A 144179-nucleotide genomic window follows, 5' to 3' on the forward strand; every position below is an offset into this window, starting at 1 on the left:
TACATTTTCTTAACACATTTTTCAAAACTGGGTGGCACCGAATAAAGAAGTGGAGGAGAAGTCTGGTTTTTCCAGGCCACCAAACCAATTAGAGCAAATAATACCCCCCACTGCCACTGCCACTTCCCCAGCGTCCACCTGTTTACAGCCTAAGGTCAGAGGGCAAAGGTTGGTGGGGAACGTGAGGGGTTGTGGGAGCGCGTGTGTGTGTGTGTGTGTGTGTTCTTGTTTAACTATATTCATAGGGTCCAAAAACCAGGAGTCCAGTATACTTGTGGGGTACCGACAGCTTTGTTGGGCCAAAATGCTGGACCCCACAACTTTAAAGGGCTGTTTGAGGGTTAAGACTTGGTTTTAGGATTAGCGATATAATTAGGTTATGGTTAGGGTGAGGGTAAGGGTAATGGTTAGGCATTTAGTTGTGATGGTTAAGGTTAGGGTAAGGGGCTAGGGAATGCATTATGTCAATGACGGGTCCCAGATAGAGCCACAAACCTGTGTGTGTGTGTGTGTGTGTGTGTGTAAGAAAAACGTGACTTGTTCTGTGTATCACCAGATGCATCTCTCAGAGAAATTCATCATTTTTAGCTTTGTTTATAAAAACAGCCTTGTTTTACACTACAGAGTGAAGGACTCATTTATCATTTCTGAACACCAATTGTAGTCCATGAAAGTGGATTCAAATCACTTATTTTCTGCACAGCCACACAGGTGTTTCCAGCTATTTTGGGTGATATGACCACATTTGTTTAGGGTTAAGTTGGGCAAAGGGACAGTATGTAAGACTTTACCCAACTCAAAGTACTATACCAATAGGAATAATGAAGGTGCAAGTTGTCCCGGTGCAACAGGAGTGACAGAAGAAAGAGAGAGATGTCCTGAGAAGACGTCTAATCCAGCGAAATAAGTGAAAACACGTGTGGGGCTGCACCATCGGTGTGACTTTGTACCTTCTGCCCCTCGGTTTTTATCCTTTTGTATGGAACTTTGTATCCTTTTATTTTTGCGGTTTTAATATTACACACATACAGACATACATGTCATCTTAATATTAAATGTACACATACAATACATCATTTAACCATTGATATTTTGCAAGGAGTTTGTGTTCAACTGCTAGTCCTTGTATTATTCTGTGAACGATTTTTCTGTCCCTCTTTAAAATTTGAAATCATCAATTGGTTAATTTTATTAATACTAGGGTTGGTCAGAGGCAATTATGTGGAAGGAAACACTGATATTCATCTGTGGTCCCTGCTCCTGCCAAATATTGATATTATTTGCTCCTACTTATTGAATGACAGCAACCAAAGGTGCAAGCTAATATATCAGATTATGCTAGTGTATTTATTACTGTCCCTGTTTCCTTACCTCTCTCTCTCTCTCTCTCTCTCTCTCTCTCTCTCTCTCTCTCTCTCTCTCTCTCTCTCCTCTCTCTCTTATTTGGGCCAAAACATGAGATCACCTGGCAGTGAGACATGAGGGTTCAAGTTCCACAATAGTCCTGCATTTCCTATCGTGTGTGTGTGTGTGTGTGTGTGTGTGTGTGTGTGTGTGTGTGTGTGTGTGTGTGTGTGTGTGTGTGTGTGTGTGTGTGTTATCACACTTCATCTCTTGTTTGGGTTTCAGTAGGTTACACACGGCTGCTGAGAGGGGGCTGTATGATTACCATTCACAGTGCTACAATGAGCTCATCTGATTTCATACACACGCACACACACACACACACTCAGATATGCACAATATACACATACACACATTTCCATGCACTTAATTGAACGTAGACACAGGCAATGCATGTATACACACTTACATGAACACAGATGCACAGACCACAAAGCTGCTGTAATAACACAAACAACGTGAGCTCAATCATACTTTTGTTGTTGTTTATGAACAAGGTTTTTTCCATGACTTCAGTTCAAGTTGAACTAACTACTGTTTTGGTGTAGAGAAGAATATTGAATGCAGGCTCCGTCCTGAAGTCTACATCTTCCTACTTTTTTCTGATTATCATTTATTATTTATTTTTGCAAATTTCATTCAACCGGAATGTCGCATACCTTTATGTCTTATATTTGTCGAGCTACAACGTGCTACAATGTGCTATGTCTTTATTATTCATGCAACAAAACCGCATCTTAATATAATCATGAACCTACGACATTAATCAGACCACTGATACCTGTAACCTTTAACATACAGTCCTAATAATGTCCAAAACAACAAAAATTATGATGATAATAATAATACGGTAATAATAATAATATCTCATTTAAACACCCACTCTACTGTAACTACTCTGCTTTATTGCTGTTACTTGTAATGACAGTGTGGTTTAACTGCTGCACTGAATCACTCAGGATTAGAGCATTAGCTTATTGCCTAAATGTGAAAATGTAAATTCACTGACCAAAATCAGGCCAAATAATAGCTGCTATAATTAACTTGCAAATGAATTTCATTTTAATTAATCTTAATATAACATTTTCCAAATTTAATAACATTCATTTGCAGGTAGATTTAACTGTATCTTCAGACTCATTTGAATATTAAAGGGGCAACTCCACAGACTAAGGAGTCGTACTCAGCCTGTTGTATAATGTGGCTCTGGAGGAGTTTTGTCAAGTTGGAGCAAATAACACTGGATGATGTCATCAGGGTTATCTTGGTTTGGTTGTGAAAACTATAGGAAAGGGGGGGGGGGAGATGGGGGCGGGGGAGATGGGGGGTCTAGCAAAAAGAAACTCTCTCACCTGACTCCCCCAACTTTATAAATGTGCAATGACAAATCACTAGTGTCACATATGTGACCTTTACTGTATCAGATCATCCATCAGTTGTCATTTTTAAATGCTTCCTTTGATTGGCTTAAGCTTTCCTCACATGCGCTGCCTGTGTGGTAAATGAAGGCGGTGGTACGAAGCCATAAAAGTCATTCATAAAAGTCATTTCAACCTGGTCGGCCAGAAATCCTCACGCAAACTTTGTCAAAGTATGAAACCAGGTGAGGTCAACAGGAGGCACGGCTTAAAACATGCTCTACATATTATGTTACCACGGCAACTACAGTACACCTATGTTTCTAGCAGCCAACCACTAAACCCTGTGTGACCTGATAATTACCAGTTATCACACACACACACACACACGCACACACACACACACACACACACACACACTCACACACACTCACACACCGACGATAACTAGAAACAGAAGGCAGGAAGGTGGTCAGGAAGACAGGCTGGCAGACAGACAGTTAGGATGATAGCTAAGAGTCACACAGAGACAGACAGGTGATCGGAAAGATAAGTGATGTTGCTATCTGCTGTTTGGAAAGAGAGACAGAGACCTGTTGGTGTCTCTTAGTTCTCCTTGTTGATTTATTTTTAGGATACAAATACGGGCTGATGGAGAATTAGTCAGACAGAGAGCTACAGAGACAGACAGGTATAGACATACAGACGTACAGACTGGATGAAGGCAGACAGGTCAGAGAGACACACAGGCAGACATGTACTGTATATGGACAGACATTTTCCGTTACAGACAGGTATATAATGACAGGTACGTAGAGTATATAGACAGACTGGTACAGAGTCAAACAGGTACAAAGACAGACAGGTAATTCAGAATGGTAGAGGTGGAAGGGTAAGTCAGACAGGTACAGAGTCAAACAGGTACAAAGACAGACAGGTAATTCAGAATGGTAGAGGTGGAAGGGTAAGTCAGACAGGTACAGAGTCAAACATGTACAAAGACAGACAGGTAATTCAGAATGGTAGAGGTGGAAGGGTAAGTCAGACAGGTACAGAGTCAAACAGGTACAAAAAGATGAACAGGTAAACCAGCCAGACATGTACAGAGAGACAGGAGCAGAGATAGACAGTAGTTAAGTCAGACAGGTCAGACAGACAGACAAGTTGTTCGTCAGGTTCGTCAGACAGGTACAGGGACGGAGACAGACAGACAGGTTGTCAGGTCTTCTTGGTCAAAACAGCTGTAATTAATGAATTAGTCTGAAAAGTTCAATCCCAGGCCTCCTCACAATTCACATCGGAGCTAAGCTACACCGCAGCTGTAATCCCTTGCCTGCCAGCCCATGGACCTTGTGTGTGTGTGTGTGTGTGTGTGTGTGTAAGAGAGAGAGAGAAAGAGAAAGAGAGAGAGAGAGAGAGAATATGAGATATGAGAGCAAACTTGCGTGTGTTTGTTTTCGTATATTAGAACAACTGCTTGTGTGTTCGCTTTCCCCTCCCCTACACACCCCTTCTCCTCCCCTTCCCCACACACGCACACACACACACACACACACACACACACACACACACACACACACACACACACAGCTGCGTGAGTGTTTTCAGGTGTATTTGGTTTGGTTGGGAGGAAGGGAGTGGAGTTTGCTGTATTATCGCCCTGAGAAACCTCTGATCTCTAAATGCACTCGCTTAAACCCTGTTGCTCGGAGGAGGGTTTACACAGTCACAAACACACACATATGCCAACAGGTGTGTTGTACCCTGTGTGAACACTGATTTGCTCGTACTGAGTGTAAAACTGTGAAGGAAGGTTGTGTGTGTGTGTGTGTGTGTGTGTGTGTGTGTGTGTGTGTGTGTGTGTGTGTGTGTGTGTGTGTGTGTGTGTCTGTTGATGTTCTTTGATGAGAAGTACTGAAAAGGTTCTTCTTGTCGAAACTGCACTGGGTCTAATCCAGCCTGCTGACAGAGCCTCATCCCCACCACTTCCTCATGTACACACACACACACACACACACACACACACACACACACACACACACAACACACACACACACACACACACACACAAGCTGGCCCATCCTTCACACAAAAGGGTTCAAACCTTAATTGGCAGATTACACTTTTCTAAAATTGGAACATTCCTGTGACATCGGCATGTTTTGCACTTTGTAGGTTAACTCTTCACTCTGGGAAAACTTGCTCACGCTGGCTCATATACATATTGTTTACATATTATCTAGTGTATTTAATAAATGTAGACATACAAATTAGATAGTGTGGTGTTAGAAGCAGTTCCAGAGTACAAGGTATAACAGCTTGGGAGTTGTTGGAAGGCCTTTTTCTCATTTTTTATTGAGGCAAATGCTCAGAACAGACTTTAAGATTATTCAAACCTTTTAACAATTTCTCCCAATATACACAGATTATTTATTGCTAACAGCAAGAAAGAACTACATATTGAACTATTGAGTAAATACAACGGTAAACCCACTATCATGATAATAAAAAACTGTTTGTATATAGCACCTTTTAAAACACAGTTACACACTGCTTTACAAATGGAAAAATATTAAACATTTCAACATTACAATTAAACAAAATCAGGCAAATAAACAAATATAGCAGGTAAGAAATATTAGATATGAAAACCTAGAATCTTTATTATTAGAGACGTGCAAGGATGCAAATAATCAGTGTTTCTGGCAAATTTATTCTGCAATTTGCACACAAAAATCATTAAAAGGGTCGTAACTAGGATTACAAGGGCAAGAGAGAGTCTTGTCAAAATGACCGAACAGTTTTAAAACAACACAATAGAAAATACAGTACAAAACTAAAGACACAATAAAATGAAGGACACCATGGACTAAAAGTGAGTAAAAACTTATAAGGTAATAATGAGTGACTTATGAATTGAAATAAATATTGAATTTCTCATCTGCCAATTTTCCTAAAATGCCAGGATGCTTCTTTAAAGAAACACTTCAAAAGGCAAGGCAAGGCAAGGCAGCTTTATTTGTATAGCACATTTCAGCAACAGGGCAATTCAAAGTGCTTTACATAAAACATTAAAGAGCAGTTACAAGACAATTAAAAACAATTTAAAAACATTAATAAACAAATTAAAAACATTAAAAGACAAGAATAAAATCGATTATTTAAAGAAAAGCAACATCAAAAGGTCTTTAGCTTAGATTTAAAAGAACTGAGAGTTGCAGCGGACCTACAGGTTTCTGGGAGTTTGTTCCAGATATGTGGAGCATAAAAACTGAACGCTGCTTCCCCCTGTTTAGTTATAAACCAGTAAAAGTATTTTGAAATCAATTCTTTGAGGCACTGGAAGCCAGTGTAGAGACTTCAGAACTGGAGTGATGTGATCCACTTTCTTAGTGAGGACTCGAGCAGCAGCTTTCTGAATCAGCTGCAGCTGTCTGATTGATTTTTTAGGGCGACCTGTAAAGACACCGTTACAGTAGTCAAGTCTACTGAAGATAAAAGCATGGACAAGTTTTTCCAGATCCTGCTGAGACATAAGTCAGATGACTTACACAAATGTACACATCTGCCCTTTTCTTGGATTAAACCGTGTTTTCTTTAACAACCAGACCTGCATGGAGGAATTTGGTGACCGGGTTGGTATGATATCGTGCGAAAAGTTATGCACAATCAAACATATGATATATCATACGAAAACTAGGAGACTGCCGGCCGGTCACGTGACATCCCACCACATTGTCTGGCCCATTCAGTCTGATCATTTTAGTTCTATATTAGTCTCAGCCCTCAGTGTCTGCAGTCATCTGGAAAATTCTACAACTCTTACCTTCCTCCTCTGTCAACACCTCAACCTAACAGTACTGTGGGCGCACACACACACACACACACACACACACACACACACACACACACACACACACACACACACACACACACACACACACACGTAAACAGACAGGATGGCCATAATCGGGGGACATGCATGCTTGCACACACACATAGGACGGAGCATCAGAAGAAGGGAGGACACATCCGCCTTCACACAGTACATGAACACACATACACACACACACTCACTCACTATGAAACACTTTGACTGTTATTATTGTCTTTTTTCAACTTCAATGTAGACCCACATGGATCCAACCTTAAACTGATTCTTTAAATATGTGTGAACAAGTGTGAAGTGTGAACAAGGTAAAAACAGAAGATCCTATTTCAGTCAAATAACTCTTTTCAAAGAAACGGAAGTAAACTAGAACATTTAAGAAGCAGTTTTCTGTCTGCAGCTGTTGCCATTTTATCACCACTGCTGTGAAATCACAGCAGTACCTGTTGATAAATACCTAAATACCTGTTGATATCTTTGACATCTGAAATCTAAATGTAATTCAGAGCAATATTACCAAATTAAGGCTTCAAAATATTGCACAATGCAACAATGTATACTGTATGTGAGAATACATGTGTAAATCACATAGATTCACTAAATTTTCCTAAATTAAATTAAATGTCGGTCTGCAGATGTATCTACAGGAAATGTCACATTAGCAAGTCAAATTAGCAAGCTGTGGACATCTCTGGACATCCACAGATATCCAGAGATGTTTTTCTTCAATTATCCTTTTGGTACCTTTGAGAAACAAGTGACATTAGTGAAATAATCAGCTTTGTGTGATGGCTTCACTTCACATGATTTCTGGCTTGTGGAGTTCATCTTTCAAACAGTTACCTCTTGCTGCTAGGGTAAGGGTTAGAGTTAAGGCTGGGACACATCAGGCCGATTATCGGCCGTGGGACAGTCTGGCGAGGTCAGTGACTCAAGTCTGTTCGGTGTGTCCCGTGCCGTTGTCCGTCTGGGGGGCTGTCGGCGTTCATTTTGGCCGACCTGACATGTTCGGTCGGCGGCAGGGAAGTCGGGACTCACCCGAAAATGACGAGCGGAATGAGGTGACTAGAGTCTCTTAAAATCTGATGAAAATCTTTTAAACTGACCTTTGTTGAGCTGAAATGAAGACAGATTCAGCAACTGCACGGCCTATTTCTTGTTTCAAATGTTCTCAGAAACATGTTTCAGTGAACTATTTTAGTACAATATGAGATCGTATTCTGAACGGCCGCCATGACAGTCTGGCTCTGAATTTTCTGAGAAAACAAACCCATGTGACACGTTCGTCCAATCAGCTGCCGGTTTTCTTTTCTTGGGCAACAATATAGATTAGCGCCGCCTGCTGTTATAGAGATGTATTACGTCTCGTCTCGTCTCCTCTCGTCTTTTTGGTCTGTTCTGTGGCAGTTTTTTGGACCTCGGGGACGCGACAGATCATATCGACGGGGTTTTCTGTCAACGGTCGCCCGTCGGCTATATGTGTCTACACCATTAGGTTTGAGGCTGATCCCGCAGACATGGAGCAACAATATCATTGACCATATGACAAGTGTAAGCCCAATATTCCCTCTCATGTTTTGGTGTCCATCAACTCCAGAGTGAAATGTCTGGCTCTTTCCCTCCTAAATGCTCTTCTGTTCTCACAAGCAAGTTGCTAATTTTGTCTTTGATTTGATGCTGAGCAGGTAGCATACAGTGGGTTTATCAGAACGAAAACAATGCTGATAAGAGTGGTGAGAGTGATCTGAAATAGGAAAGGTGCCCTAAAAGGCCCTAAAACTAAAATGATGAGCTCAAAGATGCTAAAATGATCTATAGACCTAAGGTAATACACAGCACATACTCATTTCCCCTTTGTTAAACTTGACAAGTACATTTCCAACACAAAGACATTTCCTCTTGGTTCAATTTTCCTCAAGACGATTTTTCATGAAGAGGGAAAATTCCAAACATGTTTGAGGTTAAAGTGAAGGCTTAGCTGGCTCATCAGGGCACAGCAAGACATGCACACACACACACACACACACACACACACACACGTGCGCACACACACACACACACGCGACACACACACACGGCGCACACACACACACACACGCACACACACACACACACACACACACACACACACACACACACACACACACACACACACAGACACACACACACACACCGAGGCATGCATGCAGATAGCTCAAGTGTTGACTAAGTCATTAGGAAATAGTGGAGTGAGTAAGTGAACAACTGCAAACTAAAGTTTCCACTCTGGGTGGATAAAAAGTGTGAAGTCAGGCCAAAAGGTGTGCTCCTGATCATATGAACATTGGCATAAAACTGTACCAATGAAAGACATAACATAACAACACATACAAAATCCACAGAGTCCACTTTCCCTGAAACATGTACATATCAGCAATACATAATTTGCAATGTTGAGTTTTTGCTTCAACAAGTTACTGGAAGTCAAATCTTTTGTGGAAAATTGATGTGTTGTGTGAAGGGTCAACTGCCTTACTGATGTTGGACATGGATAATAGGTTGATTACAGTCATTGAAAGCTCCTCAGTTGTGCTCAGTCTTAAAGGGGACATATTATGCTTCTCCATGTTTTCTGTCATATCTACAATGTTATAATGTTGGATTTTCATGTTAAACGTGGCCAAAACTTATAATGAGGTAAACGTATTTTAGACAAATGTGACCCTGTGAGCTAAAACGTTCAGATTTCCAACTGTTCTACTCTTGGCTAAGTGTTACGCAACTCTAAGCCGACCTTCTATGATTGGTCGTCTGCTCCAGGTAGGCAGGACTGGAGTGTTGTTGTTTTTTAAGCCACTGCGGTGTTAACATTGTCGCATGTAGCTAACTACATGCTAACGGCAGTAAAATATGTCATCTTGGCTGCCAGTGTCGTTAATTTCTCCTCAATTCCAGGTAACATTACTCCTGAAACATTTTCTGTTTATGTAGTATTTGGTTTAGAAGCCTTTATTTGCAATTTTGACGGAAGAAATTGCTGCTATATTCTATTAGTGTCCACTGCTAACTATAGTCTCATACAGAGGGTGAATACAGGTGATCCACCTGTATTCAGGTTCCTTTTGGGTATTCATATTCCTTTTGCCATGGGCAGTTTGAGAAAAATAGTTATTTACATTAAAGCATGTAAACATGTTCTAGTACAAACACAAAATGTAAGTATAATCCTGAAAATGCTATATAATAGTTGTCCTTTAACAAAGAAGACTCATGCTGCTGATGAGATCATGTATTTTTACTTTTATGTTTATTAGTGGTAAAAAAAACTTAATATCAGGAAAACCATTTAAAGAAATAGGTAAAACCATATATATATACGTGTGTACACAACATCAGTTACTTTATTATATTCAGTTTTCAAAGACAATTTGTTTTTTGTCTGGAATAGCATCGGGACATAAAGTGTGCTTAAGATTTAGATTTTTTTAAAGATTTTGATACATCACTTTTAGCCTGACAATCAGACTTAATTGTGTTTCACCTCATTCACTTAGCGTGACATTGTGTTTATGTTACTGCTTTCTTGCTAAGAGGGAGGTTCTTTTGTAGTAGAGGTACGTAAAGACATAATTTTCAGTTGACACGGAAGCTGCAGTAGCGGTTGCTAGGAGAAGTTAACATTTTTGATTGATGATTTAAGAGTTGCTATATCAACTTGCAGCAACTTATTTCATCTACGCTTGTCACTAGGGCTGCCACCTGAAAGTCAAAGATTGGAATCATCAGTCGGAGACCCCTCAGTCAGCAGAGATTATTGTACGTTGAGCAGTCGTGTTTTTGTCGGTCAGTGTGCAGTGTACTCCTGGGGACATGTTGGTCATGCTGCTCTCCGCCAGCTGTGGACCTGGACCCAGGGTGAGTCTGAGTGAGACGGAAGAAGAGAGGCTTTGTCTGGTCACGCTCTGTGTCTTCTGTTTAGAAGTGGTCAATTTACAGCTCACAGCAACTTCATACGATAGAGTCGTTGGCTTTTGTTGGTATATAGTGTCTGCAAAAAATATTGTTCCAGAGTTCAGATCCGTCTTTAGCGTAGTTAGCACGCGTTAGCTCAGAGGGCCCTGAACATCAAAAATCTCATCAAAAGTTCAATAAAGCGTTGTTTGATAGTCTATAAGAAGAGAAAAAGGAACAAATAGTCAAATATTCTTATTAAATAACCGAATCGACTGACAAAATTGTTGGGTACATCCCTACTCACCTTTTTTCTGTGGTTGTTTTTCATAAATAAAGCTAGGTGGCTGGCTTTGTCGGAAGATAAAATCCCCATTCCTAATCCTGCCCACTAAGCTTCGAATGGTCCGTTGTTTATCCAACTTGGAAATAAGCTGCCTATGAGCACAACTCTAGACTTTTTTGAAGGGCTGAACAAATAAGAGATGCGATCGGCGTTTTAGAGGACTGAAATATTCAGGTTTACGTTCTAATTCAGGACTATACAAGCAGTGAGGAGTGGATTGTTAGTGATCACAATCAAATTGAAAGCATTTTCAGGGTTGGTTGATTGATGTCATGACATTCAATGCAGTTCTTTCAAATGGGCCCTAAATCATGTAAAATTCCTGGCGTTCAAGTCCAAAATCATACACTTTAAGCTTTAATTTGTCCAATTTAACAGAAAGAGAGGCACCAACATAAGGCGAAATGTCTATTGAGCACCATGGTGTCAGAATAGGGACAAGCAGCTATTGTGGCTTGACTTCCAAGGATAAACCTCTCTCCTGCTCCATATTTAATTACTCCACTTTTTGTACTCCCTCCTCTGCATTCAACATCTGCCCATTTTCTTATGACTCCTCATAAAAGCCTGTTTTCACAATGAAAGTCGAAGAGGTTGGACAGAAAAGACATTTAATTATCGAGAGTCAGAGTCTGGGGAAGCAGCTCACGATCTTTAAGCATTTAGAAGCATCTACTGTAGTTCCCAAGCGAACACAGAAAGAGAAAATAATAGAAAAAGAAATCAAAGACCTTTTATTTGGTGTAACATGCTGGAGCAAAAGAGCACTCTTTAACTGGAAAGAACATATACAATTATGAATTAAGTAGTACAAAGATAATTTGGGAGGCACGGTTAATGAGAGAGTTTATTCAGGTCATTTAGTGTTAAAACGTGCGTTAGTACACTACTATGCTTCTCACTTTGTAATTGATCCTAACCTTCTACAAATTAATGGTCATTGATGGGAATGAAAGGTTAAATTGAATTATTTGTGCGCTCTGCATAATTCAAAGAATAAAATGTGTTTTCACAAGCCTTCTGAGTGTCTCTCTACAGTCCGCTGTACTTTGTGACTTAAAGGCTTTTAGCTTCACATAAGTTGCTTCTTGATAGTACACAGAAAAGGGCATGGAGGTCAAAGACTGTACAGCTTGATGAGCATCTTCACACACACACACACACACACACACACACACACACACACACACACACACACACACACACACAGACACACACTATTTACAGAACAGAAGGGTTTCTGTAAATATCCCTTTAATCGGCCTAATGAAAACACAAGCAGAACACAACCACAGGCTGTACCATAATAAGCCATTAAATATGGATTATGGAGGAACTACCCTGAGGTTCTCTCTCTCTTTCTCTCTCTCTCTCTCTCTCTCTCTCTCTCTCTCTCTCTCTCTCTCTCTGGTTTTAATATAGGGTTGTTCAGTCAGTGAGAGTAAGAGTTCACACACACAGCTGTAATTAGCAGCTTAGGCAGCCAGCCAGTTCTGTAAATGCACTGTGATATATGTGTGTGTGTGTGTGTGTGTGTGTGTGTGTGTGTGTGTGTGTGTGTGTGTGTGTGTGTGTGTGTGTGTGCTATCACAATGATGTACACATTTAGTCTCTGAGCGTGTTTCTGCGCAGGTGTGCATATTCTTCGTGCACACCTGTGTGAGTGTGTTTGTGCGCGGTGAGTCACAGTTGTGCGTGGGTGTTGTGTTTGTCTGATCTGTGTGCTGATGGAGAGCTGAGGTGCTTGGAGACGAGCTGTGACGTGTATGTGTTTGTATGTGTGTGTGTGTGAGTGTGTGTGTGTATGGGTAGGGTGATTGCTCCCTAACACCTGGTATTAGCACCAGTAATCCTCACACCACATTATACTCACGCACCAGTCCCATGCAGATCACATTCAGCTTCTCCCCTGTCCTGCTTCGAAGTGTTTCACAACTCATTCTTGGGGGTGTTTGAGGTCGGGAAAATATTCCAGCAGAGAGCTTTAAGGGTAAATAACCCATCCCTCGGCAGCTATGTTGGACAGTGCTGAAGTACTAGGATGCTTTACTTACTGTATGTAAAAGTAGAAATACCACAATGTAAAAATACTACACTAAGAGTATAAAGTCTCTTCAATTCATCTGAAATCTTTCAGAGTGGAACTGTATGCATCAAATGTCAGTACTTAAAACTGTTCTGACTCTCCACCACTGATATTAGACCATATCTCACAAGTTTTTGTATGTGCCAGGGTTTCTGTTTCTGCTTTTGCTTTCAGTATTTTGCATGTAGTGTGTTTTCTGGTACAGCAGCTCTGGGTGGTTCTAGTTCAGTAGGTCATGGTTTCAGTGAAACTAAAACTTATGTCAATGTCAGGCAGAAAATAGGAACACTGGCTGGAGGAACATGCGTATGTTTCCTGCTGAATAACATTCAGTGTTAATCCTCTGCAGCCGAATGGGCTCTTCAATTCAACCTGAAGCAAGAGAAGCACAAGCTCAAGAGTTTCAGTTTGCGTATAAAAGAAACCTGAGTGGAAATGCCAAAGTTAGAAAGACGCTCAAAATAGGTAGAGGAGGTACATAAGTTAGTATTGATAAAAACAAAATGTGACAAAGTGAAATGGATTCAGTAAATAAATCATGATGTATAAGAAATGACTTAAATTTCCACTGAAGAAACGACAACTAGCGGCAGACAAAACATTGGATATGTGTGGAGTGATGACGAGGCTGTATACTTCCTCAAATGAATACATGAAGCTAACATAAATGCCATATTTCCATCATGTTTTCTACATCGTTTGAGGTTGGCACCTGGCTGGAGAATTAGCACAACTCCATGAACCAACTCCTGATATTTACATAACAGTAGTGGACAGATACACATATTGATTTGCACTACATTTGGATTTAAACCTGACTACAGTCGGTGTTACCTTCACCTGCCTGTCTGCCTGTTTGTGTATCAGCTTATTTTCACATCAGTCCATCTTTCATTCTGTCCCTCTGTCGGCCCGTCAGTGCAGACTGCCCTCCATATTGGATTTGTTCTCTCAATAATTGATGGAGGAGTTATTTTGTAAAGCTAAAGGCCGGCAATCCTTGGTGTCAAATTCGAAATTAGTTCCTCCTGTATTATTAACGTCCCTGAGGGCAACAGGTTAATAAGAGGAACTCTGTAACAATAGATGGAAAGAAAGATAAAATGATAGAAAGATGTTCTTTCTTTCCTCTCTTACCTCAGTGTTGCCTCATATGTACACACTGTTAAACATTAACACTTCCCACAATGCACTTCATCTAACCTGTGAAGAATGCCATCAGATGTCATTCAGTAGAGGGTTGACAAAACACACAGAAATACACAGAAACACACACACACACACACACACACACACACACACACTTATCTGTGGCTTTAAATAATATTAGTTTTAAACATCCTGTTTATGCATACATATGGCTTGTCATTCAACATCAGCATTTGGAAATTGATTAGATGTAATCGGATTTTATTACAATAATCTGATGGAGGCTTTGATAAATTATTAAAGTCATCAGGCTGATAAGCAGTGTGCATCAGGCAGTATGTGATATCGCTGTGCAAGAGGATGCAAACAGACGTGGATATACTTCTAGGTGGTGTGAAGCGAGGTAAAAACATTCTTGTGGGCTGTATTTTTTATTGGAATTAAATGTAAATTAGTCCTATACTATCCTATTTTAAAAAAGAATGTTAAGAGTAATCTTTGTCCAGTTGAAATATTTATTTGTATGAGGTTACTAAATTAGAAAGTAAAATAAAAATAAATCCTATTATAATCCTAACTGATTAACAGAATATCCTATTGACAGATATATCAGGGTGCATGCATGTAAACACAGCTGTGTTATTATTCCATCATCTGTCATGCCAAGCCAAGATTGAGACGATTGGTCGATTCTACAGCCAATTAAAAGTAATGTTAAGATAGAGAACTTTAGGTTGCTGGGACCCACTATTTTGTTTATCCTACATATGTGTTATTTTATCCTGTTATATTTTTGCTTTGCTTGGTTTTGTAATATTTGAGTAGCTCTAGGCACCTCAGGTTCATATGATTAGGCAGGTATAGGACCAGCATGCACCTGGGCATTCCTATTGTGCTTTTGCGTCTATTTGATTTCAAGCTTGTTTGACTTTGACGATGGAGAAATAGCCACGGCACTCACTGTGGAGGGTATCTTGACATCTTCCAGCTCCATAGTCCAGTGTTTTCATGTTTGCCTTTGTTTCATTTGGTGCCTTAGGTCAGGATATGAGTTGGAAAGACGTTTTCTCACCTGCAACTTTCATTCACATTTGCTGACAGCATGCAACATAAACCTCAGGTGACTCTGTCTCTCTTCCTGAGGCAGGACAAGTTTTCTGGACCCCAATAAATTACAAATGAGCTTTTGTCTGTCCTGAGCACACAAATGTCTCAAAGCCTTGGGTGACATGACGATGACTTGTTGAAAATAATTATACGTCTGAGTCACACAGTGCGAGATAGTTAGGCTGTGGAGACAGATTTATATCAGTTGAATTAAATATATATATATATATATATATATATACCTTAAATCCATGTCGATGTGATTTTGTCCAGCGCCGCTATTGACACTGAAGGCTTTTCAAATACCATTCAACCATCTTTTGTCATATCTTAGTGCACAGGTGAGCGTTCAAGGATTGTATGGATTTTCAACACTGGCACTGGCCTTGTGCTGGAGAAATTCTTGGTTTCATACAATCAAGAACGCCAGTGCATTTTTAATTAAAGGCAGAGCTGCTTCAAGGGTTTATAGATGTGAGAGTGAAAAAAGAAAATCATTGTCCTTTCAAAAACTATTGCACTTTGTCTGAAACGCTTAAAGTAACATAGACCTATTGCATAATGTACTTCATATGCTTCATGTCAAAGTTTTCTTTTTTATTCATAATATTGTTGGTTGTTTTTCCTAAATGTAATTCTAGGGCTGCGGTTTCTGTCTAGTAGGATATCTTACGTTTTGATGAGCATACGTTTCCGTACTATATCATACGGCCCTGTTCATGAGAACGCAGTGCTGCTGGGCATATGAGACATTGCAAAAAAGTTTTTGCTTTTTTATTTTTTAAAGAAAAAGCGGCACATTAATTTGGGCTACATTATAAATACAATACATGTAATTAGAAAAAGGTAAGTTTGGTTTGTATACACATATATGTAGGACCAAATATGGAATAAAGTATTTAAACATGACAGTATATTTTGACAAATTCACTTTATCAACTAACCCTAACCCAACTTTATCAATAGATATAGAAACATTGATAAACAACCTTTACTTCTAAAAAAAAAACATCATTAAATATGCTACATGTAATTTGTAAAAACCAAAACTTTTAGGAGAAAAAGTAATGACTTAGAGACAGGGTTCTGATTAGCCATGGCAGATGGATTTATTGTTATATGCATTTTTCATTTACACAGACTGAGGCCTCAGACAAGTCCTCCATTAGGCCATCACTTGCCACACAGATATTACACAACAACAATAAATAACACAGTCAAAAGAATTGTAGGAAGCTGAAGTGGACCTGAGGAATAAACCCATGGTGCTTTGTTTGGTCCTGTAATGGAAACGAGACTGAAGGTGAAGCCCCGGTTGGCCCTGTGCTTGGCCCCGTGTTAGAGAGCGGACCATTGTAGTTCAAGAGGTGCAGACAAGACGGTCTGAGTGACCGTTAGACAAGACTGGGACACCAGAGACCATGGAGACTCCCCCAGGGATAAAGCAGAGAAGAGGGAGAACTAGACTAGAACAAGGTAATGGTGGGAGGCAGAGTGGTGCAGGGAACAAAGGAGTTCATAGCTGTCATTCGTTTTTTTTTTTTTTAGTTCTATCCATTCTTTTGTCTGAGGGGGAACTGTAAGAGCCAGGACGCCCTGAGCAGCAGCTGGCAGGTAGGAACAGAGGGGAGGGAGTGAGGAAGGAAATAAGTGGAGGGAGGGAGGAATGGATAGATAGGTGAAGTGAGTAGAGGGGTGGAGGGGGCAGAGGGCAGGAAGTTTGGCCATACACTCAAATCATATGTTTAGCTACATATATATTACAACAGTAGATTTGTTTGGATTTTTTTTCTCAACAAAGCAACAAAATATTAACAAGATATGACCCCCACACCCCCCCCCCCACACACACACACACACACACACACACACACACACACACACACACACACACACACACACACACACACACACACACACACACACAGAGGGTTTCAGTTAACAACAGTCAATAGGCTGCAGACAGACAAGTGTGATTACAGCAGATACTGTTGCTCTCACTGTGTGCAGTGGTTTCTCTCTCTCTGTGTCCTGCATCTCAAGCAAGAATAGAGGGAAGGAGAGAGAGAACGAGACAGAGAGAGAGGAAAGAGAGAGAAAGAGAGAGAAATGAAAAGACAGAACAATCTTGTTGTTTGTGCTCTTCTGTCTCAATGTCTCTGCTAAGTGAGCTGTCAACTTACTGTCAAACATCAGACTTGCTGTTAAGTGTCTCTCTTTAGACACATAATCGCTATTATGCTAAATGCTGTAGGCCTATACAAGGTCTTCAAAAGAAAATGTTTTGCAACATGTTGGTGTAGGCTAATATTAAAATTGCACTATTAAACAATTTACACAGATAAATCACCGTATTTGTGATGTTGTTTGTCTTTCTGGGCTCATTTTGTCACTTGGTGGAGAATTTGTCTTTCTCTTGTTGAATCACAATTTCACCTTGAGATTTCCCAAGGCAATATTTGATGTCGCTCAGAAACAACGAGCAACGGTTTTCTTTCTTGAGCAACCATTTTAATGGTGATCCATTGAAGAAGAGCAAAAGAGTGTTAAAAATAGAATGTAATCAGCAACAACAAAATGTCTGTAATGTGAGGTTCATGAGATAAAGAGTAATTGTGCTCCTTGGAGGTGTGTGTATTACTTTTCCTCATAAAAGGTAGCCTATAATAAGTGATTCTGTTATAGGCCTACTCTATTATGTGAAAACGATCTACAGTTACCTATCAAAAACAACCATAACTTTAACTATATGTATCAAATTGAAAATGAATTATCCATTGATTTCATCTGATATAAATCAGTTGCTCTGACATTGGCTGAAAGTATTGTCACTTCTGAGCAAGGTGAATTACTTTCTTTTAGTCACAGGGAGTGATCATTCACAGAAGCAACTGCGGGCAGATTGTTGAAGGTTATAATTTGCAATAGAAATATAGGCATACAAATAAATACAACATCTTGGGGGATAAACAGATCATGTTTAATTAAATATGGAGTTCAAATAGAAAGAGTAGGGCGCGCTCACAGCTAACACTCAATCACAAGATGCTACTAGCCAATCACAGCACAGTAGGGCGGGACTAGCCGCAAAACAGCGGTCGCGTGCCAGGGGCAGCGGGGGTGTGGGAAATGCAGCCGCAACGCAAAATTACGAATCCCACCATGGCCACGCCAAGACCCGCCCTACGAAGCAGCTCGATTGGTTGGGGTTAGGCATTTGCATTTCACCTTGAGTGGTTAAGGTTAGGATAGCCGATTGGTCAGGGGATAGGACCTGAACAAATGGGGTTACGTTACCTTGCATTCTCATGGACGCCTGGCCAATAAATGCTATAGAAGGGCGGGTCTTGGCGTGGCCATATAGTGGGATTCGTAATATAGCCTATTAGAGGCCGGGACTTTAGCCGTGGCCCATGTGAAAATTATAACGAAGCAATATGACAATTAATTGCTTCATTATGGGTAAAGAATTGCATCACTGTACCTTGGCATAGGCTAGGTAAGAAAAACCCGCCTTTATTAATCATTGCACCACCATGGTAGCACGTTTAGGGACGCAATTCAAACACACCTGTTGCTGGCTAACGTTCGGCCTGGCTAACAGGCTAAATGCTCATGGTGGGTCCTCCAACGGTGACTTCTTCGTTCACTGAGGAAGCTTTACCTTTAATGAGGTGTATGTGAGGGCCATCTACTGCCTGTGATAATAATCCCTGGGACAGAGAGACTAAGTGGACTGGTTATATTGGGAATAAACAAGCAGAGAAATGGAACCTGGAGCAGATTGAGGACTTCGCAGGGCTTCGTGCACAGTGACAGGACTCGCAGAAGGCCGCTCCGAAAGGTGAGTAGGCTAGGCCTACTAACAACCATAGACAGTGACCTACTGTTGTAATTCTGACAGTCGTCAACGTTGCTAAGCAACAAAGGGTCGTGTGCGTGTGTGTACTGCACGTTGTGTAAAAACGGCAGCTTTCTTTCTGCTTAATAAGTGTGTTTGTGGCTGCAGTCGTGGAGTTTTTATTGTTTATAGGCCTACATGTCTGTGTGATGTTTTATTCTGATTCTATAAGAAGTGGCAGGCCATTTAATGCAGGCCTCTGTGGTTTTATAATGCGTATAAGTGTCACACGTTTGTAATTTTTGTTTAATTGTCTGAGCTTGTCCCTTTTGCTGGTTGTAGGCCTATAATTATTAATCAGTTGTATGCTAAGTCTGAAAAGTGCAATTCATAGAAAAGGAATACATTTTAGTTTGAACAGAAGGGCTTTGTGATGTGATGTTGACATGTTAATGCACTTTATTTTGTGGCCAAATTGTGTCCTTTACTTTAATAGCCTATATTATAACATCATCATATCCTTTTTTCTTTATCCTCCCTTCACCCCCCTTTTAAAAATGTAACGTAGTATCTTTCACAGAGTACATTCTAACTGATCTATTTTTTATATTTCTTTTTTCTTTTTTTATGAGTTAATTTTTTACACAAATACTTATACCTGAGTAAAATATTGTAGTAGGCTACTTGTTCCATCCCTACATACACACACACACACACACACACACACACACACACACACACACACACACACACACACACACACACATGCCAGTGCAAGAGATGAACACTTGTAGAAACACATGCACAGATACATTATTCAACCTTAGGGTTGCAAAGGGCGAAAATGTTCTGGTAAATTTCCGGAAACTTTCCATGAAAAGTTAAGCTGGGGAATTTTGGAAACTTTCCAATTTGGAAACTTTCATGGAAATAATGGAAATTATGGGAATTATTGGGAATTTACGAGAATTAACTGGAAATATTTGGTAATTCATACAAACTCCATCTTATACAAACATAAATATAAACATTTCAGCTTCAATCTGCTGTAGAATGTTGGATTCTAGAAATGATCTGTGCAGTGGGTGTGGCCTCAATAGCCCTGCAGTAGGCTAAGTAGTAGCCCAAACCATTGACCTTTGTCCACGTTATTCTTAATCTATTGATACGCGCCTTAAACGCCGGAGAAAGGGCGCCTTAAACGCCGGAGAAAGGGCGCCTTAAACGCCGGGGAAAGGGCGCCTTAAACGCCGGGGAAAGGGCGACAAAAACGTCTCCGTGAACACGTATCAATAGATTCAAATAACGTCACATTTACACAAACTTCCGTGAGACCGGGTTGTAACATATGAAGGTAGCTAGCATGCTGCCTTTGATTAACTATGGTTATGGTTATGGTTATATGCGTGCTAAGATAACCATCAGCGCTGTCTATTGTTTCCAGCCTATCAAGTACAAGTGGGCTATACAATTAACACACATAGGTTAATAGCAATGGGTTATGTATCCCCCCCCCCCACCAAAAGAAATGAAAAAAAACTCCCGTATTTTAAAAACTAAATGTTGGCAAGTATGTGGTAGCCTATGCTGATTACTGCGTGAGTGCATGTCATTAACGAATATAGGGAGGACATTCAACTGAAGTTGCATTAAATCAGGTTGTTTTAACCAAGATTATGTTGCAAGATGGGGTTTTTTCAACTACACTTTATTGTTATTAACAGTATTATAACAAGCAATATTAAAAATATCCAGTTTATTCCTGTTTATTCCCGTTAATTCCCATATATTCCCGTTAATTCCCATGGAAAGTTTCCACCTTGGAAAAATCCCTATTCCTAACCTTACATGTTTAGTTACGCAATGTTCACATAAACTGGGATACATGTACAGTAGCAAGAACAATATCACACATGTGTGTGTGTGTGTGTGTGTGTGTGTGTGTGTGTGTGTGTGTGTGTGTGTGTGTGTGTGTGTGTGTGTGTGTGTGTGTGTGTGTGTGTGTGTGTGTGTGTGTTTTGCTTGCAGTGTCAGTGGTCCATTCAGTTACACCAGGCAGCCTCAAGCACTCAATCACCCATTTATCTTTGGCCTGTCTTCCCACACACACACACACACACACACACACACACACACACACACACACACACACACACACACACACACACACACACACACACACACACACACACACACACACACACCTCCCTGACCAGGCAGATGGTTGTGCCAGCCCTGCCAAAGCAGTGTGACAACACACACACATAGACACACAAATAAAGGGGAGGGGACCGTCTGTTTCAGCTGCCTCTCCTTGTCACAGAGAGGTTGGCATCGGCCGTGCCCACCATCAATCCATCATACTACTCTCTCTCTCCCTGTGGGGGGACCCCCTTTCATGCCCACCTGTTACAGTTGAATAAGAGTGAATATAACAGGATGTAAATAACAGAAAACTCACCCCAAAAGCAAAACAGTTTGGGTTTACATTCTATGGGGTTTTTAAAGGCAGGGTTGCTAACTGTTCCCAATATACACTTTTTTTATATATTGTTTGAAATGGTCTTTAGGGATTAGACAGAGCCCTGAGGAGATGCTACTTTCAAATCTTGCTAGCTTTTCAACATTACCAACCCTGCCTTTAAGGAACTCTGCAGAGGTGTTAACCACTGGTGCTGTATAAAAATGTTTAGATGTGTATGCTCCCGTGTTTTTTGTAAGTGTTTTACCAGCTCATGCTGCTTTTTCTGTCTGTCAAACTCAGGTTTTAGTGTCTTTTTTTTGACATCTTATCACTGTAGAATAAAGACATTGGGGCTTTTTATGCTGTCAAACATGTGAGTTCTATTCCTAATTTTATGATAGATTTCCAGTACACTATAGATCACTTTTCCTGGCTCCAGTTGCTTCTGACAGTGTTAGCCAGTGCCAGGACTTGGTAGTGGAATAGTTGTAATTGTTTGGTCTGAAGTTGTTTGTCTACTCTCATTCGTCATTTAACCTAAAGGGGACATTAGAAGAAAGTTATGAGAGCTGGAACACAAACTCTGTGTGAACTACTTCTCACCTTGCTTCACAAAGGACACCTCACATCCTGCACTGGCACTGAACATTGGCACTGGATGTAAATTGTATGCCGCAGAAGCATCCAATATGAATGTAATTTCTAGGGATTTGAGGCTGAATGGTTTTGTTTTGAGGCTGTTAATTTGATGGTAGATTTGGATGCAGCAAGTGAAACATAAAACATGACAGCAGGGGAGGAGACAGTGGAGAGGGTTGTGGAGGAAAGACAGTCAGTCAGAGGAAAAGATGGATGGACATGCAAAGGAAAGGAAGGAGTGCGAAAGGTTAGAGCAGGATGGATCCTGAGAGGGAGGACATTTCCTTCAAAATAAAGTAACAAAATCCACCTCTATCAGCACCTCTAAAGCTCACCAATTAACACATGACGTCTTGTTTGTGTAATTTGTGTAATAACATCACGCTGTGGGTTTACGGGGGGTTATGTGCTTCACTGTTTCTTTGTCAGATGCATTTACTTCCTTAATGTCCTAAACTTTTCATGCTAAGCTAAGCTAACAGGCTGCTGACGGTAGCTTCATATTTACCAAACAGGCATGTGACAGGTATCCATCTTCTCAACTAATTCTTGGCAAGAAAGTTAATAAGCTATTTAAAAGTATTCTTTTAAGGTATGCTTACGTTTTTAGCACAAAAATAAGTTGGTTAAGGTTAGGGAAAGACTGTGGTCACAATTCACATAGCCACAACATAGGTTGTTTCTCTCTCTCGAGCTTAAACAAACAGGATAGAGTGAGGTTAACAGGCAAATGTCGGTGTTTATCTCAGACGGCTTCAGTATCAGCACCCTGGACAGCGATTGTGACAATAACTTTTTTTAAGAAAGGGTTTTTTTATTTTAGAAATAGAGTGGGTTGGAGGTCTCCTTGTTCAGCTGTATAAAACTTAGAGAAGTGATGTAACTGAAACCAACCGGTTTTAAACCAAGCAGCAAATTTCACAGGCCTCCGTCATCACTCTAACATGTTGGACTGGGAGGATGAGAGAGGACGGATAGAGTGAAAAGAAGGAAGGATGGATCGTTTTGAGGCCTCTTGCAGCTGTCATGCTGCTTTACCCTGAGGCTACACACACACACACACACACACACACACACACACACACACAACACACACACACACAGCAATTAGACCTTACGACTAACACATAAATCACCATCTTAACAAAGACAGTGACAACTAATCTTAACGGACGAGGCAGATCGCTGTGAATGAATGGCAGTGTACTAGTGAGCATCTGTGTGTCTATTAATATGCATGTATGTGTACGTACAGTGTGTGTTTGTATCTGTCGGAAACACAGCTTGACTCAGAAGCAATAGATCACTTACCGAAGTCAAACTCTTACTTATGTAACTCTCAAATCCACACACACACACACACACACACACACACACACACACACACACACACACACACACACACACACACACACACACACACACACACTCTCACTCACTCTCTCTCTCTCTCTCTCATACACACAAAAACACACACACACACACACACACACACACACACACACACACACACAACGTATGCTTATCCCAGTTTCCACCTTACAAATCAATACATCCTTATAGATTACCACACACACCTTAATCTCTTCCTTAATTCCTCAATGTCTCAAGCAAAGGTACAAGCCAGCACAACCCAGATTAGATTTAGGTTGCACTCTGACACTCCGAGTGCTTAAAAAATACCAACGTACAGCAAAAAATCAAATTACAATCAAAATACCGAGTCAACCGTTTGCATCAGATTTGCGAGTAAATCCAACGTGATTACACAGCGTCAGGAATGTAATGCAATATTTTCTGCGTGCAACGAAAAATACCAGACTGCACAAATGTACTCTTAAGTTGTTGGATTTAACTACAAATCTAGTTCACCGGTCTGGTTTTCACCAGTGAAATTTCTCTACAGTCTGAATGCACACGGTATGTTAATGTTTCAAATACAGCACATCCAGTACATTTACTGGTTGTTCACATTTCAGCCGATTAACCACTTATACTTCATATTAATACTTTATAGCTCTCAGCTGTGTTACCACAAACTTAAATAAAACAATATAGGCAGCACAATAAGGTTTATTGTATGCCTACCATTTCTCTAGGTAGTTTCAACTGTCTCAATTCCTTTTTTTATAGTAAAGGGAAATGAATGGAATGCAATAATTGCTTGGAAATCAATCTAAAACAAATCCTTAATAATTTGTTGGAATATGGTCAGCAAGGATGTAAAATATACAGGACCTGTAGAAGGGCTGGACGATTAATCAAAAATGTATCGACATCGAAATTCAGAAGCTGTTATCGATGTATTTTTAGGTAAACACAGTCTATTTAATGCTAACTACATAACCCATGTTATGCTCTTGGAGAAAATACAAAACATCAGTTTTTTTTTTTTTAAAGAATATTTTAATGGATAGAGAAAGGGGAGAGAGAGGGGGAAGACATGCAGGAAAACGTCACAGGTCAGATTTAAACCCTGGACCTCTGCGTCGAGGCATAAACCTCTATGTTTGTGTGCGCCTGCTCTACCCACTGATCCAACCCGGCCACTGATCACTAGGTTTTTGATCTTCCATCACTTTTCTGCAACCTCTCATCATTGTGTACACCTAATAATGTACAGCAGCATAATAACCTACTTTGATAATTTGATGACTAATTATTTATTGTTGGACTATATGAACTACATGGAAACATTTTATACAGTAATGCTTCGATTTGTTAAAGTTTATATAGTTTATGTATACACCTAATGTAGTCTTACAGTATATGTTCATTAATCTGGTCACGGACAGTTTAGGCTGTTTAAAAAAAAAGAACATTGAAAGTATTTAAAAATTCATTATGAATCCATATGGTTGGTAACATTACTTGTCCCTCTAAATGGTTTACTATAATATAGTTGTATGTATGCAGATATAATTGTTTACTAATGTATACTATATGTCAACAATTATACAGTAACTTCTCCTATAAAGACATACTGAATATTTTTACAACAGTATGTAGTTTAACTATATTGTCATCCATTATCTCTTTATACCCCAGCCTCTGAGGCCACAGGAGGAGTTATAGTTATTGACAAACACATTAATAAGCCCTTGTATCTGCTTACGTCTATATTATAGTGTGTTAAACCATACGTAAATGTTACTATACTGCTTATAAATGCTAAATAGGGGAACTTAAAGTAAAGTTTCCGTGTGGGTCATGTTGGTTTCATTAAAATGATAGAACTATTTTTATTGCCCTATTTTTTGAATATTTTAGCAATAACTAACAAAAGCTACAAAGAATCTGTGTGTGTGTGTGTGTGTGTGTGTGTGTGTGTGTGTGTGTGTGTGTGTGTGTGTGTGTGTGTGTGTGTGTGTGTGTGTGTGTGTGTGTGTGTGTGTGTGTGTGTGTGTGTGTGTGTCAGGACCACTAAGCCAGTCAACAAAGGGGTCCAGTGGTGGTGGTGTGGTCTCCTCTCTGTCTATCTCAGGTAGAGTACGTTACTGCTAATGCCCTCTAAGATCCCTGCGACGCAATCCCAGAAGCCCCCTCTCTCTCCCACAATCCTCTTTGCTCCCGGGGTCCCTAAGCACCTTGGCGTAGGGAAGGTGGCTCGCTGCGGATTGTCTTAATCTCTCCTTTTCCTTCAGAAAAGGGCTAAGCCAACCCGAATGTCACTCTCCCTATCACACCAAAAAACCAATTGGTTACAAGGATATATATTTTTTCCTCTTCTCTTGGCCTTCGTATCTGTTTCTCCCACCTCTCACGTCTCTCACAATGTCTGCCCCCCTTTTTCCACAAATCTACAATATCTACAATAATTTGCCACAATAACAAGAGACATTGACAAGAAACTGAATGTCAGTTATTTCTCATCATAGATGAGATCTCATTTCAACACGTAAAAATGTAAATAGACGTTAAAATATTTATTTACCCTTTAAAATAATGCTGCAGCTGAGTTGAAGAGAAACTCCTGTGGTTGAGCCAAGGTTGTGCCAAGGTTGCACAAGTCGATGGGAAACTAACAGAATAAACTCTAAAAACAACAACAACAACAACAAACTCATGTTTTTCTTCTCTTGGACCAGTAAATCCTGTGCCTGTGTTTTTGTCTCCTGTGTTTTGGGTTTTTTGGGATGTTTTTAGCACAGCTGCTATTAGCCTTCATGTTAATCCCCTTGGAGAATAAACTCATTAGAACATTAATCACTGGATTCTAATTACCTCTCTCTCTTTCTCTCTTTCCCTCTCTCTGTCGGTCTCTTTCTGTCTCTTCTCTGCGTCTCTCTCGAAGTCAGGAACTTAGACAACCACTCGTCACTGAATTGGCAGGGGAAAAGTTACAGTAAAATAAAGAAATAACTCCGTTGACCTGAGGGGTGTACCACGAAGCAAGTTCGACAGTGCCAGGCTTTACTTTTCCGACAAACCTAACGCCCCGATCAGAGATAACGGGTACGTTTATCAACTTGTTTTTTTAGCCAAGGTTTTCTTCCTCAGGCTCTGCGCGTGTTTCCATAAAAGGGGGCATTTGGTAAAATTGTAAATGTGTAAGTTAATATAGTCATTTTACCACTCAATGCATTTTCAAAGCCTATTGTTTATTTCTAACGTGATAGCTGCTCATTGTACAGCGCTTTAAACTTGATGCAGCAGATTTATACACAAGAATTGCATTTAGGTCTGACACTGTCCAATAATGAAGAATACATGGACATCACTTGGGTTTTTGGCCAAATCAAAGTGAAATGAATTTCATTGATTACATATTATCTGTGATACATATACCAATAGGCTAATCAATTTTGTAATTGGTGTTCTATTTGCTGCAGTACCAGCAGTGTAAAACTGACTTAAGCTAATCAGGACCAAGCATAAGGATTACGGCCAAACTCACTTTAGTGGATCAACAAAGCAGTAATACGAGCAGCAAAATTAGCAAAAACTTTGCTGCGAACATTAGCATGGATGCTAACAGACAGAAATACAAAAAACAAGAAACTGGGAGGAAGAGTTGGATATGTAGAGGGTGAAAGTAGGATAGCTCAGGAGTTTGGAACAGGGCAATATTGTTTGAAAAATAAAAACATTTTTAATCGGACACTTGTGGTGTATAGTAACAATTGACATTAATGAAAGCTCTGTTCCATTTTGGTGTACCACTACTACCCTGTCTCTTAGAAATGCTGTTTGTATAAAACTAACTCGCAAAAGCAAATATGTTTAGGAGGAAATGTAATGCTAGCCAGATTATGTTTTCTAGTAAGATAACAAGGAAATGTTAAAATTTGGCTAGACTCTAAAATGTGCATTAATATAAATATCAGATCTTGCAGTACAATATAACCTTGTAATGGTTATTCTGCTTAGACTCTTACAGCACTTGGTTAAGGTTAGGGAAAGATGGTTTTCTGATTTAACACAGAAAAAGTCTGTAGATGTTGGACCTTCTTTACCAACTTGTCTTTGACTCTTTTTTGACATTTAGTGCAGCATACACCGGAATATTGTCCCGCTGTGTTGATAATCGAGCAGTAAAACCCAAAGTAAGGAGCTAAAAGATGCTGAAAGGTTCATAGAGATGCAGAGTTAGGTGTTGATTCGTAGTGGGCTCAACACTATTTATGACTCCTTTCACTTTACAGAGTAATTTAATTCATGTTTTCAAAAAACAAATATATAACTTCATGCAGGTTAAAAGCAAAAAATCTTCAACCCTTTGAAAAATGTCAGAATACACATAAAACTCATGACTGGAACCCCACTTCGATGCTTGGGAGTGTTCAGATAATGATTCTCAACATGATTCAACGTCCCTTAAACCCTTCAAACTGGGAACCTTGAACAAGGTTTTGTTGCTACAAAATATTTCTGCAACTGCAAGGCCTTCTTCTGGCCTCGTAGCTATTCAGAAACTGACTTTGGTCGGTAGTTTAAAGCAAATGTGACAACATTTTCAGAACATGTTTTTTTTTTTACTATTGGACATCTGTCGCAAAAAATATCTACTGAGCTTTGCCAGACAGTTACTGATTTGAAAATTGTAAGCTGACAGTGTCAGGCTACCATTGCTAAACAGAAAAAAGAGCACCACCTTCTGAAAGTCACTTTACCCACCTCGTTAACGCTCAGTTACATTTTGTGTATTACTCATTCAGGCCCTCTTCCAAGAATCAATTCAGACACATCATTAATTCTGAAGTTTGAGTGAAATGTTTGTATTTTGTGTTCTCATGGGGGGCTTTTTGCCAACAATTTAAAGCTGTGTGTTGTGTGTGTGTGTGTTTCTGTCTGTCTGTCTGTCTGTCTGTCTGTCTGTCTGTTTTTTGTGTGTGTGTGTGTGTGTGTGTGTGTGTGTGTGTGTGTGTGTGTGTGTGTGTGTGTGTGTGTGTGTGTGTGTGTGTGTGTGTTTGTGGTGTTTGTCTGTCTGTCTGTGTGTGTGTGTGTGTGTTTGTGTGTGTGTGTGTGTGTCAGCTGGGAGGACACTTCCTGCTAACAGGCCAGAGCAGGCTCTGAGAGCTGGGGGGAGAGGAGACAGGAGGAGGGAGGATGGCAGTGAGGCGTGGAGGTGTAGCTCCCTCACAGTTACACGGGACCACACAACAAGACAACAAACCCTCTCTCTGTTTTTCTTTTTTCTCCCTCCATCTGTGTCTCTCTACCTTTTCCTTTTAGCTGCTGAAAGTGGAAACAGAAACTTAAAAGCAGCGTCAGGTTTTCATATTCTGAGTGCATTGCCCCTAATGGTACTTATACCTTAAATTGTGTGTGTGTGTGTGTGTGTGTGTGTGTGTGTGTGTGTGTGTGTGTGTGTGTGTGTGTGTGTGTGTGTGTGTGTTCTGGGTGGGACTGTTTAGCTGTCACCTACATAGAACCCATGATGCAGGGTCTTAGCGCTAGCTTCTCATGGCTGAATGCACAGGAAACACACACACACACACACACACACACACACACACACACAAGGCCTCGCAGCGTTGACAGGTGGAGGTAAACGGAGCAGAACTCTGCTAATCCAACTCTGCCTGAGAAAAAAAAAAAAAAAAAAAAAGAGAGAGAGAGAGAGAGAGAGAGAGAGAGATGTGAATTAAGAAGCGAGTGATGTGAGGTGTAGCAGTGTTTTCTTAAACACTAAAATGTCACTAAATGACACATCATTGCAAATGAATTTGTGCAGTCAAGCATTGTTTGCACCTGCATACATTTACTATGAGAGACCCAAATACATCAGGGTGATTTTTGAGAGAATGCTTAACAAATTGACGCACAAGATGTTCAGGACCCCATATACATTTTACTACTTTATAGATACTAGTAGGTAGGGTTGGGTACCGAACCCTGTACTTTTACCGGTACCGACCACATCACGTCGGTATTATTGAGTATTGGTTCATGTAAAATCAAACTCTGCCAAAAGAGGCATGTAGGAAAAACTCTTATGTTAACGCACAAAGACGGGGCTCACGTAGCAGCAGCTGAAAAATAAATAAAAATATTTGTGCCGTAACGTGTAGTGTTCAAATTGTTTAATAAAATTTGGTATCAAAAAAAGTGTCTTCCAGAAACTGGTATCAAAGTCACGGTATTGGTATCCGTACTGGTATTGGAAATTTTGGAATGATACCCAGCCCCAGATACTAGATATCTAACTGAGACACATTCTAGTTAGTTGTTAAAAGGTGTAAATGCATCCACCGCTTAGATGTGTACGTAATCCTTGGTCCTCCCAATAGTGTAACTTCGTAAGGAAGCGGCATGTGAAAATAGCCTCTACAGGGTCTGTCCAGTGTGATTATGGCAGCTGAAGTTACACTGATATTAGCCATCACACTCTCTGTGTCTTAGAGTGCTCATATTATGCTTTTTGGCTTTTTCCCTTTCCTTTTATTGTGTTATATATATTTTTTGTGCATGTTATAGGTTTACAAAGTGAAAAAGCCCAAAGTCCACCCCAAAGGGACTTACCATCTCCAACAGAAAACACTGTTCACAAACTGCTCCAAACAGTTCTATTGTAGTCCAACCTTTACTTCAGAGACAAACATGGGTCACTTTGTAACACACGTTATAATGCTCACCTAGCTGCTAGCATGGCACGCCCTCATACTCTGCTTCTGACTGGCTAGTAGTCCTTACCTAGCTACTGCGCATGAGCGACTCCCAACAAAGATGGAATAAAAATGTGATGCCTCACTCTGTAGCTAAAACGGAGAGCTCAACACACAGGGTGAAAAGAGGAGCTGCAGCAATGTGAGGTACAACAAATATATGGTGTTTTTTGAAAATTAAACCATGTAAACCTATTCAGGTACAACCTCTAAATACAATTATGAACCTGAAAATGAGCATGATATGAGCACTTTAAAGCATCAGGAAGAAGATGTAGGGGTTCCAACACATATGAAGTCGAGCTAAGCTGTTGTAGCATTTTATCTGATCCCTGATCAGTGCAACCACTGAAGGATCTGTGTGGGTGAGAGAGCGGTGAGAGATGAGACACGTATTTGTGCCTAAGGCCCCATTTACCACCTCTGTAGGTGTACTTCAATCTGTCTTGAATGTTTCTTGGGTGGAAGGCAACTCGTTCAATCAAAGACATCAGAAACAGATAATGATGGAATTAATTATGCAATTTGTATCAAAACCAGATACTGAAAAGAAGGATACCAATGGGCATTTGCAGTCAATGTAAACTCCATGAAGTGTTGAAACAAGCAAATACTGAATAAACTGTTGATACACTATAGATGTGGCACCAGAATTAATTACAACTAGGAAAAGACATCTGGGTTTAAAGGGTTTTACATAGTGCAGGATATGACAAAACCACATACATCTGACTGTCAGACTTCTGAACACACACACACACACACACACACACACACACACACACACACACACACACACACACACACACACACACACACACACACAGCTGGGAAGGGCAGTCAGGGTAGATCTTATCGTGCCAGTCTTGTGTTGTTTCTTCAGGTGCTTTTACAGCAAGTTAGACCATGCAGCCTGCCTGCCCTGTCTGCCCCCTACACGCACGCACACACGCACACACGCACAGTCTTTCTCTCTGTCTTTGATGTTTGTACATTTAGCTTCTGTATCTTGGGGGCATTAGATGAATGTCAAACTACTTTCCAGCTTTGCTCCATCTTTCTTTTCTGTTTCTTCTATATTTTGCTGTTTTTCTTCTCCCCCCATCTTCATCGTTTTCTTTGCACCCTTATTTCCCCCTTCATCTTCCCCTTTCCTACTACCCGTCCTCCCTCTTTTCTTTCTTCAATCATAACTCCCTCCCACCTTTCCTCTCGTTGTCTTAAGTGAGTGTCATCAAGCTCACAGATGTTTAGCACCATATTACCACTAAACCCTGTTCCCTACATGTGTTTTTTTTCTCTTTCTCCTTCACACACACACACACACACACACACACACACACACACACACACACACACACACACACACACACACACACACACACACACACACACACACACACACACACACACACACACAAAGAAGGGGCTGCTGGAGTAATCATGTCATGTAAATTACCGAGCATACCAAGAGGCCTCTTCACCTGCAATCAGCCTCACGGTGCTTTAGTCCAACCTGCTTTCAACAAGAAACTTCTCTCTACAAATGGGGGAACATTTTCTGACACATCCAGGAATGTAGTTTCAGACAAGACATGCTACGTATCTGTATGTAAGTACTGTGTCTGCACATAGGTTTATTTATTGTGGTGTATTTTTAAAGGACCACAGTTTTTGGGAGACTACCCTGTTGATTAACTTACCCGTTTAGTTAAAAGTAACCTGAATATCGTCCATGTGTGTCCTAGGAAGATGCTGTATGTTGACCCTGCTTTAATAATTCTGGATTGAAACAACTTGCAACTTATTCTTGTTGGTTTGGCCATTGCTTGTTTGTTCTGTTGATTATGACAACGGTTTACTCAGCAAATTACAACAGGGCAAGAAATAATAACTCATAAAAGATTACAAAAATAAGACAGAAGTTGTGGAAGCTGGAATTAATTGTAATTGATTTGTGTGTGTGTGTGTATATATATATATATATATATATATATATATATATATATATATATATATATATATATATATATTTTTTTTTTTTAACATACACACACACATATATACATACATACATATACACACACACACACTTTCATGTGGATTTGCACCAAATATAAATAGCATTTAAATACTAAAATAAATGTGTAAATACAGTGATGACTTTTCCTTGTAGGAAGCAAAGTTGGTGGGTGATAGGTCAATGTGTTTAGCTGTGCAATAGATTACTATATTTTTCCTTTTTAAAGGCAACCAAATGTGGTTTTGTTTGTATTCTCTGAAAAACACTAAACCTATTAAAAGCGTTTTTCATTCCTCATGAAATACCTTTAATTTTACATTTAGATTATTATAAAATGGTATTGTATGTATGTATTGTTCACATTAACTTCCAGTCTTCAGCTCCCCTTTTTAGTGGTGTATTACTACCAACAGATTTGTGTTATCACCCTCCAAAGATAGCAAAAATGTGTATCATGTCACCCTTTTGCTCGTGGTGTGCCTGTGTGTTTTTCTTAGTGCTAACAGAAGCTAACAGTCTCTCTTCATAAACAACATCATCGGCGTCTGTGTCAGCATGACAAGTACATTTTCTAGCTAAATGTAGCAAAAATGACAAGTATTGATTTAAGGAAGTCCTCTTTTAACCTTACATTGACTTTTATGGGCAGGGAATGTTTTTATGCTATTTGCACTCAGGGTGTCGAAAAACATCAGAAAACTGTAGCAACTGTTAATTTGTTATAGGAAATGTAAGACTTAACGTGATTTTCTTTTATTATGCTCTTATCGAAACTGTATTTTCCTTTTGTCTGGTAAAGAACTGTTAACATGGATTGACAGTCTTGTTTATGTGGCAAGCAGATAGCTGGCCTGAGAGAGGCTTTGTTCAGGAATATTTACAGTAAGCAGGTCCTTAGGAAGACCTAGGCTGCCCCAGACTGCTCTGACCCTCCAACACAAAGAGGTTAAGCCTTCAGGCTACTGCTGAAGTGTGTCTAGTGAATCCAAACACTGATGTTTGTCTTTGTGTCTTTGGTTATCAATATGCTGAACATGGAACAGTTTATATACTTGCCCTCTTTGCCTTGTTTTACCACATGTACTAACACTTTATCTGAGTTACTTCATATATGATTTCTTTAAATCCCTAGTTGTTCCAGTGGTTTTTTAAACCTTGGCTTCCCACCGGATTTCCCTCCATAGAGCAAGATGTATCAACCTGACATGACTTAACTGGATCCCATTTTGCAACACAGTATCACATCATCAGCAGCATCATCATCATCGCTGATATAAGCAAAGGTCTCAAGATAACTAATGACTTCCTGCCACTCTATAATGTTTTTTTACTTTCATACCAACAATCATTTTAACGGGAGGTGCCAGTTTCAAACGGGGGCAAATATTTCATTTTGGAAGGAAACTCTTTACCGTCTGTGTCTCAGACTGCTGCCAAATCCAGTCAGGCTTACTGTATTTTACCTGCCACTGGCCATAATGCAATGGCAGCTTAATATGTGACGGGCTTGGCAAGGCATAAATAAGGATTAGCTGTTTGTCATATGTGGTATATAGAATAGTTGCAGCATGTCTCAGTTGAATACAAAATGCAATGCAGCTTTTAATGTCAGCTGGGAATGGCAACAACATGGATTAGTTTTTTTCTTTTTAAATCTTTAAAGTTACACTTCATAGTGTCGGTGGAATATATACATATATTTTTTGGGAGTTGTGTTGAGGCACCAGATAACCACATGACACAATAATTAGACATGTATTTTCTAAGCATGTCAGACATACAGAACATTTTACAGTTTCACAACAAGACTTTAGGCAGCTGGAGCAGGTAGAGGCTCAGTGTCTAAATGTTACAGGGCATCAAACCTGCAACACACTGGTCAGTGGTGCTCAACCTTCTCTTCCTCTTAAGGCCCTGAAACACCAAGGAGATTGTCCGTCCGTCGCCCTAGATTTTGCGGTGTCTCACGCACCGTCACCACCCGTTGGCCTGAGTAATCAGCGTCGCCGTCCGTGTCAGTGTGAGGAATCCATCTGATTGACTATTCAGTTTATGCAAATGAATACACAAAAAGAAATAATCTCATCTGATATATCCAATACACTGGCCAAAAATGACCAGTTCCTTATAAATAAACATATGAGTTTGATTGGAATATCTATTTTTGCACATGTATTTGTATCTATTTATGGTCATAAGATGGAAAACGTATAACGGGATACATAACTACTTGTGTAAGTATATTTATTTTACAAAATAAGATAATAAAATAATGTCCTTAATGTCCTTAATATAAAGACCTTACATTCTCTTTGCACTGTGGTTTGTGCTAGACTGACAACTGACCCCCTACGTAATGTTTAATTTACACACTCTTGTCACATTGCAAAGCACTCTGCTATCGCCAGATGAGTGACAACTTGGTTTGGCTCATTTTCTGTAACCATAAAGGCATGTTGGGTGGAATTAGTAAGCTAACTAGCGAGGGGCCGCAGCAGGCCCTCGCTCCCTCCGCTTCCAACTGCATGGAGATACTTTTGCCAAAAGACAGATAACCGCACGGGAGATGGACAATCTTGTTTAGCCATCTCCTGGTGTCCGCTTTTTTTCCCCAGCAGGAAGTGAAGCTGAGGGACCAGAAGCTGGGAGCTGCCGTTAGCTGATTTGGGCAAATACTGTTTAGTTGTAGGTATCATAGCAACATTTCAATCAGGAGAGACTTGTTTGCAGATATAAGGTTTATTGTACAGCATAATAAAATGTACAGAGTCTTTGGAGAGTAGACTCCATAGTTTATACTAATAGTTTTTTATAGGGGTAGAGAACCATACCAGGCTCTGGAGCGGTCAGCTGGAGAAGACGATGACTGGAGGTGGAGGGTTGTACGCTTAGCCTGAAACGACAGCTGATAGCACAGGGAGAGAAACAGATTTAAAGCAGGATTGTGACGCTGTGACTGGCCCTTGGAATCCGTGGCCGATTCTGATTGGTTTAACAGGAAGGTGAATGCCTCCAACAGCTGATTTGATTTAGGAAGAGAGCATTGATTAAGAGTTAGGTCTTCCTGAAAGAATTTACGCTGAGCTACATTTGTATCAGGTTTCTCTTTTTGAATGACGAATAGATTACCGCCAAAGGCAGCGTGGGGGGACACAGGGCGTCGTGAGGCGACGCAACAGTTGTCAACCCTAATTTTGGCCATCTGCTTGGTGTGTCAAAGGCCTTAAACCAGTTTTTTACTAATTTTATTTAGTGAAATACACCAGCATTTTGTGCTTAAAGTAAATGGGCAATTTGCTGCTCACTGTCACCAACTGACAGCCTATAACAAGTGCATGAATGCTTTTACAGCTTGCTATCTAACTATTGAGTGTCTGAAAGGTCTTTTCTTGGGAAATATTATCTAATCATGAAGTGACATTGACACTGACAGTGAGCATGTGGGTCATGTGCCTGCATTCAATTAGAAGTTGGAACTCCTGCTCCAGATTTCATTCCTTTTTGAATCCAAAATTACTTTAACTCAGGTATGCTTTTCAAACCCTGGTTCCCCACATGGTCTGAAATAAACATACCTTCAGTGAAAGGTTACCAAATACTTGTATGTACAGTATGCTTTCAAAATCTTTCTAAAATCTTGATCATACTCCCAATTGGACATGTACACGGACAGCTATGGACACGACAGATGCATAGTAGTTCTGTTTTATACTATCAGTTTGAAGGACGTGTTCCACAAATACGCAGTAGATCGCCTCACTACCGCTTGCAGCATAGTACGCGTTCACTGTTTTTTTTTTTTTTTTTGCTTCCACGGAAGATCCGCCCAGACCCTCGTGGACGTGGCGATGACAACATTTACTTCACGTGGACCAAACTGGACCCTCGCGGATACCAAATTAAATCTGGCGTGTTTTAAATCCAACAGCATACCAATACAGATACAAAATGCTGGTGTTCTTGAGCAGCCACACAAATAAAAGTGTTTGTTTATCTTTTTCATTAGTCCTGAGATTTGTTGACGAAGTGACATTGCTGGAATTGCTGGCGACCAGTACCGCAACTAACGTTTATACCCTGGACTCCTGTCTCATAACTGTCTGCAAATCATTGCTCTTTTGTGGAGCAGTTTAGACTTCGACAAAAGGAGGTTAAATGATTGGTGCACAACACAACCAATAATCTACAATAGCTTCCCCCACTTTGGACTTATCTCAAAGGTTAGCTCTGTCAAGATGATTGCTATTGGTCAAAGTTGCAAAATGCCTCTCATAGTTCCCCCCCCTTGACCCTGTTACACTAATTGCGTCAATTCCATTAGGTCTCTGCTTTGAATGTAGTTGTTTACTCTTTTAATGAATTAGTGGACAGGCCTGACTGTATGTACCCTTGTCACACACATCCCCATCTTTAAGTGTCATCTAAGTCACATGACCGAAAAACATCCACCAGCTGTGGGTCTCTCTCTCACACACACACACACACACACACACACACACACACACACACACACACACACACACACACACACACACACACACACACACACACTTAAGTTCAGGCTCATTCACCTGGGTGGGCCTGTCTGTCTGGCAGCAGTGTGAGGATTAGACCAGAGATTAGACTGACAAAACACACACAGAACAACAACAGGAGGAAGTCAGGGTTGTGTGTGTGTGTGTGTGTGTGTGTGTGTGTTTGTATGTGTAATGTGTGTAATGTGTGTGTGTGTGTGTGTGTGTTGTGTGTGTGTGTGTGTGTGTGTGTGTGTGTGTGTGTGTGTGTGTGTGTGTGTGTAAGAGAGAGAGACAGAAAGAGAGCGAGAAAGAGAGAGATGGGGAACTTGGGTGTGTGCACTGACGTGAGTGTGTACATGTCGTGTGTGTGGTGTGAGTGCTACTTAGCCTCCGAGGAATCTCCCAGACGAGTCACTCTCTTCCTCTCTTCTAAGTCATCCGACCATTCAAGTCAAATCTTTCATTAATCCGTTCAGTTAACAGTGCATTCCATTCAAATCTGGCTTTAAAATTTTATGCTAACTGTGCATTCCATTCAGGTCAACTCATCCAAAATTATATTACACTGAACCCAGACAGGAAACGATAATTGTTTTTCAAACGTTTCAGACTTACCTGATACTTTCCCCTGCCCTCAGCCTAATTTTAGACTTTAATCCTGGTTCAGTACGCCCAATCCTGACCCACCCTGAGTCTGACGGTTCCCTCAGGTTTAACAATGACATCAAATATGAGGTGAGTTCCTCGAAGTTGATAAACCACTTCAGGTTATCGCTCTGAGGCAAACAGGAAGCTACATTTGGCACCCAGACAGCCACTCTTAAAATCCAAAGCTTAAAGTACGTATGAAGCTGGTAGTTAATCTAAACAGACAGCATGTTATAATGTAAGAGGTGAAATGAGATAATGTTGGAAGCTATTTTCAAAAGGCATTTTAAGCAGCTGTTTTTCACAATTTGTGGAAAATTAAACTTTGTATGTTTTGGTATAACAAAAAAACTGAGAAATATTCCCACGGGCTTTGTCACTTTTCAGGTTAGTAGCTTACATGATGGCAGTTTAAAATAACAAAGCAAACATGTCCATCAGCTAGACCGTTCGTAACACCTGAACTGCTAGTTCAATAGGACACGAACAAAAAATAAATTGTGTAAGATTGTATGACAATACACTTACGTGGAGTGTGACACTGTTGGCTCGAGTGTCCCCTTCGTAGTTACAGTGATACCCTAATCTTGTCATGCAAATTACCCAACATGCCAAAATGCCTGTTCACTTGTAATCACCCCCACTGTGCTTCAGTTCACCTGCTTTAAACTGGAAACTTGAATCTGTAAGTGGAGGTGGCATTTTAGTACTAATGTAGAAATTAAAGATTACATGTTTCTTATCATTCATATAATCTTCTTATCATATATTGTATTAGTATGTGATATTAGCAACCCTGTGGATTTAATCTTTAAAGGAATGGAAGTGGAAGTGGAAGATTGGTGTGTTGCTTATTGTACCTGATAAAGCATGTGGATAAGTGACACTTAAACTCTCTCTGCACTAAGTCATACATAGAAGATGACTACAAATTTAGAAGATGAGATCTTGTGGCATTCTTATGTTAAATAATTGTTTTGCGGGCGTCTGTTTAGCTCACCTGGTTGACAGTGCGCCCCACGTACAGAGGCTCAGTCCTTGTCGTAGCAGCCGCAGGTTCAGTTCTGACCTGTGGCCCTTTGCTGCATGTCATTCCCCCCCTCTCTCCCACTGTCTTAATATGTCCTATAAATAAAGCCAAAACTATCTTTAAAAAAATAATAATCATTTTGTATTGTTTAGTCACTAGCTACTCTTTCCATAGATAAACAATAAGGAAAAAAAATAGTATGGTTGCTTACTAGGAATGGTTCTAAAGTGCAAGTGCACTACATAACGTTGCATCAAAGCAAAGCACAAGCACTACAATAAATGGTGAGTGGTTAGAAGATCTAACACATGTCAACACTGAAAAATGTCCTCTGGTTGTTTACTTCTGTGGTCATTGTAATGCTCTGATTAGCTTTATGTTGCCCCCTTCAGGACGGCTGTTTGTTACCTCCACTGGTGCGTAAGAGTGTGCGTTCAGTATGTTCACCGGTGAGCGTTTGTGCCATCTGGGCCAGACATTGTCATTTGCATTCACCTACTTGCGTGGACCACTTGGTGTTTCTGCCCTAACAGGTTTGATACATCAGGTCAGAGATCAGGACGGAGCTGTCAGTCGATGTCGACGTAAAGCCTTGTCTGTCACTGGACTCATTGTCAACACACTGCAGTGGACCAGGCTCATTCCAAACTGTCTGGTCTGTAGTGTGTGTGTGTGTGTGTGTGTGTGTGTGTGTGTGTGTGTGTCTTGACTTTGGGTGTGGGAGGGATCCATCACATTTACCTTGGACATAAGTTGAGTTGTAAAGGCAGGTAAACACATTCCAGGCTTTTTCTTTTGTCCTGTTTGTGTGTGTGTGTGTGTGTCAGGGAGTACAAGTAATCAAATACATTTACTCAAGTAAAATTTGAAGGTACTTAACTAAGATTTTCTTTATTTAAACATTTCAGAGGGGAATATTTTACTTTATTGCATTTATCTGACAGCTGTGGGTATGTATGTATGTGCAGATTCATTCAATGTGAGGTAATCTAGCCTATGTAAAAATCCACTAAATGCTTATTTCTTCCTTCAGTGCTAATGTAATTGTTATATAGCTTGATCTATTTTATTGTTTATATTCTATATTTTTAATATCTGTTCATACATTTTCTGTGTGTGGAGGTGGCTGCAACTACATTTAATTTTATTATTTCATGAATTCATTATTAATAATTTAGCATTCTAAAAGGGATTATTTACAGTGAGCACATTTACTCAGGATACTTATAAAAATGAATACAGTATTTGAACATTGTGGTAATATTATACCAAATGAATAACTTTCAAAACAAATTATATATATTATATTATATAGTGCTTTGCAATTCTATAAAATAGAAGACCGTAAAACAAATAATATGAACAAAAAAAGTTTTTTGAGGAAAAAAAGATACAATCTTTGCCATCCTGTGTTCCCCTGACGGTCTATCTGTAGTGTTGAAGCCTTCATGCCAAAGGCTGCCAACAGGGTAGCATCTAAAAAAATCTGAGCTTGAGCAGTTAAAGAAAAAGAGTCCTGCCAAATAATCAGCTGTGATGCCTTTCTTCTGATTCTTATTCTGAAACATAAAGCCATCTCATGAAGAAAAGCCAAAATGGGAGGGGGTCATCAATGCCTCATATCACTGCTTTTACTTTAAAAATTGTGTATAATTTCAGTGGCGTTGGCACATTTTACCTGCAAACGTTCACTGCAAGCTATACGCACATGCACTTCTGTGTCCATGCATACATGTGTGAGTGCCCGTGCTCACTTGTAGCCTGGCCTTTTCAAGCCCTTTGTGAGTGTGTATTGTCTGGGCCAGTGATAGAAGTGGTTTTTGGGAGGGGCGGAGGTTTTCCGGAAGGTATTTGTCCAGAGTGAGGGCGTCTCTGCCCTGAGACTAAACAGGAGTGAGCACCGGTATACAGAGCGACGCATAGCACAGCTCAGAGGAAACACGACACAAACCGGACGTGCATCAAATCGCATATACTGTTCACCTGTTAGAGTACAAGTTTATGAAAGTAAACTTCTCTAACTGCTCTGAAAAAAAAAAAGTTTAATGTTTTTTTTATTGATATGAATTTTATGTTTTAATCAGCTTAACAAAGCTATGCCCATTTTCTATTTTCTAAGGCAGTTTTCTGGATCGTAGATTAAGCTTTTAAGGTAACGGCTGCTGTTCACGGCTGAAGTTAAAGCCCAGGAACAATGCTTAAAAAGTTCCAAACCGTTTGAATCATCTTTTTGCTGTAGGGTAAAAAGGTCAAGGAACATTCTTCCTTTCACTGCTGCTTCTCTGTACTTCTCTACACCCCATTCTATCCACTAATACCCAATATTTTAATAACACAGGTGCATTTGTCACCGAGTGGATCACCTTGGCGTTCTTGACATTTTCCAGCGGTTACTTTTTTGCATTGTCTCATAAGCGTTTGGTTCCTCAACATCTATTTAAAAAAGGAAAATAAACTTCCCATTTTTCAATACCTTTGTAGATTGTGTAGCGTTTTGCATTGAAATGCAACAATAAAACTTACTCTTCCTACAAATTTTAAATCCTTTCCTTCTGGGGTGGTCTGCACTGATCTCTAACTCTGGCATACTGGTCAAAACGTGTGGGTGTGGGTGGGTGGGTGGGTGTGTGGGTGACTATTTAGGGTTTCAGCCAGCAGTGGGGAGGACGTTATCGGGATAGAATCACCTTTGTCCTCTGTATGTTTGAAGTGACCGAAGAGTTGAAGCTAAAACCACCTAAACAGCACTTCGTTCTCTGGTTTCATTCCCAAGTGTGATAATTTGCATTTTCTTTTTGTTTTATGTCATTGTAAATGTATTATCTTTAAGTTGTTGACTGTTGCTTAAAGAAAACAAGACATTTTAATTTACTTTGGATTTGGGAACTTCTGAAGCTAAGCACTGTAATTCCTAAGCTTTTCCGCGTTTTTTTTTTGCTGTATAAGAACGCGACTGGCCGCGTTAACAAACAGGACTTTCAAGCCAGAGAGCGGAGTTTGCTTCCCTGGGAAAACTAAAGCCTTTCACCCAGGAAATGCTTTTTCCTTAGAAGTGTTTTAATCCGAACCACGATCTTCTTCCTAATCTTAACTAGTTTTGGTGCCTAATCTTAACTTTCGTCGTGGCAAAACGCTCCTATTTTGTGGACTAAATTAAACCGTAATGTCCGCCGAAATGACCGGCAGCTCGCGGTGCTTTGTACCCGGCTCAAAGCCACCTATTTTTGGGTAACGAAGCTCTGAAGCGGCTTAAACAGCAACTGCCGCTCGGCGTCATGGAGCTCGTAGCCAGCCGGCGTCACATGACCAGCTGGCGGTCTCCTGATTTGACGTCGACAGAGTGGTGTCTCTCTTTACCTTGGAAATAAACCGATGGAAAGTGAAAGAGAACAAAAATGAGAGAGGGGGAGGGCCCAAACTGCCATGCAGAGAGGCATATTTACCAGCGGTCTCCTAATTTCGTAGGATATCATACGTTTTGGCGTGCATACATTTTCGTACAATATCATAGAATATCATGAGAATGCGTTGTACTTTTTATGTACCACAGCATCACTGAATGTAACACTTGTTTTGAAAGCTTTTCATGAACCCTAGGGCTAAAAAATGTACTTGATGACTATGCAAACTTAACTTTCAATTCAGGTGGAAAGAAATTTGGAAAGAAATACTTCAAAGCAAACTCTTATAACAGCAATATGTATAATAGGAAATGGGATTTGAGGTTTTAATCTCTGCCTTGGCTCGCATCCAGCACACCTGGCTGGGCTCAAACAAACACACAAACAGGATCCTCAAAGACTTGCAGATACAAATTGGCAAAAGAGATCACTAAACAGCAGTGTAAAGGTGGGCTCAGTCACTTCCTTTTAAATACAACCTCTCTGTGGTTACAGCTTTCACTGTCTCCTCAAAGGAAGAAAGAGGAGGGAGGATCGCAGTCGGCACGAAGACAGACAGAAAGATAGTTGAGGGAGGAACTGGAAGATTTGAATGCAGACAAAAGAATGTTGAAAATGAAAGACGTTCATGAAAGACAAAAACACAGTGAGAGTGATAGTATACAGGGATGGAGAAGAAAGAAAAGAAAGGAGGAGAAGAAGAAATGTATTTTCTCCCAGTTGTTGACATGGTGTCAGCTGCAGCTATCAGGGTTAGAAAAACACATCAGAGATTTGTTTGCTCTGTGAGAGTAAACTAGCCAGAGCAACGCCCTAACCCTGCATCGCTTTCCCACTGGCAGAAACACACACACACACACACACACACACACACACACAAACACACACACACACACACACACACACACACACACACACACACACACACACACACACACACACACACACATTGAGAAAAACAAAGTGCGAGGGGCAGGTTGGCTCTTGCAGCAGGGTTTGCAGAGCAGACAGAGAGAGTGAGAGGCATTAGGAGGTTGATCTAAGGCGTGGTCCACATTCACTTACCTGGTCAGGTGGGGCGGGGCGGGTGGGGGGCAGAGAGACACACCGTTTAAAAGTAATATTACCCAAACAGTGACTCTACTTAACTTTAATATTTCTTCTAAATAGCCGACGTCCTGCAGGTGTTTTTTCCTCCACAATAATCCTCCTCTAGTACAAGGGGACACAATGTCAGGAGAGCTGCCGTCCATATCATGTGGAAGGTAAGGATGAAGGATTCCCACGGTAACGACATGCAAGCATTGATGCAGAAATAAAAACGAGTGTAAGAGCAGTACACAATTTCACATTAAAGCAGCCCATGAGCCGTGACAAATCTAGAACAATCTGAATGTTCCCAGATCAGTCATGTTACACACATTACTGACAGAAGAGAAAGTCAGACACACTGCAGGAAGGAGTTGCACACACACATTTAAAGTGACCAATGACAGGACATGTAGTTCTTATTCATTCATGGCAACATTATACATTCTAATCATTATCTTTTTTGAGACCCCCACAAACTCTAAATTGTGTTGCTTCTGGGGGAGTTTACGTCTCTTTCGTGGGAGCTGAACCTCATCTGGCTCCCCCATAATTGTAACACTGAATTATGTATTATTTCGCACCAAGTCCCCGTGTATTAGTGTTCAAAATAATACGAGAATCACAGTCGTAACTTTCACTTGGTTATCAACGCAAATGCGGGTAGACAGCTAATGTACTTACAGTACAAGAAGGTGACACTGAGTTGTGTTTCCTTTCTGTAATTAGATTAGCTACATCAACACATACACATTCATACGACATATTTCTGTGTTTGAGTGACTGGCTAACATCCTCTAACCCCCTAATAAGCTTTAGTCATGTCATTAATACTGTTAGAGAGGCATTAAAACACTCTGATCTGTTTGTCTCTCTTTGTGTGTGTGTGTGTGTGTGTGTGTGTGTGTGTGTGTGTGTGTGTGTGTGTGTGTGTGTGTGTGTGTGTGTGTGTGTGTGTGTGTGTGTGTGTGTGTGTGTGTGTGTGTGTGTGTGTGTGTGTGTGTGAGACCTGTCATTGGTTGAATGTAGTACATGTCTGCTTCCCTGTGTCAGCCTGTGAACATAAACATTAAACCCTCATTAAAATACTGTTAATCCCTTCCCATGACATACAACCTGCCTTCAAACGCACACACATACAGTAGGCTACATGGAAACATATGTCTGTTTTTAGGGAGGTGATTTGTCATTTAGGTGTCATTAGCTGTTGAAAGCTGTACTGTAAAACATTAGGGCCTTTGGTTTGAAGGCTGTCAATCAAGTTTAAGAATGCTTTTAAAATAATTGCAAACACATTTTCAATTTTTGGTCATTAAAGTCAGAGAGAAGGGGAACTATTTGACATATGTACCCACTTGTACCCTCTTTATCTTGTTAGCTTGAGATTTGTGAGTCTGTGAGCATTTCTTGAACTGGAATAGTTGTTTGTGGAACCTCTGTCACCAAGTCTACCTGGATTCATTGTAGAAATTCATGAGTTAAAAAACCTTTTGAAAACTTTTTGAGGAAAGCTCCTGTCCTTGAACATGGGCCCCACCTGAAAGTGGCCCTCTATGTACTTGTTTCACATAACCCATGAATTGAAGTGGAGGCATCGGTTAGTGAAACAATCAAACACTTTTTTTTGGAAAACCATTTAACTGACTGCTCTTACAGATGTTGCTATACACTGTGATTTATTTAACTGTTTGAAGCACTGGTCTGCCCCAATTGCCCTGATTTTCTTCTTCTTTTTTTTTAAATGAATCCTGCTACTTTGACATTTTTTGTATGCTCTACATATAAAACTATATTTCAAAAAATATCCACGGACCTCAACAATGATCTCCCCTAACTACTCAATTTGAGACCCCTTCAAACGCTTCTGAATAATGTACAAAAAGAAAGAAAGCTGCCTCACCAAAGTTAGGTTCACCTTTATGCAGACAACAGCATGTTGTACTGTTGGGACAACACAGTCTAGTCAACTACATCTAGCTTTTTATAAACTGCGACTTCCATTCAGTACTTTTGCAAAAAATTGTTAAAGACCTTAAACTTTTGATAAACGCAAGAACTGGTGTCCTTAATTTATTATTGTTCAGCATATTGTTCTGCAATATTGTATACAATCAGATATTATTTTGTCCCTGCCCCTCATAAAATATAAAATTTGTATCTTTTACATTTTTGATAGTGAAAGTGGCAAGACTATACAACAATTAAAATCATTTTTTCCCCAAGTCACCAAGGTTGTACAAGAACCTAATCCTGAATAATAATAATTTGTGAAGCCCATGATAATGGCGCCAGCAATTTAAATGTCTGAACTCTTGAAGTCTCTCAGTGTGTTATATGTCCTCAGAAACATCTTGTTTCAACAAATGTATTAAATTGTAGAATAAAGACCTGTTTAAAATGACGTTAATGTCCTTAAGCAACATTTGAATTATTTTAAACAAAATGAAGATATGTGGAAATAAATAGCAAAACTGCCATGTGTCAGTTATCGTGAATATCTGCAGGAATGCCAAACTAAAAAACGAAAAGCAGACAGGAACAGAGATGAGGAGAAAGTGAGAAAGCGTGTGTGAGAAGCACAATTTGACGTCCACAGAGTGCTGTCTCTCTTTACCTTTGAAATAAACAGATGGAAAGTGAAAGAGAACAAATGAGAGAGGGGGAGGGCCCAAACTGCCATGCAGAGAGGCATATTTACCAGTGGTGTTTTTCAAAAAGGCATTTCTCTCTGGGCAGCTATTTGGCTCCCGCCAGGCAGTTGTGACAGGGAAATACATTAGGCCTGATTTGGTTTGTTTTGGTTGTTTGGAGATGCTGCAATTATGAGATACAGGGGCCTGTGATCAAGCAGGGTCAGTTTGATTCTCTCGCTTATTCAGCCAGCTGTCCTGTGCTTTTTTTCTCATACTCTTTTTCCACCTGTTTCACTGTCTTGCCTCCTGCTTTACTCTCCTCTTTCATCTCTCTTGCTAAAGTAAAATTGTAGGACTTTTTCATGAATGAATTAGATGTTATATAAAGAGGGTCAATTCCGAAATCCTACACATTTAGAAAAATTGTGCTACTTGAAATGTGTCAGATCTACAAAGTAATGATAAGAAATCATTCTGTAATGTCAAGCAAATTACATGAATCCCACTTAAATGCTAACTCATAACATGCATAAATGGTTTATGTGCTATTTGAGTGGACTGTCTGATTTCCGCAGCAGTACATCTTATAACTAATTTGTGAAACAAGTTATATAAGACATGTTAGCATATCGTTACAAAGCGGCCCATGTGTTAAGTTTTCTGGGATTGCCTGACTTTTCTTGAAAGTGAATTAAATTCCCTGACTTTCTTCCCAGTCTAGAAAACAAATTCATATTCTGGAAACATCATGAGCAGCAAGAAGTCGGTTTCTTCTTCATACTTCATCTCCCTCTGTTACTTTCTCCACTTCCCTTCAGTTCAATTCATGTCAAAACTTCACACTCTTATCTGGCAAAGGAAGGTCAAAAATTGTACTGGAATGAATTACAAAAAAAAGAAAATAAACCTCTACTTTTATGGATATTTTGACAGCACTCATATTTTGTGACATACAATATTCAGTGTTTCCTTTAGGATTTTGTTTTAGCAGTGGGGGCAGGTCCGAACACCCCCCCCCCCCCATGAAACAGAACTGACACTTTGCTGCAACACAAACAAATATATTTATTCACTTCTATTCACACACACAATGAGGCATATTTTCATTTTTGTTTTCATAATTTATTTTCAGTTGTGATTGAACTGTATTTTTTGAGTTACTATATAGGCCAACTTTGATCTTGACATATAGGCTAAGCATTCTGTAGCAAATAATAAACCCACTATTAATGACATTATCTTAATGCAGTGTAACTACTTCAGCATGTAAATAATGCACCTAAAATACAAATGTTCTCTGACATGCACTCTAAATGCAGCCCTATTTCTGATACCGTGGGGGGCAGAAATGTTGCCGTGGGGGGCCGCCACGGTCAAATCAACATAGAGGAAACACGGATATTTATAGATTTTCATATCTGAATAATAACCACACATACAACAAAAACATAGTTAAATAGTATATTGTTTGGTTGATTTTATGGTTCAATATCACCCTGAGGTAACTGCACAGAGGACTAAAGAATGTGGAGAGACTTCCATTCTTTCCTCCGCTCACTCGCTCTTTTCCTCTCTTACAGGATCTGTGTCTTTCCTCTGTCATATTTCTGTTTTTTTGTGTCTAAATCAAAGCACATCTCCCCCTTTTCATGTATCACATACCAGTCCCTCCAGAAAAACGCGATTATGCGATTGCATAATTCAATGCATAATCAGCCAAAGTCTTCAAATACGCCGCACTTTTCGCCGCATAAATTGCCAATTTCCGCGCAAAATATGCGGGGCTTGCATGATTTCATAATCTCCGCATTTACGTTGCAAAAAGTCACATATATCTTAGCAGAAAGTTGAAAAAATGTTTACACACATGCGTTTACTTCACACAAGAGCAGCCATTTTCCCCTGTTGCCATGGGAATGTTATGAAGTGACGTAATTACGCGATGTGAACATCATCGAAAAGCAGGGTGTTGGGGGAATCACTTTTTTTTCTCTTTTTCATCAAACTGCAGTTTTTGCAAGTTCACGCAATTTCATCGCATAAAATTGCATAAATATCCCGCATATTCCATCGCATTTTTTAAGAAAACGTGCCACACAATCAAGGGTTTTTGCCCGCAACAATCACAAAAAAATTTTTTTCTGGAAGGACTGACATTCTGTAATACTGTCTGTTGCCCAGATTGATTTCTCTCTCTGCCTTCTCTAGGTTACTTGCTGTTCTTCTCATCCTTTTCATTCTTCCTTTTCATCTCTGTTGGGGGTATTACACATTAGCATCTATTTATATTTATCACTTTCGAATAGGTAGACATGTGCTTTAACTTTTTTTTTTTTTTACTAAATATCTCAAACTTAAAGTGATGGTTCGGAGTAATTTCCCCCTAGGGTCCTTTGCACCATGACCTCGAGCCAAACACCCCCCCAGAAGCTTTTTTCACCTGGGTCGAACATTGGGAGCGTTAGCGTAGCGTAGCGTTATCAGCTGAATAGCTTAGCGCAGAGGCTAATGGATCCGAAGTGTCTCTTAACATTACCCCACTAATAATGCCCGAAATGATACCAAACGTCTACAGTAGTACAAATAGGTTATGCACTCATAAAACGATGGATTGTAAAATTTGTAAGTACACCCAGAAGTTTATGTAAATAACACGCCTGCTGGCTTCTGCTCTCTGCTGCTGCTGTTACTACCGGGCGGATAAGAGTGCTTAGGGACATCTACAAATTACAACACGAAAGAGTGCAACAAAAATATTTATTAATTTAATGATTAAATAAGGTAATGTCTCCAAACTTACCTCAATTATTACTTGTCTCCTGCTAGTTATACTACAGCACTTACTTTAAAAAATAAGTTAAATTAAAAATATTTTTGTTGCATCTCTTTTTCGGTGTTGTAAGTAGCAAACGGCCAAGCACACTCGTCTTACACAGCAACAACAACAGCAGAGAGCAGAAGCCAGCAGCGCAAGTGTTATTTACATAAACTTCTGGTGTACTTACAAACTTTCCAACCCACCGTTTTATGAGTGCATAACCTATATAAATTTTTTTTTTTTTTTTTTTTCTTTCTCTTGACACCGACGTGAGGGCGCTGGCGCTGGTTTTCGCCGCTTCTCCGTCTGCTATTCATCTGCTATTCTCTTGTGTTTGTGTTCGCTGTACCCCTACCTCTGGACAGCCTCTGTACCTCTGGACAGTCTCTGCTGGTTCCCGAAGCCGCCTGGGGCTCCTTGACCGGACTCTTGCCTGCGGTTCGGTTAGCGGAGCTAGCTGCCCCGTTCACCAAACGCGTGGCGGCAAATCCTAGCTGCCGCGGCTAACCCGTTGCTGACCTCCTCCTCATAGGCAACCTCCACCAGATCGCGACGCGACCAAGACTAGACATTCCCTCTCCTTCGGTCATGCTGTGGATCATTTTGGCAATCACCTCATTCATCCATCTCCACCTCCACCTCTGTACTCCTAGCCCCGGCTAACCACTATCACGGGCTCTCCGTCCCTCCGCCTGCGCATCGTGATCAAATATTCAACTCTGCAACTGGTCCAATTCGTCAACTACTCCATTCCATCCTGCATCCCAGTCATCAAACAGCTCCGGACTTCACGTCGGCGCCCGTTACATCCACAGAAGCTCTCGCCGCCAAGTTTGTTTTCTTCACCCACGGACAATCCATTCCATCCATCTGGTCACCTGCAGCTCTGTTGCACCTGTCCCACGTCATCTGAATGCTTCACCCACTGGTTCACATAGGGCTGAACGGATCATCAGGCTACACAGAAACCGGACGGACTACAGTGCTTTCCCCACTTCACATACACTCAATCACACTCTCCAATCATTTTGCTAATCGGCTCACTGTCCCCCTCAACTGCAATACCCCACACCCCACGACCACACGCACTGCTAACGGGACAACCTCAGATCTCTCCAGCCTGCCCCCATCCCACCATCCCTCACCATGCCAACTTTGCCCTCCTCAACACCCGATCGGCTCAACAATAAAGCCCCTGCCCTCCATGAACTAATCCTCGACAACACTCTTGACTTCCCTTCTGCTCACGAAACCTGGCAACAACCGCCGACTTCTTCTCCCTCAACCAAGCATCCCCCTGGCTACAACTACATCTGCAAACCCGCCCCTCCCACCGTGGAGGTTTCCGCCGTCATTTTCAATCAGAACTTCCGGATCACAGAACTCACCCTCCCCTCAGTATCATCGTTTGAATATCTCGCCTTCAAAACTCTTTCCTCCATGACAGTCATCCTCATTTTACCGGCCACCTAAACCAAATCCCTCCTTCCTCTCGATTTTTACTGAACTCCTCACACTAGCCTCATCTCTCTCCACGTCTGCTGCTACTCGGTGACTTAAACATCCACATGGACTCCCCACCTGCAAGCTCTCATCAGAATTCAAAAATTTTACTGGATAACTTCTCTCTCACCCAACATGTCACATTCCCCACCCATGAAAAAGGTCACATCCTCGACCTGGTCTGCTCCACCAACCAACCAGTGCTTCGACCTCCATCCATGCCTCTTTCCCCTCTCTGATCACAAACTGATCACGGTTCACCATCCCTTCTCCAACCCCACGCCCCGCCTCCTCCAGAGAAATCACCTTCCGCAACCTCAAATCTATCAATCCCCACCTCTCTCTGACCTGCTCTCCACCACTCTCCACCTGGACTCAACCCTCACCTCACCCGATGACCTCACAGACCACCTCAACTCCACCTTGTCTACCTCCCTCAACACCCTGGCCCCCTAAAACAAAACCGTCACTTTTAACACCTCTTCACCCTGGTACACACCTGCACTCGGAAAATGAAACAAACTGGCCGCACACTTGAACGTCTGACAAGAAATCATCCCTCACAGTCCATCATGGAAGCCTATAAATCCCATCTCGTCGCCTACAAAAGATGCCCTCATTGCTGCCAAATCTGCCTACCTCTCCACCATCCTCACCGACCCCTGCCAAAACCCCAGAACCCTCTTCTCCACATTGAACAACCTCATCAAGCCTCGGACCAACAGCCTCCCTACCTCTACTCCGGATCTCTGCAACTCATTCCTCCACTTTTTCACTGACAAAATCAATCTCATTTACAAATCCCTATCCCCTGTATCCTGACCTTCCAGGATCTACTCCAGCACCTACCTTGGACCCTCCTCTCTCCCATCCCTCCAGACCTCCCGACCCCTCCTCCCACACTTCCTCCTCTCCCAGTTTAACCCAGTCACTCCTCCTGAAATCTCCAAACTCATCAGCTCTTCCAAACCCACTACCTGCTCCCTTGACCCCCTCCCTACTCCACTTCTGCAGTCCTGCCTCCCGGTCCTATGCCCCTACATCACTAACCTCTTCAACTCCTCACTGTCCCTTGGAACTGTCCCCTATGCTTTCAAAACTGCCGCTGTCACCCCAATCCTTAAAAACCTGGTCTGGATCCCTCCTCTCTCTCAACAACTACACGCCCAATATCCAACCTCCCCTTTCTGTCTAAAACCCTGGAACGCAAGTCGCCTCACAACTACAAACCCATCTTCTTGCCAATAACCTATTCGAAACCTCTCCAATCTGGTTTTCGCCCCTACACAGCACAGAAAGCCGCTCTCCTCAAAGTCCTCAACGACCTCCTCACCTTTGCTGACACCGGTTCCCTCAACATCCTCATCCTCCTCGACCTGGAGTGCAGCCTTCGATACCTGTGAGCCATAACATCCTGCTCCACCAGACTCAAAGACCTCGGTATCGGCGTACTGCACTCAGCTGGCTCCCTCCTACCTTTCCAACAGATCCCATTTCATCTCTCTCACAACCACACCTCTGCCACAGCCACAGTCACTCCAAGGTGTTCCCCAAGGCTCCGTACTCGGCCCCTCCCCTCTTCATCATCTACATCCTCCCTCTTGGTCAGATACTCCGCCACTTCAACCTGGACTTCCACTGCTATGCTGGCGACACCCAGATCTACCTCCAGCACCAAATCCCCCACAATCCTCCCCTCTCCCACATCAACTCCTGTCTGTCAGCTATTAAAACCTGGATGCAACACAACTTCCTCAAACTCAACAGCGACAAAACAGAATTCCTTCTGATCGGCTCCAAATCCACACTCAGCAAAACCAATAACCCCACTCTCACCATCGGCGGCACCATTGTCTCCCCATCTCCCCAGGCCCGCAACCTTGGCGTTATCTTTGATTCCACCCTCTCCCTTGAGCCTCACATCCGTCAAGTCATTAAAACCTCCTTCTTTCACCTCCGCAACATCGCCAAAATCAGACCCTCTCTCACACCCCCGCTGCTGAAAGACTCATTCACGCCTTCATCTCCTCCCGACTGGACTACTGCAACTCACTTCTCCTCGGCATCAGCTCTACCAACATCCAACCGACTCCAACTGGTCCAGAACTCAGCCGCCCGCCTCATTACCTGCTCCAAATCCTGGCACCACATCACTCCAGTCCTAAAACAACTCCACTGGCTTCCCATTTCCCACCGGATCACCTAAAAAATCCTGGTCCTCACCTAAAAGCCCTCCACCATCTGGCCCCTCCTACCTCACTGACCTCCTCTCCCCTTACCAACCCTCACGGTCCCTCAGATCCACCTCAGCCGGTCTCCTCTCCATCCAAAAGTCCAACCTGCGCTGTTTTGGGGACAGAGCCTTCTCCAGAGCAGCTCCCAGCTCTGGAACTCCCTCCCCAAGAGATCCGCACCTCTGAGTCCCTCACCATCTTCCAGTCCTCAAGACCCATCTCTTCACCTCAGCCTACCCATAGTCCACCTGCCCCCCTCTTTTTCATCTGTATCTTGTTTTGTTCTACTTGTTTTTTTTGCTCGTTTTGTTTTTTTTTTATAATCTACCCTGCCCTGTAAAGCGACTTTGGAGTCCATGAAAAGCTATATAAATTCAATTTATTATTATTATTATTATATACAGTGCCTTGCGAAAGTATGCCTTCGGCCCCTTTGAACGTTTCGACCTTTTGCCACATTTCAGGCCTCAAACATAAAGATATAAAACTGTAATTTTTGTGAAGAATCAACAACAAGTGGGTCCCAATTATGAAGTGGAACGAAATTCATTGGTTATTTCAAACTTTTTAACAAATAAAAACTGAAAAAGTGGGCGTGCAAAATTATTCAGCCCTTTTACTTTCAGTGCAGCAAACTCTCTCCAGAAGTTCAGTGAGGATCTCTGAATGATCCAGTGTTGACCTAAATGACTAATGATGATAAATAGAATCCAGCTGTGTGTAATCAAGTCTCCGTATAAATGCACCTGCTCTGTGATAGTCTCAGAGAGGTCCGTGTAAACGCGAGAGCATCATGAAGAACAAGGAACACACCAGGCAGGTCCGAGATACTGTTGTGGAGAAGTTTAAAGCCGGATTTGGATACAAAAGATTTCCCAAGCTTTAAACATCCCAAGGAGCACTGTGCAAGCGATAATATTGAAATGGAAGGAGTGTCAGACCACTGCAAATCTACGAAGACCCGGCCATCCCTCTAAACTTTCAGCTCATACAAGGAGTAGACTGATCAGAGATGCAGCCAAGAGGCCCATGATCACTCTGGATGAACTGCAGAGATCTACAGCTGAGGTGGGAGACTCTGTCCATAGGACAACAATCAGTCGTATACTGCACAAATCTGGCCTTTATGGAAGAGTGGCGGCAAGAAAGCCATTTCTTAAAGATATCCATAAAAAGTGTCGTTTAAAGTTTGCCAAAAGCCACCTGGGAGACACACCAAACATGTGGAAGAAGGTGCTGTGGTCAGATGAAACCAAAATCGAACGTTTTGGCAACAATGCAAAACGTTATGTTTGGCGTAAAAAGCAACACAGCTCATCACCCTGAACACACCATCCCCACTGTCAAACATGGTGGTGGCAGCATCATGGTTTGGGCCTGCTTTTCTTCAGCAGGGACAGGGAAGATGGTTAAAATTGATGGGAAGATGGATGGAGCCAAATACAGGACCATTCTGGAAGAAAACCTGATGGAGTCTGCAAAAGACCTGAGACCGGGACGGAGATTTGTCTTCCAACAAGACAATGATCCAAAACATAAAGCAAAATCTACAATGGAATTGTTCACAAATAAACATATCCAGGTGTTAGAATGGCCAAGTCAAAGTCCAGACCTGAATCCAATCGAGAATCTGTGGAAAGAACTGAAAACTGCTGTTCACAAACGCTCTCCATCCAACCTCACTGAGCTCGAGCTGTTTTGCAAGGAGGAATGGGCAAAAATGTCAGTCTCTCGATGTGCAAAACTGATAGAGACATACCCCAAGCGACTTACAGCTGTAATCGCAGCAAAAGGTGGCGCTACAAAGTATTAACTTAAGGGGGCTGAATAATTTTGCACGCCCAATATTTCAGTTTTTTATTTGTTTAAAAGGTTTGAAATATCCAATAAATTTCGTTCCAGTTCATGATTGTGTCCCACTTGTTGTTGATTCTTCACAAAAAATTACAGTTTTATATCTTTATGTTTGAGGCCTGAAATGTGGCAAAAGGTCGAAAAGTTCAAGGGGGCCGAATACTTTCGCAAGGCACTGTATACTAGTGTAGACCTTTGGTATCATTTCGGGCATTATTAGTGGGGTAATGTTAAAAGACACTTCGGATCCATTAGCCTCTGCGCTAAGCTATTCAGCGGCTAACGCTACTCTACGCTAACTCTCCCAATGTTAGACCCAGGTGAAAAAAGCTTCTGGGGGGGTGTTTGGCTCGAGGTCATGGTGCAAAGGACCCTAGGGTGAAATTACTCCGAACCATCACTTTAAAGGTTGTTTTAAAGGTTTCTGCATGAAAACAGTGCAGCAAGAAACACTTCACCAAACCCACCTAACTTTATTTTAAATTCTACGGAAGATAAGTTTCTAAATACACCAAATATGTCAGGCTGATCACTTTTGTGAAAATTATGCAAAAATACATACACTAATATTTCTGTTTGATGGAATGGTGCAGCCATAACAATCATGCAGCCTTTTTTCACTTAGTGTAAACATCATAGAACTTCCATGAAGAGCTGAAACAAAATGCTCTGTATATGATACTATTAGACTGTGATTTTAACAACCTTAAAGCTACTTAAGGGAGAAAAAGAGGAACATTGTATTTTAGGGGTTAAAGAAAAGTATCAGACAACTAAAACTCATCTCTCTCTCTCTCTCTCTCTCTCTCTCTCTCTCTCTCTCTCTCTGTGTCTGGAGGGCAGCCAGATGGTTATGGCCAATAAAGGGTGCTACAGGAGTATATAAGTGTGTGTATGTGTGTGAAAGAGAGTTCATGTGTGTCCATTTCAAAGGCTCTTCTCAAACAGACCTCTCCTTTAATTCTACTACCCAGCAGAACTCTCTCTCTCTCTCTCTCTCTCTCTCTCTCTCTCTCTCTCTCTCTCTCTCTCACACATATTTATAGACACACACACACACACACACACACACACACACACACACACACACCCATCCCTCTCCTATGAGGGGCAAATAGGGTGAAGTGAGTGTGTCTTCGTATGAACAGTGGGCTCTCTTCAAGGCGACCGCGGCTCTGGGTACTTGGGGTCCTGTTGGGATTTGGCCTTTAATCAGCGACATCAGTGTGCTTCATAATCTGGGTCAGGACCCTGATTTGGGTCACAAGTAGATTAAATGTGGTCTCAAAATTCTTCAGGAAACGCAAACCACTTCTGCTGCAGCTGAACAAGACTGGTTGGTCACTGCACAGGGGCGGATCTAGAAAAATATTTCTGGGGTGGCGAGAGGGGGGCAGGAATTTTTGAGGGGTGGCAACATATGGCAGACGTATATATACTGAATTTAATCACAGTTATCACAGTGTGATGAGAAATATTATGTACACACTACAAAAGGGCACAGGCTGCCATTTACAAACTCATACAGACAAACTTCTTCTCATGCAATCAGTGTCCTGCATTTGAGGTTTCATTTGAAACAGTTCATATTAGGAATAAGTTACCATGCAATGTGATCTCACTTAATAGGAGATAGAAGTATGATAGAAGTATATTAGGAATAAGTGACCATACAATGTGACCTCAGTTAATAGGAGATAGAAGTATGATAGAAGTATATTAGGAATAAGTGACCATACAATGTGACCTCAGTTAATAGGAGATAGAAGTATGATAGAAGTATATTAGGAATAAGTGACCATACAATGTGACCTCAGTTAAAAAGTATATAATGTGACCATACAATGTGATCTCACTTAATAGGAGATAGAAGTATGATAGAAGTAAGGGCCATTATCACAGGACAGGCATTAAGTTAAGACCCAGGTGATGAGTGTCAGATGTGTGAGAGGGGAAGCAAACTGTTTTGGACTGTGTCAGAGAGGAAGCGTTGCAGGCAGCATTTGTAAAAAATTAGGAACTGTCATTGATTAGTTCTAACCATCAGACTGTGTTAACACACACTAACACTTTAGCCTGGGAGAGTATTTTTAGGTTCATTTGTTTATTTTTTGTTTTATTTATATATTTTTTTATTTTTTATATTTAATCTGAGCAATAGATCTAAAATACATTCTACACAAAATATAAAAACTCATCTCCCCATCTCATCAAACTTTCACACTGACAACTTTCCCTAATTATTCATATTTAAGCTTTGTCATTTGTTGTTCTTATTCATATCTAACTTAGTATACTATGCATCAACAGTTTCCATACCGTGTGGACCAGCTTGACTGGAGATGGTTGGTGATGGCCCAGGCACTCTGCTTTCCCTTTCACTGTCTGAGCCCTGCACGTTCTCTTGTCTCTCGCTTTCTCCCTCCTCCTCTCGGTGATGCTCTCCCTCCATATCTTCACCGCTGTGGGGTTCTCCCACCTCCTGTCCCTGGTCGCCTTGGCCTTGTATTCTGTGCTGTCTCACGTTTCTGGCCTTTTCTTTCCCCTTCCACCTCTCTCTCCTTCCACTCTCTTCTCTCTCCTTCCACCTCTTCTCTCTCTCCTTCCACCTCTTCTCTCTCTCCTTCCACTTTTCTCTCTCCTTCCACCACATCTTCTCCATCTACCTTGCTCACTTGTTCATTTTCTATTTCTCTCGCCTTTCTCTTTGGAGACAAAAACTGAATATGCTACCTTTCCTCTTGATTTCTGTAAGATTCAAAGTAACGATGTTTTCCTTGACAGACGTTGAATCAATATTAGCTTTTGTAGCCTACTTTACACAGAACAGACGTCAGACCCTAAGTAACATTGTATAGTTGGCGAAATAACGTTCTTCAACTTGATTTTTATCATCTCAAAATCAGCATCGCAACTATGCTAGCACTGTGCTTTCGTTATAATTTCATCTCTTGATAGATGTTAATCCGTTTTGACCTCTTTCCTCCAGTGTCTCCATTCATCGCGACTCCTGGCTCCCTCGCTTCGCGCCACTCAGTTTTCCAAACAAAACTCTCTCCGCTCTGGCGTCATCTTATGCTGCATTCACTGTAGTCGGACATTGGAGACGCACGCTCGTAAATTGTCAAATTGGCCATAACTTTTACCGTAATTCGTTGCTGCCAACTGGGGTGGCAGCAGGGGTGGCAAGGCTTTCTTTTAGGGTGGCAGTTGCCACCCTATGCCACCCCGGTAGATCCGCCCCTGTCACTGCATGATTCTGGAGACCACACGGGTGTATAGATACTTTTTATATCTTCCAGTTTCTACAGTGTTACTGCATCCCAATAAACAGCATCCTGCTACTTTACCAACAGCTGCCTGATTATAATGAAGACAAATATATACGTAACTCCTACAGGAACAGCTTATTGTGTATTCTTCTGGTGTTTATTTATCCAATTGTGAAGAATCTTTTCTGAAAATATATAGTCAACAACTAAAATTAGGCTACATTTGCATTTTAAGCAAAACGGTAGCCCTCAGGGTTAAGTATGAATTGCTATTCTTCTTCTAGCTATTGAGGTTGGCAGATGTTTAGGAGGAACATAGATTGTGTTAGCTGTGTGTGGAAAGAGAGTGCTATTTTCTTCAGTTTTGTGAATACAACTATGATTAAATGATGTCAAAGTGTGTGAAACATAAGATGTTTGTTTCCTACCCACTGTCAACATTGGTTTCTTTTAACCACAGTCTTTCCCTGTAGTTACAGTAGTTACCTACAGTATAACCTAGTCTGGCTCTGACAGATGTCCCTCCCCTTCTGCTCTCTCAGCTATCTATTTTGCAAGGACACGTTGTGATTTGTGTGAAGAAATACAAACAAGCCAGAGTGTTTTTTCCCACTCTATCCCAGAATACATACAGTGCCTTGCGAAAGTATTCGGCCCCCTTGAACGTTTCGACCTTTTGCCACATTTCAGGCCTCAAACATAAAGATATAAAACTGTAATTTTTTGTGAAGAATCAACAACAAGTGGGTCCCAATTATGAAGTGGAACGAAATTCATTGGCTATTTCAAACTTTTTTAACAAATAAAAAACTGAAAAAGTGGGCGTGCAAAATTATTCAGCCCCTTTACTTTCAGTGCAGCAAACTCTCTCCAGAAGTTCAGTGAGGATCTCTGAATGATCCAATGTTGACCTAAATGACTAATGATGATAAATAGAATCCAGCTGTGTGTAATCAAGTCTCCGTATAAATGCACCTGCTCTGTGATAGTCTCAGAGGTCCGTGTAAAGCGCAGAGAGCATCATGAAGAACAAGGAACACACCAGGCAGGTCTGAGATACTGTTGTGGAGAAGTTTAAAGCCGGATTTGGATACAAAAAGATTTCCCAAGCTTTAAACATCCCAAGGAGCACTGTGCAAGCGATAATATTGAAATGGAAGGAGTATCAGACCACTACAAATCTCCGAAGACCGGCCGTCCCTCTAAACTTTCAGCTCATACAATGAGAAGACTGATCAGAGATGCAGCCAAGAGGCCCATGATCACTCTGGATGAACTGCAGAGATCTACAGCTGAGGTGGGAGACTCTGTCCATAGGACAACAATCAGTCGTATACTGCACAAATCTGGCCTTTATGGAAGAGTGGCAAGAAGAAAGCCATTTCTTAAAGATATCCATAAAGTGTCGTTTAAAGTTTGCCAAAAGCCACCTGGGAGACACACCAAACATGTGGAAGAAGGTGCTGTGGTCAGATGAAACCAAAATCGAACTTTTGGCAACAATGCAAAACGTTATGTTTGGCGTAAAAAGCAACACAGCTCATCACCCTGAACACACCATCCCCACTGTCAAACATGGTGGTGGCAGCATCATGGTTTGGGCCTGCTTTTCTTCAGCAGGGACAGGGAAGATGGTTAAAATTGATGGGAAGATGGATGGAGCCAAATACAGGACCATTCTGGAAGAAAACCTGATGGAGTCTGCAAAAGACCTGATACTGGACGGCCGATTTGTCTTCCAACAAGACAATGATCCAAAACATAAAGCAAAATCTACAATGGAATGGTTCACAAATAAACATATCCAGGTGTTAGAATGGCTAAGTCAAAGTCCAGACCTGAATCAAATCTAGAATCTGTGCAAAGAACTGAAAACTGCTGTTCACAAACGCTCTCCAGCCAACCTCACCGAGCTCGAGCTGTTTTGCAAGGATGAAAGGTAAAAAATGTCAGTCTCACTATGTGCAAAACTGATAGAGACATACCCCAAGCGACTTACAGCTGTAATCGCAGCAAAAGGTGGGCGCTACAAAGTATTAACTTAAGGGGGCTGAATAATTTTTCCCGCCCAATATTTCAGTTTTTTATTTGTTTAAAAGGTTTGAAATATCCAATAAATTTCGTTCCACTTCATGATTGTGTCCCACTTGTTGTTGATTCTTCACAAAAAATTACAGTTTTATATCTTTATGTTTGAGGCCTGAAATGTGGCAAAAGGTCGAAAAGTTCAAGGGGGCCGAATACTTTCGCAAGGCACTGTATACACATATACTGTACATTACAATATCGAAATGCGAGACCACCTGTAATAATGCGAGACCACCTGTAACCTAATCAAACCATAACCTCCTGCTGGTTTTTCATGAAATGCTTGTATCAATTATTAGGGCCCGAGCGCCGACAGCGGCGAAGGCCCTATTGAAACTGAAGGAATTATTGTTTCTATTCTATTCTTTTTCCCGTCAAATGAATTGCCTTTTTTGAAGGGCTTAACATATTTAAAAACTCACCAAATTTGGCGGTCACATCAAGTCTGGTGAAAATGTACGTATTTTAAGGGTTTCGCGAATAGCCGCACAAACATGGCTCGCTAGAAACTAGAAAGTTAAAAAAATTTAGCCCCTGCAATGCGTTTAACGTAGACTCACGAAACTTGGTACACATATGTAACCTCTCCAGATGTACAAAAAACTTCATTAAAGCCATACCCTAAACCCAACAGGAAGTCCGCTATTTTGATTTCAAAGTTCGAAATTAGTGCGATTTTTGCCATTTCCACATGTCGTACTTTAACGAACTCCTCCTAGAGATTTCATCCGATCAACTTCAAACTCGGTCTGTACCATCTTAAGATGTTAAAGATGAAAAGTTGTTAAAAGAAAAACTTTTCATCATAGGGCGTGGCCGTGGCAAGGCGGCCATTTTGTGCGTTTCGCCGCCAAAACAGGAAGTGGGTGTAACTCGAGAGTTCATTGACCAACTGGCTCGAAACTTTTCAGGATTCATAAGAGTCCAACCCTGAGGACAATTAAGGGCCGATATTTACTTAAAGTCATAGCGCTCCCTAGTGGCAACAGGAAGTAGGCCCAAAACTATACGTGCTATACTTTAACGAACTCCTCCTAGAGATTTCATCCGATGGACTTCAAACTTGGTCTTTACCATCCCAACACCTTAACGATGAAAAGTTATTAAAAGAAAAACTTTTCGTTAGACGGTGTGGGCGTGGCGGCCATTTTGAGTGTTTAGCGATGAACAAAGAAGTTGTTGTAACTTGAGTGTACGTTGTCGTATCTGCCCGAAATTTCTCATGATTGACAAGGGTCCAGGCCTGAGGACACCTACAGGCCAAAATTTACTTTTGGTCATAGTGCCCCCTGCTGGCAACAGGAAATGCGCCTCATATGACAAACATCATCCAATTTACCTGAAACTTATAATGTGTGGTCAACATGTGATACCGAGCCGCCCCCTATAATATGACCACGCCCACTTACTAAGGCCACGCCCCCTTTGATAACATTTGAACCGTTTAAGGTAGACCCTTGTGTGAGGTATCATTGAACTCAGCAGAGACTTCCTTCTTCATTGGTGATGGTTTGGCCCGCCCCTTACGTTTAAGCCACGCCCCCTTTTATAACTAATGACCCGTTTGATGTAGACCCTTGTGTGAGGTATCATTGAACTCAGCAGAGACTTCCTTCTTCATTGGTGATGGTTTGGCCCGCCCCCTATGTTCAAGCCACGCCCCCTTTCATACATGCTGACCCATCTAAGGTAGAGTCTTGTGTGAGGTATCATTGAACTCAACAGAGAGTTCCTTTTTCATTGGTGATAGTTTGACCCGCCCCCTAAGCTTTAGCCACGCCCCCTTTTATAACTAATGACTCGTTTGATGTAGACCCTTGTGTGAGGTATCATTGAACTCAGCAGAGAGTTCCTTCATTGGTGATGGTTTGGCCCGCCCCCTATATTTAAGCCACGCCCCCTTTTATAACTAATGACCCATTTGATGTAGACCCTTGTGTGAGATATCATTGAACTCAGCAGAGACTTCCTTTATAATTGGTGATGATTTGACCCGCCCCCTATGCTTTAGCCACGCTCCTTTTCACAGCTAATGAACCGTATGATGTAGAGTCTTGTGTGAGGTATCGTTGAACTCGGTGGGGAGTTCCCTTTTCATTGTTGACGATTTGCGGTGTCTGAGTGCCGTGCAAATGCATGGTCGCAAGCAGCGGCGTCTGCCGGTGACCCCGACGCACGCCGAGGCGCGAGGGCCTGTCCATCGCTGCTCGCAGCTTTAATTTTAGGCTGATTTGTTTTCATTCATCACAGTTTTGGAAGACCGCTCATTGTTGTTAAGCAAGTCAGTGAAAAAAATACAATATGTATTTTGTTGTTTATGTTAGAGGACTTATTGGCCTGAAATATTCAAGTGGACTGATGTTCATAAACTGGAATGGTGGTTTAACTTTCTCTAAGTTTCAAAAGCGATTTATTTAGCGTTTACTTGATTTCTCCTGTAGGTTACAATTACATATGTGTTAAAAGTGTATAAACCAGAAGGCCTGAAATGATCTGCATTATGGTTTACATTGATTTTTGGTGTCTTGTAAGCTCATATTTGTACAATGTAAAATCCAAAGCCCCCAAACCAAAACACAAGAAACAGTATAATGGACTACAGTACACACCTGTGTAACAGACCCTTTATGAAAAAATGTATTAATATGACGATCGCCGGCGGTAATTGCTACATCTCTGCTCATGTGGAAACAAATGAGTTGTTTAGTGATGGAGACCTTTCTGATCCCAGGGTCACCTGACGAGCTCTACCCATAATCCCTAAGCCAAAGGCCAACCAGGAAGGTGAAGTCAACGTTTCTCTGCTATACAAAAGATCTCGCTGACACACACACACACACACACACACACACACACACACACACACACACACACACACACACACACACACACCGGGCACAATAGACACATGAGCACACAGAGCAGCTGTTTAAACTCTCTTGACACTGAGACTGCACGGTGCTGCAAACATGGATGGAAACAAGTAAACAAATAAGCCTCAGTAAACAATACAACACGTTGGTAAACAGCCGGACAGCAGCTAAATGTACTAAATCAACTATTGTCAATAGTGATTTTGTAGCCCACTTACATGGAGGCTAAATTACAGTAATCTGACATTTTTAATATAGGAGTTTTAACTACAATGTTGGAGGGACAGTTGACCCAAATCTTAAAATAACATATTTTCCACTGCAGTAGCTGTTTCATTGGCTTAGATTTAGAGATGTGTGCTGCGCACACTTCTGTCAATGCCTCAATACAACAGAGCTGACTTTCCTTTTCAAAACGTCAACAGTAATAACTCTTTCTGTGAAAACAATGTACTGGTTACTCTAAATCATTCTCTACGTTCAGCAGAAAAGAGTTCTCAGTGAGAACTATTGCCACTGATATCTGTGGATTATCATCAACAATAACATGTTTGCCCACTGCTGTGGTATTCAGGATTTCATATGTGGAAAGTTGTGCTCCCAAGGAAGTTACTTTTGTAATCTATGTAGTGTCTATTTCTCATTACAAACATGCTGTTGAAATGTGAAAACATAAAATGTTAAACTAAAAGGGAAGAAAGCTAATTTTGTTGTTAGTCACCCCAGAAAGTGTTGTTGCTATATATATGACTGTACTGTATGAATGCCAAGCATATTCAACTTCCCATACGCAGCTTCAATTCGAAGGCTACATGGACAAAGTAGCATTGTGTAAGCCTCATGGGAGCTACAACACTATTGCTATTTTATGTGTATAATGTAGTACAAAAGTAAACTATTATTATTATATATATAAAATTTTGCAGAACTTTTAAGTAATTTTAAGACATTTCTGAAATGTTCTGCTAAAAAAAGTGAATCAGCCTAAAGACGTGGATGGAGACGTGTCTAATGTTTCTTAAACTGGTTCAGATGCCAAGATGCTCTAAGGAACATACGTCAGAACTAAATGAGCCAATGTTTTGTAAAAACACTTAAAGTGTATGTGTGTGCTCTATCTGTCTGGTTTCATCTTTCCACCCATCCTCCCTCTCTCTCTCTCTCTCTGTCTCTCTCTCACGGATTAAACATGTTTGTCAATTATCACTCCATCTTGCCTCTAGCACTCAGCACAGCTAATTGAATCATTAAACAATCGCTACTCCTCAGGGAGTGTGTGTGTGTGAATGTGTGTGAATGGTGAGAGAGAGTGTGTGTGTGTGGGGGGTGGGGGGCAAAGGGGGAGTTGTTTGCAAACACGATGATGCCCTCGGGTGCTTGCAATGCACTTGTCAGATATGTTTATTAATTTATGATGCATGCGCGCACACACACTCTCTCACTCTCTCTCTCTCTCTCACACACACACACACACACACACACACACACACACACACACACACACACACACACACACACACACACACACACACACACACAGATGGGTCCTGGCAGTTGCTGGTAGCACCATGTGTTAGTCACGGCTGGGGGGCCTCTCCTGTTCTCACATTGGCAACTGGTCGGCTTTTACTGGTGTGTGTGTGTGTGTGTGTGTGTGTGCGCGCGTGCGTGCGTGTGTGAGTTTGTCTGCTCTTTTTTTGTATGCAATCGCACCACCTCTAAAATTTGCTTAGTCTGGACACAGACACAGACAGCATTCAAAACTCTGTTAAATATATTTTTGTAAACATGTCTCTGCTGATTAAAATACACAGCATCTCAACAGAGGAGATGTATTTTTATTCTTTAGTAGAGGTCGACCGATTAATCGGCATGCACGCACACAGGCCAATTTTTTGGCTTTTTTTACATAATCGGCATCGGCCAATATCAAGCCAATTAATAGGCAAGCGCATCTGCGGGCAGCCTGGTGTTGTTGTTTTTGTGGAACACGTGTTCGACGCACGCTGCCCCTAGAGTCAATTACCAGCAGAGTGAGCAGACCTCATCCAGTGCCTAAGGAAGGAGCTGTTCCTCGGAGAAAACAGTAAGGATTAAATTCTTATAAGTCGTATATATTTAATGAAAAACGTATGACATGTTACTGCCAACTTCGCGAAAAAACATTAACAGGTGACATGACGTTCGGCTACTTTGGATATTGATAGCTGTCGTGTCATGCTGTCATGTCACAATAATTAAGCTAGAATTTTGCAATCACAGACAGTGGATCTGAGACTTTTATTATTTGTTCTGTTTGTGTGTCTATATTTGAGAGGGTTGTCAACTCAATGCAGAGAAAGAAGTTGTAGTTAAAAGAGACCACCACACCATAGGCTAGTGAAGGACTGGCTTTGCTTTGCTAGCATCGTTGCTAGGGTTGGACCAGAGTAGATCCGCTGCTAATATGGCACCTGTGCCTTAACGACCCGTATCTACCGGACCGAATAGCAACGCGGATTTCTGTACCTCATTTCGGCTCCACTGATATGCCTGCGTTGCTCTCTGATGCTCCGAAAACGAATGTTAGAATAAAAGAAACATTGCAGCATGTGACGCTAGTTAACATTACACTCGTCAGCAGCTAACGTTAGCCTACCATTAGCTAGCAGATGGATTAAACACGATTAAAATGCTGACAGCTAAACGGTGTAAAGTGTGATTTATTTCACTGTATAGGATCCAACAGCAGTATGTTAAGCAGTGTGCTGCTGCCGTTGTTTAGCTACTTGTCTGAAGAACAACACAGACGGTGCGTTGCGGTGCATTTAAAGTTGTTGTAAAATACCCTTCTGCCATGGTGGTTGTTTTTGTCATTCAACAGCAATTTACTAGTGAAATACGTTATTGTTATAAGTTATAGTTATTACATTATTATTAAATCATTTAATTTTGACCATATGGCCTAAAGTTGTTTTCCCCCCTTAATTAGGTTTTGTCCATTTGGCTTTGTCTGTCAACAAACAAACCAAAAATACATGTTTCAGGACAGTTTTTGGGAGGATGATAGAAACTTTTTAGCCTTGTATCACTTACAATGCACTGAATTATTAGCTGATTTATAAAACAAATGTTAGATTTTATATCTATACCTATCTATAAAATGAATTGAAGAAGACATTATACAAAAATACTAACTTAACCTTGTATTTTCCCCCTTTTTTAGTCATTAAGTCTGATGGCTGAAAAGAAAACCACCCCCTTATGGCAGCGCTTCACCCAGCCAACACCAAAACAAAGAAATGCTGCTGGTTGCTACTGTGTGTCAGCACTACTATTGTTAAAATGGTCAATTTATTTTATTTTTCTCAGCTGTTTGAGAAATGCTGCTGAGTGCACTAAACTTTATCTTTTAATTGAAAAGTTTAATCGACAAAGTTAAATTTCTTTCTTTCTTCTTACCCGTTTTGTTTATTTATACAATATATGTTTTTACATTATACATGTTTAATGTAAGTATACAAGTGCAGATTGGTGTTCAAGTGTTCAATAAATGTTTTTGTTGAGAAATTTTGTGTATCTTAAGTACTTATTAGTGTTAAATTTTATTTTTCAAATAGAGGTTAAAAACAAGCAAATATCGGCCAAAAATAATTGGCAGCATATATCATTTCAAAAGATCGGCATCGGCCTGAGGAAACCCATATCGGTCGACCTCTATTCTTTAGCCCTGCAGATAGAAGGAGTTGGATGAACTTTAACCTTTTTACTGTTATAGTTTCCACACGGCCCGTCTGGTCCTGGACATGTGAGATTTACCCATCCGTCCAAGCTAATGCTATCATTGATTACAGCTGATCTAAAGTATATCAAGTAGATTGGTATTACCTTTTCTGAGGTGTAAGTAAGGACCCATTATATGATTGCTGTCATCACTGATTGTGAATGTCTCAACCCGTCATTACCCATAAGCCTCATCAACTCTCGACCGACCACTCAATCAGAACTGCGTGCTTGATCCGCTCTTCAGCAGTGGTTTCACATGGTCCTTATCCCGATACTCTGCCACTGATAAAGAAGTAATGACCATGGACATTCTCTGTCAATGTCCAAAAAACTGCCTCGGAACACACTGAGTGGACACCAACTTGAGAAACGTAATACGTCTCCATAGCAGCAGGCGGCGCTAATCTGTATTGTTGCCCAAGAAATGAAAACCGGCGGCTGATTGGACGAACGCGTCACATGGGTTTGTTTTCTCTGGAAATTCAAAGTCAGACTGTCATGGCGGCCGTTCAGAATACGATCTCATATTGTACTAAAATAGTTCACTGAAACATGTTTCTGAAAACATTTTAAGCGAGAAATAGGCCACGCATTTGCTGAATCTGTCTTCATTTCAGCTCAACAAAGGTCAGTTTAAAAGATTTTCGTCAGATTTTGAGAGACTCTAGTCACCTCATTCTGCTTGCCATTTCCGGGTGAGTCCTGACTGCCCTGTCTCCAACTGAACATGTCAGGTCGGCCAAAATGAACGCCGACAGCCCCCCAGACTGACAACGGCACGGAACACACCGAACAGACTCGAGTCACCGACCTCGCCAGACTGTCCAACGGCTGATTTTCGGCCCTGTGTGTCCCAGCCTTAAGTTCACCGTTCACGAACATAACCACCATACCTGGAACACTGAACAATTTAACCATTCAATACAAGGCAATGTGAGTAAATGCCAAATATTCTACATATTTCCAACTTGAAGTAAAAAAAATCTGACATTTGCATTTAAAATATGTCCTGTGCATATCAATATTTTTATATTTATTTACAGATCGTTGTATCTGTGTGCATGTGTTACCTGACATGTGGATTTGGTTATATTTGTGTAGAGTGTTAAAATTCTATTAGCCATGTCCAATACACAAATGCTCGGCACATTGATGTAGGATTTTCCAATCGGAAAGGTTTTGTTTGTCATTTTTCCTCGAAAATATACAGAAGCTCAAAAGCATTTGATGAGACAATAAATAGGCCAATATTGACGACATGGTATGAAATATTCTAGTGTCACATGGCGTTCATTTTGGTAGCTTTTCCTTTTACTCGATTTTTCAAGGAGTTTTGCTGAATTGCATTTAATTAGACCATCTTTAAATGTCTAATAGCAAATCTAGTTAGTCTGAACTTTTAAAATGTTTAATTTCTGTCAAATTTCCTTTACATTTCTATTATTTTCTATTGCACGACAATATAAAGATTAACTTGAAGAGAGGTCCATGCTTTATGTCTACCCAGATGGAGTTCCCTCTTTCTAGTGAGACTTTTGTTATTCTTTATTCCTATATTTTTTTTGTCCTTTAGGCTACATGTAAGATCATTGAAGGTGCAGACCAACTGAATGTTGGCTCAGATTGAATTATTTTTGATCGCATAAATAAATTATAATTGTAATAATAAAAATACAATAATCTAATCTCGAAGCTCAATACTAAATCTGGATGTAGTTTCACCTTCCTACGAACATGGATGTGTGATAGTAAGCTTCCTAGCGTGAGAGAGAAATCCAGAAGGAAGCAGGATGGAAGCAGATTGACATGAAAATTACGGGGCGACAGAAATTCAGGGAGAAAAGGAGAAGCAGGCCTCCCCCCAACCCCATCTTGTGACCAATTCGTCACCGCGACAACCATCACCCCACCTTATTCTGGGATGTCCTGTAGTTATGTTCTTCAATTATGTCTCCCTCTTTAATGTCGCGGCTGCACATCCATATTTAGTCAACCGCTGCAATTTTAGCTGCCTCGTTGAAATGCAACCGTCTCACCCTGGAATCAAAGGACAGATAGAGCTTCCTCAGGCACAGAGAGAGAGAGAGAGAGAGAGAGAGAGAGAGAGAGAGATTTACATTTATTTTTATATTCTTTCAGGCTACATCTGCAATTTGAGCCACAACAGGGAGATTTTGAGCATGCCAAGCAACTTTCAAGGAAAATGGTAGGTATGGCAATTTATCCACTCTATGTGAGATATTTTATTTTTGCCTGCACTATAACCCCTGAAAATATGTATATTATTAGAAATGGACCCAGGCGACGAACAAGAGAATGAAATCTGCTGCAACAATTATGTGTAAAGTGTAAAGAGAAGGTTGAAAAGGCCGGGCGTGAATTAAAGCTTCCCTATTGTTGATCTTTTATCATAAGCTTTCTAGTAAAGTTGTGCTTTAGAAAGAGGATACAGATTTACAGCCTAATGTGTAAGAGTCAGGGGAGGTGGATCAAATAAACATGCCTGATATTGACTCAGTGTGTTTCTTACCATCACACGTTATGAGTCAATCTTAGTCCTGAGGTGGGATTGATGGGTCATTAAGGCTTAAGACCATCCTTTAAAAAGAATCGTGACATACTGCTGCTCCAGCAAATATTGACTTATGACTTATACCCAACATCTATTTTTATAAACTAAATATTTGGTGACTTATGGTACAAAGATAGGATTTGCGGGTCTAATTCATCCTTGAAGCATTTGTTGAACTTATGTTGCATGTTTACTTCACCTGCTGCAATGTCACTTTGTTTCTTTTAGCACTGAACTGACACTGGACCATTCACGTAACAGAAAAAAATCTTAAGTTACCTGTATTTGGCTGCAGTGGGTAATAACACACACACTGTGATGAAATTCCGGAATATAAAAGATGGCATCCATAATCCTTATACCACAGGAATAGTTTTCAACTATTTGTTCAATAATTAGGCCAGCATGGTTCAGGATAAATGGATGTATTGCAATAGAATTGGGTGTTTATTGAATGAAACAGTTATCAGTCCAGAACAGTTGCATCATGCACCAACACAAAAATAAAGCCCAAAATGTGATAAAGACCCCCCACACTGAGTCTTTGTAAGAGTGCAAACCAGATGTCTGCAATTTATATGGAATTTTTCTTCTTTATAACACAAAATGAACCTCTATTTGAGGTAGATTGAATAGGTTGTTTTTAAAGACTTGATCGTGTGTTCAGATTTCAGACTTTTTGAAAATTCAATTCTGACCCACAAAGTCAACCAATAAATGACTGGTGACTTCTTCACTGTAGGGCAGGAAATAAATCAAAGATTAAAGCACCAAAAATAATACAGCTAGTTAACTCGGTAAATTGGTTTCTATTGGTCTTTCTGCATTTAAGGATGTTTAATCTTGTGTTAGTTGATCAGGCACAGATTGAACTGGCGCTGCTACTAATCACAGTGTTACACCTACAGGTGTGCAGTCTGAGAAACCCCAGTGACAATGGTATTTCTTAAAATGGAGCTTTTTCTATGAGGTTTGGCTTTTTGTCCACACGCAACACTGAAAACTGATCTTTTGGAAAACTCTGGCCAGGATGAAGCTTAGAAACTCATGAGTTTTTGGCTTGCAACATCAGAGTGTACGGACTGGAGCGATTGATGCAGCATTAGCCTTCAGGTAATAGCTTTTTTCAGACTTCTGATTGGCCAACACAGCTTAAGGGTTAGGGCCAAATCTCTGCCTGTTGGTTTGACATGCTCTTGACAGCACTTTCAATGTGTTTTTGCATTTTTATTAGGACAGAGAGAGTTTTAAAACCGTGCTTGCGCATAATTAGAATTTAAAAAGAATACCTGTCTATGTGTGGACTAGGCCTAACTGTACATATTCTTTGCTTGTGTGTCTCAGAAATATCATGCATAGTCAGAAACTTGAGAATTTTAATACATATCTAAATATGGTGCAGCTGCCTCTCTCTCTCTCTCTCTCTCTCTCTCTCTCTCTCTCTCTCTCTCTCTCTCTCTCTCTCTCTCTCTCTCATACCCACACAAACACGTGGAGGTGGCCACGGGCCAAGAGAGGTGTGTAAGAAATGTGTTGCATGCTAGAAGGTAGTCCTCACAGGTGTGATAGGATGATCTTTGATGCTACGTTTACACGTGGCCGGCTATTTTCATAAACGGACATTTTAACCTCTCCGTTTTCAAAAATAACATTGTGCACAGCTGTCCGTTTTCAGAAAGGTGTTCGTTTACACGTACCCGTGTATATATGCTGTCAATGCCGTCAAGAGCACGCCAAACCTGTAGGTGGCAGTGTAACGAGAAGCTCAAGCCCACGTTAGCCAATCAGAATCCCGAAAATAGCAACAACAGCAACAAATCACTTCCTCTCTCTTCTCTTCCTCACTTCCTCGGCTGCCTAAATCTCCATTTGTGTCAGTTTACGTGCAAACGTGCAAACAAAGTTTTCCCAAATTTCCACTCTGGCCGGAGTTTTTAGAAAGACTCGTTTTCAGAGTCAAATTCCCAGTTTGCGTGTAAACAAAGGGCAAAAACGAAGGGAAATGTCTGTTTTTCAAATAACCATGTACATGTAAACAGGGCCTGAACAACACACACACACACACACACACACACACACACACACACACAAACACTAAGATTGACTAAATGGGAGAGATAAAAAGAGCGAGAGTACATACAGTAGAGGCCCAGTGCCAGAAAATCCATTTATCTTATCCAGTAAACATGTGCATGTCTTCTTAGTGTTTGTCAGACTTTTAAATGCTTTGATTTAATGTTTGACACGTCATGTTCTCAGAAATTGGCCTGAGATTAATCAAATGATCATGTTAGAGAGGACAGGGTGCTTGGATTTTCAATTAATAACTACAGTGCATTTACTATAGGGAGACTATATTACATTTCTGTTCACTTCTACTTTGCCTCTACTTCATTTAGTAGGCAATATAAATATACTAGGTTATGATGATGATTTCATCCCACCATTTCTCCACCTTTACTTCTGTGTTTTTTGTTAAGGTTAACAGCTGATTGAAGTCAGGATGTTAAAGAATAATCCAAATAATTGTTCAAATACAATTATTTGATCATAGATCAAATACATCAAGATCAAAATAAATATTTAAACTGGCTCGGTAGGTGGTTTGAGACACATTCTAGCCAGATCTCACACAGGTAAATTCCATCTCTCCAAGATGTACACCGTGTCTTTACACCAATTAAGTCAGTAAGCACTCTGTGGAAAAAGTCTCTCTGTACCCAGTAATTTTGGCAGTTGAAGTTACTGTATGCTGAAGTAACACTGAAACTAGCTGCCATGCTCCCTTTCTTTAAAAGGGAGCGACATGAATAAATATGATTCAGTAATGTGTTTGTGTCAGGTCATGTCTAGTTGTTAGCTAGACAGCTAAGACGTTACTGTTGTGACTAAACTGTTAAAGTGCAGTTACCTAACAGCTTCAGGTACATTACCACCACCCTCTTGTGTATTAAATCCCATCTAGATTTTATCTGGATACGAGACACTTGAAACTGCAAGTGTAAATGGAGCCTTAGATACCATGAGCTACCCCATCATGGTAACCTGCTCTATTTTTCGCAGAGTCACTTCACGATCAGTCACCATGCCAAAATCAGAGTGAGAATCAGGCTGACCTCTTTTTCCACTTACTTTATTTCAAGCCTTTGAGTATAATCCCTACATTTTGGCCAGGAAAGTCATACTGTATATTGTTATTTTTACATAAATACTCAAAAATGGAATCAGCTGGCATGTGAGTGGACCCACACTTGTTTTGACACAATTTCCATCCAGACTGATAAACAAGTAGATCACTTTTTAAAAAATTTTTTCTTTGTATTCTCTTTTTTTGTTGCATTTATTACATAGTTGATAGTGTAGAGATGGACATAAACCATGGGGAGTGTTAGAGTCCCTGGCTGGAGGTGAACCAGGGATGTTCGAGTTAAGCGGTATAAACCATTCGGCTATCAGGACACCCAAATTATTTCCTTCTCAACTTTTATTTCTCTTTTTCTGTTTTTGTTGTTGCTTTTATTTTTCAGATAAGAGCTTCATCTAAGACACATAACGACAATAATTTACTCCAACTGGTATAAAATCCTGGGAAAATATTTGTACCTTTTCAATTTAGATGATACAAAGTCACTTGACAGCTGGATGCAAACTAACAACTAATCAAGCCCCACACCTGCTGCGTTAGTTTGGGCGCGGGGTTGGAAACGGATACTACCGCGACATAGATGCTGGTAATTCTCCCGCCAGCTATTTTGGCAGGAAGCCAGTCTGTTTTCAGTCAGTCTGGTCTATTGTCAAACTACTCTGACGAAATATGTGGTTCTGAACCAACTTGCTGCTGCGGCCAGTTGACAAAAGCAGTTCTCATTAAAACATTTTCTGCTCAGTCATATCCATAATAACTTTAATAGCATCAGATCAAAGTAATGAGATTAACATGAACCACAGTGGTTACTTCAGAAGACACAGTCAGACAATCACATAACCTGCTTTTACAGATGGTCGGCCTGATATCAAAGGGAGTTATGTAAAAACATGTTACGATGTTTGGAGGCGAACACGCACAGAGGAAGCTGATCAATTGGTTTGCTGGCGTGCTGGAGAAAGACAACATAGCGAACCTCCTCGTTCCCTTCTTCTATGCAGCACCTGGGTCTCAAATATCAGACCTGTTTCACCTGGAAGTGCAGAGAGAGAGAAAACAAACAGTGTGTGGGTGTGTGTTTGTGAAAGAGACTTTTAGATATGCCCTAGTAGATGCAGTGTCTCATTTCTGGCAGATTTTTACTCTTGTAGTCACTTTTTAAAGCATTGTCGTATGCGCGTACAAAAAAAGGGAATTCATTTGCCCCTCTTGAGTTAGTGTCTTTTAAAATTTGTATTATTATATATCTTTTGGGCATTTTAGGCCTTTATTATGCAGGACAGCTGAAGATGTGAAAGGGGAGAGAGGGGGGGAATAACAGCAAAGGGCCGCAGGTCGAAGTTGAACCTGCGGCCGCTGCAACAGGGACTGAGCCTTTGTACATGGGGCGAACGCTCTACCAGGTGAGCTATCCAGGCTATCCATTGCTAGCTTAAAGTAATCAACTTTCAATCTTAGTCGTTCCAATAGTTTGTACATTTGGTCCATCGATTACACGGAAAATTCTTTACTTCAATATGAAAATCAACTGATAATAAATCCATCAACTTGAACAAAAAACTTGATCTTTCTTTCTTTCTTTCGTCAAAGTAATGTTATCTCAACACGGTAACACAGTTAGTGTGGAGTCATTTGAAAAGCATTGACGGATACAGTGTGTATGGTGCGTTAAGTATGATTTTCAGGCAACATAACTTAGAAATTCAACAGTGTCCGAAAGAAATGATGAAAATACATAATGATCTGCTTAGATGTTTTTACATAACTGAAATGTTTCTGTTATTACATTCGGACTATTTATGGAAACTGCCAAATATTTTTCATTCTCGCAGTTGTGTTTCTCACCGTTTAAGCTAAACTTTTACATTTTGTTTGTCATATCGTTTGACACTATCCTAAATATAAACAACTATGATTTCTTTAGCTTACTTATTCCACTGGTAACCGCTTTTGAAGTAACTTCTCATTCACTGAGCACAATACAATCCGAATCTAAAAATACTCCTGCATTGGTGCAGTCAGAGAGAATATTTTAATAGGATTATGCTTAGTACCTGATCACTGCAAACACCTGATGTTTGACTATGATGTTTGAAAAACAAATTAATTTAAAATACATATAGCAGGCCTGCCAGATCCTGCAGTGTAAGTGGCCTATCAGGCCTGCACATCTGAGCGGCTGTACAACAGAAAGACTGGAGTTTACACAAGACTTCAGTCAAAAGCATGAGTATACACACTAATGCAGTACATACAAGCATGTCCTATTGCAGGTGGTGTTGAAGACCGCGGTGGTTATTGCCCAAGAGGGAGGGGTTTGGCTCTGTGACTGACAGGCCATTAGTTATCAGGGTTTGGTCAAACGTCTTGTTGACTGACGTCAGAGTGCAGAAACGCACCTTGTACTAAATATAACCACACACACACACACACACACACACACACACACACACACACACACACACACAAATGACACTTTTGCATGCTAAAGCAACTCCATACTTTACAAACATGAACTTTGACCTTTAGCAAACACCGTACCTGTCGTCCCATCAGACACACAGAAGAGCACATGGCATTCAGAAACTGCTCTGCACCAGGGAATGTGAACGTTTTACTAGGAATGCTTATTTACAATTGGAAACAAGATCAAACTTTACATTTACATCCGGCTCATCACACTCATCAACGCATGAGAACAGGCTGCACTCATACATACTGTAGAAAATACAATTTTAACTATATAGCGCACAGTGACATGAATCAAGGTTTCAGCTGTAAATGTAATTTTTTTTTTTTTGTGTGTAAATATTGTGTACAAGGTCTCTGAGATATTGTGAAATGAAATTAATCATTCCATTTCAATCATTCAAAATCTTGACGTCTCTCCTTCAAACAAAAAGTAATCTGAAGGTGTATTTTAAGGTGCTTTGTCAAATTACTCTTTTTCTGGCAGCATTGTTGAATCATTTTTAATTTCAGCTCTATTCACTCATTGATAAACTTGAAATTTGCAATTCTAAAGACAGATGGAAGTCTTGGAACGCTGTTTACCCTTTTTCCTTTTCTTTTCTACCTATAAACACAAGAATAAAGCAAATAGTTGCTACTGTGAATGATCACTTAAATCAAATAGGACTGCTCAAATACAGAGGTAATCTGAACAGAAGAAAAAAGAAGGGCAGGTAGTCTGGGTCCAGTCTAATTGTAACTTTTGATTAACCTTAATAAATATATATATAAAAAAATATTTAAATCCCAAATGCAGGTGATTTTAGATACTCAGTTTACTCTTCTTTTTTTAAACACCTAAATATGCCATTTACTATTGAGTTTCATTCACTAAGGTTAGCATTTCTAGTGAGGTGACACGAAGTAAAGACCAAAGAGTGGAATGTCTCTGTGAATCTGCATTTCAGATATAGATTAGATTTTTTGTTATATAGCATTTTACAAATAAGAGAACGTATTACCAAAATAAGAAGCTCTACTGTCTGTGCAATACAATGTAGGTCAGAACAGCTGCCCATGTCATTTTCTATCAACAGTGCCAAGCTGTCATGCTGCGACCGAATACACCCCCGTGTTATTGGCCAGCCACAGAGAAGTTGCTCATCCTGGCTACCTTGACTTCTTCTCTTGTCAGGCGATAGTCTGTCTTCTTCTGTGGTCTTGTAGCTGTCACAATGGAGAAACTGTTTGTTAAGGGAGAAAAATACACTGAACTCTAAGACTTCTCCTCATATTAAAACAGCCGGGGAGATTTACCTTTCTGTGTGATTCACATGAAATTACACAAAACATCTTTTTTATATTCTGCTACCATTATGCTGCTGGGTAGTTTTGTTGAAGTGTAGCAACACAAGAGAGTCCAATGTATGCCGAGTGTGTCATATGACGTGTGTTTTGGACTCTACACTGCATCTTACATTGTGCATTAAGCCGCGGGTATACTCGCGCCCTACGAGCAACCACGGAGACCTTTATGCTCAACGCATTGCTCGTTGCAGTACTCTCTAAAACACCAAAGGGCGTACAGACAAAGTAATCTGTGAACGAGCAAGAAGTAGTAGAGAAGAAGAAACCGCAAGTTAAGGAAAGCAGGCTGCCTTGTGACAGTAGTAAACACAACCATGTTAAAACACAGACGTACCGCGAAACATTACATTTATCGACTCTAATCATTACCGTGACTGTCGGTTATCTCCAAATCGAAATGACTGTCTGCCTATAACGCTGTGAAGAACACTCTTTACATGAAGGCATTTTTTAGCTTTGATAAAACGATCTGTCATGTTTTTCCACACTCTAGCAAAATGTTTCTTCTTTTCCCAGTGTGGTGTCTCTCTCTAAACACATATTTAAGGCTGTGTGCCGTCGCGCTGGAATTGACAGCCGTGGTGACTTCAATTTATAGCGCGCGCCCCTCGCACCGGGAACACCGCGGCTACCATAAACCAAGCTTTACCAGGTGATTTTGTGGTACATACTGCTTTACAGGCTAACACAGTACTAACAAAGTACAGGCTGTACTTCCTGTGTTTAATAAAGTAAAAACACCAATAGAATCACGTTTATCTTTAATTTGAAGGCAACCGTTTTTTTAAACGGTTAAGCGCAATGTGAAAGGGGTTTGATCGTAGTGACAAACCCACAGAGAATTATCTGCAGTTCCCCTCAGCTCTACAGAAGGTTTAATTGTCTTTCAGCTGATTGTTTTGGTTTTGCAGCCTCAAACGTTACTGTTTTGATTGACAGCTCTCATCAGAAATCACACACACAGAAAGTTAGCAACTAGCATGTAGTGAGGCATCGACAGATATTTCCCCCAGGAGTTGTTGGAGAGCTCAATAAAGCTAAAATGAGAGTGAATATTGGACGTAAATTTGTCACCTGGCCAGAATGGAATTATAATGTTGTTTGACGTGTTCATCGGCAATTGTTTGCGTATGTTAACTTTCTTAAATGATGATATATCAATGTTTTCAACTTGTTCTGGTGTCCCCAATTGGTAAAAATCAATAAATTAATGCAGCTTTAAAACAAAGAAAAAACAAACACATATAGAGCAAACTGAAGAGGAAATGATAAAAAAAAGCTGCTACACTAGGCTCCATGTTTTCAATTTTGGAAATGAAACTGGAAAAAAGTCCCTCTTTCTCAATCCATTTAATTTAATATCTGGCCCAGAGCCCGACTGTATTGATAAAAAAGTTGTCTTTTATGTTAGCAGTTGACGTTAGCATGATGAACAAGATACAGACACAATGACAACACAGGGAACACAGCGCAGCAGCCGAACACTGCGACTGAATGGTGTAGCTGTGACAAAGAACTCAACACACAAATGTTTGCTGCCAGATAGCAGAAAAATAAATGACTTAAGATGATAATGAATGTGACACAGAGATAGTTTATTTGTTTTACCCACACACATATACACTATCTCCCTCTCGCAGACTCACACACATGAATGAAACACACTTGATGAGAATAAAACGAAGATAAATGCATACTCACTCCAGTCAATTAATAGCATTGCTTGAAATCCGCCATGCAATTACCAAACGCAAAATCACTGCCCTTTAAAGATACGGTAATGGTGACTAGTAGCTTTTTCGAACAACAGATAGCAGCATTGTCTTGATAGATGCCGGGGAACAATACTAAAATCATTTTCTTAATTATCTCCTCTGGAACTAATGTTGCAGATATGTGTGTGAATTAATTATTGGAGCTCGATATAAGAGAGGGAGCAAGAGAGAGAGCAGCATTATCCGCCAATCTTTTTTTCTTCCACTCGGCATTCATCAAGGCGAAGGCAACTGTCAGTCACTCGACGAGACAAAACCCTGATTCCCAGAAATCAAATTAGCGCTGAAAACAGAGAGGAGAGGATGGACAGAGGTATCAACAAAAGACGGCCGAGACCTTATTGTGAGCGTCGATGAGCGACACATCGCAGCAGAGAATGTTTCTTTCTCCTGTTTGTCATGTCTTACAGTGGCTTTTCTGTCGGCAGCTCCTTCTATGCTTCGGGATCAGCTTTCTGTGGCAACTTGGCATTATGAACATGACCCTGTGACTCTCTTACAGACTAACACCCACACACATTCAGCTCTAGATTCTCTTTTTCTCTTGCTGTAATCTCAGTAAATGACTGATTACACCTCCTCTACACCACCTAGAGTTAGCCAGCTAGGATGGGGAATTCAATATACGTTGCATTTAGGGTTGGGTATCGAAATCGGTCCTTTTTGGGTACCGAACGGCAGTCACGGTGAGTCACGGCAACGCCGGTTAAGCGGTTGCAGGTGTCATTAAACTTTTCAAAACTTCACACAGACAGCGTTCACTGCAATATGATATTAATGACGAGCCAAAAGCGGTTGCAGTGCGGTTAACACTTCCTCTGAGACTGACAGGCATGCCAGTTTTCTCTATGCCCTGTTGACTGACTGACAGGCTGGAGGTTGTAAGGCAAGGTAACTTTATTTCTGTTGCACATTTAAGCAAAAAGGCAATTAAAAGTGCTTTACATAAAACATTAAAGAGCAGTTTAAAAAGAGAAAATAAAAGCGCGCTAAAATAGAATAAGATACAAATATAAAGAAAATATCGGGTTCCTCCATATGTCAAGACTGGTTTCGTAGAACCATAAAGTGATCTCTCCCTAACCTTTTCGAAGCAATTTTAGGTGCCTAAACCTAACCAAAGCTTAACTGTAAAGGCAGCAGATCACATAATGCCCGTATGATTTGTTTTGTTGCCACTGACCTGTTTTGTCATTTCACTTTCTTTCTTTTTTCATGATAAATTTTTGATTATTTTTATATTTTTGTGTACAAAGAATATACTTCTTCTGGCCCAGGTTGGGTTTAAACAGAATCCTCATTGGTTCATGTAGGGACAGACATTTTTTTGGCTTAGTCAAAGCTTTAGTTAAGCTTAGTTTAAGCTTGAATTTTAAGTTTAAGTCATGATTTGACTTGTATGTTTTGGCCTTGAAGCCTGTCAACACCTAAAGACTACCACGAGTTTGAAACATGTATGTCATGTTAAGTTGTTTTTTTGAAATTGGCATTAGGCCACATAACAAATAAAGTACCAAATGCAGAGAACTTAAACTGATTGAAATTTGAAGAAAATCTCAATCAAGTTTTTGTGAATTTTACATTCACTTCCAATACACTAAGTTACCACTATACTGTAAACACCAGACTCATATTGCTCTGGCAAGACAATTATTTTAATGTCAGCTGTACAATTAATGTCTTTTTCATTGGACACCTTTTTTCACTGCAGTCTCTCTTCATATTTTAGGCAGCTACTGTCTCCGTGGTGAATGTCATTAGAGCAGGATTTCCAGGTCCTCCTCTATCTCTCAGATACCCCTGCAGCCAGCCATCGCCAGTTCAGCCATTGTCAGTTTCTGGATTCATACATTAGGCTGGGATTTCTCGAGTGCTAAACCAAGTGAGGGCCAACGCTATCTCAGATTGTACGTGCAGACACACCAATCCACCCCCAACCAGAGGTAGAGTCTGTTAAGCTCAATTAAACCAGGACTATCTGGATACTGTGCTTCTCTACATGGGTCTACATAGGTGAGGATTCCTCCAAAGATTTTACAGTAAGACACCAAGCTGTTAGCTGCCCATTTTTACCCTTTTTCTATCTCTGGATTAAGATTTATTCCTAAAATGGCTTCACCTATATCAGTGAATTCCACAATTCATACTCGCATCATGTATCACGACTATGCTTTTTCCCTGAATTTTTTGAAGGAAGTATTCTGAAAAGATCATTGAAGGTTTGGAGAAGTTGTTCCCCCTGATTGAAAGAAATTACTTCATAACACAGTAATGTTAAAGAATTGTGAAAAAAGAGAGAGGTCTCATTTGATTTGGCCTGTCATACAGAGAATATGTGAAGGGATCTGAAGGGTTAAAATTAGATTTTTTTGGTAACACTCGTTAATATTCACCTTCCCAAATCCTACATTAGCATAACTACGCCAAAACCTCAAAATTTAACTTTTGATCACCTATACTTAGCCCTCTATCATCACTAAAGATGGATATAAATCTTCTTTACTTCCTACCACTTCTGTTCTCTCCTCCCCATCCCTCCCTGCTCTCCCTCCATCTTCTATAATATTCTTTCCGGATCTGCAATCTGTCCGATCCAGCAGGACCCATAAAGGTCTAGAAAGAAAAAAAAAAGAAAGCTTATTAGGAGTGACTCCTTGACTCCCACAGAAAAACTCAGGGCAATAATGTGTGAATGATATTTTTATGGAATTAAAGCACATTATTGTGGGTCAAATGTATTGATAGTATATATATTGAGTCTCTAGGTTTACAGCATACACATGTTGCTGCCCTTAAAATGTAATGATTTCTTATAAGGATAGTTTGGATCTTTTGAGCATCCAGTCAATTTACCAAAAGGTAGGATGAAACAAAACCGCGGCACAGCCGGAACGCAGCACAGGCTGGGCTTGGGCAGCATGGTGGCCCAATGGCTAGCACTGTGGCCTCACAGCAACAAGGCTCTGGGCCTTTTCTGTGTGGAGTTTGTATGTTCTCCCCATGTTTGAGTGGGTTTCCTCCAGGTGCTCCGGTTTCCCCCACCATCAAAAACCATGTACTAGGTTCTCCAGTCAGTGCCCTTGATCAAGGCACTGGCTCAAAGCTGCCCAGAGAATGAATTTCGCTATGTGTATGTGACAATAAAGTACCTTCAAAGGCGCGCCTGGTGGAATATCCGGGTCAGTGTCGTTACTCCCGTCTGCTTCTCCAAACTGGGGACGTGCTGACCTCCATCTACAGTACTGCAGGTACATACACTGACTATGGATAAGTACCTCATACAACCCCATTTCAAAATATCTGAACTATCCCTTTAAGTTGCTTTTCAGATGACAGATTTACCCAGTCATGACATTTTGCAGTTCTTTTGATTTTAAGAAACGATTTTCGTAAGTCTCAAATTTGAAGATTATACTTCAAGCACTCAGTTAAAATACAGAAGTTAAAAACAAAGCTGCACTTAAAAACAGTTTGAACTGCAGTTCCCAGAAAGCCTCACATCAGTGAAGTACATACTTGTGCTTACTGTATACTCTCTGATGTCATGTAGCAAAGAACACCACAGTGACATGAAAGTAAAGAATACAGCTTTGTTGGAGGGAGATTTAACTTGTTTTAGTATTTGGTTTTACATTTTCAATTAGTGTGCATGGAGAAGTTTTTAATACACTTTACCAGAATTTGATTAGTACGATTAGTGTAAGTAATGTGACACTAAATGGAGACTTTATTACCGTATGTACTTCTTTTTTACTTTCAGCATTCAGTAACTGCTCGCAGGCTTTAAAGCTTTGAGCTTACTCTGATATTTTGTTGGAATCTGTGTCATACTTCCGAAATATAATTTACACTTCAGTTCAAAACTCATGGTGTGACCCACCGCTCTCTATTTCTGCCCTAGCTCAACACACAATTAAATATTGAAACTAAGGATGGGGATTTTGTTACAGTAAAAAAAAAGAGTAAGAGAGGGGCGGCCTCTAGCTCACCCAGTAGGAGCGTGCGCCCCCATGTAGGTCCTACCATGAGTCCTGCAGCGGCCCAGGTTCGAGTCTGACCTGCGGCCCTTTGCTGCGTGTCATCCCCCATCTCTCTCCCACCTTTCCTGTCTATCCACTGTCAACACAAATAAAGGGAAAAGATAAAAAAAGAGTAAGAGAGATCGAGTAAATGAGGTTGAGTGAACATGAGAGAGTGGATGAGTTAAGAGGCAAAACTTATTTGAGTCATTTCGTCCTTGTTTTACTGTGCATACTCTCTAAATTAAGAATAAGAGTAAATTGGGGCCCCTGGTAGCTCATCTGGTAGAGCATGCGCTCTATGCACTCAGTCCTTACCGCAGCGGCCCGGTTTCGATTCCAACTCCCTTTTCTGTCTTTAGCGGTCCTATCCATTAAAGGCCAAAAAGCCCCAAAAAATATCTTGGAAAAAAATAAAATAAGAGTAAATGAAATGCTCAGATTTCACATACTGGTGAGAGAAGCTGCCAAAATGTTGTTAATTCGAGCGCTGGGTCAGCGGGGTGCTGACCTGTTCTAGTGAGTCAACACCACAACAAGAACAAGTCTGGTGTCCTAGAGGGCGTGTGTGAGGGTGCGTACACATTGCATATTACAGTTTACAGGCCGATCCATCATAACATCTGTCGGTGCAGCTGTAAGGTAAACAAGATTATCACCAAGTACCTTCCCGTCAATGACCACAGAGCTGTGATAAGTCCTCGCGGCTACCTAACACCTCGCTCTATCTCTGCCTCTCACACACACACACACACACACACACACACACATCTGTTTCTCATCCATCACACTGCTCTCTCTGAGTTCAGCCTATTAGGTGATAAGGTCTGACATTACAGGGTGGACCTCCACACGTTTGTGTGAGCGTTACCATGACCCCTCTGATCTTGTTATCGACATGCCAATGACAAATTAACGCCTTGACACTTGTGTACTGCGGTCAACAAACACACACGTATACTGGTCAACATTTCTAATCAGAGGAAAATTAATTACCTGAGAGGACAAACAAGGCGGCCCTCTTCATCTTTGTCGGCTTCTTTTTTTGTTCCTATTTTGCTCAGCTTAGCTACAGTGGAGGAAAGTAATAACGAAAGACGTTGAACACAATCAGGGAAATAAAGCAGTGTGAAGGATTTGAGGGTCTCTAAGGCGTGCATGCTCACACACCAAAATGAGCCATATCTATAAACATATATATTCCCTATTATTGGAGCACAAAGCAGCTTCCCACTGCAGGTAGCAAGCAGGATTAAACCGGAGAGAGGAGAGGAAGGGAAGAGAAATGAGAGAAAATGGAGCGATAACGACAGGTTCATAAAAATAATAAAACACAAGTGTGTTTGGTCGCCGAGCTGCGGCGCTAAATGAAGACATGGAACCACATTTCCATATGAACGAGGCACAGACGCCTACAGTACAGCATATGCAAAGCATGCACACAAACTAGAACTCTACAAACTCCCATGAACACACACCCTCCACGTACACCTCTCACCCTTACACACTCCACCTTTCGCACACACACAGTCACCCACTTACCCACCCACTCACTCCGCCTTTCAAACACACTCACGCAGTCACGCACACACCCTCCACCCTCGACACACACCTTCCACCCCACCCCTTCATTAATACTTTCCTCTCTGAAGCGAAGGAGAAAGCCCTCCAATTATAAGCGACTCCTCAGCAGACGGGCTCAGCGCTGCATTTATTAGGAGCTCATTTGGCTAAGCAGGGCTAAACACGGCGCGTCGCGGAGAGGCGGGCGAAACGGGTGGAAGAGGAAGATGCACCCTCTCTCTCTGTGTGACATTAAAGGGAGCATCCCTGCATTCTGTCCTAATCCAAACTGATTTGAGATGGCATAGGGGGGTTTGAGACGCAGCGCTGGATTATTTGTTTATGGTGGGGGGGGCTGGAATGCCTCTGCTTCCCCAGATTTACCATCTTATACCGTCTTGCGGCTCTTAATCGCCTCTCTTCCCCCAAACGCAACCCATTTACAGTTCAAAGCGGCAGAGCCTATATCTATCGCCGGCTATATTACGATTAGTATTAATATCATCACCATATTCAAGGCTGAGAAGTCTCAGAGGGGAACGAGGGGAGGGGTGATCACAACAATACTGTTGCTGCCCAAATATGGCGGCTCGCTTTTTGAAAGCATGACCTTAGCGAGGAGACGTCTCTTGCTTTAATCATAACTACAGCTTTGCTTTGGTTTAGAGGGTTAGAGGTGTTACTCAGCACTTTCACAGATGGATTTCCATACACACACACACACACACACACCCATAATGGAAATTAGACAAAGTCAGTTTCCTCTCCGCCTTTCACATTGCATCCAGGAGACCTTGAGGAAGAAAAAGTATGGTAAATGATTTGAAAAGCAGGTGTCTGACATTGTAGCCTTGACAGCAACACCAACTTTTCTGACTGCAACAGCAGCAGTTTTCTCTGTTTGAATACCACACAGTTCACTCTTATTAGTATCTCAGGGTCACTTACTTGAAACAAAGTTTTTTGTTTTTCTTTTAGCCGGAGAACCGGAGATTACCCAGAAAAAAAAATACTTTAATTTCTTTTCTTGTTCCTTGAATTTCTTGAATTTCTGCAGGTTAGCACAATATTGTGAGGGAATCACAGTGATGGTGCATATCATCCACATTTATATTTTTTATTGACATGCACTTTATTATAACTAATACGTAAGCAGGACTCCGTTGTCTAACATAATTTTTGGGGGTTCTTTATTACAGGTGTTCAGTACGTGACTGAAACCTTTAACATTTAATCCTCAATTTAAACTGATTAAGCTGAGTCATCAGGAGCTCTTTTTAATGGTGGGTGAAAGTGTCCCTGTCAGCTCAGCTGTGACACGCAGGATGTCAGCAAAAGCTTACTGAGAACGATAGAAACAATCATTATGCACTAGTCTCGCATTGCCACACCTTCCTCCACAGCGCTGCGGAGGAGGGTCTGGCTAGTCCACACAGCATTCCTGGATGGGAGAAAATCATGCTCTGGTTTATTGGCATTTCTTTAAACCAATCACAATCTTGTTGGGTGGTGCTAAGCACCGGACAGAGCCCCGGTGCCGCTGCAAAATAGCCTCGGGAAGGAACTTTTTTTGGTGGAGCATGTGTACGTTCAAAAGTTGTTTTAGTTGTGCAACAGAAAACTCAGATTGGACAGATAATCCAGCTAGCTGTCTGGATTTACCCTGCAGAGATCTGAGGAGCAGTTAACCATATACGCACAACCGGCACATACGGGTACTTCGCTAAAACTCAAGGCCGGTCCCATAGAAGTCAATGCAATTTGATGTGTGTTTGGATCATAATTTTGACAAATGTGTGTGGATTTTTTTCTTGTTAAACAGATGGTTTGTTTTATACACGTCTAATGTGTATTGTTAACCTGACTCTGCCAGATGGATTGCTTCGCATTTGCTCGGCATATCCATCTGGGAACTTTCCGTTGGAGAATTTTTGGGAAGGGGCGAAAATACTGGTTAGCTGATTGGATGAACCATCTGTCTATCACCTATGTTGGTGATAGACGGGCCAAATCAACCAATCAGATCCACGAAGCGTATGAAAATACAACCACAAGCCCCTGCTGCTGCAGGCAAAGCATAGCTCGTTAGCTCAGCATGCAAGCAACATGTCGGTAAAGGATATTTGCCGTTTGTGTAACGAGAATTTAGGAATAAAAGGCACCATTTCAGGTTCCCGGTCCATATTCCAAAAGAAGGATCCAAGAGAAAAAAAGCATTAGCGAGTGGCTAACAGAATTGGGGCTACCGCTGTCTGAAAATACTGGTTAGCTGATTGGATAAACCATCTGTCTATCACCACCTAACCCACCTCAAAACCAACGCTGATTGGCCCGGTCGTTTGGCTAACGGCTCCAAATTTTCTCTATCTCAAGATACCAGACTGATCTGCGAGTGGAAAACTGGAGCTCGCGAGATCAGGACGGTCTCACGAGGCTAGTGTATTGTATAACCTTGCCTGAACCTGAGCATTCATGATACCTTAATAAACTAATTACCGTCATGTCCCCTGTCTTCCCCTGTATCAGTGGATCAATGACCCAACACGGTGGCCGCATACTGCTAAATGTAGAAATATATATCTGATTAAATCACTATTGTTAGGCTGAGTGTCGTTTGTAATTAATCAACCTGTTATTAATAACCAACTGTTCGATCTATAAGCTGAGATTTAGTTGTAGACGACAGTATGATGCTGCTAAACTGTTAGCAGCTTCCCACTAAAGCTAATGTTAGCTATCTATCAGTAGTAACTGTCACCAGCATCATTTACCACACTGACTGACAATATTCACGTTTCTTATGAGCCTCATATATCAGTGTGAAAGTCCCGATTAACCCGCTACACAACAGCTGTTTCTCTTCTGATGTGACAGCGCGATTCTTCCCTCTCATAGGGAGCCTCGGTGAGGCTGGTCTGGTCTATAGCCTGGAGCCAAAGCCCATCTATCAGGATCTATTTCAGGACATGGAGGACAAGGTTGAAGACCGGGGGTTTTTGGATGTATTGTTGGTGCAACAAACTACTCAGCAACCTTTCGGCATAGTTATTAATTCAAAACTGTTTGTTTAAAGTAAAAGTTTGGAGCGATTTACATTTCCGCTGTCGTTACGCTGTTGTCGTCTATGGGGAACACGGGATTGTTTTCCCCTAAGTGGGTGTGAATCTGTTCAGAGACATTCTATGACGTTGCGCTGGTTGTGCGTATGCTGCGTTCGATTATCTATCCGTGTCAGAGTTCCGAGGACGTTGCCTAGCGACACGCACCAACACGCCCCCTTTCACGCTCGGAACTCGGACAACCTTGAGGACACCGAGCAAGAATTCTGATACAGAATCCAAGATGGCTGCGCCCTGTGTAACTTGAAGTATGAATTGTTTTCATTGTTTTTGGACCGCTTTGGTTGTTTAAATGACGATTTCAATCGCTCGTATTACTGCATCCGTATCACTGCCTGTGGGTATGGGAATCGGTCTGGTTGTGAGTGAACTGAATGAAAAAGTTTGAACCAACAGATTTAGAATGTAACACCAGAGTGACATCAGTGTTACTGCTGTGATTGTTTACTGATAAATAATGAATTAAATGATGATGTGTGACAATGAATCTATGAACTGAACTTTAAACAAAACAAGACCAAATCTGCTAAGTTATTCCTGATTTTCCAGTTTTTTCCGTTGGAACAACTGCTTGTTTTCTAAGCTGTGAACTACGTCTTGTCTAAGGCCTTCCTCTGCAGTTGGATTTTCTCATTTTTCTCTCTCGTTCATAGAGATGAGTTGTAATCACATGACCTAAACGCATCTCTGTCAACTGTGTTGAAACCTGGCTGCAGCATAAAGTAACGAACATGGGCCCACATAGTCAGTTAACAATGCAGTGATTCATTGATCCGATTGCAGCATTTATAAATTATCTATTGCAATTCTCAGAACTTGCCTTAGGATGAGGTGGTGGAGTAGTAGAGAAAGAAGAAAATAAGGGGTGAAAGGTCATATCATAAAAAATATAAACAGAGGGAAGTATGCAGGGAGAGAGGAAACAGCAGATAGAAACTAGAGCCTGACCGATAAAGAATTTTTAAGGCAGATATCGATACAAATATTCAGTGATTTAAAAATCCGATATTCCAATTTTTATCGGCCGATATATAAAAAAAAAAAAATCCAGATCCAAGGCTTTTTATAGATGTGGTAGCCGTAATATGCTTTTATGTCCGTTTTGGTGAGCCCAGAGGGAGAATATGGCATTTTAAAAGTAGCCTACATTTACGTTAGCTAGCTAACGGTAGACTACAGAGAAAGTGGGATATTTTTACGTCCGTTTCGGAGCGACAGAGGGAAAATATTTCAGTCGACACATTAAGTGCAACCGAAATGAGGAACGGAAATTTGCGTTTTAATCTGGTCCGATTCCTACCGGTTGCATAGGAACCGGTTCCATAGTGGAACCGGGTTTCCATACCCAACCCTACTCATAACATGGTTGAAGGGTGTTTCGTCCGTTTTTATTTTATTTTTTAAATATTCCTTAATCGGCTATCATAAATGCCGATACCGATAGTTTGGAAAATGCCTAATATCGGCCGATAATATTGGCCCGCCGATATATCAGTCTGGCTCTAATAAATTTAGAAACAGATAAATTAATAGATAAATTCCTGTAAACACAGATTCCTGAAAAAGGTGCAAGGTTTCCAGAGAGACAGATCGAGCTGGATGAGATAAAAAAGCAGAGCAAAATCATTGCCCTCCCTCTGTGGCACTCTGGTTTTTAAAGTGTGTTTTTACGTGTCGTCGTCGTGCTGCACAGCGGGCGTCCTTGGCATGGTGCCAAACTCCATCTCTCCTCACCAGGCCCAATAACCATCCAGCTATCTGCACCTGCTCCAATTATTATCCTATTAGCAACAAATACCGCACAATTACCGCTAGAAGCCCTCACACCCAGGCCGCCGCGGGCTGTAAATACCCAGGGAGAGAGAAATTAGCAGGGAGCAGCAGCAGCAGCGATCAGACAGCAATTAATCAGCAGAGACACATCTCTCAATGTGAAGGATGCAGACAGAAGCCCAACACCTTCAGCTCTAATGGAGAGGGCTGATGAACGGAGGGGAGGGTGGGAAGATACAGATTTGGCACAGAGGAGAAGAGAATTATATTTTATTGCTATTTTCTGTTGCACAGGTGGATAGAATGTCAATACCTCAGGGTCCTTAAAGACATTCAAAACCTTTCATTTCACATGCAGAAAGAAGACCAACCAGAGTAGTTTGGAAAAAATTATAAAATGATATCGGAAAGATTCATAGATCAGAAGTAGAATCATACTGTTGGGCTGTCCCAAACGATTATTTTTTAAACGATTAATCTAGCGATTATTTTTTCGATTAGTCGACTAATCTAATGATACATTTTTCGATTAATCTAACGATTAATTTTTCGATTAGCGATTATTTTCCCCATTGCTCAATTATTAACAATTTACACAAAACAAATTTCAATAAGGCTCACATCTCTATTTATTCAAATTGTTTAACACTGCACTGTTCAAGTAAAATTATTATTTAGTGCAACCTGAAGCCAGATGTCAGGGGTCATGGGTTAGAATTAGTAGATTTGTTTGGCCTCTTGCAACAAGCTGTGAACATTGATCTATTATCACCTTGTGAAGTTGCAAACAGTTGTCTATTTATGCATCCTGCAGATACAGAGCAACATTAGCATTCATTTGGAGTCATGTTTCAGGCCATGTCTTTCCATCATCGCCTTGACATCCTGGCAGACAAAGATTACAGGCATAGTGCCAGAGTAACCACTTCACCTGACAACAACAACATCCCAGCTGTCGCTGTCTTGTCCTGATAGGCTGAAGATGTCCGGCTGATACAAAAGAAAAACTCAAGTAAAAGATGCTCGCAGCACGCCAAAATATACCTGCTGCACACACACACACACACACACACACACACACACACACACACACACACACACACACACACACACACAAGAAACCCACTAGTATTCACATTCAAATGAAAATTCTTATCTTTAAAATTGTGGCTCTTCCCTTCTGTTGCTTTTAATGCATGTCGGAGAGATTGAAAAGTAGGTGAGCAGAGAGAGGGAGAGATGAAAAGAAGCAGAGAGAGAGAGCGAGAGAGAGAAAGTGAAAGGAGAATTTGGGTGAGCCCAAGTCGTCATCACACCCTCTCCCCCCCCAACAATTTATCAGCCGAAAATTTGACAAACAGACAGACTGACTGACCGACAGTCAAATTTCTTTTGGAGTCCCGTTAGCCACGCCCATGATGGCTGTCAAAACAGCAGTTAGGAGGAGAGAGAGAGGAAGGAGAGCGAGATAAAGAGAACATTGAGAGCAAGAGAGAAAGAGAGGCAGAGAGAGGGGGAGATGTGTGTGTCTATTTCTTCCTGTCTTTCTTTAATGAAACAGTTGTGTGCCTTTGGAGACAGTTAAAGCTGACAGAAGCACTCAAGTTCTGGCCAAGAGGTCTTGCGCGCGCGCGCGCACACACACACACACACACACACACACACACACACACACACACACACACACACACATACACACACACACACACACACGGGCAGATGCAAATCATTTTTGGGGCATGTCATGCAGCAAACATGTAATGTGTGCTTTCGTCTTTGAGACACACTGGGTTCTTTGACATCTCTGTGAGTGTGTGTGTGTGTGTGTGTGTGAGTGTGTGTGTGTGTGTGTGTGTGTGTGTGCCTCAGGCTAGACCAGCCGACTGTTCTCCAGACTAATTCCCTCAAGGCGAAGGTCAACCAGAAATTCTTCCAAGCTCTCTCGGTCCTTGTGTTTCGAACTCTTTCCGTCTGTCTTCTCTCCACATTTCGGTCAGTCCTTTTTTTTTTTATCGGCCTCTTCTTCAATCTGGAGAGAATGTTTAGGTAAAAAATATTAGAGCATAAGATAATACGTACATTTTCCTCACTCAACAACAATCACTTTTGCTCTTCTCTCTGTGCAAAGACTTGTTTGTAATTGGACTTTTCAGTATTTAACCAAACATGTCTTCATTCCTTTGACAGATCGAGTAGAGTAACAAAAACTATTGTTCTCCTTACAGAAGAACACTGTATGTATCTTTCAAGAAATATTAAAATGTATTTGGATATTACTGATAAAAAAGGTTTACACTGTGCATGACAGAATTACAAATTTCAACTATCAATGTGTATTTGTGTAACAGTTACCAGTCTCTAATTCAAGCCTCAGAAATTATATATTACCTTTATATAGTTTGATCGGCATATAAAGCACTTCATACGGCATGTGTATCAAACTGTCATATTCACTTGTTCCAGATACAAGCTTGAACTTCAGGTGATTCCCAGTAGGCTTGTAATAAGGACATAAAGTACATATTGAAGGGATTTATACATGTGGCTGTCAAAATATCTTTCAAGGTCCCATGGCATGAAGATTTCACTGTATGAGGTTTTTTAACATTAATATGAGTTCCCCCAGCCTGCCTATGGTCCCCCAGTGGCTAGAAATGGTGATAGGTGTAAACCGAGCCCTGGGTATCCTGCTCTGCCTTTGAGAAAATGAAAGCTCAGATGGGCCGATCTGGAATCTTCTCCTTATGAGGTCATTAGGAGCAAGGTTACCTCCCCTTTCTCTGCTTTGCCCGCCCAGAGAATTTGGCCCACCCATGAGAGAGAGACATCATGGCTTTCAAACGAGCAAAGTGGCAGTTGGTCAAGGCCACACCCCCACCCTCCACCTTTCCCCCCCCTCTCTCCTCCTCAATAGCTACAGACACAGAAATGGCACATACTAAGGAAAGCTCACTGTGGGACTGGCTCTAGTAGCTGTAATTCTGCACCAAGGCTGAATTTCGGGAAAGAGACTTCAGATACAGTATTAGGGGACCACTAAGGTCTATATTAAAGCATCCAAAGAGCACCATGTCATGGGACCTTTTAGTAGAGATTATGTTTGCATACATTTTCATTACAGTACAACTGTCACACTCTTCTTCTCCTTTGATTGTAATTGGTTGATCACTTGATACGTTGAGAGTCCCGACACCTTGGCTGCTTTCAATAGTATTTCGTGGCCATTTGTTTAAAAATCTGAATTGTTTTGTTTTACCCAGGATGGGTGCTGCCTTATGAGCCAACAGAACATTAATGGGTGGATTTGTATCTAAAGCGGAGATGTGTGGGCTAAAGGGTACGCAGTGGTTGCCTCCCCGGATCCAGGTCTGCTCTAAACTTGGAGACTTTGGTATGTTTCTTCAACAATGACCAACTGTAAGAAAAGGAAAACTTAACCTAAGCCCCAATCAATTCAACACGGCAGGGACAACAGCAGCTGTAAAGATCTCAAATGTCAAACATGTGGAAGTCACGAATAACCAATCAATGCACATCACAAATAACATAAAGAAGCTTCTCTGAATGACGAAATCAAAAATGACCCCAATCACACCCAAGAGCTGTGAACTCAGTCCAGCAGTACAGGATCACAGATCTGAAGAACACTTCAAGCGTCAAAGATAAAAAGAGACTCAATCAAAGGAACTTCTCTCCAATACCTGAGTTGCGGTGAGAAATTAGTAATTCAGAGGGTTTCTCTTCCCACAAGGCCATCTGAAGTGTTGAAAGTTGTTGTAAACTGTCATGGACCTGCAGGAAAGACACAAATTTCAGAGATTTATTGATCGACTTGGAGATAGAAGCTAGACATTCATACAGTGTGGCAGTAAATTAGCGCTCATTTCCAATCCACACACTATAGCACTTGACCTCCTCACAGACTTCAATTGAATATTGTTACTTTTCTGTGTGACATGCGATCTTCACTCCCTCATGTAGGCTATTCACTAATGCACACATTCCTGTAAAAAACTATGAAAGTAAAGAATCTTTGGTTACACTTTACTTGAAGGTATGGAATCGTTTTTTTATTGGAATCATTTGGAATCATTTGGAGGATTTGGTTTCAAATCTGATCATGGGTTCCAAATTTAACATGCGCAAGTTTTGGTTTCCGTAGCAGCCAGGCACTTGTTGTGTTGCAGCCTTGGAGCACAGTAAGCAGCGCTCTAGTCTGGCTTTATTTTACATTGAAAAAGCTGTGAAACTGCAAACCACCATTGAATCAAAATAAAACTTACCTCTATAGGCATGTGACCTAGCCTGGATGCCAGCCGAACATAGCCCCGCCCACAAAATTCGAGGTTGGGAAGTTCGTATTCTGACTAGAATCTGAGTATGACCACGTCAGGCTACATGTGACCCGTTTCAACTCCACCCCTCAAAGAATTGGAATCGAGAATTGATAAGAACCGGAATTGATAAGAACCGGAATTGAAAGGAAGAATCAGAATTGGAATCAGAATCGTTGAAATCCAAACGATGCCCAACCCTACATGACACTGTCATGAACGTGTCATAAACATTATAAACAAGTCATAAACGTTTATGACATAACGCTTCTTTTAGTAAGTGTTATTCGGTTTTTGTCATGACAAGTTAGGGTTAGGGTTAGGGTTAGAGTTAGTAAAGTAAAAAGTAAAGTGTTACCAAATTTTGTTATCTTTTTTAGCAGCAACAGGATGCAACACATAGTATAGCGAACCTTTCAGAACATTTATATCGACTCCTGTTTGCCTCCTTGCTTCCTTCTGTGCTTCTCCTTCCTTCCTCTTGCTCTTCTGTCCTCTTGCTCTTCTTCTTTAATTAACCTATTTTATCTGCTTTTATATGTTTAACTGTTTTAACTGCTCTTTATTCGCATATTTATCTCTCAGTTCTTTAAATTCTTATACTGCACTGTAAAATGTATTCTTGTCTTTTAAATTGTTTTTAATTGTTTTCTAACTGCTCTTTCATGTTTTATGTAAAGCACTTTCAATTGCCCTGTTGCTGAAATGTGCTATATAAATAAAGCTGCCTTGCCTTGCCTTCTGTCACTTCATACATCTCCTCTTGCCTCTTCTTCTATCCTTTTCTTTTCTCTCCCATCTTTTGCATCCTTGCTTTTCCTTTTCTTTCTTTTCCGCTCCTATTCTCTTTTCTCCTACCATATCCCATTCTTTTCTCGCTCTCCATTCTGTCCTCTCTTTTCTTCTCATCTATTCTTTTCTCCTGCCATATCCTCTTCTTTCCTGGTTCTCCTTCCTCTCTTTTCCTCACCTTTCTACTTCACTTATTCCCTCCCCTCTTCTCTGCCCTCAGCTTCAGTCCCCAACAAGACAAACCCATCAAATGAAGCCTTTTCATTGTTTCAGATGCAAATTTGGACCGGAATCAGAATTAAATAAACGTCTCCCTTCATACAATGTTACTGCCATCATAAGTGACTCATTCACACACAATAGCAGAGATGTCTCATTTTATTGAGACACAATGGCTCTCTGGCAGCTTTTGTCCCAGTTCCAGCTCCCCATTCCACTCTTGGGAAAAAAAAAACACTAAAATAAAGTACATCCCAAAATTTTCAAGAACTCTTATTATTACTAATCGTCATGCGGAGGCGACCCCTTACATGTGCATCATGGGAAATGAGGGAGGTGTCACGAGGAGCAACGCTGTCTTGTTCTCTCTGAGTGAGTGGATAAGTGCTACATGTCAGCGTCATGTTTAAAGACGCGCTGCATGATATCTTTGTCATCGGGGCCGACAGAAATCACGGTCGGAGACGAGCGGCGTGCCCGCTTGTCACAACAAACCCCTGCAAGAGGGGCGCGCGGAGCGATTGAAAGCTGTAATTTAGAATCAAATGAATTATCTATGACTTCAGTAAGTTTGTCAGGGAGACGAAGACGTGACGGCTCGGGACAGAAAATGTTAATGTTGTGTTGTAAATTACTGCGGCTCCAAAAATGATTTCAGCTGTTGAGGAAATGTAACAAGATGGAACGAAGGGCCTAATTGAATTTGTAAAGTACATGTGGAGATAATAAGCTGGGAAGCAGATGATGTGTTAGCTGTGGCATTTATGAAAATGACAATGCAGAAAAGTGCACAAAGGCCCTGTCAGATCAAGAAGAGTTAGGATCACAGAGGACTGCGAGGTACAGTATAGTTTTTCTCATCAGTGCAAACACCAACTCCAAAATAATCCTGGAGAATTGGCCTTTGCCAATTTCGACCTGATTTGGTTCCCATATTTTGATTTTTAAACGTCTTGAGTGACATGATGAATTTTTTTATAAATCATCTGCCAAAGGGATTTGTCCCGGTCACTAGTAATTGCTGAGAACTAAAAAAAATGATGGTACCTCTACAGTAAAGTCTGACGGGTCAAGAAGCACGAGCAGTCAGGCGATCAGACAGGTTGTAAACTAGCCCTCAGTTCAGCAAAATTATTGGATATTATTTTTAAAAAAAAAAAAAAGGAAAAGCTGAAAAAGAGTTCACCAGAAATGAAAGTTGTTTTGTAAACTGTGATGGACGTTAACAACAGACAGTAGAGGAAATTATTTTACCCATCACCTTTGTTTTCCTCATTAAAAAGTCGTCTGATCATCTGACTTTTTTGCAAAGAAGTAACGTTCCCAAATCTCACAACGTGGTTAGCAGAAAGCTATTATTTGATTTGGATCCAACTCTGTGTCATGGCAGTGTGTGCAGATGAACGATGTGTGGCTTTCTTCCAGCGGATCTCAGCGGGTGTCGGCTGCTCTGAGCTCCATGCGCTGCGCAAAATCAGCGAAACAACTCTTTAACCGATGTAATACTTTCCAAAACTATGATCCAAGTTGTTGGGGGGGGGGGGCACTGATGGCTCAGTGTTTCTTGATTTTACTTTCATTTTGACTCTTTATCAACATCAAAGGAATTGCCCCGACAGGCCTGAAAGACATGATCATATATTGTATTTGTGTATTACTGACACTGCAGAGTGGTCGACAGTAAAAGAGAAGGTTTGTTCCTGGTTTCGTGCGAACTCCCAAAAAAACCCAAATGCATAAGGATCCGTTTCTTTTCACTTATTTTCCCAAGGCTGACAAAATCCTCTTACTGGGGACTAAGCTAACATTTTGAAATCATTCTTAGCCACAGTATCATCTGACTTCTGTTCAGCGTCGCCCCAGGCTGTAGTCCATCCCTGCATGTCTAGAGAAGGGGTCGACTCCCAGTCAGATTTAAATTGGATTCAACATTCAGACACCTGGATGGTTGAGATGAACCTTCACAGCATCCATCGGAGAGAAGGAAACAAAACATTTTGGACCGGGCAAAACCAGAGTAACTGAAAACTCGCCCTTAAAAAGTTGGGACAGATTTAAGCCACTGACGATGGAATCGCAACTTCCTTGGTTTTGAGTCCCGTTACAGTCGGGACATTTGTCATCCCCTGTCTCTCTCTCTCTCCTTCCCTCTCTATCAGCTCTCTGCTGCGTCTGGCTACACAATAAAGCCGAAAATGTCATGCCAAAAAAGTTTTTAAAACTATTTTTGGGAAATATCTCTACCACGTTGCATTCACAGTAATCATTATTCCACCCTAATGGACCCTAGTGATTTAATACAGTGATAATAGTGTGTTTTTACTTTCCCTTGAATTATGTACAAGCTCCCATGAAGAGTGCTGGGCTATGGAGGGATTTTATCATGATGGTGACTGCTTGGGCCTAGCATATAATTATTAGTCTTTCTTTTATCACAATTTGAACCATTAAGGTTGAATAAAACCAATTAAAAGGTTCAGACTGCAGGCAAAAGTGGCCCAAATCTAATTTCTAAACATTTAATATGCATTTGTGAATATCTATAGACAAAATCAGAAAAGCCTCTGTCTGCAAATATCTGAGCAGGTGTTTGTTTCCCTTCACACTGAATAATAATAATTATAATAACTTTATTTATATATGACATGATACAAAGTGCTTCATAGTAAAAACAAATAATATCAAAAAGAAAATATCCAGACAAACACGCACTTCCACACAGCCTTCAGAATATAGTGTTTAGAATAAAGCCCCCTGTTTTTTCCCAAATAAGAGACATCTCAGGTGGAAAATAGAATAAAAATAAAAACTTGTTTCCCAATCAGGCAGACATTTAAGCTTGAATGAAGGTTGTCTGAAACAGAGAGAGAGATAAAGAGATGAAACGAGAGAGAGAGAGAGAGAGAGAGAGAGAGAGAGAGAGAAGGACAAAGAGAGAAATGAAAGAGAAGGAGAGAGATTTGGAGAAGGTTTTAATTGTTTTCCCATGATGCTTTGAGGAGGGCTCAAAGCGTCAGAGCAGAAAGCTGTTGGAGGGCCTATCGTCTTGGCAACCAAGCCTAACCCTTTAGTGTGTGTGTGTGTGTGTGTGTGTGTGTGTGTGTGTGTGTGTGTGTGTGTGTGTGTGTGTGTGTGTGTGTGCGCACGCACGCACACACACACATACACACATTGCGGTTCATTTAGAGTCTGACATCAGCAGGGTGGAATGCAGAGGGGGGGTTGATTGGGATCAGTAGGCGCTATGTGGAGAGGGGGGGCGGGGGTGATGATGAGGAGGTGAGGAAGGAGGAGAGAAGAGGTGGGACTGGAAGAGAGAGATGATGAGGTAGGCAGCAACAGCTCATGGGAGTTTTAAAAAGTTAAGAAACTGAAAGAAAAACACAAAGTTGTTCATAGATTCATAAGAGTGGATAAGTTGTGTTGGGTGTTATTCTAATAACTTCACGTTTCTACCCACAAGCAGTCATTGTATACACTTATTGTTACATTAACTAAGTGTAACATGAGAAGTTGTTAAATTCAAAGTAGTGGGAAGAGAATTAAACTGTCATTTTGTCATTAAAGATACAGTAGTGCTGCGTGGGAAGGTGATGACTAATTCTGGTGGGGTGCAATTTTTGGACAAATCAACTTTGATCTCCAAGAGGTGATTAAACCACAAACACGCCATCTTACTTTTTGATTGGTAATAACTGTTATTAGTGACGCTGAAGTAGTAATTTGCCATGTTTCTCATTATTGGGAACATCTTTTTATCACTGCAACATTATATATTGAGCCAAAACTAAAAGTGTAACAGTCGTCGTAGTTGTACAGCAAATTAATAAGTAATGGCACTAGAACCTGGGGCAAATACTGTATGCAAACAAAAGATTGTGGTCACAGGATTCACATACTTTTGTCTATTTTTGTCTGGAGCTCTTTTTCATGGTTTGGGCTAGGCCCTGTAGGTCCATGTTAGTTAAAGAAAATCTGAATGATGCAGCAAACAATAATGTTTTAGGCAATAGTGAGTGTTCAACTTTGTGGCAACAGTTTATGTTTTGCTCTTTCCTATTTCAACATGACGATGCCCCAGTGCACAGGGCTAGGTCTATAAAAAAAATGTTTTTCTCAGTTTATTGTGGAAGAACTTGACTGATCTGCACAGAACCCTGACCTCAACCTCATCCAACGCCTTTGGGATGATCTGGAACGCTGACTGTGAGCTGGACCTTATCACCCAACATCAGTGGCCGACCTCACTAATGCTCATGTGGCTGAATAGGAGCAAATCCCTGCAGCCAGGTTCCAAAATATTGTGGAAAGCCTTCTATTATAGCAATATAACAATGCCCATGTATATGCCGTGGATTTAAGGCATTTATTCTCAACGTTAGATATGTATACTCTGCGGGGGGGCAGTGTAGCCAATAGTTAAAGCGAGATACGACCATAAGACACAATCAAGATTTTTTGTTTAATGGCGGAAATTTTTTGAGGAAAGGCTAGGCAAGTTGGTCAGAAATTTATAAAGAAATGTGGAGGCTGCATGGAAGTATGTGGGCAGTGACAGTTTATACATACATACGTACCTATTTTCATATGTAAAGGGAACATAAAAGAGCCTTTAGGTGTTCAATAATCACATGTATGAGTGTAATGTTCGGGGGGAATTTTTTTCACTTGTCCGCAGACTTTGTTATTACATTAAAGGTTTAGTTTTTGATATTAATACACGTCCGTTACATTCAAGCCATTGCCAAATGAGTTGCTACAAAGCTAATTAAGACTATCAGATCCACACAACTCTGTATGGTTATGTTCAGAAGATTGTCCGGTGACTTTCCCGCGCAGAAAATCAAGGGAAGATAATTCCCTCTTCTGAAGAGTCCATCGTGTTTTTGTAATCCTCCGTGTCCTCCTTGGCTACTAGCAACTGCGTGGAGGAGGGGAGGCAGTCATGGAAGGCTTGTATCATGTGGACGCGCCGACAGTTTTGTTGTCATTACTTACAATTCCTCATGGGGCCGACAGAAACTATGCACTATAGCTTTAAATCCATATGTATTATTATTTTTCTTGACTGTGTATTGAAGTCACATTGCAGACACTGACAACTGAATTTATGACCATTTATGAGTTTTGAAGCTTCTGTCAACAAACGTTAACGGAGAAGCTTCCACTGATTTTAAATGAACTCTCCCTCGGTGGCTGATGGCTGTGTGGATTTGAAAGTAAACATTCAGCAGATGAACACTGCATATATCAAGGCTGGTACTCATAGGTCTAGTAAGATAGGAGTTGTACTGAAGTTGGGGGAACTTTATAAAGTCAGTGAATAGCATCTTGTATTCACACCTAAAACAAGCTAAAAAACAAACCTGATCATGCACACATTTTGTCCCCCTCCTCTCTGTCAGGCGGTTGAAGCCTTGGACTCACTCTCTTCCTGTGAGAAGAGAGACTTGTGTTTGAGGGGATGGAGGGATGAAGGGATAGAGGAAGGAGAGTTCTTGGCTTCTTTGTTTCCAGGCCTTGATGTGTGACCAGTAGCCCTCTTTCCCTCCTCTTTTCCTCCCTTCATACAACATACTGCCCAGCTCCTTTCCTTTTTTTCCTCTCCTTCCCTTTTTTCACTCTTTCCATCCTGTCTTACTTCGCCTTCTGCTTTCTCGTCACTTATTTCCTCCTCTCCTCTTTCCGTCTCTTCTTCTCCTCACCTCCTCCTCTTCTACCTCTCCTCCTCTCTTGCCCACCCATACTGTCTCCACAGGGAGCTGCTTCACACTGAGAATGAATCAAAAGGCAAAGGAGAGAAATATCCTTTCAACATGCATGCGCGCACACACACACACACACACACACACACACACACACACACACACACACACACCCACACACACACACACACACACACACACACACACACACACACACACACACACACACACACACAGACCAGAGGACTGTGTGGGAATGAACCAAGGGGCCTCGTTCAAATCCCTGTCTCTAGGCAACCACCAAGGATATGCTGGGGGAACAGCATTAAATTTGGAGAAAAACTAAGAAACACACACCGCAAACACACACACACACACACACACACACACACACACACACACACACACACACACACACATTTTTAGACTCTCTTCCTCTCTGTATTTGTAAAACCAATCAGAAATGTTGAGCAATAATAATAATGGAAAGGTGAGTGAGTGATGCATGTTGTGATAGTGTGTGTAGAGAAATTATTAAGTGTTGACCTTCAGAGGTTTGACTCAAAACCAACAGTGATGCAGAGGTGAGCAAGAGTGCAAGAATGTGTGTGTGTGTGTGTGTGTGTGTGTGTCGGGGAAGTTGTGTGAGCGCTAAAATTGAATCACAACAAATAGTCACTTGTGTTTATTTTGGATGTGTGTGTGCGTGTTTATGTGAATGTGCACATTCATTTGTGCACAAATGTGCGTGTATGTGTGTGTGTCTGCCACCTCTGCAGCTGGCCCTCCATCAGCAGATTAATAAGCTTTGTTGCCACGCCGACCGGAACCTAGTGACAACCATCCAGACCCAAGGCATTATGGGTAACGGACTGACTGGCCGCAAGCTGGCCCTGTTTTTACAGCTCTGTTTTGTCCCACACCGCGCTCCTGTGTGTGTGTCTGTGTGTGTGTGTGTGTGTGTGTGTGTGTGTGTGTGTGTGTGTGTGTGTGTGTGTGTGTGTGTGTGTGTGTGTGTGTGTGTGTGTGTGTAAGATGGTTAATTGCTCCTCTCTTGCCACCCTTCTCAATGACATCACTGCGGTCACAGATGTTTTTTTCCACTTCTAGGACCCCTGGACTCACAAACACACAAACACACACACACACACACAAACACACACACACACACACACACACACACACACACACACACACACACACATACAAGCTCAGGAAACACTTCCAAGCTTTTGACTCTCTCTCTCGCTCTCTCTCTCTCTCTCTGTCTGTCTCTGTTCTGCTTTGTGTCTTATGTCTTTCCTTCCTCCTCTTAGTCTTTCCTTCAAGTCCTTACTTTTTTTGTTATTGCCCGTGCCCCAATATTGTGAAAAATAACACGTCCTAAAAAGATAAGACATTAGTTTATTGTAATTTGGATTATGGTTACCTAATAACGAAACATGCAGTGGCTACTTAAAAAAAAAAAAAAAAAGGTTTATAAGCATTATAATATACCAACTACGCACTTGTTTTTCTTTTATTAGTATTACATAACTTAAAGTGTACTCCAGGGATTTAGTACTACACTTCTAAAAAGTTCGGTGAATCACAAGAGACAGATTTAAAAAGAAAATCAAGCAGGAAAGCAGGAAAGGCCAGGATTTCTTGAGTTTTAGTATCGGTCAACCTCCAAAAAACCCTGGATCCTACATTTCCCATAATGCACCTCAATAGTGTCTTTCATTAGAGCCACCGGCCCCCGAAATCCATCCTCTTTAAAACCCCACACTTCCAGTTTGTGATACAGGCTTTCCTTTGCAAATTTTAAGCCCCATACACATTTTGACATACAGTAACATTATCAAACTGTTTTCACAGGCTGAGTAGTAAACTGATCTGTGCCTGTAAAATTGGTAGAATGCCCTTTTAATTTTGGGCAGATTTGTGTGTGATCATAAGGCAAAATTGTCAGAATCTGACAAAATAGTCTATCATCCTGGAACTGATCACAAGTGTATTCACGAAGACTTATGTACACTATAGCTATTTTATATATAACTTTATTAGGGAACAGTGTAGTCTGACTTTAGTCCCTACTTGAACTAACTTTCACTGACACAAAACAAACATAACATATTTCTCCAACTAAACTACTTTTTCTCACATATAGGGAAGAAATACTTTCGATGGTGATGCTTTTTACCTATAAAGCATACGGCGAGACTTGAGGCCACAGAGCAGACATGAAGCACAGAGAGTTTTAGACAGACAACAACAAGTGTCCCTCCATGAAGCTGAGAGACTGAAGAAAGTGTTGTCTTTTCCTCAAACTCCTCTGATCAACAATGATTCAGTGTTGGTAACACTGGTAACTACCCACAACCCCCTCTGTCTATCTCATCTCTCTCCCTCTCTCTTTCTTTCTATCACACAACTTTATTTATACTACTTTCCCATGAGTTCTGTCCTCCCAGCTACTTTTCTAGTGTCCTTTTTCTCTGTCACACTTTCTCTCTTTGTCACAAACTCTCACTACACTCCCTCCATAGGCGTTCCTCGCTTGCTCCAATTTGGGGCCATGAAGTTGCAGTGCCCCCTGGTGGCAGACTAAAGTCACAACAGAGCTTAAACATAGCCAGTCCTGCTGCTTAATCTTTCTTTTCTTTGTTTCCAGTAAATAAAGAAGCAGTTGATAGACCCTTCAGCAAACTAAATATCTGGTCATCTGGGTATTGAATTTCTCGAAGATCAGGTGTTTTTTTCTAGAAAGTCTAAGAATATGCTAATTATCTTGGAACACCAGAAAAATAATAAGAAATGTTAGAAAGTATATTTCAGTGTTTTGTTGTTTTACATTACACTACAGTGTGCAACCGTTGAGGAAATATGACTGAAAATAAGGCAAAGGAAGGAATAATAGAAGTAAGGAAGGAAATATAATATATGGAATAATAGCATGAGGCCGTGAAAGCATTCTGGCTTGAGCAATATAGAACATTTTCTGCTGAGATCCGGAAATTCACATTTTAAGAGGACACCAAAACCCGCTTTCATCTCTGGAGTGCTTGTGAAACCACATTAAAGCAACCGCACCAACAGAAAATACCAACTTCTGTCTCGTCACGAGGAGTATTCCTGTCAGATCATTTTGCTCACTTTTAATTTCTGATGCTTCTCTGAGCGGCTTCTGAAGTTAAATCAGGCTCTCCTCAGGCGTAATAGAGACATGTGAAACCACTTGCAGAGCGCTTTTTGGCTCAGGTGTGATTTCCACAAACAGGCAAGATGATAGACATTGGCTGCCAGACAAGAGCACATTTCTCAGTCAGCACATTTGTTTTTAGACTGTAGAAGAGAACAAAATAGAATAGAAGGTATCGGAGGGGGAAAAGAATGGATTAGAATCAAAGTAAAAGTTAAAAAATCACTTGACATTTGGTCTGTGTTTAATTATCCATGACTGAATGCCGCAGACTGTGGGCCTCAGTGAAAGCTACTTTGTCTGACTGAGCTCTGTCTGTCTTAATGAAGCTAAAAGAGTCTTAAACAGCTTAACACAGTCTTCAGGTTTCTACCAGTGTAAGGCAATACAGTGAGTGTAATGATGCACAGAGCAACGCTGTGTGTACGTGTGTGTGTGTGCGCACAAGAGAGAGAGACTGTGTATGTACTCTACTGTATGCATGTGTGTGTGAGACAGTGCAGGCGAAAGCAGAGACGACATCAGAGTCCATATTAAAGGATAATTACAACTAAACAACAGGAGACTGTTCCCATGAAGAATCCTGGGGGATTATCACTGTTTATTGCTCCTTTACATTGTAGAGCTTTAATGCTGTAGTGTGTGTGTGTGTGTGTGTGTGTGTGTGTGTGTGTGTGTGTGTGTGTGTGTGTGTGTGTGTGTGTGTGTGTGTGTGTGTGTGTGTGTGTGTGTGTGTGTGTGTGTGTGTGTGTGTGTGTGTGTCCAGGCTGTGGAATAGTTTACCTCATTATATCAGGGAATGTTCCTCTCTTATAGAGTTTAAAACAATATTTGCTTGTTTACTTTTTACATTTATGTTTAGAGTGCTGTGTTAATGGTGTGATAGGACTTTAGTAGTATTTAGTAGTGGCAAGGTCCAGAATTTAAATGTCTTGATGATTGTGTTATTTTATCTCTTGTACAGCACTGTGGTCAACTTCTGTTGTATTAATATGTGCTTTATAAATAAATTGAACGTTGTGTGTGTGTATGTGTGTGTGCCTCAAATGTCCTCTCGCTATTTACCTCACCACAGTCGGATGAGTTACTCCATATTTGCATTCATGATCGTCTTCATTACATATTCCACTTTTTTTTTCTTTTTTTCCCCGTCATGTATCATAGAATCATAGTGAAGATGAGTAACATCTCTCTGCAGCAATACTAACCCAGCAGCTAATCCAACAGGAAAAAAATCCGATGAAAAATGCCATTTTAGTCCCGGCTGTTTTTATATTTGTTGCTAAAGTGACCAACTTCCACTTTACGTACCATTCATTTGTTATATCTCTTCAGTAGTTTCCTGATGCCAGGATATTGTAACTGTAAATGTCAGGAAACACATAAGAAAAACACTAAACAGTAAGAGAAACTGAAGGAATGTTTCATAACAACAAAATGTTTCTGAAGAAAGTAATTAAGAAGGGCTTCTCTTTACCTAACATAATGCATTTATCATTATAGGTTCCAAAGCTTATAGTAGTGCAGCACTCAGCATAAAGTCAGCTGCTCTAGGCAGTGTCTTTGCAGACACTGAGTATACACCAGTATAGTTTAGTGTGTTGCTGGTCTTACCTCCTGCTGTGCTCCCTGCTTGGTGATCAGTTGTTGTCATGAAGTGATTTTCCAAATAACATTCCCCAATATTAACCATGACTTGTGTCACATTTTTTTCATATTCATCATTCATATGCGTTTTCTGAATTGAGTTTGTGTTTCTTGAAAAACACGAGTCAAAAAATGCACGTTCTAATGAGAAATCAAGTGTTTTGCAGACAGATCATGGTCAGATCACACTTCACTTCCACACAGTTCATGTGAGACTCATTTCAAAACAGCAAAGAATCAAAACATGGTAACACTTTTTTTAACCTCATTTCTCAAGGACAGTAAAAAACTGGACAAGAGAATACTGAAATGTTTTTTCTACTTTCAAGGTCTGTAATCACGTTTTACCTTTGCACACGCACAATACAGCAACTCACCTCTCACAGGTGTTGGAATATTTAAAAAAAAAAATTGTTACATTTAATAATAATTTATACTTTATGGGAAATTACAATGTTTTCACTCTGATGTTAGAATACAAGTTACACACAGGCCTGAAATACACACACACGCTCAGTACCTATACTTACACTAATGGAGAGATGCCAGAGTGAGGGGGTTGCAGCTGTCGATGGATAGGCGCCTCGAGCAGTTGGGGGTTCGGTGCCTTGCTCAAGAGCACTGTGGCAGTGCCCAGAGTTGAACTGGCATCTCTCCAGCTACCAGTCCACCACCATACTTTGGTCCATTTGGGGGTCTTGAACCTACGACCTTCTGGTTTCCAACTCAACTCCCTAGAGACTGAGCTACTGCCACCCCAATTCATCTATTCAATTAATATTCATCTATAATACATTATTTGCAGATGATTTATTGAACTGATGAACACATGGCCTGATATATGTCTGATTGATCAGTCTTGCCAGACAATGGCAACAAATCCAGATGGCAAGTGTTTGTCAAACATTTTTTACTAAAAGTTAGTCACCAAACTTGCAATTGGATCACTGAGATCTTTAGAACTCAGTCCCTCGGTGTCACAGCTCTGTGCCTGAGCCCTCCCTGTGAGACAAAGCCAGAGTCCCAGTAGAAAATTAGCGCATTTAGCTGTCATCGCTCGGCTCGCTTTACAACCCAACCAGCATTCACACAGAGGGCCCTGGCCTCTTTTCTCTCCCTCCATCCATCCACCCCTCCACCTCCCACGCCCAACCCTCGCTTGCTTGCTTGCTTTCTTTCTTTGAGTAGGAAAGGCGATCCCCTGTATAGCTCAGAGATCAAGACAGGAAGGTGTAAACTGCAGATAAATGTGATCAAGTGTCTCCGCTATCACAAGCCCTCACATTGGAGTGGCTGGCTAGCTGGGACCCCCAACCCCACACACCCTCCTCCCTGCACACCAACACAGATTAGCTGCCCCCTCTTTGTGCCTCTCAGTGGAAGCAGACAGGTAGAGGAGATGAGGAGATGTTCAGTTGTGTTAGACCTGCAGACCTTTCAGACCTACTCTCACTGAGCACCTATCATTTCACCTCATATAGACCCATCCGTCTAAAAGTCATTTTCCTGGCCTGCTGGACCATTTAGGCAACAAACCAGAAACACCTTAATGAGATGAATACAGAGTGTTTGCTACTGTTATTGTTCCTGTGCAATAATTAAACCTCTATTCATTGATTTTTTTATTTTTTTTTTGGCAACTTACGGGCAGCACAACAAGCTGCAAACACATTAAGTTCACATTAAGTTGATATGTTAGCAAACAGTGGCTTATTTGCACATCAAGCAGACATGTAGCAACATTAGCATTCATTTGGAGTTGTTTTTGTGCCCTTCCTATTTTGGCTTCCAGCTGGTTCTTCCGCTGCCACTATGTTCACCAGCATATCACAAACTTTATCAGCTTGGTGCTGGCAGGGTTCAACAATAAGGGTTGCCCGATGGCCCGGGGCAAGTAAAACGCCACGTCGGGTAAGTACATATAACGCACACGGGCAAGTGGGTTTAAGTCTGCTCCACTGAACTCAAGCGAACAGTCATCCGCTCTCTCTCCCCCTCTGATGGTGAGCAACTGGAACAGTGATAGGACGTCATCACTCCCAAAGTCATGACAACCAAATAAACAACAGTGCTAGTAACAGTTACAGAACTTTCTCCTCAGGCAGAGGGACAAATGGGCGAAAGCCTCGACGGCTGCTTTGCCATGAAAACCGCACTCACGCAGGTCCCGTCAAATATGACATTTAAAGTAGCTTGAAAAATAGCGTAATGGGCTCTGAATTTGATGAATTAACTTTTTATCAGACCCCAGATAAGACAAGAAGCTAACGTTAGCGAACACTGCAGTCCCTCCGCGCTTGACACACACCGCTGCAGGAGACATTGTATTCCTCCAACTAAATGTATCGTTAGTCACTTACTGTTTAAAACGTTTTACAGGTTAGTGGGGATGCATACCACTCAAAACCAACATGAAAAAACATAGTAATGTTCTCTCAGCATTTTGTTTTGTTGCTAAACTGTATGTAAAATGAGCAGTGACAATTAAATCACCTGTTTCCCATAACGTGGGGGCGTCTATCTGCTGGATTTTTCCTTAGAGGTGGTTTACTAGCAATTCAGCCCACTGACGGCAACATTATTGTTCAAATGTTTTCACAATGTTTAGTAATGACAGAAGTAGTGGTCACAGTGAGTGAAAATGTAATCTGAGATGCACATTGCAAAATGTGTTATGTATCTGGAATAGTCCAGTAGCAATGCGTGATAGCTGTAAAGCTGAATGGACTCACAGTAGTAAAACAGATTTTATTCTTATCCAAAGATTTTGCATGTGCTAGAGCTATAGTAGAAATGAGAGTACCTAAAATGTATGCGGTCAAACTAACAAATTACAGATAGAAACCACTGTCTCTCATGAGGTTAATTATTGCAATTAGATTTCATAGTTTTTTTTTTATTAATATCCTCCACTTTCAGTATGAACTCGTCTATGACACTGTTCATGATGTGTTTATACATTGTAAATTAAGATCAAATATAACAACTTCGAGTTTTAGTTGTTATTTATTACCACCAATAAAAAAAAAAAACTATTTGTATATGGGCCAGTAAAAATTTACTTTGGGCAAGTTACATTTTTTTTTAAACCTGGGTGCTGGGCATGTCATACAGTCAGATTGTTTAGCTTTTTCACTTACAAACAGCTTTCTGAAGTGTTTGAGAGCCACAAGACTGAATCGAAACTGTAAACTTGAAATCTGAAAAGTTGCCTCAAATTATGTCACTCGAGTCAGTGTGGGTTGCGACAAAAGACTACAAGTTTGAAAATGAAAATAATCTGGGGGTGTAGAGTTAGAAAGAAGTGTTTATACCAGACCTCTGTACAGCCTGCTTCTCATTTTGCTTAAGGCGTGAAGCTGAGACTATATTTAGCCGCTATAATAACACTCCCGAATCACTATCTGAACTGTCAGCCGTCAGGGTGCATTGTTGGTAATGTAGGCGCCAGGTTGTGACAACTTCAAACGAGATACGGTATAGTGGAAAATCAACACAGAAGAATTGACACCATTTTGCTTCTGTCTGACAGTCCTTTGAGTCAATTGTGTCCCAGTTGTGGAGTTTATACCGATTATAAGAGATTATAAACTGTGATATGCAGTACTGCTCTGTGTTTATGATTCTGCTAAGTGAGAGTAGAGTGACTCACCTGAGAAATGTTCATGTAGTTCAGTGTAATCTAATCTGCAGGTCAGCGAATCGGGAACAGTTGAAGGGTAGAACCCTTGAGTCTTCATTTACCGGCCGGCTCCTCTCATCACATCTCTGTGTCATATCTGCAACTTTTTCCCATTGTTGTTCATTAAGAAAGCTGCTATTAGAAATACTGCAGTTTAATCAACACCACAAAGTCAAGGAAAAGAACATTATTTCTCATTCTCTGAGAGGCAAGCATCACATTGGTTGAAAACTAGAGTGCATTTTATAATTTTTAGAGATCATTTGCATGATGATGTAAGCTAATTACATAACTCTAGACAGTGTTAAGTGCAGTTAAGTCACAACTGAACACTGCCTATTGTGTGCTGATAATTAGTGATAATTAGTTAGTGAAGTTTAAGGGAAGGGAAACCATTCTCTATGAAAATGTGGTGCACCACTGGATTGGCTACGAGTTCCCCTTCTCCTCTCGCTGCGGCTCATGTAAAGTTACCATAAAACCAACCATCCTGCTATAGGAAAATGCTTCTTCACTGGCACTGGTCTGCTAAAATACCTCGTTGTTGTCACCATTTGATTCAATGGCCCTCATTTATCAACCTAACGTAGAAACCAGCGCAGATATGAGCGCAGAAATCATTTTACGACAGGCTTCAGGTGTGATTCATGAAACGTTCGTATCACACCAATGAGAGCGTAAGAATGGTCGTACATTGATAAATGCAGCGGCTGGAAACGATTGTAATTTAAATTTTAAATTTCACGTCCCCAAAATATTCTGGGTTTTGAGGCCTCACCCCGACAATTTACGATATGGCGAGACGTAATCTGGCTAAGAAGTAAGGCTGAACGATTAATTTAATTAATGCAATTTCCTAATCGCAAAGGCTGCGATTTGGTCTGCACTACTTATTTATCTGTCTGGTAAAGTTCAAAGACAGTGTTTAAAAAGTGCAAACTACATGTTTATATATGTTTAATACAGTAAATAATAATCTAAATACTATTAAGTATGGTAAAGCCACATATTAGTTTTTTTGCAATCTGCACTTTAGTTTGTGTGATTTGTTTCTGACTTTCATATGAATGTTTACACCAAGCTTGGTCAGTGTTCAATATACTACTGTGATTGAAGTAGTTAAATAAAAGATGTCATTCATATAAATTCCCGCATCACCTAATTTCATCATCACATACAGGCCTGGCCTCCAGGAAAGAACGGTTTGTTTAATCTATCTAATCTTGTGTTGTTCATACTATACAATGATTTATTGCTTGTCTTTGTTGAATAATACAGAAGACAAAGAGCTTAAAATATAATCGCATATTAAATCGCAATATTGATGAAACAAATCGCAATTAGATTATTTTCCTAAATCGTTCAGCCCTACTAAGAAGCGGCACTTTTCAGAGGTGGAGATTGAAACCTGACATCTCAGGTTCATTTGCACCAACATGTGTACTATTTGGCAACCTGAAAAGTGGTATTAAAGGCTGTAGAAAGAATGCGGAATGGAAAGAGATCACTGATGCGGTCAACAGTGTTGCCGTGGTAAATCAGACTCCAGCTGAAGTTTATTTAATATATACATCCTTGTCATATGTATGCTATAGTCCTAATAGTAATACAGGCTTATATTGCAATCTCTTAGGCCTACATGGTGTACCTATATTTAAACAAAAACACAGTAGCGGAGTTTATGCGGTGTCTTTTATTTTACTCTTTTTAACTTTTCCATGAGTCAGCCAGGCAACTGTGAGCATCGTCATGTTTCCTTTATTGAATATCATTGCCAAATATAACACTATACTTTTTAAAAGCGAGGAAAAATAGCCTGACTCCTTCATCACTACATTTATGGCACCCTGTTTTCCTGCGCGGTGTGCTGATCCCCACAGGCTAAAACAATGTTGCAGACTTTTTTTCTGGCGTGTACAGTAGGGTGCCCCCCCCCAGCTGATGCAAGTAGAGCCATGTGCCCTTAATCAATCCGATGGAGCGCTCCACCGTGGCCCGTGTGTGTACGTGTGCACTCGTTGTACCGGCGCATAGAGGCCTTCTAAAAGAGCCAGATCTGCCATTGCTGATAAGTGATCAACTGATGACTTCTCCTTCTCCTGTTAAACTGATTATATGCTGCACCGCAAGTCCACACTGACTCGAAAACTTGCGTACACGAGTTTAAACTTGACGTGAGATTTGACCGCAGCCTCCGCTCACGTCCATATTGGTAAATGGCGAGCTTTGCGTGGAGATGACCGTACGCCGGTTTTACGCTTGTTATCTGTCGTAGGTTCGTTTCGTAAACGAGGGCCACTGTGCCTACATGATGACAGAGCCCGTGACAAGCAGAAAGAACATATCAGAAATAAGATTGAGACTATGGGATTTAAACCAGGGTGCAAAACAAACCAAAGAACACAAACCAAAATCAAATCGAAACTATAATATATCTATCTGTACCATAATCACTATCAAATTGTGTTTCTCTGACAGTGCACTCAGTCGACTCTTACTACTCATGCTATATGTTATGGTGCTGTGACCACAGGCTTTGGTCCTACTGAATTGTTTCAGTACTTTGTTACTGCACTACATGTACACACACACACACACACACACACACACACACACACACACACACATTAGAGCTGTAAGTCTTTCTCTATTAGAATTGTATTCCTTATTTTATTAAATATTCAAATTATATTTGTATGCTATTTAATGCTGGGATATAAACAACTTACAATACTCAGGCTTATGCATAATAGACCTTTTTTGTGTTTTTAAAGACAGATTAAGTATTTGTGGGCGGAGCATAACTGCTAGAAGAAAGTGAAAGTAGCTGGCCGCCGCACACACCTGGGTGACGTGTTTTGACTTGGTTTTTATTTCATGTTGAAACAGTATTTCCCATCCTTCTTTTGATTCACAGACGCAGTCATTCCCTCTGAACTACTCAGTCTCTACTGTAGCTCCGTGCCTTAACATCTCAACAACATTAACAACAATGCCTTGTGTGTGCTCACTCCCGCTAACTTAATTGTTCATAAGACGTCATGTGACAAAAAGCGTTTTGTTTTTACATGCGGGTAGGCCAAGACGAGAAGGGGCGAGATTCGCTGATGTTAGCCAACATATTTATAAAAAAAAAAAATACACATTTCCATAGTAATTTTAGCATTCAATTAGTATCAATTAGATTTTTTTACTATTCAATATACTCAACTTCTGAAATTTGTTCCAAGAACCCTAACACCCATGCACTTTGCAGAAAACGGGTGAGAACATGTACTTGAACTGACCTGATGTAACAAGTAAATTGTTTAGGTATTTTGTTATCTGTCACTTCCATCAACGTGCATTGTTCTGCCATTGAATAAGTGACAAGGTCATATATAAGCTGAATGAAAGGCCAGCTGGGTGAAAAACAGATGGACTGTCTTCCACCAATTTACTTCTTCCAGAGGTATGAATATACATCGGAGTATAAACTGCACTATTGACACCTCTTTTTTTTCCCCACTTTCGCTTCTTTTCTCCGTCTCTCGCTCTCTTCTCGACAGTTCACGTGTCTGATAAACCATTCAGGCCTCCAAGGACGTTTTTCCCATCCAAGCATCCATCCAGTGAAATTACACACTCAACACATAATAGAGTCTGTTCCTATCGTCTCAGCACAGAGAGACCCAGAACCCACATCTGCTCCAGAATACCCCAGACAATAAACAATTCACTCTTCATGTTCAAATCTCATTTTTCGGACAAAGTCTTGACAATAAAAAAGAAATAAATTACGCCGCCTCTGAAGGGGCCGCCTTAGCCATCCTAAAGACGGAAGGAAAAGTTTTTCTCAGAGTTTTTTCGCGGCGAGCAGATTCCTCTGAGCTAGCCATTATCTCAGGGAGGAAGTTAATTAAAGTGGCCCAGTCTGAATCAATGGGGGAATTTGCTGCCGCGCGACGGACAGACCGACGGACTGACAGGAAGAGCGGAGTGACGGCCATGACACCACTTCAGAAGAGAAGATTAGCCCAGAGACAAAACTCTCGGCTCTGATCAGCCCTACAGTGTGGCTCTCCTCCTGGATTACTCCTCTCCCACCCCTCCCTCTCCTCCTTTCTTTTTCTATCTCTCCCTCGCTATCCATCCATCCACGCCTCCCCCATCCTCCATCCCCGAAAGAACTTCAGGGGGCTTGTCTTCAAAGCTCGTCCCCTCCTTCCATCCCTGTAATTCCTCACATCATTACCAAGTTTCCAAAACTTAATTTTAGCAATTACACATGCAATTAATTAATAAATGTGCTGTCATTACAGCCCCTTGTGTGATCTGAGCCCCATCAATGGGAGGTTGAAATAAAGTGGTCAAATGAACTGGGAGGGCTTCAGAGAGAGACAGAGGGAGGGAGGGAGGGATAGAGGGAATGAGATTGTTATTAAGGGATTGCGGAGTTAATCGTTCGAGGGGCTGCTGCTCTATCAGAGGCAGAAGTCTGCAGGGAGAGTGAACGAGAGACAGACTGAGAAAGAGATAGGGGACAGACAGCGTGAAAGCGAGACAGGCGAGAAATGTATGGAGAAAAAGAGCAGGAGAGGAAGAGACAGAAGAAAGACCGGATGATGAGGATGGAGAGGGAAGAAAATAGACCAGAAGAAACAGGAACAAAAGAAAAGCTGGAGAGGAAAAGACAGAAACATAAGACAATAAGGGGAAAGGAAAGAGAGTGGGGCGGAAGAGCTCTATGGAGCGCGCTCAGTTCAGTCAGCCGGATTATTAATGAGATCAGGGAATCTTAGGTCACTACAGCAGTATGAGCAGCAACGCAAGGGCAAAAAACACACACACACACACACACTTACATGTATATAACACACTAATAAAAACACAGCACTGTCTTGATAGTCTTCGAGATATGAGTTGTGTTTGAACATCAAGAGAAAAAGATGAAAAATGAGAATAAAGAAAAGTTACATCATACTGATCGATATTGTGGCAAAGCTCTGCTTAAATTCCCTTCTTTTTTATTTCTTTATTACATTTTTTGTGATGCAACCTTCAATAAAACGTGAAGGAACAAAATACTGAGGCAAAGTGCTGACAAATTCATGAAGTTGCAAAGTTGAGGAACAAAAAGTGCCCTCATTTCAAAAACAAATCCACTTACAGACATGAAACTGTATAATTTGTTCCTTGTTCATTGATACGACAGCAGTTTCCTGGATCAGAGAGCTGACTCATTTATCACTCCAGTGTGTTGACGGGAATCACACCTGATATGAGGAACCGGATCAAATGACAGGTGTGTGTGTGTGTGCGTGTGCGTACATGCATGTGTGTGTTTGTTTTGTTTGGATATCAGATGTGCAGTATGAGAGCAAAGTCCGTTAGCCAGTATTCTAGCTTCATCAAGCTTCACAGATCAGAAGCAGTGATGGAGGATGTGTAATCGCATGACGTGACTCGTGGAAACCTTTTAGACCGAGACGTTCACTGGGCTGCCATGAGCTTTCCGTGGTCTGAGTGTGACCACATTTTCCAAAAGAAACAAACAGATCCAAGTGTGGCTGGATTTAATACCATCATATATATATTTTTTTATGTGGGCCTTTCTGTACACACTACACACAGCATCTATGGCATGTCCGTCCCTCCTGGGAGATGGATCCCTCCTCAGTTTCTCCTCCTGAGGTCCGAATAGAGAGGACTGACGGTGTGGTATGCTGTACAGATTGTAAAGCCCCTTGTAGGCAAATCTGTGATTTTGGGTAATAAAAACTGAATTGACTTGAAATCATGTTAACATATACAAAGTCAATGTACTATACATTTCCACAAATTTAAAAGGGGTGAATTTATAGCTTCTTTTTGTTGCATTTTGTTTCCAAAATAAATTCATTTTGTGATATAACAACGTGATATCATGACTTGGCGTAAACATACACGCCACTTTCCTAAAGCCAAGTTGCGTGTTATCTGTACGCATTTTGAGCTATCCGCGTGTATGTCTACGCTGTATACAGCGAACGGTCTGCAGCGTCACAGCGTAAACAAACACGCCACGTGGCACTTTCTAAAGCCAGAGGCCATTCAGTCCGTTGTGGCAACGCTGCCGAAAATATCCAGAAGTTAAAGCCCGAGCAAGAACAATCTTTGCTGAGTTTTGTTGGTGGCCATGATGTTGTGGCCCTCCTCCCCACGGGGTTTGGGAAAAGTTAGGTTTTCCAGCTCACTCCATTAGTGGTGAAATAGTTGGCTAAGGCTAAGGATAATGCTAGCGATGCTAATGTTAAATATAAGCCGATAGTTGTCGGTCTCCCCTCTTGTTGCACATGTGCATGACATACGTCATGACCAAACGTTAGCGATTGGTTATGGTAGATCCATAGTGGCTCTGGGCCATAGACAGTATATAAGAATGGACCAACAGATCCCGTTGCTCTGGACGGAGACCAGTGAAGGATATTAGAAGCACTTTTCCGGTGATCGCTGAGCGTTACTGCGCAGCCTCCAACTGAGAGAGACAACGTAAATGTGACGTGAGCAACCTGTCTGAAAGTTGTAAGTCTTCTGGTAGCTGTGCCAAGAGAAATCTCAATCATTCCCAATCTTGCAGAGATGGAGAGCATAGGTATATGTAAGGAGATAACATAGGCACAGGCTAATTATTGCTAACTAAAATGCTAGTTAACATTAGTAATTAAACCTAAACAGCTCATGTAAGTCGAAACTGCCTGCGAGCTTCTCCTGTACTATACAGTAATTCCTCTACTATGTGACACAATCGTTAGCCTATTTTTACAAAAGCGTCTGCTACGGAGCCATAACGTGAGGTACAAGGTAATGGAGCCTTTTATACATTGTCGTGCTTCTTTAGAAATAAACAATGGACAAATAGAGTCTTTAAACGCTTCAGATGTAAAGTTATTCGCTGTCAAGTGACGTCAAAATGAATGGCAGTCAGTGGAATGCTAACGGGAGGTGATCTCTTTGTAGCATCAAAATGGCGCCATAGGAGGTTCGAGTTCTGAAGCGAAGCTTACCCCCCTTGCTCTGGGCAGATCCAATAGTTTTAAACTTCAACAGATTACCCGCCTTCAAGGAAGTTAACACTTGTCAATGGAGAGTGGCCAGACTCTCTGGACAAATGAAATGGACGAGAGTCTGGTGGGACCAGGCTAACAGTTTGACACCGACGGGTTAAAATAGAAACATACGAGACTAAATGATTTTAATAATGCTCATCCAAGTAGTTCATTCAACATAAATTGTATAGACACTAAACACTGACAAAGGAGAGAAGTACAGTATAAAGTGTCCAGAGGCTTATTGAAACCTCTCATGTTGAATGAGGTAAAAGGAAAAACAAGATTATAAACAGAAGAGAAACCAAATGACTCTCTGTGTCGCCTCTCAGCTTCTCTAATCTGCTCTGAGTGCAGGCTGCTTGGTCGGGATGAATTAAAGATGAGGGTTAAAACAACACAGCTTCCAGGGTTAAGAGGAGAGGAGATGAGAGGAGAGAAGAGGAGAGGAGAGGAGAGGAGAGGAGAGGAGAGGAGGAAGAAGTAGATCTCAAGTTTTTGTTCATTATGTGTCACTTTTCTAAAGTTTTTGTCAAAGAAAATCTATCACAAATTAGTGTTTTGGACCGTCGTCAATCCACTCTCGGTGCATCAGTGTGTTTACCAGCTCGGGATAGTCACTGTAATACAGTAGTGTGTCTCTTTGCTTTCCTCTGACAAATTGTGTTTACCTCTGTCAAAACTGCTGCCAGTATGTACTGTATGGGTATGGTCCGCACTCCCATCCCAACACGCCCGCCTGTCAAAACAACAACTCTCCCTCTTTTTTAAAGAGAAAAAAGGTTATTCCATGAATTAAAATGCTTAAATGACAGTCAATCAGGCTTGTAATTCCGTCTGGTATAATTAGAGGCTGGGAAAACTAATTACAGTGGAGAAACCTAACTCTCCTCTCGCTCCCGCTCCTCTCGCTACTACAGCAGCCCTCATCACCGAGATCAGGTGACAGCTATCAAACTCGTTAGGCCGCCACGCACCGCCACACATGCACGCACACGCGCGCACGCGCGCACACACACACACACACACACACACACACACACACACTGACTGTGTGGTTGAGCGAGCAGCTAGGCCAAAAAGAGATGGAGATGAGGAGGAGGAAGATTAAAGGATAAAAAAAAAAATAGGTAATCAAGAAAGAGTGGCGACAACAACAGGTTGTGTTCTTAATCAGCAGCACAGAGAGGGAGAGAGAGAGGGAAGGATGTACAGGGATGGGGTAAAACAAGTGAAAAGGAGAGGAAGGGAGCCAGACTATGAATGATAAAGATAGACACATAAAGAGGGAGGGAAGACAGTGAGAGCATATAGAATGAAATGTAAACTACTTTGCATCAGGTGGCTCTCGGCTTGATTACTGCTGGGAAAAGCTGTTTGTGATAATAAAAAATAAAAAAATGGTTTCTGATTATGCCCACGACCTGCTTACAATTTCAGCTGATAATCAGTTATGGCTATAATTAACTGCTTATACTGCAGAAGAACTTAAAGTACTGAAGGACAAAGTCCCAGAGCCCTAAACATCGGAGTACAAAGTACTTCAGTACCAGCTGCTGTAGGGTGACAAGTGCATCAAAAAAATACTGAAATACCATATAATGTAAAACTACGCTGTAAAGTACTGTGGAGCATAAAGAAATATTGCTCATGCTTTAGAGAGTTAATACCAATATGTACAATATGAGTACTGCTCATAATCTTCACTTTTATAGTAGAGCATGTCACTTTACTATCAATTGTTTTTTCATTTTTCCAGAATTATTTTCCCAATTCACCTACAGTTTGTTCTGTTTTACTCAAGGGAAGAAAACGTCAACCATTAACAAGGTGCTGTTGCTTAGAAGGTGAATAGAACAATGCAAAACGAACTTAAGTAAAAGTATTAAGGTAGCTTATTTTTTAAGTAATACAAAAAAAAACTGTAAACAGTGTCGGCATTATTTTCTAATCGCATTGGCACTGACATTTTTTATACTGATTATTTTTTTAATCTGATTCCCACCCGTCAAAACAGAAAGATTTGTTATCAAATTTAAAATAATGAGCCCTTGAAATGACTTGAAACTAGTTGGGCTGTTGTGCCTTTAGGCTCACAGATGCAGTAAACTGACACCTGCTGCTGGTCGGTCAGTTAGTTAAACACTCTATGACATTTAGCCCCTTTTACTTCCCCGCCGCGACACAGGAAGGACCAGGTATCACCGTGAAGACAAACTCATTACACCGAAACCAATTGTCCAAAACCAGGTTTCTTAAAACTACAGGTCAGGACCCAAAATGGGCCTGGGTCCTGATTCTGCGCTGGTTTCCTTGTGAGGGGAATAACACAATACTTTGACGACTTTCTTCTTAAACCTAAAGCCAGGAGCTGTTTTTCCACTTTGCTCTTTGTAGTAAAATCGTCAGTTATACTTTTGATTGATTTTAAAGGCATCCATTTTCTGGTGTTTAAGTGTAAACCAAGAGAGTAAAAGTATTTGTTGAGGCATTCACAACCAAATGTTCACACAAACAAACACACACACACACACACAGACAGACGAGCAGACATGCATACACCTTTGGGCTGACATCATTAGAGCTCTGACACATTCCCAGAGAGTTTCTCTCTCTCTGTTTGATCATGTTTATTTACCTGCTAACCCTCCATGTGTCGTTGGCTCTCCGGTGAGAAACTGGCTAAATGTCACTGCACGTTCCTTCCAAACCACGTTGTGAAGGTCGGTGGTGGGGGGGCACCTGTTTCCAAGGCGACCGGGGTCTCATTTTTCGCCAGCGGCCCATTCCCAACCTGTTACCAAATGAGCCGGAGCAGCACCACCGAAGCTTCAAAGAGCAGCAGCCTCGGAGCCGCCACGGGGGCCGCTAATGTCAGGAAACCCAATACTGCTGCTAAGGGCTGGAAGATTTCAGCTAAAGTTACGTACACAGATAGAAAGACGGACCAGTTGTTTAGTGCTTGATTTAGTACAAATAAATAAATAAATTCTGTTCTCTCCAAATCTGGCTCTTTCTATTTCTTTTTTTCTATCTAACCGATTTCTTCTCATGAACTTCAACTTCAGCTGATGGAAGCGCACCTAATTCACATTTTACTTTCTGGGACTTTTCCGAAGTTTGCGTAAAATTCACTTGATAGTTGCAGGGAAACAGTGCCAAGTCCCTTCCTCACTCCCTCTTCATCTACCTGCATTTCTTGCTGTCTTTCCCCCTCTCTCTCATTTTACTTTGTGCCTGGAGGTCGCAGAGCTTCAAAGTTTATTTCCCTTCATGTTAACTTTTGGATGGATGCTTGAAATGGAGAGAGGAGAGGTAAAAAGAGAAGGATACAGTAGCACAGAGCAGTCGAAGAAAAGAAAAAAAAGCTACATGCACATGAAAAACAGAGACAGTCAAAATCTGGGATTTAAAATAGATTTACAACCATAAGTCAGGTGTTGACGATCATTTTCACTATATTTGTAACTTGGTAACTGAAAGAACAAGTTAGTGTCCATAGTGCACTGCAACAAGCATAAGTAGATTTAGAGATTGTTTCTCAGGCCAGTATCGGACTTACAGGTGTTTAGCCAAAAGAGGCCCCCTTAATATAAATGCATATTTGGAGTTGAGTTACAAAACTCCATTTCACAAATAATAACATTTCTACTCTAAAATGCATGATTATAATTTCTCCCATGAGCTTGTTTCTTTATTTTTGATGCTGTACACTCAACAGTAGATTTCACAACACATCACAAGTGGAAGTCATCATTGGTTTTGGTTTCACAAAGAAGCCCAAAGCTACGATCGATGGCAGTATGGCAGTGCAGCTGACCACTGTGGTTTAAAGGTAATGAAACGTGATGTCATCTTTGTGCAGCTAAAGGTGAATGTGTATTTTAAAAGCATGTTGTTGTTTGAGATGAACCCTGTGGAAGAGCGGTGTCTTCCTACAATCTAGGGCACACAATGATACTGTGTTAATGTACATGCTGACCGCACTCTCTCGCTCACGCACACGTATTAAGCTTTTTACAGAAACAGAATTTGTAAGCGTGTATCTGCTTCTTTTGAATGCCGCAAGGGCTCACATATTAGTTTTTAGTGTGTGTGTGTGTGTGTCATTGAAACAACAGCTGGTAAATAGAGGAGTGTCCTGTTCCACTCTCTCCCCTTCCCACAGCTCTGTTTCATAACAGATTTCAGGGGTTTTGGTCAAACGGTAGATACAGCAGGAGCATCAGGCTTGATCAAGTTTGGGAGGGTTTGCAAAATTACGTTCCCCACCTACCGCAGGAAAAATGACACACTTCCAGCCTCTATTCAGCTCTGCATGTCCCTGTGGACGTCTTCTTGTTCCCTCAACCTGGCCTGGATGCGTCTGTTCATCTGCTCCCCACGTATCCACCTCACTGCCTGTCGATCCATCTATCTGTCTGTCCGTCCGGGCCTGTGTTCTCTCACCAGGGTTTGATTTCAGGCTGAATCGACGCCCTGTAAGACGAGTCGAAGCCAGCCTCTCCACGGAGGCTCCAGGGAGGAGAGAGGGGGCGCGCGGCCAGGTTTCATCCCGGGGAGGGTGCAGTGTTTTGGGGTTAGGAGTGGCCCGGGGGGCCCCTGGGCTCGACGGAGGGACGGATGGGTGGATCCACTGACTGATGATTGTGTTTCCCCTGAGGCAGAGAGACATAGATCCCAGCAGGTAGAGCGAGTGAGAGAGAGATCCCTAGCTGGAGTTAACTATTGCTTAACACGCATTCTAAAGAGACTTTGACCCAGAACTCAATGTCCTACGCTGTTTGTATTCTTTTTTTTCAAGGTTTGAAACAGGTGAAATATTAATGCAAATGCATACAGTAGTGTGTGAGACAGTAGTGTGCTTCTAACTTTGTGGCAAAGGTTTGGGGAATGTCATTTTTATTTCAACATAATAATGTCCCTGTGCACGAAGCAAAGCCCATAAAGAAGAGAGTCCTTCCGGAAATGCTTAAAAACTACATACATTTGCGTTCAAGTGACAAAGCCCTCTAGTAGTTGTACGAAGAATGACTTTTGTCCTTTGGGAGCAAAGGAGGAAATAGTGTGACCTTATTATAGAGCCACAGAGTCTGCAGAGGGAGGAGGCTGGGTGGGTTAGATGGGCCAACAAAACACCAGACTTTGACATGGGAAATTACGTTTGCAACCCGATTCGTACCAATAGTCAGCATTGGTTCCTTTAGCCATCATCACAAATTATTGTTCCCTAACATTAACCAAGTAGTTATTTTAATAAACCAAATCATTATCTTTCCCCTAACTTAGGAATTTTTTCCTAAGTTAGGTATGGAAGAACTTGACTGGCCCAACCCGATCCAACATCTTGGATCCAGGATGAACTGGAACACCTTATCGCCCTTCTTCAGTGCCCATCCTCACTAATGCTCTTGTGGCTGAATGAGAACAAATCTCTGCAGCCTGGTTCCAAAGGTTTTGCCTATCTTTCCCAGAAGAGTGGAGGCTGCTCTAAAGACAACAAGCACATGTTAAGAGGTCTGCAAACTTCTTTTGAGTGTCCACATACTTTTGGCCATGTAATGTACGTGTTTGGCTATGTGCTAGCAGCTGTATTCCCTTTTAGGTCCCTAGGACTGTGTTGCTATGGAAACCAGAGATGAATTAGCCTTGGCATGTCTTTTAATCCGAGCTACATCATAACAGCCGGCCGCTATAGCTCCGGTTGGATTAACTCAATTACAACTAACTATTATTACAGGACACTGTTACCACTCATCATCCCTCTCTTTCTCTCTGCCTTCTCGACAGTCTCTCGTCCTATATAATAAGTGTCACTAATGCACCACACCACCCTTTTAGACACCAAATATAGATTCTGTTTCCGCCTTAAGAGGGCGGTTTCATTAAGATGAGCGGTGGGAAGTGCGTTTGGGTGTAATCCTACTTGTCAAATTAACATCAAAGAATTGGCATGAAGAGACCGAAAGGAAGGAACAACTCAGAGGGAGAGAAATATTTCCTGTTATTGACAGATCGTCTAACAAAGAAGTAGAGTGAAAAATTAAAATGTTAATTTATGACTTCCTGGGTGTTTTTGATGTTGCTGTTGGCACACAGTTGATGTTTCATCGTCTCATGTCAATCTAAGATTGTCTTCAGTGCTCTTGGTTTTTTACCTACAGTTGCTATCATTACTCATCAACACATTTCTTGTATTAGTTTCAAAAAAAGTGGAAATATAAAGTGTAGGCCTAAATGTTTTCCAATGGAATCACACACAGAGTTTAGAATGCAAATGTAAACGCTTCATTGATAAGCTTTCTTTTATTATGATACAGCAAACTTACCTGTTAGCAAAAAATATATGTATTTATTTTTGTATTTTTTTTAATAGAATAGCTGAAGAGAGGAAAGGGAGTGAGAGACAGTGGGGGCGACATGCTGCAAGGCGCTGCGGGTCACATCCGAGCCCCTGTGGTAAGGACTCCGCCTTAGTGTATGGGGCGCACGCTCAACCAGGTGAGCTACCAGGACGCCCCTATGTATTCATTTTTAAATATCACACATTAGTTTGTATCATTGCTATTAAAGAAAGAATTAAAGAATTAGTTGCTATCTCTTAGTTCACTCTTCTTTTGTACCCCATTTACGCTTTACCACTGCACTTGTTGTGGGGTTGTTTTAATTAGTTGTATGATGTTGCTTTGATTGTTGGTTGTCTGGCTTTATGTAGACATTGTGTTCTTGTATGCTGGTTGTGTGGTTGTCTGACTATGAATGTGCTCAGATCTCTGAGATGAATATCTGAAAGCTGAAAACACCTCGGAAGGCAGTTTGAGATGCATTTAAACCAGATGTCAAGATGTCCAGAGGCTTTACTCCTTCCAAATAGAACTTTGTTAGTAAAATGTCATGCAAGTTGAGGTTATTACAAAATACATACTGTAACTAAGTGTAAATGACCATGGATGGAATGAAAAGTGTAAATGATGATCAGGATCAGAGTCGCTATACTAAGCTTCATGATCTAATATGACAAATTGTAAGTACTGTTTTGAAGCGTAAAGTTTAATGACAGAATGTCGTATGTGTAAACTTTTAACCAGGTCTCTTAGATGAACCCAACTCGTTTTTTTTTCAATTCTTGTGACACTTTGTCACAGAGGGAACAGCGTTACTAGCCTAAGGTGTGTGTGTGTGTGTGTGTGTGTGTGTGTGTGTGTGCGTGCGTGCGTGCGTGTGTGTGTGTGTTTGTGTGTGTGTGTGTGTGTGTGTGTGTGTTCGTGTGGGGAGAGAGAGGGAAGCTGTAGGTTCACCTCAGCTTTGAAGCAGTTTCAGGTATCTGTGTGCCAGCCAGGTAGACAAGCAGCCTATAGCCCATGGTACCCTCCCTATGTGTGTGTGTGTGTGTGTGTGTGTGTGTGTGTGTGTGTGTGCATGTGCGTGCGCGTGTGCATGCTCCTTCCCTATCTCCCATATGTGCTGTTCTGAAGAAGTCAGCAGGCTTGGCTTTTCCATGGAATCACTGTGTGTGTGTGTGTGTGTTTGTGTGTGTGTGTGTGTGTGTGTGTGTGTGTGTGTGTGTGTGTGTGTGTGTGTGTGTGTGTGTGTGTGTGTGTGCGTGTGTGCGTGTGTGTGTGTGTGTGTACCTGTTTTACTATATTCGTGGGGTCCAAAAACCGGGAATATAGTGTATATATATATATATACCAAAATGCTGGACCCCACGAGTTTAAAGGGCTGTTTGAGGGTTAAGACTTGGTTTTAGGGTTAGGGTTAGAATTAGGTTATGGTTAGGGTGAGGGTAAGGGTTAAGGTTAGGCATTTAGTTGTGATGGTTAAGGTTAGGGTAAGGGGCTAGGGAATGCATTATGTCAATGATATGTCCCCACAAAGATAGTAATACAGACTTGTGTGTGTGTGTGTGTGTGTGGGTGTTTGTTTGTGTGTGTGTTTGTATGTGTATGTTCAGTAGTAAGTCTCAGGGGAGGTCTCTGGTGGTCACAGAGCTCTGTCTGGTACATGAAGGATGGTCTCCCGCTCTACTTTCTTTACCTTTCTCTACTTTCTTGTAATTTTCCCTCTTTCTTTCTCTATTACTCTTTATAGCTTTACCCCTCCCTTCTCCTCCTTATCTCGTTCTCTCCGGCTCTCTGACCTTTAGTTCTCGTTGCTTTCACATGCAACATCCTAATCAAGACACTGATGCAGTTTTTGCATACACTTTTAATAATCATAAAAACATTTTCGGTTGAATGATTATTCAATCCATATCATATCAAATATCCATGTGTGACTTGACGTCCTCATATGGTAAACTAGACTAAACTAAATGAATGAAAATTAGTAATAACGTTTTTAACCAAGTGAACAAAATAATTTTTTTTGAATTATTTTTTATCAAACTAAATATATAAACATGATTGTCAAACTGATACATATTTAGCAGGCCTCTCAGACTGAAAATCGGGACTTTAGAGTGATTTTATCTCTATGCTGCTCATCTCTCTGGGCACAAAACAGAAATTTCACAAATCGTAAGCTGAAATAAAACTCATGAAACCCTTCATGTTCCCTCTTCCGTTTCTCCCTCCGTCCCTCACTGTTATATCCTTCTGACTTTAGGTGGAAATATCGCTTCCCTCTCTGTTCAGGTGATTGTTGTTTTGTGAGCTCTTCTCAGCAGTGACAGATTTTGGCATCACACAATTATTTTGCAAGGGTTTGTCTGACCCTTCTACATATTATTTCTGAAAGGTAACAATGTTTTTTGTAGGATGGGCCTGTCAATTGTCCCAGGCTGTAGCCCACATCAGAAACCTTCATTATATTTTTTTGCTTTGATATCATACTTTATGTAGTCTATATCCGGAAATATTCAAAAATTTCACTCATTTAGGCCGGATTTTAAACTCTGGCCGATTTATGAGGACTATGGTTAACTGCTCCTCAGAGCAGTTAAGTAAAATTAGCTAGCTAGACTATATGTCCAATCTGAGTTTTCTGTTGTAAGACTAAAATAACCTTTGAGCGTACACGTTCCACCAAAACAAGTTCTTTTCCGAGGCTGTTTTGCATAGGCGCTGTTGCTCCGTACGAAGCTTAGCGCCGCCCAAGACGATTGGGATTGGTTTAAAGAAATGCCAATAAACCAGAACATGTTTTTCTCCCATCTCGAAATGCTGTGTGGACTATCCAGACCTTCCTCCGCAGTGCTGTGGAGGTAGGTCTGGTCCGGTAGTGATAATATTACAAACAGTTATAGCTGACTAATGACGTGATACCTGGATGTTGATGTTCCCGATGACAGGGCAGACAGACTGTTACAGCTGAATAATGCAAAGGAGAGTTTTTCAGTAGCTGGCCTGACAACTGTCACCTCTCACTGCTGTTTGTCTGGCTGGCTGCCTCTGATCATATAGATGGATAAAGACAGTCATGCATAACACGTATTACTTGCATAAACTTTGAGAGGACATAGTTACAGTTTGGCAACAACACAGTAATGCCTTTGCTTTCTAGACATTAACTAAAAAAAATAATAATAATTGATCTTCCTTCTGCCAGCTGTGTGTTTAGATTTTATTCTAAAAGGGTATTTAACCAACAATTAAGTTCACAGTAAACAACAACAATATGTATATATATGGTACTGAAAAAATCCTTTATTTTACTGCAATTCATAATGTCGCATTTTTTATTACAGTAATAAACCCATCATTTTCATTGAGGATTCTGGTTTTGGTTATTGAAAACTACACTTGTAAATAGATTTTGCTTTAAGTGTGTTACTACAATACAAAAAAGTGATGGATTGGCTAATGGCAAATTATTTTCAGAAATAAGTTTTTTTTTTTTTTTGGGGGGGGGGGGCTTGTCTTTGTGCAGTCTTTTAAAATATATTATGATAATTGATTTTAAAAACATGTATCTAAATGAAAATTAAAGACAGTATCATTTACAATTTCTAGCTAATTTTTAGTAAAATAAAAAAAAATGAATTTAGAAAGAAAATGTGCTCCTATTGTTTTTGGCCTTTAGCTATGTCACACTCGCAAGCTGTGAGGAGGTAAATGAGACAGGTCATATATAAACACACACAGGGGCAGAAACCCTGAGGCATGTTGGTAAGTGAATGGAGGGCTGTCTTTACTGCACCATATGGAGAATGATAGTTGAAGTCAGAGTCAGGCGTATCTCATAATCTCTTTTTACTCCACCCTTTTTCCTCATCTCTTCTCAGTCTAATCTCAGTCCTTTCTCTTCTTCTTCCAGACAGCTTTGCATGCGACCAATTGGTAACTCTGTCAACGTTTTGTGACTATTGATAAAACTTCTTAAAGAGATATTTTATCTGTAATCTGGTTTAAAATTGGCAAATTATCCCTTCATAATTTGTTGTACTTATTACACCAAATTTTACCATTGACAGGTCTTTTTAAAGATGTGCTATGTCATACATAATTGGTGTAATGTATAAAGAGACTGTACTCGATATTCAGAACATCAATAGTGCAGCAAACACATTTATTTGCTATTTGCTATGTAAAGATATAGTGGAGTAATGCCGTCATAAGCAGAGAATGGCTTGATAAAAAGCAACACTGTGCTCCACTCTTTGTAGATGTAACCAAGGCTTTTGATACTGTTTATCACAACATTCCGTTAATACTCGTTCTGTGATTCTTCATAGAGCTGGTTTCAAATCAAATTCTCAAATGGTTGGTAAAGGTGTCCCTCAAGGATCAATATTGGGCCCCCTGCTATTTGCTAATAATGATATTTATTTTACAACTCAGCATTGTATTGTCCATTTCTATGTTTGACAATACCATTTGTATGCCATCTGCAGCACTCCAAACCAGGTTGCAGTCTGCTCTTGATGAACCTAGGTACTGGAATGAACTGCAACACACCTTGAAGTTAGAGACACTCATTCTTCTGAGGGACTTTAAAGTTGCTGCCTTGTAGGATTATATGCTGCTTTTCATTTTGCGCTCTAGCTAACACAAACTCTATCCTTGTGTGTTTTGTCCTTAACAATAACTTCTCTATATAGTAAATCCAACATCCTGCGATATGGTGTTTGATATTTCTTTCTTCAATATAGTCTTAGATGAACAGGTTTCACTGTGTTTTTGACCCATGTCAAGTCATATTTAGATTACATTTGGACACATTCCAGCGGGTATCACAGCATCATTTGCTACAAGCTTTTTTCCCCTTCACGTCCTCTTCTTGCTACGAAGATGACAGCCAAGTGTGTGTCTTGGTAGATTCACTGTCTCCTCCTTCCTTCTCCTTCTTTATGTCATGTTGGTGTGTTATAAACCTCCTCTCTGCGCTTCCATCTCACTCCTGCCACACTCTGTCAGTGTGTTTGTTGCCATGAATGGGATTTAGTGTCACACACAGAGAGCCAAGGCTTCTTAAAGCGTGTTCTCACACACCCCTGTCCCTCCCTAACCACTCTGCATGTGTGTGTTTGTGTGTGCGTGTGTGTCAGGTAGGTTAATGCAGCCCTGTCATCAAAAGCCTTATCACTGTTGGACAGGATTCAGCGCTTTACCTCAGTGTCAACTTAACACACAAGCATGCACACACACACACACACTTAAAACACCATGACTTATTTCTTGGCACCTCATTAACGTTTCCCTGAAAGTTAAAGTCATGACAAACCAACACCAACAAACTGTATTTGGTTACTTGTCACACATGTCCGTGTGTGTCTAACCCTGTGTATAAGCACGAGGAAAATGAGAGCCCAAATATTTCTAGAACCATGACTAAGTTGTGATTCTTCTACTTCAAAAGCAGGGTTTACTTCCAACACAGCCATTAGTGCAGTTTGGGATCGTATGGTGCTTTTATGGGCAGTACTTCATTCTGAAAATACATACGTGGACATATGTGAATTATTGATATTTATATTTACTAATGTAAAAATCTTGCTTTATCTGCAGTATAATGAGGAGATCTTTGTGCTTTATATCAACTGTTCTCTTTTTTCTTTTACTAAAAGGAAATGAGCATTTCCTTGAATTTTTATTTCGGCCCATCTTTGAACGTCCAATTTTCACTCTTCTTTAATTTCTGTTTTGGTCTACACCAACAAAAATATCACTGGTATCTCTCTGCCAACCACATGTTTACTTTGGTTTTATGCCATTTCGTGCTGGGCACATATGCAGTTTAATCAGCTTATCTAAGATTGATTTCTGCAAACAGCTGCCTTTAATTATCCAAGTCATGAGAGAGAACCAAACAGTCCAGGTGCGCATTGAAAAACGAAAAAAAGGAAAATGCAGCTAAAAGTGGCTGAAAGCTCTGTGGACCTGCAGAGTTAACCCTTTCACATTACAGTCATCAGATTAATATAAAGAATGTTGCATATTGAAGGTTTGAATTTTTTTCAACGGTGCATGAGAGTTTTACCAGGTGGTATTTTAAAGAATAATAACTTTTGTTATTGTGCTAGTTTGTCTCTCAAAATTTTTCGACTTTCCTCCCTGTCTCTGGCTCTCAGCCCCAAGGCCATTTGTTTCCGAAGAGTCACAAAGATAGTTATTTTTTTTTAAAGGTAGTCATTTCCAAAAATAGTTGGGAACTATAATTTTTAATAAGGCATTTATTGGGGACTATTTCCAGCTGTGGATTAACACACATTTGGTCCTCTAGTGAGTATGTTAAGCAGCAGGACAGTGTACACTATGTGGGATTGATTAAAAATAAACTATAGTGTGTGTTGATGGGAATGCAGCAACATGTTAGCCTGGTCCTACCAGACTCTCGTACATTTCATTTGTCCAGAGAGTCTGGCCACTCTCCATTGACAAGTGTTAACTTCCTTGAAGGCGGGTACTCTGTTGAAGTTTAAAACTATTGGATCTGCCCAGAGCCACTCTGGATCTGCCATAACCAATCGCTAACGTTTGGTCATGACGTATGTCATGCGCATGTGCAACAAGAGGGGAGACCGCCAAGGCTTATATTTAGCATTAGCATCGCTAGCGTTAGCCTTAGCCAACTCCTTCACCACTGACGGAGCGAGCTGAAAATTCTAACTTTTCCCGAGGGCCACAACATCATGGCCACCAACACAACTCAGCAAAGATTGTTCTTGCTCGGGCTTTAACTTCTGGATTTTCGGCAGCGTTGCCACAACGGACCGAATGGCTTCGTCCTCAACGTCCTCAACATCATCGTTCTCAGCCACTCCCTCTGTTCGCTGAATGGACCGCCAAATATTTAGCTGGAGAAGACCCAAAAATATACCGCAAACCCAGACGGAGTACTGAAGGGAAATGAAAATTGAGCGGAAGTACGTAGGAGGGCAGAGCCAGGCTAGCAACGTGTCACCCATTGCAACATTTTGGCCCATTAATGTGTTTGTTTTTTTTAAGATTATTTTTTGGGCTTTTCCACCTTTAACTGATAGGACAGCTAGGTGAGAGAGGGGGAAGACATGCAGGAAATCAGCACAGGTCGAATTCGAACCTTTGACCTCTGCGTCGAGGCATAAACCTCTCAGTATACTGTATGCGTGCCTGCTCTACCTACTGTTCCAACCCAGCCACTATTAATTTGTTTTCAATAGTTTTTGGAAAACAATGAATGTCTATGACACAGAGGAATAACATATATCGAGCTTTGGATAAACAGACGGTGACTGTTAGAGGGAACAATTAATTGTTAGTTTTGGTGTTCGATGGGATTTGTTGACAAGAAAAAACAGAGAATATACCCAGACCATTACAGTTAATGTAGTGCTGTGTATTCCAAGCAAATATTTATCCCTATATCCCTAGATATAAGATATAATAATGTTGTCTTGAATGTAGATAGTGTAAAAACCTTTTCTCTGTCACAGCAGAGAAAACAGATTTTTGTTTTTCCCTCTTACTTTCCCTCTCTGCCTTTGATATGGCAGGCCAGTGTTTTCAGCATGTTTTCAACGCAGCACCTATCTGTTAACTGTTATCTGGAACATGAGGATTATTGTAGCCACTTATTTGATGAGCAGGAAGCACTATCTGTTTTACCCTGCACCTACAGGGGTGCCCACTTAACAATATCCAACCTTAATGATAACATTAATGTGTTCCAAGGCGAGTCAAGCAGGACAATTAGAGTCAAGCAGCCACTGAGTTTTTGGCTGCTTATCGCTGCGCTGCTACAGTCAAAGACAATCGGTATTTTCGATAAAACAACTTATTACACAGACTATCAACTTAAAGAGGAGAGGAGGCTGCACACACACACAAAAACACACACACACACAGGTTTATCTGTAAGGTCAAACCTATTATTAACCCCAGGGGTCTGAGTATTAAACTCTTCCTCCTGACGGACAAAAGAGAGAATAACAATCACGCAGCTACTGAAGAGGGAGCCTGACAGCTTCTTAAAAAAAGAGAGAAAGCCACATGAAAAAGATAAATAAGATGTGGTTGCCTCCTACTCCTCCTTCCTCCCGCCTCCCTGCGTATTACGCCCGTAGGCTCATGGGTAAAGCCTCGGTATCAGGTGAAGCCTGATTTCGTAGTTAGCACCATTCCTATTGTCAAAGGCCTTTTATGTGTCATATTAGTTACAGACAGACAAAGCTAGGATCGAACCAGCGGAAACCAGGTACAGCTAAAGAGAAGGAGGGAAAGACTGAGAGAAGGAGAGCAAGAGAGAGATTGCGGAAGCAGTCATGTTAATATCAAGTTATTTTTCCATTGAGGTCAGTGGGACAGGAACCCTTTGTGGCACACAGAATGACAAAAGACATCGCCCAAAGGGAAGTTCTTGTTCTTGACAGCTAAAGCGGCTGCTACAATCCCAAAAAACATGCGGATGGTACTTTAAGGGTTATTTTAGTTTATTACAACTACAGCCTTACTTTTGTACTTTCGGCCATTCTTCCCATCAGTCATAATAACATTGTACTCAACAAGTTAAGTGCTGAGATCTGAGAACACTGCAGTCGCTCGTCCAACGGGGCAGCAACACAAACAATCCGATGATCAAACCCACAGCTTAGCCAAACTCATTTGGAAGATAATATAAATGCTAATGGTAAAATTATTACCCACATACCCACCCACAAACATCCATCATTTACAGACCAACCTACATTGCAAGAAACTAGAATTTAACTAATATGATCAATGGTGGTTCTTCATTCATGCATCTTTTGAAGGACCTGAAACAGGTAGCAAGAAGTATCTTACACACTTACTAATGCTGTTTTTCCAATGCATGACATGACTCAATACTCGACTTGTGGTTTTTTTGTGTTTATTTCCAGTAGCAAAAGTTGTTGATAGTACCTGGTACCTAGTAGTTTTATGGTACCACCTCGGTCAAGGTTCCAAGCAAACTGAGCCGATACACAAAACATCCTGCACAAACCTGCGATTTTTAAATAGCCAAGCTACCATCAATAGTGATCAGTGCTTCCCTCAACAGTTTATTCTTGTCATGATACTGAAAATCATGAGTGCACATAATAATGTCTTCAAGAGAGAATAATACAATATAAATTGTTAGGTTAGCAGCTTTGTAAGGCAGTAAATGGCTGTTTTATTTGTGCTATTACGGATAAAGTTATATCCTTACGCACATTGCTATGGCCACATTGATTGGCTAAAGTATAGTTTTTATGATGCCAGTTACCATACATTGTATGACAGATAATACTATAATACCGAAACAAGCCATTGGAATATATTTGTAGGCTTCTCTATCTTTACCTTGGTTTAACTAATCAGTAATATTCACATATTCGATATTAAAATCACCTCTAAATATCCAATTCGATGTTGGCTAATTTCTGAACTGCTACACCAACTGCCCCGTATATCTTGTGAATCCTTGTTGATAACATTATGGTGCAGAACAAAATTAATCCATGATGTCTTTCCACTGTTTTTCTATAAACATGTATTTATAACATCCTCGTGACCCCAAGAATGGCAAGATTTGTATCTAATACACAAACCTCAGTTGGAAGGTGCAGGGAACAAAGGAATTGTCTTTCTTCTTTGGTAGTTTACTTTACATGCAGCAATAATTCTCTGAATTTTATAAATTGGAGAGGAGAGGAGAGGAGAGGAGAGGAGAGGAGAGGAGTTCCTCCACCCACCCCCAAGGGAGTGAAATGGGAACAGGGCTGACCAGTAGAAGGACACAAGAATTTAAACAATAAGAGATCATTCTCCTCCTGCGCTTCCTCTCTGCCAGAAAGTGGTGCAATAAAAATAGTTTTGATACAAGTGATAGTCTAGTCTTGTTCCTGTCCTATTTTAGGACCCTGATGGGACCAAATCCCAGGACAAACAAAGAGGGACAACCTGTTTTTAAAGTCACATTGGGATCGAGATTTTCTTCCCACGTGGGCGCAGAAATCTGGTACCTAGGTTAGCCATGGTTTGGCTTTCTGCATATAGCTGTAAGGATGTGGCTTTGAAAAAAGCCTCCAGAAAATTATGAAGTCAATATGAAATGCTAATAAATGACAAAAAAGAAGAAGAAAAAATGATGTGCGTGTGCAAACCTGCCTATGCAGGTTTTTCGAGTTTTAATTAAACTGCAGAGACAGAAGGCAGGCAGACATAAACTTTATCTTATGAAAGCTCTCTCTACCACACACAAACACACACACACACACACACACACACACACACATTTTAACCATTTATTTATGTCCACATGAAGAAAATGATACAGGGACACAAATATTACAGATGCAGTACAATACACGCAAACTCATGGACCAGTGGCATGCAGCAGGTCTTCACAATATCACTTTAAGGCTATAAGTAGCAACGTCTCCGCCATATGTGGCGGCTGCCAATAATAGCAGATATGACGCAGTACTTTGCAAGCTGTTTAGCCCTCTTTTTGGCCATCCCAGGTTGTTGCAGCCCTCTTACTACCAACCTGTGTGTGTGTGTCCTAGGCTACCAAATATGAAAACGAGTAGTCTGCACCTATAGCCCAGCTCTGAGATGGTGTTCAGGAGTGGTTAGTATTTAACTACCTTGGTGTAGAAAACCTCCTCCATGCTGGAACCAATGTCTTTCACTATGAGATCTACTATGTACGTGCTATGTACATTCCTTTGTAAGCTTTGATAGACTACTGCTCTCTCTAACACACACACACACACACGCACGCATTTTCTGAATTGGTCAATTTTGAGCTATTGTACTGTTGTGGTTTTGGACTGTACAGAGGGTTAATGTTTAGCATTGTTGCCTCACAACAGGAACCTAGGTCCTCAGGTGTCCTTGTGTTCATTTCCCTGCATGTGTGCTAGTTTTCTCCGTCAGTGCAACAACATGCAGCTCAGGTGAATTTAAGACTTAAATGGCCACGTTTGTCAATGGGAATCTGAATGTGGTTTCCTATTAAAAATGTATGAATGGAAACTATGTTGCCTCTATTTGCTATTTTTTATAACAATTTTATACCAGCTCTGTCAAGTACAACAAGGCAGGTAATACATTACATTTGACATGTTTCCTTTAGAAGAAATAGGCATTGTAAATGTATTTTATCATTATCTTTGGTATTACGTACAGTAAAAATTAGAAACTCTAGCTCCAAAAATATGTACAGATTTATAGACATTAATTTGTGCTTCAAAAATGAATGGCCACTAATGGCATCCATCCATTTTTTCACCCAGTGCATGTTTACACAGACTCCCCTTCAACACTGAACTGTATAAATAAATCAAAATGGTTGAGTAAATGCTTGGCATCCATCATTGGCAAGATGATAAATATTCTTATCAATGTATTCAGGATAAAAACAAGTGTCCTCTGTAGAGCAGGCACACATATATTTAGAGGTTTATGCCTCGACGCAGAGGTCCAGGGTTCAAGTCCGACCTGTGACGATTTCCTGCATGTCTTCCCTCCTCTCTCTCCCCTTTCTCACCTAGCTGTCCTATCAATTAAAGGCGGAAAAGCCCCCTAAAAAAAGGAAGTGTCCTCTGGCTTTATTTGGTTCTTCAGTATACTTCGATGATGGGGTCTCTTTTGGGTAGAGGGGCTTGTATGTTCCGGCCACTTTGACTATATCTGTAATTTACGTTTGATGCTGACGTGCTTCCTCTCTCCCATGGTGCTCTCTGGTTTCATGGCAGGTCAGGGTAGCATGAGAATGACCTGGCAGGGAGGGTCATAGGTCACAGGGTCAGGGCTAGGCTCAGGTACGGGGTCCTGTTACACATAAGGAGACAGGAGAAGGGTCTTGTCACTCGCTGTCAACGGATCACAGCACTGAACCATAATCTTTACCTCTCTGACAAATCTCTCAGCACTGCAGCCTGCACCTCCAAGGACCATATGATGACAGGGACTTTACATCAAACTTAAGTTTTATCCAAACTTCTTGGTTGAGTTGATTTTTGCGTTTTGCAATCAATCACTATTTAAAGTGGCTATATGTAACTTTCAATTTGTGTTGATTCTAGCGGCCGCTTTGGACAAAAGCAGTAGTGTTTATACCACACATTCTGTCGTAAAGGTCTTCTCTTTACGGTGCTGTATTATCCGCTGTAGATTACTGAGACAGAAAATCCTTCATTTACAATAAGATAATAAGTTACAGATGCATCGTTGCATTCCAAGTGTAGCATACGGTAACTTTGGACCTACTTTGGATGTATCTTGAGCTAAAGCGGGTAACGTTATCTCTGTCACTGTGTCATGAGCCAAAGCATTAAGAGATTGTTGTAGCAACCAACGTAGTAATAACTTATCTAGAGCATTTCATGAAACCCAAGGACACTTTTCCACAAGTACAGGGGGACAAGGGAAAAGAAAATAGTAGGCCAACACAAACACTAAATGACAAGAATTAAAATTAAAATAAATGGAAGGGGGGGGGCATAATTTAATGTAGGCTACTGCCGTACAACCACATCGTACATTGTAAAGTTATTTAGTGAAAGAAATAGACATATTACATACCTGAGGGCCAATTCGTTTTTTTTGTTTTTTTTATGAATATCTTTGGGGCATTTTCAGTCTTTATTTTTACAGGACAGCTGAAGACATGAAAGGGGAGAGAGAGGGGGAACGACATGCAGAAAAGAGCCGCAGGTCGGAGCAGAACCCGGGCCCGCTGCGTCGAGGAGTAAACCTCCATACGTGGGCGCCCGCCCCACCAACCGAGCTATCCGGGCGCCCATCGATGTGCCCATCGGGGTTCAATCCCGTAATTGTCTCCATCTGTTGCAAGCCCAACCGAGATTGACTCTGGTTTCTGTCCCTCGTCTGTCACTTTCCCTTTTTGCTTTTAATTTTTCTTTGTTTAATTTCCTTTTTTTCTGTGATGGCCGTGCCCGGTATCAGCTATACCTACAACAGATAACTTCTCAAATAACATTTAAATACAATTAGGCCTATATAAAGAAATCTCCTGCCACCCTTTAACTGGCTGGATACAATAACACAGGCTTTTCCAATGTTACGCTGAAATCTGTGACTGTGTGACTGTAGCGCCCGTCTACCTGCCGTAAACCATTTTGTGACTTTGTGGTAAAAATCTGACCCGGGCAAAGGCATTGATAAAAACTATATAAAAATAGGGTTCTTTTCACTGTTAGTCTCGTTTGCTGTTACAGGTCATTTATGATCATCAGATAGAAAATTACACAGTTTAAGAAACATTTAAAAGTTACATATAGTCACTTTAAGCAAAGCTATTTAAGCAAAGCTAGTGATAAGGTTACAGGTTGTTTTGAACATGAGCTGCCACATTAGCAGTTACATGTTGAGTCATTTTGTGTGGTGATGATGTGGTACTACATCACGTTAAATGTTGTTCAATGTTGCAGGACGCCAACATTTGTCAAGATATGTTGTTTTTGTTGGGTTCACTGGACACTAAGACAAAACAACATAACTCAAAAGCCTGTTTAGTACAATAAATACAGGTAACTACATTATCACTTCACTAAATGATCAGTAAAGCAACAATTTGTAGTTATGGATGTCAGATGTTTCTGTATCATTTTTGTCAAAGTTAAGACATATATGCGGACCCCAGGAAGAGTAACTACTGCTGTTAATGAAGATCTACACTCACTGGCCACTGAGTGTACTTAGGTACCAATTCAATCTTTTTTTCATGCCAGTGCAAGCTTACTTCTCTAACATTTAGGCTTGCCCCCCCCCCGCCCCTCATGTGTGTAAATTGGGAAGACAAAGAAAAGAAGAAACACATCTCTATATAGTGCAGTCCACTAGAGCACCATCTTTAACTATGACCTCAGTTATAAACATATAATTGGCTGACAATATCAACAAGGGCTGAACATTTGTAAAGGTAAAAATTATGGCGCAAGCTGCAATTGCGAAAGATTGTTTAGGTGTACCTAATGAAGTGGCCAGTGAGTGTAAACAAACAAATACAACTGATTGTTATGTTTTGTTGTCTTATTCTAAAGCTGATTCTGATTCTGTATGTAGACCATTTATATTCCCACTCTCCCTAAATCTCCATAATATCACTAATATAATATCAGATTAATTTCTACATGTGCATATACAGTAGTTCACAAGGCTTAAAGCCTCTGCTCTTAATCTCATTCTCTGTCTCCCTCTAGTGCTAACTGGCCCCTGACTGCTGGAAACCTTGAAACATTTTCGCAAATTTCTTGAGAAATGATTTCAGACCATATTCTTTAATCCCCACTTTTACATTTTAAATTCTGTCACAGTTAATTTTCTATAAATGCTGCTACGCAAAGTGATGTATAACCTGACAATAGATTTACCAAAGGGTCATAGTGTCTCTTATTAACGAAAATCATGAACCAGACCTGGCACATTCAGGCAGAGAAGACGGGAGAGTTAAGATGTTAAGTATTTCTTGAAAAGATGAAGTTTGACTGTGAGCAGCTTTGTTTAGTATACTACACTTTTGGGCCAACAAATGTTACCCTTGACCCTTGTGTTAACATCTCATTCTTTGAAGGTTTGACTTGACTACATATTCATCTTACATTGTTTCATGAGGCATGCTGTATTTTGCTGTTTTACTATACGTTTTCTTAAAAAGCTTTGCAACCTCTGCTGACCTGCACGAGATAAATTAACCAACGTAAACATGCACTGTACAGTAAGAAATAATGAGACTTTTATCATTTGGGATATTCAGGTAAAAAAGGGACAAACTTCTGTTGTTGGTTGTTCCAACATGTCAAAGAGTTTAACCTGAGCTCTGCGAACACACACACACACACACACACACACACACACACACACACACACACACACAGACACACACACAGATTCTTCAGGCTTTGGGATCCAACAGCTTAGCATGAAAGCAAAGGTGAAACTGAATCTGTAAATTGCAGAGCAGGGAAAGGGAAAGAGAGAGAGAGAGAGAGAGAGAGAGAGAGAGAGAGAGAGGGGAGAGAGAGAGGGGGGGTAGACACAGAGCTGTTATCAGAGCAGGGGTGTGTGTAACCTCATCCGTCTGGTAAAGTTTCCTGATCAAGTCACCTGACCGCGGCCTCGGTGTGTGATTGGCTGATTGGCTTTTGCTGCCAGGTAATGATGTAAGGTGAGTGTGTGGGAACGAGAGAGGGTGATAAACCTGTGTGTGTGTGTGTGTGTGTGTGTGTGTGTGTGTGTGTGTGTGTGTGTGTGTGTGTGTGTGTGTGTGTGTGTGTGTGTGTGTGTGTGGGAACAGGGTTGGTTGATAACAGCTTTTCCCACTGCTGCCATATGACCCCCTCACCTGCCTACCTAACACTGGTTATCACCAAATCCTACACAGCAGGAGGTCTGTGTGTGTCTGTCTGCAAATGTGTGTGTGTGTGTGTGTGTGTGTGTGTGTGTGTGCGCTGTGCGTGCGTGCGTTCGTGCGTACATGCACGTGTGTGTGTGTGTGTTCATTGGTACATCTGTGTGTTTGAATAACCTGAGTGAAGAGATTGAGTGTGAGATTGAGAACAAGAGTTTTGACCAACCACAAAAAAGAAACAAAATAATAAATGTTACAGTCTTGATGCTGTAGTTCACACAGTCAGTATGGAAAGGAATTCATCTGAATATGTGGGCAACGGGGCAAGATTTTGGTATGGGATGTGTCTGGTTTCCATTTTGCAGTCCGAGTAGAATTGACCAGTCACATTTAAGGGGCCTTTGGTTGCATGAAGGTAAACACAACGCAAAGGCGGCGGAATGCATTGGCCGAAAGGCAATCTCAGTACCTATCGACTATCGTCTGATGATGATTTAGCTTTCTGTTAGCTTTTGTATGTATCTGCATTCATATGCAGGTGTCTTTTTATAGAGATTAGCCGAAATCTTGTCTGAACCCAACACACCTACAAAACATTGACTCGTATGTGTACGTGCGTGCGTGCGTGCGTGCGTGTGTGTATGCGTGTGCTTTCTGAGAGAGGGAGACTGAGTGTGCTTTCTGAGAGAGGGAGAGTGAGACAGGGTGAGAGGGAGTGACAGTCACTGGGAATAGATTTTCTGGGAACTCGGAGCCCCTGTGATCCCCCCACTACATTTAACACACAAACACGCACACACACTCCTTCCCCCCTCGGCCCCTCATGCTCGAAAAACTGGCTGGTTCTCAGACACCTGGTCATTACCATTGCTAATTAGGTACCGTTAATCAGGTCGGTGTGTGTGTGTGGGTGTGTGTGTGTGTGGGTGTGTGTGTGTGCGCTTGTGTGAGAACCAGACAGAACAGAAAAAAGATGCAGTTTTAAAAGACAGAAAGTGAGTTCTTTAACAATTGGAGTTTCAATATTTCCTTCTCTTTCTTTTCTGACTAATAACCCTTTTATCTTTTAGAGATTTTTCACTCTTTTTTCAACTCATTGTGAGTGTTTTCTGATCTGATGTCCCTATCGGCCATTATCAGTCCATTATTAGACAGTTTTTGCACAAGAGTTTACCTTTCACAAATTTAATATTTTATATATCAATATCAACAGTAATGAGATTTAGCAACTAGCTGTTTAGGTAAAGAGCTAAAACATAATAGGTATGATGGAAAAAAAGGTATTTTAGCATTAATGTGTTAGGGATATTATAACAAGTTAGCTCTCAACAAAACAAAAAAAAGTGGTACATTTTCCCACATTCACTAACCTTAAATAGGTATACCTGGAAATATTTAGGTCACCTTGCTCCAATAAGCTAATCAATGATGTATTGACAAATAGTTTGTTCACATTTCCCTGTATTTCAGCCTAACATACTTGGTATCCTTAGAAAATGTGGAATAGACAAAATAGTAAAATAAAGTTTTCTTGTTTGAATTAAAGTTCATACTAAAGTTTGTAATTACTGACCCATCAGCTGGTCTGTGGGGTTGAAAACATTACTCCACACAGAGCCTCTTTCCTGAGCATTTCTCATGACAGACAAATTAACACACAGTAACTGTTAGTTTGTGTATGTGTGTGTGTGTGTGTGTGTGTGTGTGTGTGTGTGTGTGTGTGTGTGTGTGTGTGTGTGTGTGTGTGTGTGTGTGTGTGTGTTTGAGTGAGATGATAATGAGCGAGATGCATCAGTGAGCTGTGTCATCCAAGTGCTCTAAGGATGGGATTGGTTTAAAATTAGCACACACACACACACACACACACACACACACACACACACCTCCCAGCACATTCCTCCAGTGTTAGCAGAGGCAGCCCCCCTCGCCCGGCTCACTCAGCCCAAAACAATTAAAAAAGAAAAACACTGAGGAAAACAACAAAAATCTGGCCATGTTCTGAATCATCTAATTGGAATTCACTGAAGCAGAGAAATAATATGAGAATCAGCTCAGAGATGACGCTACCGTAAACGTCTTTGTCTGCATGTTTAACACACAGATGATGTCGATGATGATAATTGAATTTAGTGCAATAATAACTGGTAATAGCAATCCTAAAAATTATGATAAATAACGCCCCTCCATGGCAATGAAACTAAATAGCATTGATATCCACAATTGTTGCCCTTTTACTCAATAAATATCGCAGCGAAACACCCTCATTGAAAAGTTAAGTTTGTTGCCATTTTTCACCTTAATGTGAGAGAACACTAGCAAAGTGTGAAATCGGGGAATACAGTAACTGGCTAATTCAATGTTTAATCTGATAGTCAGACAGATTAAACCAAACGTTATCACAATGTGTTTTTGGTAACTGTTAATTTCCAAGAGATGTCATGAAAGTGAAAATGAAATGGTAGTTAATTACTAGGGCCGGTCGATATATATATCGTTTACGATAATATCGTCATTGTTGTGTTAACGATGTGCAAATTGACATTATCGAGTATTTAAATTACTTAGAAAAAAACACTTCAAAACACGCATTGGAACGCTACACATTCACTAATGTCAACAAAGATGGCGGCACGCGATTGTGTAGTGGCTAGTAGCTCTCCTGTCGGTGTAAGTACAGCCACACTAAACTAATCAATATAGGACTACGATACAACACAGTAATATACAGGCCATTTTATTTACCACGAAAACAGCACACTGCCGTCTACATAGCCCCCGATGCTATCGTTAGCACAAGTTTGGCTCACTGCTAACCATAGTGAACAAACTGCAGCGTGATCACCTGGAGGCGTTGCATATTATAGCAGGGGACTTTAACAAGGCGTCCTTAAAGTCTGTACTCCCCAGCTTTTTCCAGCATGTAGATTGTGCTACTAGAGAGAAGAACACACTAGACCATGTATACTCTAACATCAAGAAAGCACACAGAACTGCGCCTCTCCCTCACCTGGGCCAGTCAGGTCACATCCAACTATTCCTGATCCCAGCATACATCCCGGTCAGAAGGACTATCAAAGCCTGGCCTGACACTACCCTATCCCAGCTCCAGGACTGCTTCCAATAAGGACATGGTTGTGTGCAATATGTTACAGAACAGAGCCCTTTGTTTATTATTATGATGATTCATCTTGCTTGTATGCTGCACAATATACATTACAGCAGAGGTGTACAACTGAATCAGAGTTCAATGTTCCTACACTAGTTCATTTAGTATATTATATATATATATATTTAGTATAGTATTAGTATTTTATGTCTTTGAATTGTTTTTACTTGAATACTTACATTTTAAAGAAAATAAATCAGAACTGTTTTCATTCAACATTGTGTCCATTATTATCATCAGTGATTAAGTAAATCGGACTTTTAAAAACACGTTTTTAAAGGATATCATCTAATTATCGTTATCGTCAAAATCACCAAAAATATCGAGATATTCTTTTTTTGTCGATATCGCCCACCCCTATTAATTACCCTGTTTGTAGTTGAAAAACATGAAAATGAATGTGTTCTCAGCCCCAAACCCATTGCTTTCTACCAAATATATAGTTATTTAGTGCATTTTGTGTGCAGCAGCAGGACAATGTGTGGGATTAGGTCAAAATAATCTGTACTCATGTTGATCTTAATGAAGGAAGATGACAACCAGTGCGTCGTTGTGGCTCATGTATGTGTTTTTAATAGTTTTTGGACAATAATGGAGCTCTTCGGCACAGAGGATATAGGCAAAATCAGGCTTTGGCTTCACAGATAATATTTGTTAGTGGATCCAATCATTGTTGGTTTTGTTTTTCCCTAGGATTTGTTGATGATGAAAAAATATGACAAGCCTTCAAATCCTAAAGGGATTTGTACATGTAGCCATTAGTCGCTAATGTTTGATTGGCACTGAGAGAGCAGCATCATCGTCTTCATCATCTATTTCATCGCCACTGAAATATTTATAAAGGCGGCAGTCGAGTCAAGATAGGAAAAAAAGTAGTCAAACTGTACAGGTACAGTTTCACATTCTCATGTTATTACTGCAATGGCCTTGAAGAAGGATGAATGAGAAAACAAACACACAGAACACAACAGCCAACAATAACAACATCATGGGAAAATTAAAACGTATTCCATTTTAACAGACAAATGCCCTTGACTGAGAATATACATTGCTATTTTGTCTCTCTTTCCATTTATTTTGCTTCACTTCTCCCTCACACACAGTTTCTCAAATTTCTGTATGCTATCATTTGCACAAAAATACTGTATGTGGTCTGCTGGTCCTGTTCAGCTTTGAGCCATTATTAATAAAAAGGTTGCTGTTTACAGAGTATACAGCTACTAGACTGGAGACCCTCCACCACACGCACACACACACACACACACACACACACACACACACAATTGCACACACTTTGTTTGATGACCCCTGACTCTTTTTAAGTACAGGAAATTCCTGATGGGTGTAAAACAGTTGTTTATTAGACTCACTGCTAATTTGCACACACAGGCACCACACATAAAGTTATACATGCGTTGACTCTCAGCATGTGTGCACTCACATAAACAGTACTCACACACACACACACACACACACACACACACACACACACACACACACACATACTCTATAAAGGATGCTTTACAGACAGCTACTCTTCCCTGTGTGTTTGTGTGTGTGTGTGTGTGTGTGTGCGTGTGCGTGCATGTGCGTGTGTTGTCACCTTGTTAACAACTCCAGTTATTACTTCACACCTCTGCTATATGGAACTAGTGTGACCACACACATCAACACACACAGTGTTTCAGTGTGTATGTGTTACTGGATTCCTCAGCTGTTCGATTAAATCAATCTGTTCAACTAGATCCTTTCTGTAGATAGACCTGTATAATTTAATTGTTTCCCAAGCTTGCATGCATTGGTTAAACAAACAGCTGGTGAACTTTAGTGAGAATACATTCACTTACAGTATAGGATAAGAATCGATAGAACATTATTTATCTCAAGAGAAATTGTTGCAGCAGTTGGAGTACAAAGTAGGAAAGAGAGCAACTATATAGGGTGCAAATAAAACACAATATAAGCAATACGATTATCAGTAATGTATGAAATAATAAGCATAATCACACACCATCAGCACATTCCAAATGTTTTGCTTTTGAGTTAATAGCACATATTAATTCAATTAATCTACTGTTTTGTGTATGTGGTTACACAGTAGATCCAATAAAACACATGTCTAACAATTGAAGCTAATTTTTTCCTTCAGTCTTCTTGATATCAATTAAGCAAATCTTAGTATTTTATGGAGACGATTATTCAATCTCAGCTATTGAATTTATGAGTTAATGATTTATTTCCATGTCCACGTGGATATCAATCATCAATCATTTGAGGATGTTCCTATTGTTTATTGTGCATGCAGCACAGAAGGTCAGGAGGGATAGTTTTTGTTGGGGATCGACCGATTATCGTCCCTGGCCAATTATCCGTTTTTTGGCAGTTTGCAGATTATCTGTGTCGGCGTTTTATTTGCCTGATAACCGAAAAGTTTAATTCATTAAAAAGTGCGCTACTTTGGCTCGGCTACAGCTCTGTGTCTGTCCCTCTGCTTCAGTTTCACTCACCACTCAGTCTGATTAATGTCCCGCCCACAACACTATCTCCCTATCTTTTACTGTGTATTATGTTGAAAGTTTCTCATTTATTAAATACTTGCTTAAAGCCTTTAAACATTTGTAACATTCCAAAATCATAATTTTGATTTAAAGATTTTCATTTTCACTGTAAATGCATATCGGTTGCAAATATCGGTTATCGGTTTTACTAACTACTAATAATCGGCATCGGCCTTGAAAAAACAGTATCGGTCGATCCCTAGTTTTTGTTCCTTTAACCCTTGCTATTTAAAACTTTAATATGATTCAGTACAGTCAAAGGAAATAAATCATTGGTCAAATAAAGTCTCCCAAAGATGACCTGAGCTGACCTGAGATGATGGTGTCCATCCTGTGTTGACGAGAGTGTGATGGCCCCGCCATCTCAGGCGTGGATTAAGCCTCTCACATCCAAAGTGTCTAACAGGTCTGGGATAGGGCTGTCATAAACTAATCACAGAAGAATTAAGACAGACATGGAGCCGATAGGAGAAGTGCTAAGTGGTTAGCATACATAACAACAGATCAGAGCCAAACAAAGCCTCACAGGAAGACACAAACCACCTCAGACAAAAGATTACATTTACAGCAGGGAATAAGACACAGAGTTATTCATCTGCTCTGGATTATTAACAGTATATTTCAATAGAAGCCTCACGACTGGCAATATTCATTATGACTAACAGTGTTTCTAAGAACTGGATATATTATTAATATTATTATAGTTTGTGTGAGGCTAAAGAAAGGCCAGGTGGAGCTCACACAACGTGCAGCCCATTAAGTAATTTATGTGAAATTGTAGCCTAGTTAGCGAATTATCTATTGGTGACAAAAAAAAAAGGTTATTTATTTTATTCCCTCAAAGGTTTGTCAGTCCATTTCGGGGGGAAAAGAGAAATCTCAGGTTATGAAATTTGCGTATTCTTTTATTCCATTCTTTCACTTCCATTATCCTCTTGTGGTGTTAAATTAGTATGAACTGGAGAGAGTAGAAGCCGGTTGAAGTGCTGAAATAAAGCTCCAAATGAGTTACTTTCCATCTGTTGTAAAAGCTTCTCATAATCATCATGCAATCTTTTCAACTCCCCTCTCGCCCTCCACTGTACACTTAAAGAAAAACAGAAATGCTGAAAAAAATATTCCTTAACAATCGTTTAATACTTTTACACAAAGTATATTTCTACGCTCAATTTTCCTCCTAACAGGCTGTAGCTCAGTGCTTCAACCGTATTACAACAGATAAAACCCATTCGGCAGATCCAAGGCATGTGGGAGCCAGATTACCAAATGTTCCATACCACATTAGTCCCATATTACATTAAAATCACATGCACTTTGGGTTTCATTTCAAAACATACCCAGAAATTAAAGCATTAATTACTGTAATGATTATAATCTGAAGAAAATGTGACACCATGTTAGAGCATGACAGATTTAGAGTATTTCTGAACGGGGCTAATTTAAAAATGGTTTAATTCTTGCGGAGGTTTGAAGCTGGTCTAGGAACCCTGGGGGATTCTTTGACATGCTGCCATGTTGACTAAAATGACACACCAAGAAGTTCTCTGAACTTCTTTTAGGTCTGGTTCAGTCCAGCAGAGGGGATGTCGGGACGTCAGGTTGTTTTAGACAAGGCTATACATTCAAAAGGTTTCTTTCTGGGGATGTAAACCGACCAACAACCCTGCTGTGAAGTCTGCTACAGGGGAATCATAAATGCTGATAACAGTACAAAGCACTATAGCAGGCTTTGGAAAAGTCGTTTTATGAAGATATATAAAAGAGAGCCTGAGAAAGATGTTCATACTTTCTCACCTCAGTAGTGTTAGGTACCTTTCGCATCTGAACCAATACCACTACCGATACCGGTACCTGGAATTCGGTTCCGGTACCCAACGGTACTTTTTTCGGTACTTTCCCTCTGTGATTACAAAAAAATATATATTTCAGTTGTATAAATAATTCCAAACCTATTTACTTAGAACATTATGTTATTTATTTAGAATATTTTACACTGACAGAAATTAAACAAAAATAAAACCCCTCCCTCTCTCCTCCCAAACCGGTCCCTACAACCTATTGAATTGAATAATTATTTAACTTTTATTGTTGTATTTGTATATTATTATATTTTAGCCTGTTTTATTTTCATCATGACCGTTTTTAATTGCTCTTTTAATGTTTAATGTAAAGTAAAGCACTTTGAATTGCCTTGTTGCTGAAAGGTGCTATAGAAATAAAGTTGCCT

General features: G+C 40.8%; 1 long non-coding RNA gene across 1 annotated transcript; it reads left to right on the forward strand.

Moving 5' to 3' along the window:
• The first annotated feature begins 18655 nt into the window (after nt 1–18655).
• LOC120565491 lies at nt 18656–111774 on the forward strand. The gene is made up of 3 exons (XR_005640263.1): nt 18656–19113; nt 68209–68275; nt 110966–111774. It is a non-coding gene; the product is annotated as an uncharacterized LOC120565491 (long non-coding RNA).
• The last annotated feature ends 32405 nt before the right edge of the window (nt 111775–144179 follow it).

The sequence above is a fragment of the Perca fluviatilis genome, chromosome 9 (assembly GCF_010015445.1).
Source record: "Perca fluviatilis chromosome 9, GENO_Pfluv_1.0, whole genome shotgun sequence".
Lineage (NCBI taxonomy): Eukaryota > Metazoa > Chordata > Actinopteri > Perciformes > Percidae > Perca > Perca fluviatilis.